The sequence below is a fragment of the Saccopteryx bilineata genome, chromosome 2, assembly GCF_036850765.1.
Source record: "Saccopteryx bilineata isolate mSacBil1 chromosome 2, mSacBil1_pri_phased_curated, whole genome shotgun sequence".
Taxonomy (NCBI): domain Eukaryota; kingdom Metazoa; phylum Chordata; class Mammalia; order Chiroptera; family Emballonuridae; genus Saccopteryx; species Saccopteryx bilineata.
In genome coordinates, this window is record NC_089491.1 from 375,066,044 (window position 1) to 375,191,438 (window position 125,395).

The 125,395-nt window shown below is 53.7% G+C and overlaps 6 protein-coding genes, 1 long non-coding RNA gene, 2 other non-coding genes and 2 pseudogenes across 14 annotated transcripts; 4 read left to right on the forward strand and 7 right to left on the reverse strand.

The window, feature by feature from the left end:
• The first annotated feature begins 1,438 nt into the window (after window positions 1-1,438).
• On the forward strand, window positions 1,439-18,843 carry PGAP3 (post-GPI attachment to proteins phospholipase 3). 3 transcript variants are annotated; one of them, XM_066263734.1, is made up of 8 exons: window positions 1,439-1,706; window positions 4,014-4,111; window positions 4,897-5,049; window positions 14,835-14,897; window positions 15,508-15,569; window positions 15,853-15,989; window positions 16,248-16,452; window positions 16,628-18,843. In XM_066263734.1, exons 1-8 carry the CDS (start codon window positions 1,526-1,528, stop codon window positions 16,686-16,688), a joined length of 960 nt encoding a protein of 319 aa, XP_066119831.1. In that variant the 5' UTR covers window positions 1,439-1,525; the 3' UTR covers window positions 16,689-18,843. The 3 variants fall into 3 exon arrangements, with proteins under 3 accessions (XP_066119831.1, XP_066119832.1, XP_066119833.1); XM_066263735.1 differs by lacking the exon at window positions 15,853-15,989; XM_066263736.1 differs by lacking the exons at window positions 15,853-15,989; window positions 16,248-16,452.
• On the reverse strand, window positions 2,672-2,809 carry LOC136327803 (U4 spliceosomal RNA). Its single transcript, XR_010729884.1, has one exon. It is a non-coding gene; the product is annotated as a U4 spliceosomal RNA (small nuclear RNA).
• Window positions 18,844-19,415: 572 nt separating the features above from the next.
• Window positions 19,416-21,279, reverse strand: PNMT (phenylethanolamine N-methyltransferase). Its single transcript, XM_066255468.1, has 3 exons — window positions 20,901-21,279; window positions 20,074-20,281; window positions 19,416-19,943 (listed from the first exon to the last, which is right to left on the reverse strand). The coding sequence occupies exons 1-3, from the start codon at window positions 21,100-21,102 to the stop codon at window positions 19,508-19,510; spliced, it is 846 nt and encodes a 281-aa protein (XP_066111565.1). The 5' UTR covers window positions 21,103-21,279; the 3' UTR covers window positions 19,416-19,507.
• Window positions 21,280-22,922: 1,643 nt separating this feature from the next.
• TCAP (titin-cap) lies at window positions 22,923-24,148 on the reverse strand. Its single transcript, XM_066263737.1, has 2 exons — window positions 23,991-24,148; window positions 22,923-23,765 (listed from the first exon to the last, which is right to left on the reverse strand). Exons 1-2 carry the CDS (start codon window positions 24,098-24,100, stop codon window positions 23,372-23,374), a joined length of 504 nt encoding a protein of 167 aa, XP_066119834.1. The 5' UTR covers window positions 24,101-24,148; the 3' UTR covers window positions 22,923-23,371.
• Window positions 24,149-25,972: 1,824 nt separating this feature from the next.
• Window positions 25,973-56,783, reverse strand: STARD3 (StAR related lipid transfer domain containing 3). 4 transcript variants are annotated; one of them, XM_066263740.1, is made up of 17 exons: window positions 56,632-56,780; window positions 38,807-38,943; window positions 35,873-35,965; window positions 34,692-34,964; window positions 31,986-32,063; window positions 31,532-31,609; window positions 31,360-31,413; window positions 30,855-30,972; window positions 30,554-30,652; window positions 30,279-30,334; window positions 29,799-29,891; window positions 29,090-29,152; window positions 28,821-28,916; window positions 28,409-28,488; window positions 28,215-28,319; window positions 27,087-27,180; window positions 25,973-26,676 (listed from the first exon to the last, which is right to left on the reverse strand). In XM_066263740.1, the coding sequence occupies exons 4-17, from the start codon at window positions 34,911-34,913 to the stop codon at window positions 26,572-26,574; spliced, it is 1,341 nt and encodes a 446-aa protein (XP_066119837.1). In that variant the 5' UTR covers window positions 34,914-34,964; window positions 35,873-35,965; window positions 38,807-38,943; window positions 56,632-56,780; the 3' UTR covers window positions 25,973-26,571. The 4 variants fall into 4 exon arrangements, with proteins under 4 accessions (XP_066119837.1, XP_066119836.1, XP_066119835.1 ...); XM_066263739.1 differs by having other exon boundaries at window positions 35,873-36,036; XM_066263738.1 differs by lacking the exon at window positions 35,873-35,965.
• On the forward strand, window positions 52,107-52,182 carry TRNAT-GGU (transfer RNA threonine (anticodon GGU)). The gene has a single exon. It is a non-coding gene; the product is annotated as a tRNA-Thr (tRNA).
• Window positions 56,784-57,677: 894 nt separating the features above from the next.
• Window positions 57,678-58,199, reverse strand: LOC136322679 (small ribosomal subunit protein uS13-like; annotated as a pseudogene).
• Window positions 58,200-58,411: 212 nt separating this feature from the next.
• PPP1R1B (protein phosphatase 1 regulatory inhibitor subunit 1B) lies at window positions 58,412-67,543 on the reverse strand. Its single transcript, XM_066263743.1, has 7 exons — window positions 67,039-67,543; window positions 65,309-65,369; window positions 64,986-65,008; window positions 64,503-64,578; window positions 60,710-60,904; window positions 59,308-59,427; window positions 58,412-59,220 (listed from the first exon to the last, which is right to left on the reverse strand). The coding sequence occupies exons 1-7, from the start codon at window positions 67,117-67,119 to the stop codon at window positions 59,171-59,173; spliced, it is 606 nt and encodes a 201-aa protein (XP_066119840.1). The 5' UTR covers window positions 67,120-67,543; the 3' UTR covers window positions 58,412-59,170.
• Window positions 67,544-69,292: 1,749 nt separating this feature from the next.
• On the forward strand, window positions 69,293-72,287 carry LOC136327027 (uncharacterized). Its single transcript, XR_010729546.1, has 2 exons — window positions 69,293-69,597; window positions 71,983-72,287. It is a non-coding gene; the product is annotated as an uncharacterized lncRNA (long non-coding RNA).
• A 14,548-nt stretch (window positions 72,288-86,835) lies between these two features.
• Window positions 86,836-88,458, forward strand: NEUROD2 (neuronal differentiation 2). Its single transcript, XM_066255469.1, has one exon. The coding sequence runs from the start codon at window positions 86,836-86,838 to the stop codon at window positions 87,982-87,984; it is 1,149 nt and encodes a 382-aa protein (XP_066111566.1). The 3' UTR covers window positions 87,985-88,458.
• Window positions 88,459-105,896: 17,438 nt separating this feature from the next.
• On the reverse strand, window positions 105,897-107,579 carry LOC136323610 (small ribosomal subunit protein eS1-like; annotated as a pseudogene).
• Between the last annotated feature and the right edge of the window lie 17,816 nt (window positions 107,580-125,395).

The following is a 125,395-nucleotide window of genomic DNA, read 5'->3' on the forward strand; positions in this document are numbered from 1 at the left end:
TAGTAAGGACAAAATGAAATAAGGTATTATGAAAGAACTGATCCAGCAGGTGCAAAGTAGTATTAGACCTGGTTGTTTCTTATCAGCTCCTGCAGGGGCTCAGGGGTTGTTGTTTTTTTAATTTCGGTTTCTCAATCAATAGCAACCGGTGCTCAGGTGCTCCACTCCCAACCCCAGGGACACTATTCCTGTTATATTTAACTGAAAGAGGAACCATTCACAGAAAATACAATATGAATAGTGCCTCCTGGAGTTGTGCCTTGCCTCCCCTGGTGCTAGAGCTTAGAGCTCGGGAAATGTTTGCACAACCTGTGAATAAATGGAATCCAATTTTATTTCCTGCTCATTTCACCTCCCAAGGTAAAAAAGAAAAGTTGACCAGGGATGAAGAGAGTGGGGGAGGAGGAAAGATAGTCATTAATCTGTAAACACTAATTATGCATCTAACTACAAGGCTTCCATGCTTCAATGAGATGTGTGTGTGTTAGTAGTAGTGTGGAGGGGGTAATGCTAAAGCAAGTATCCCATTCTTAAAGGTCTTCCTCTTAATTTTCCTTGAAATATTACACTTCTCCTATTTTCAGCGTGATCTGCATCATGCTGGTGATCTGACAATCCTGAATTTGTCGCCCAGTCTTATGCTTAATTATATTGTTCATTCATTAACACCTCCCTCCAAAAAAATAAAAACCCAAAATACAAAAAACACGTTTTTAGCACTATCAGGAGCCAAATTTTGTATTAGTGTTGGATGTAGAGTAGTAAACAAGACAGCAGAGGTCCCCACCCTGCCTGGGGGAAACAGACCACTGTATGCTATATCACCCTCCAGGTGTTATCACCTCAAAAGTGTTGTTTAAATTGAGACTAGAAGGATAAAAAGGAGTGAAAGTAAGAGTAACATAGGGGAGACAAAGCCAGGAGGCTAGAGAGACATGGCCCCTTGAGGTAGGTCTGGGGCGGGGGGCAAATCGTGCAGGGCTTTTGGAGTTATTTTATCCTGAAGTAATTGGGAGCCAATAAAGAATTTTAAGAAGGAAAGTGACATGGTTAAATCTGAATTTTGGGAAATGGAGCGGGAACTGGAGGGAGCGAAAGAAGAGGCAAGGAAACTAGTTAAGAGGCTACTGAGGCTGTTTCAGCGACAGATGGTATCTTTCACCAGGGTGGCGGTGCCAGAGATGGAGAGGAGCGGATAGTTCCAAGTATCTTACGAAGTGAAATCCAACAGGGCTGTTGACAGCCTCAAATAGAGACCCTGGGTACAAACAAGGCGGATGCTGATGAAAGACTGCTTTATTTTGCGTTTTAATCCACCTGGCGTCCTTCTTCCCTTAACCCTGTCACCTCTATATATAGAGATGAAATTAAAACAAGGGGCGGGGCAGACGCCCAGGAAAATCCGGGTACTTTTTATTTAAACGAAGTAGACGTCAGCGGAGAAAACAGAAAACCAAAAAACTTCCGGTTACTCCGGATGTGAAGACTCCTAAGCTTCTCCGCCGGCGGAGGGCCAAGGTGAAGGATGGCGGGCCAGACCGCGAGGCTAGTGTTGCTAGCTGGGGCGGCCGCGCTAGCCAGCGGTTCCCAGGGAGACCGCGACCCGGTTTACCGCGACTGCGTACTCGTGTGCGAGGAACGGAACTGCTCGGGGGACGCGTTGAAGCACTTCCGCTCTCACCAGCCAATCTACATGAGTCTAGCAGGTAAGCCCCGCCTCTAGCATTGGCCCCGCCCTCTTCGCTCTCAAATACCTCTGCAAGCTCTTTTTTTAAAGTTGAGTTTATTGGGATGACACTGGTAAAATTATATAGGTGCACACTTCCACAACACATGTTCTGTACACTGTATTGTGTTCACCCCCCAAGTTAACTCTTGGTCCATCACCGTTTATCCCCCCATACCCCCCCCCAATCACACATACTGCAATCACCACCCTCTGCAATCTCTGAACCTTAGTTTCCTACTCAGGATCCGTTGTGAGTAGAGCCCCAGGTAATGAGAGGCGCATCAGCCAGTTTTATTTTCCCAGAAACTTTCATTTACTTTTTATTTATTCAGTCAACTGGATATTTATTTAATGCTCCTGGGCACAGGGCACTGGAATGACACTGAAATCAGACCAGGGTTCTGTCCTTTGGGGCTCACAGTCCCCGCAGAGACATGAACCTTCGGAAGTGCAAGGTAGAGGATGATTCAATCCCTAAGGATCCTTAGATTAAGCAATAGGAGCATGTAAGGGAGGAAGGAATTGTTTCTAGCTTTGAGGGTTTGGGGGTAGCAATTATCTTGAAACATTTGGAGAAGGAAGAGCTTCTGGATGAATACATTAAATTTGGACCTGTGCCTGACCGGGCGGTGGCACAGTGGATAGAGCATCGAACTGGGATGCGGAGGACCCAGGTTCGAGACCCTGAGGTCGCCAGCTTGAGCGCGGGCTCATCTGGTTTGAGCAAAGCTCACCAGCTTGGACCCAAGGTCGCTGGCTCGAGCAAGGTGTTACTCGGTCTGCTGGAGGCCCATGGTCAAGGCACATATGAGAAAGCAATGAACAACTAAGGTATCACAATGAAAAACTGATGATTGATGCTTCTCATATCTCTTTGTTCCTGCCTGCCTGTCCCTATCTGTCCCTCTCTCTGACTCTCTGTCTCTGTTAAAAAAAAAAAAAAAAAAAAAAACTTAAAAAAAAATTGGACCTGTGACCTTAGCGGACACCTTTTGTGTGACAGGTGTCAAAATAATCAATTAGCAATAATCGCGCCTCGGATAAACCTCATTGGCTACGATACTGCCACTGCGCAAAGCTAAAATAATCTATTTTTACAACCCTTTGAGGTAGATTCCGATTTTACAGATAGGGAATTCAGAGAGTCTAAGTGCCCTGCCCAAAGTCACACAGCCAGTAAGTGGTAATGTCAAGTTTCCAGTTCTAGCCTGTTTGACTATAAGTTTGTTCGCTCGTGTGTGTGTGTGTGTGTGTGTGTGTGTATGTGTGTGACAGAGACAGAGACAGGAAAGGAGAGAGATGAGAAGCATCAATTCTTCGTTGCAGCTCCTTAATTGTTCATTGATTGTTTTCTCATATGTGCCTTGACTGGAGGGCTCCAGCTGAGCCACTGATCTCTTGCTCAAGCCAGCGACCTTGGGGTCATGTCTATGATCCCACACTCAAGCCAGCAACCCCAAGCTCAAGCTGGTGAGCTTGTGCTCAAGCCAGATGAGCCTGCACTCAAGCTGGTGACCTCAGGGTTTCGAATGTGGGTCCTCCATGTCCCAATCCGATGCTCTATCCACTGTGCCACTGCCTGGTCAGGCACAAGTTTGCTCTCTTTACTATTCCTTTCCAATTTAGACAGAGGGAACAGACAGTGGAGGCCCTGGGCAAATGTGGGCACACCCAGAGCCTTGATTTACTCAGGGAGCAGGGTGACTAAAAAGGAGTAGTATTGCCCGGTCAAGGCACATATGGGAATTGATGCCTCTTGCTCTTCCCTCCCATTCTCTCTCTCTCTCCTCTCTAAAAAATGAATAAATAAAACCTTAAAAAAAAAAGGAGTAGTATAACAAAGTTAGAAAGACAATTTAGGGCCTTGAAAGTCAGACTGAAGAATTTGGGTTTCATTTTTATAGGAAAGGGTAAGCCGGCAAGTGTTCCTCCCTGGTAAATGAGAACACATCCTGTGTTCAGGAAGGGCAGTCATAAATTCAGGTATCCATAGATGAGTCCATCAGATGTCAAGATCCTTGTCTTGAGTGAAAGGAGGTGAGAAGAAATATCTCTATTTGCTCACTGCACACCTCCACCCTCTAGAACACACACACCTTTCCTGTATGTGTATGTCCCACCATCTCTTAGCCATGCAAGTGGGAAACCAGAATTTTTAGATTTTGTTTTCTGCTTCTCTTCAACCTACAGGCCTTCTCGGCCTGCATTCAAGTTTAGGCCCATTTCCAGTTCTTTCTGTGCCTTCTATACTGGGTAGTTCACTAGGCCAATCTGTCTGTTTCAGGCTGGACCTGTCAGGACGACTGTAAGTATGAGTGTATGTGGGCCACCGTTGGCCTCTACCTCCAAGAAGGTCACAAAGTGCCTCAGTTCCATGGCAAGGTGAGTTGAAGGGGCAGGGTAGGTATGGTGGTAGTCTGGCGGGAATTAAGACACCCCCCACTTGGACCACACAGTCTGAGATATGGGGTAATGAGTGTATTGAATGGGGCAGGTGCCTATTCTTCTCAAAATCTGCTGGGTTTTATTTGGGAATCAGATGGGACCAAGGTGTCGGCCTCTGGATTTGGAGTAGGATCTCCTCAGAGAGCGGTGCTGGGCTTCTTAGGGCTGTGGGATGCCCACCTTGCCATGGGAACACATTCCCTGACCCACCACAGCATCTTCTCTGTCGCTTCTTCAGCAGGAGTCTGGATGGAAACAGTAATACCCCTCAGATTGTCTAGTTTGCTGGTGCCTTTTGATCCAATAATGATCTTGTTCCCGCCTGTTGTTAGCATGAATTATTCTCCCAGCTTGTCACAGAGTAAGCTGGGGCTCAGAGGGCTGTGGTCGGGGTAAAGGAGGTTATTAGGACCTCTGTCTTCTAGATGGCAGATCTATGCTGTTTCCACGAGGCTGTACTGAGCCACCTGCACCGGCTCGCCTGATCTTCCCAGAGACTAGGCTTACAGTGCCGAGTGCTGGCCAGGATGGAGGGATGACACTCAGCCAGACACTGGCAGGGAGCTCACTGACTCAAAGAGGGACTGAGCCCGAGGCTTTGGCCAGGTCCAGGGCTGAGGCACCAGCTCAGGACCGACTGATGCAGCAAGTCAAGAGAAAACAGATTGGGCCAACTGGGGGTTGCTTGCGCCTCAGGCCCCCTCCATGTGTTCCTTTTTCAGTGGCCCTTCTCCCGGTTCCTGTTCTTCCAAGAGCCAGCTTCTGCTGTGGCCTCTTTCTTCAATGGCCTGACCAGCCTGGTGATGCTCTGTCGCTACCGCACCTTCGTGCCAGCCTCCTCTCCTATGTACCCCACCTGCATGGCCTTCGCCTGGGTAGGTACCCTGGCAGGACTCCTGCTTTACACCCTCCCTAGGAAGGGGCAACTCTTTGATTCCTACTCTCACCCTACAGTGCTGCCACCCACCTAGCTTCCCCTCTGTTTCTCGGGGCTGCGATTGCAGGGTGGCCAGGCCTGGGAAGATTAAAGGGAAGGTTCTGAATCGTGTCTTACCTTTCTGGCAGAGTCCTATGACAAGCTGTTGGGAGGGAGGGAGAGAGGAAAGAGCTATTGTTCTTGTCCTGAAGAAGGAAGCCACTAAAAGCCCCAATAGGACAGTTTACAAACATAGAAGGGAGCATGCTGAAGCCATGGTCTTTCCAAGGACCCCCCTGGAGAACTGGAAGCAATCTCCACCTCAGCCCAGGCCTGGAAGCAGTGGCAGCCACAGCACTCCATCTAGAGCTCAGCCTGGTCTTAGACCTGCCAGAGAGAAGCAGAAATATGTTCCATCTGATCACCTAGAGAGGGCTCTGAGCTTCACAGTGTGGTTGGTCAGAAGAGCCAGCAGCGAGGGCTGGCAATTATGTGAGAAGCACGGACTGTGGTACAGGTTTGAACTGTGACAACCTGGGGGAGGGGGTGAGAGTAAAAGGTTGCTATGGAGATGTTTAGATCAAGAGCTACCATTGTAAGCCTTAGGGAAACAAAGCCCCACTCACTCATCTTCCTGACATCAAAGCAGCCATTCTTTCACGTATTGAACACCTACTGTGTGCCAGGCACTTCGTTGGCTGTTGGAGTCCAAACAGATGGGTCCCTGGCCTCCAGTACTAATCACACAATTGAATGTAAAAGTGCAGCAGGAGAGAGGTATTGTAGGCATGTGTGATAGGGACTAGATGAGTATGGGGCGATCAGGGAAGGCTTCCCTGAGGAGGGGGAATACAAGGGAAGATCAGAATAGCGAGTGAATATTAGCTAGGTGAATTCAGGGAGAATAGGAGGAGTTGTCTAGGGAGAAGACTCAGAATGTACACAGGCAGAAGAGAGCTTAAGTTGTATGAGGACTTAAATGGCCAGGAGGCCTGCTGTGCAGGAAGCCAGGAAATGGGGTGTGAGACCGGTGGATGGGTGGGCAGTAGCCAGGGCCAGCCCACGGCGATCCTGGGGGTATACTAGGGCACTTTAGATCTTGACTTGCAAAGCATCAGGAAGCAATGAGGGTCAGAGAAAAGGAATTTCGTGAATAGATTGCTTGGAAGCTCATTCTGGCTACTGTACAGAGAACAGACAGGTGGGGGCAGGAGTGGATGCAGGGGGCCTTGGTAGTGTTAGCATAGGGCACAGTAGCAAGAGAGGCGGCATGGGTCTTGGGAAGGGCTCCAGAGTCCACACTCTTATTGTCCTGGCTGTGCTGACGAGCTTCAGCAGAGGGCTAGATGAGGAGAGAAGAATCAAGGATGACCCCTGTGTTTCCACTTATGAGACAGTGACAGAAGCTGTGATGAGAGTGGATGAGGTCACCAGGGAGGACTTAGGCAGCAAAAAGGGCAGGGGACTAGGATGGAGCCCTGAGGAACCCTAAAATGTAATGGCTGGACAGAGGAGGCTGAGGCAGCAATGGAAATGGGGACCAGGGGGTAGGTAGAAAACTGGAATGTTGAATGGTTGGGGGAGTCTGGGGCCACGGACGGGAAGGAAAGAGTAGGCTGTTCTCGCGAATTCTGCTGGACAGTCAAGGAAGAGGAGAACTGAGGACATGAGGAAAACTGGTAGTGTGGGGGTGCCGAGAAGTCCAGGCTGAGCCCCAGACTGGGGAGATGGGGACAAGGAGGAGAGCAGGAGAGAAGGCCGTTACTCCTCTGGGAAGTACTGACCTCCCTAATACTGTCCATTCAACAGATATTAATAGTACTTGTTATGAATTATGGAACAAAAATCACATGATGGACCTTGTCCTAAGTACTTTACTTACATTTTCTCATTGAATCCTAATAGCACTATAAGGAAAAACTGCCTCAAGTTAACAGCCTGCCTGACCAGTGGGGGCGCAGTGGGGATGCTGAGGTCCCAGGTTCAAAACCCCCTAGGTTGCCGGCTTGAGCGCAGGCTCACCAGCTTGAGCATAGGGTCACTGGCTTGAGTATGGGATCATGAACATGATCCTGTGGCCGCTGGCTTGAGCCCAAGGTCACTGGCTTAAGCCCAAAGGTTGCTGGCTTGAGCCCAAGGTCGCTGGATTGAGCAAAGGGTCACTGGCTCAGCTGGAGCCTCCTGTCAAGACATGTTTGAGAAGAAATCAGTGAACAACTATAGTGCCGCAACTATGAGTTGATGGTTCTCATCTCTCTCCTTTTCTCTCTCTCTCTCTCTCTCAAAAAAAACAAAAACAAAAACAAAACTACAAAAACAAAAAAAACCTAGTGATAATAAAAAGTAAATAAAATTAACAGCCAATAAGAGTGAATAGTGGAGACAGGGTGGCATCCGGGGCTGTCTAACTCCAGGGCCCAAGCGTTAAGCCCCCCTGCTGGCCTGTCTCCACGGACTGTAACAAATGCTGGCTGAGCACTTGCTGTGGGTAGAAACGCGGTTAGCACAGTGGGAATGAAGCCCCTGCCTCAGAAGCTGAGCCCAGTGGGAGGTGCAGGTCCAGCCAGGCTGGGAGGCAGAGAGCCGGCAAGCCGAGGAGGGCTTGGGTAGAAGGCCCTGGGAGTCATGATGCAGGGAGACCATATGGAGAAATCTGTCCAGGAAGCCCGGGGTGGGGAGCCTTCCCAGGGGATGTGCAGGCCTGGTCAGGCTTAGACATGTACACCTAGGGGAGAGGAGGTTGGATTCCAGCATTCCGGCTGGCGGTAGAGCAGGAACGAAGGTACGGCAGCTGGAGAGTGTGGGGCCTCAGCAGATGGCCTGGGAAGGTCAGCCTGGCCCTGCGCGGCTGTGCGAATGGGACAGAGGGAGGGAAGGAGGAGCAGAGAGCACCTGGTGCCGGACAGGGGCAGGGACTGTTGTGGAGGCAGGGGTCTGGCATCAGTCAGCACACACTGTCCCGGGCCTGGGTGGGCTGGAACCCCCACTGCTGTTGAGGTCTCTCACAGAAAAGGGGATGTGGTCTGGTCTAAGACAGCAGGAAGGGCGGGGAAACAGGAGGGCGCACCTTCCCCCTTTCCCTTGGGGTTCCTCCGGAGACACTGCCTGTCTGGGCCCACTTCCCGCACCGCCCTGGCCCTTGCCCCTAACAGAGAGCGCAGGTCAGCCCGGCCTGAACTCAGACCAAAGCTCAGAGCCTTGGACAGACCCGAGGGGCTGAGTGGGCCTCAGAGGGCCCCGGCTTTGGTCTCCATGCTGTGTGCCGAGAAACCAGCGGTTATTTCATGACTCTCAGGGACAGAGCAGGAGCTGTTAGGTTGGGAGAGGTGAACGCCTGGGTCCTGGGTGCTGGGGCACTCTACAGGATACAGTGTTCTGGGACGTGGAACCCCTCATGCCACCACTAGGCCCTTGAGGGACAGAGTATCAGTGTCCACGCTCCCTTTGATCATCCAGTTTGGATGCACCCTTGATCTTTTCATCCTCTATGTGTTTGCAGGACGAAGGGATCCTGCCTGTACGGAGGGTGTGGCGGTGGACTTTGTCCCGGGCTGGGTCTTCTGGAGCAGGGGGGCTCCTGAGTTCTGTTGGGGTGGGGGAGGAAGGCCCCTCACCTGCTCCAGGTTAGATCATGGGCAGGTTGTCTCAGTCTTTTCCTCTGGGAAATGAGGCGACCTTGCCCCCAGCAGGGCTAATGAAACTTTGACATTTAAGTCTGAGCTTGGGCTGGGCAGTGGCCAGGCTTTGGGGGAGCTTGCCAAAGCTTGGTACACCATGGACCTTTGACTTTATGGAACTGGGGGCCCCTGCTCTCTGCCAAACCAGTTCCCTGCCCCTTCATCCAGCATGGAAAAGTCCTCAGGGGTAGAAGTGAGAGCATGAGGGGCCCAGGAAAGCCCAGACAGTCTGCAGGATGATTTATGGAGATGGAGACTGAGTGTGCTCTACCTTTGCTGAGGAAACTTCAAGAAGAGATAGAGTAAGGCCACAGCAGGGTGATGGTTAGACTTTAGGAAGGACTTCCCAATCTTCAGACAGGAGCCAGTGAAACAGGCAATGGCAGGAAATCAAAGAATCTTTTTAGATGGTGTAAAAAGCTTACCTCCTCCCATCTCCATCGGCCTCTTCTCTGCCTCTCTCAGGAGTGAACTGGGGCAAGCTTGCCCTGCATGAAGCAGGGGATGAGACACCATGGCCTCCGGGGGGGGGGGGCCAGGAAGGCAGCAGGCAGCAGGCGTCATAGTTAACATTCTGCCTCCCCCGCTTCTGAGACACCGAGCTATTTAAAGACCCGCTTGTCCCCGCAGCCACGGTGTCAGTGACAACCCCGAGTACTGGGGCTTAGCACAAGGGTCGGATTCCTGACAGATCTGGCTCACTTGGCATCCAATCAGTTTCACGGCTGTGATATTTCTGTCTCAATTTCCTTATTTTCCAACAGACTGAAACATCCTCTTGCTCTCTCCCCACCCAGCCTTCCCTGTCCCCCTTCATTCCCACCCTAACTGGCACCCTGCCCCTGGCCTCCCCCCTTTCCTTAGTGTTTATAAGGAGTTCTTGGTGCCCGCTGGGCCAGCCCATCATCCTCCTGGCCTGCCTGATTGGCCAGCTGCCCCATCTGCCTCCCCACTCTACTCAAGCTTGGCTGCGGAGGCCAGGAGCAGCCACCCACTTGCATCTTGGGGGCTTTCCCTTCCTTCCACGTCCCTCTGTCCACTTTGCTTGAGTCTTGATTACAAACCAGGTGAAGGGAACTAATATCTGTCTAGTGTCTCCACTGAAGATAATAGCTTAGGAGCCAGGAGAAGGGGGCTCTTTCTATAGCTGAGGTGTCTATTTTCTGGGGTCAAGAGATCCCTGGTATGACCTGGTACATTGTGACCCTTGAGGAAGCAGAAAGTGGAGTCAGGTAAAGGGAAATGGTGTAGGGTCAGCCTGCTGGACATGGTGAAGAAAACACATTTATGTAGCACCTACTGTATTCCAGGTGGCAGTAACGGCAGCCATCCACTGAGTGGCTTCTTAGTGCCAGGCATGTCGCCGACATCGTCCTCACAGCCCTCTTAGGCATGAGTACTGTTACTAACCTTGCTTTGTAAGTGAGGCAACTGAGGCACAGAGAAGCTGTTATTTGCTCAAGATCACACAGCTATTTAGGGAATAAGAACATGAACCAAGGGTCTACCTCTTCGGAAAGGCTCCAGGCATTCTGTCCCCAGCCTGGACCTGTGCTGTGGGATGGGCCTGGGCAGCTGTGGGGAGACCTCTGCTTCTCCACCTGGACTTCCCCGGCCTGAGAGGCAGACTTGGCCTCTCCCGTCTGTGGAGAGATGTGAGGGTCTCATGCTAATCAACAAGGTGGGGAGAAGTAAAGTAAGGCCTAATGTTTTACTCTGTCCTGGGCACTGGGCTGTACACTGTACCTGAATTATTCCTTCAATCTTACCAATGCTATGATTATTCACATTTTACAGATGAGAAAACTGAGGCACAACAAATAAAAAAAGAAACCTGCCCCAGGACTCAGGAAGAGCAGAGCTGGAATTTGAGCCCTGGCAGTCTGGCTCTAGGGACAACATTCTTTTTTTTTAAGATTTTAGTTATTGATTTTAGAGAAAGGATAGATATAGAGAGAGAAAGGGAGGGAGGAGTGGAAAGCATCAACCTGTAGTAGTTGCTTCTCGTACACCCTGACCAGGCAAGCCCGGGGTTTCGGACCGGCAACCTCAGTGTTCCAGTCAACCCTTTATCCACTGCGCCAGCACAGGTCAGGCAGGGCCTACATTCTTCTTCTTTTTCTTTTTCCCTTTTATTAAGTTATATGTAGCATTTAGTAGTTTTTAAAAATTGATTTTAAAGAGAGAGGAAGGGAGAGAGAGAGACAGGAACATCGATCTGCTCCTGTATGTGCCTGACCAGGGCTCGAACTGACAACCTCTGTACTTTGAGTCGACTATCCAGCCAGGGCTCATTTTTGGTTGTTTTGTGTTTTGTTTTGTTTTTTAAAGATTTTTTATTTACTGATTTTACAGAGAGAGGAGAGGTGGGCAACAGAGAGTAGTTGCTTCACTCTAGCTGTTTGTTGGTTGCTTGTCATATGTGCCTTGACCATGCAAGCCCCGGGTTTCGAACCAGTGACCTCAGTGTTCCGGGTCAGCACTCTATCCACTGTGCCACCAGAGGCCAGGCAGGACTTACATTTTTGTTTGTTTGTTTGTTTTCAAGATGTTTTATTTATTTATTTGAGAGAAAGAGAGAGAGAGAGAGAGAGAGAAAGGGAGTGTGGGGAGGAACAGGAACTCCCCATCAACTTGTAGTAGTTGCTTCTTGTATGTGCCTTGATGAGGCAAGCAGGGGTTTCTTTTTTTTTTCTCCTTATATTTTATTTTCTTTAGTGCCTTGACTAGGCAAGCCCGGGGTTTTGAACCGGCGACCTCAGGGTTCCAGGTCGATGCTTTACCCACTGTGCCAACACAGGTCAGGCCAAGCAGGGGTTTCTAACTAGCGGCCTCAGCATCCCAGGTCTATGCTCTATCCACTGCGCCGCCCCGGGTCAGGCAGGACCTACTTTTTTTATTTATTTAAGTGAGAGGAGGGGAGATAGACTCCTCTATGTACCCAACTGGGATCCACTTGGCAACCCCCATCTGGGGCTGATGCTTGAATCAACTGAGCTATCCTCAGTGCCAGGACAATGCTCAAATCAATAGAGGAGGGGAAGGGGGAGAAAATGGGGAGAGGAAGGGCGAGAGAAGCAGATGGTAGCTTCTCTTGTGTGCTCTGACTGGGAATCGAACCCAGGACGTCCAATAGCCGGGCCGACGCTCCACCCACTAAGCCAACTGGCCAGGGCCAGGGCCTACATTCTTTTTTTTTTTTTTTTTTTTTTTACAGAGGCAGATATAGACAGGGACAGACAGGAACGGAACAGAGAGAGATGAGAAGCATCAATCATTAGTTTCTCCTTGCGCATTGCGACTTCTTAGTTGTTCATTGATTGCTTTTTTTTTTTTTTTTTTTTTTTGTATTTTTCTGAAGATAGAAACGGGGAGAGACAGTCAGATAGACTCCCACATGCGCCCGAACGGGATCCACCCGGCACGCCCACCAGGGGGTGAAGCTCTGCCCACCAGGGAGCGATGCTCTGCCCCTCCGGGGCGTCGCTCTGCTGAGACCAGAGCCACTCTAGCGCCTGAGGCAGAGGCCAAGGAGCCATCCCCAGCGCCCGGGCCATCTTTGCTCCAATGGAGCCTCGGCTGCGGGAGGGGAAGAGAGAGACAGAGAGGAAGGAGAGGGGGAGGGGTGGAGAAGCAGATGGGTGCTTCTCCTGTGTGCCCTGGCCGGGAATCGAACCCGGGACTTCTGCACGCCAGGCTGATGCTCTACCACTGAGCCAACTGGCCAGGGCCTGATTGCTTTCTCATATGTGCCTTGACCGTGGGCCTTCAGCAGACCGAGTAACCCCTTGCTGGAGCCAGCGACCTTGGGTCCAAACCGGTGAGCTTTTGCTCAAACCAGATGAGCCCGCGCTCAAGCCGGCGACCTTGGGGTCTCGAACCTGGATCCTTCCGCATCCCAGTCCAACACTTTATCTACTGCGCCACCGCCTGGTCAGGCATGGGCCTACATTCTTAATGACACTATCTCCCAGGTCTGAGGAGAGGGTCTGAAGAGGAACCCCTACCTGACCTGTGGTGGTGCAGTGGGTAAAGCATTCGACCTGGAATGCTGAGGTTGCTGGTTCAAAGCCCTGAGCTTGCCTGGTCAAGGCACATATGGGAAGCAACTATATACTATGAGTTGATGCTTCCCACTCCTCCCCACTCCCTTTCTCTCTTTCTCTCTCTCCTCTCTCTAAAAGTCAATAAATAAATAAATAGGAGCCCCCCACAATGGGATACTAAGAGAAGACTTCTCCAGGGTACGGAGGCAGTTGAACAGGGGACTGAGCAGCCTCCACCCCTGTGCCCTACAACTGAAGTAGCTAAGTCCTGGCCCCGTGCACAGCCCCGCCCGCTTCAGTGTTCCAACCGCCAAGCCAAACCGCCACTTAGATCAGTCTTTTTGTCACCTCCCCCTTCCTGCCGGTGACAAGGAGGCCTGGCTGGCTTCCAGTCCCTTCTGCCGTTCTCTCCACCTGCCTCTCACGCTGGCTCCAGGGCCATTCTCCCTAAGGATGCCCTTTCCTGTCCTGCCTGGGCGACCTGGCCCACGTGGTCACCTGGGGCTCCAGCCTGGAGCTTGCTCCTCTCCCCATGCTGACTCGGAACATCACACATCGTGGGAGCAGTGTCTAAGAAGCCACCCTGTTCTGTCCCATTCTCTAGGCTCCAGACCATGCCTCCATTACTGTTTCTGGGGAAGGGACAGCAGGAGGGACAGGACAGGATGGCCATCCTCAAAGGAAGAAACAGCCCGGCCTCGAACAATCACCTGACATCAGGGCTGGAAAGGGATGAGGGAGCACTTAGGCCAGCCCCTGGTTTGTCCCAGAGGGAAGCCCGGACCTTGGCCAGGTCTTAAGCATAAGCAGCGCGACTTGGCCCAGGACCCAGGCCAGGCAGGCGTGTACAAGGAGCCTCCAGAGACTTCTAGGGCCACCTTGCTTTGCAAGGAGAGCCCTGCCAGTGCCCTCCCCTTGCCTTCCCATTCTCTTAGAAGCCCCCTTGGGCCTTCGTGGGGCAGCTCACCCTGCCGACCCAGAGTCCTACTGCACTGCCCGAGGGGGAGTGGCTTCTTACCCTGCTCCCTGGGTCACTGCCTGGCCAGTGTTCCTGGTGCACTGGACCCCAGTGAGCTGCCACTGGCCGTCCCCCTTCTCCTCTCAGGCGGGGTTGTCCCGTCCTAGTGCATCCCTCTCTACCTCCAGGCCATTCAAACTGTTTCTTCCCTTGGCTCCTTGTCACTGGTTTCCCAGCCCTTCCTCCCAGCCCCGTTAAGTGTCTCTGCCTCAGTCCACTCTTCTTTCAGTAATTTGGGCCTCTGGGTGGATAGGGTGGCCCCTGTAAAAATTGCTGGCACCGACTCCCACAAGATCTAGGGCTCATTTGCAGGAGGATGTGTACTCTCTCCTTGCAGTTGATTTCCAGAAAGAAGGTATCAACGACTCCCCTGGGCCCTTGCCCACCACAGCCCCGCCAGCCCTGCTCCTCTGCTGCTTCCGGGGAACAGCAGCCACCGGTCCAGCGGGTTGGGCCGGCCCAACCAGGAGGAAGCTGGGCTCGGTTGGCAGCCTCCTCCTCCTCCTCCTCCTCCTCCTCCTCCTCCTCCTCCGAGACTTGGCCCCAGTGGGATCTGCTTGATCTCCCTCTCTTGCTTGCTTGCCCCAGACACACCCCAAGCTGGCTCGAGCCCCTCCACCCCACCCACTTCATTCCCGCCCCCAGAGGCTGAGGTCACTGGCTCCCCTGGCCTAGGTGGGGCTGTGATCACCTGCAAGTTGGGGAAGGAGGCGAGGCCCCCCCGGGGGCTGTTGTCTTAGGATTGAGTAACCAGGGAAATCAACTTTGCCAGAACTGGTTCCCAGGTCAGGCCAGAAACCTATAGAGGCTTCAAGCCCCCTTTGGGGGTTCAGGGAAGCTGAGCCTGTGCGAGCTGGGCCGGGAGAGAGTGGAGGGGCCCAGTTTGTTTAGTGGGCTCCAGGAGCGTGGGGAAGCACTCCTTCCCAAAAGGGACCGAGTGTGAGCCTTCTGGGAGCCCTTCCCACCTTGGGGTACCACACTCACAAGCCGCCTCCCTCTTCAGGTCTCCCTCAATGCTTGGTTCTGGTCCACAGTCTTCCACACCAAGGACACGGACCTCACAGAGGTGAGCACCCCTCCTGTTCTGTCTCCTGCTCCCGGAGGTGGGGCAGAGCCCGCCTTGGGTCGCACGCTGACTCCAGTTAGGAGCACTTGCCCTGTGCTGGGCACTGCAGACCTGGGAGCGCACTGGAGCCTCACTTAACGCTTGTGAGGCAGGTGTGATCATTATTGGCTCTTCTTAACCGACGAGGCAGCTGAGCCTTGGAAAAGCGAGATCATTGCCCAGGGTCACCCAGCTGGTAGAGGGGAGCAGTCAGGGTTGGAGCCCCGGCTGTGGAACTCCAGCCGGTGCTCTACATTCTACGGCATACTCTGATGTTCCGGAGTCTTCGCAGGCCCCCTCCACCAGTAAATACAGTGTCACTGCTTGAGCACAGTTTTTAAAAATTGTGTTATATGAATACAAGGTTCAGTCTGTTAAATTCAGATTTGGAACAGGAATAGGCAGAAAAAGCGGAAGACACCACCCACACTGACCCTAGACCTGGCTGTGCCTCTGCACCCGTCCTTGTCCCCAGCCCGGAGGGTGCTCTCTGGGCCCTGCCCTCCATTAAGCTTTGTCCACTTGGTACTGCCCTCCCACTGGCCCCTCATCCAGCTCTCCCTGCCCTCAGAAAATGGACTACTTCTGCGCCTCCACCGTCATCTTACACTCCATCTATCTGTGCTGTGTCAGGTGAGCCCACCTTGGCGGCTGCAGGGCATGGACAGGCCCTGGGCCGAGAGGGGTCGCAGCCACCTGGGGTAGGACGTGGGGCCCCGGCTCTTTCCCAGGAGCTGTAGCACTTGGTCCCAGGCCCCTGGGAGGGAGGAGATTGGAGGCGTGCCCAGCTGGCCTGTGTGGATGGGGGAGAGGGGCAGGGGCTTCCATGTGCTGCTGTGGGGGGGAAGGGGTACCCCAGGGAATGCTGCTGGGGCTGGGCCACCCTCCGTCTGAGCAGCTCCGGGTGGTGGGGCAGGACTGTGGGGCTGCAGCGTCCGGCGGTAGCCAGTGCCTTCCGGGCTCTCCTGCTGCTAATGCTGACCGCGCACGTCTCCTACCTGAGCCTCGTCCGCTTTGACTATGGCTACAACCTGATGGCTAATGTGGCAATTGGTGAGGCAGGACTGGGGTTCCCCGGGGCTGGGTCAGCTGCAGAGCTGCTGGCTTGTGGTGAGGGTGGAGGGTTGGTGCTGTTCCTGGAGAAGAAGCTTCTAGAAGTCCTTCGGTGGGGGAAGGGGAAAGATATGGGTTAGGAGAAAGGGGAGGCTGGGAGGAGAATCTGGGACGACCCTGGGGTCAAAGAGCATGGATAGGGGACACTGTGTGGGGCGGGGGGAGCAGATCCGGGAGTGAGCCTCTCCCCACCCTCAGGCCTGGTGAACTTGGTGTGGTGGCTGGCCTGGTGCTTATGGAACCAGCAGCAGCTGCCTCACGTGCGCAAGTGCATGGTGGTGGTCCTGCTGCTGCAGGGACTGTCCCTGCTCGAACTGCTGGACTTCCCACCTCTCTTCTGGGTTCTGGATGCCCACGCCATCTGGCACATCAGCACCATCCCTGTCCACATCCTCTTTTTTAGGTGGGTACTACTTCCAGCCCAGGGCTCACCGTCCTTGAGCCCTTCCTCACTCACTCTATCCCGAGACTGAGTTCTGTTTTTTTTACCCCTGCCAACTTGTCTGCACTCACCCGCCCCCACCCCTAGGGGGTGCTCTCAGAGCCAAATTTCACAGGGCTTTTTCCACTGCCCACAGCTTCCTGGAAGAGGACAGCCTGTACCTGCTGAAGGAATCAAAGGCCATCAAGCTGGACTGAAGGCCCTGGGAGCGGCTCTGCCCTATTGGGGATTCTGCCCCCTCCCTTCTGGTTCTCTTCTCCCCACTCCTTGAGTTGATTTATTTTTTGAACTTAGTCATGAAGATGCCTGACCAGGCAGTGCAGTGGATAGAGCGTCAGACTGGGACGCGGAGGACCCGGGTTCGATTCCCTGAGGTCTCCAGCTTGAGCGCGGGCTCATCGGATTTGAGCAAGGCTGACCAACTTGAGCCCAAGGTTGCTGGCTCAAGCAAGGGGTCACTCGGTCTGCTGTAGCCCTCTGGTCAAGGCACATATGAGAAAGCAATCAATGAACAAATAACTAAGGTGTCGCAACGAAGAATTGATGCTTCTCATCTCTCTCCCTTCCTGTCTGTCTGTCCCAATCTGTCCCTCTCTCTGACTCTCTCTGTCTCTGCCACAAAAAAACAAACAACAAACAAAAAAACCCAACTTAGTCATGAAGAGGTGGGCCCAGAATTATGTAAGTTGCCCACCACCTTGCTCGCCCTCACAGGTCTTGGCATCTGTTCAGATCTAACCTCTGAGGATCTGGGGCTAGAGGATGGACAGCCTCTCTGGTTCCTGCACTGAACCGGGTGGAACTGTGTTCTTCGCTCCGCGGAGAGGAGAGCTGCCTCTGCCTCCCCGGCAGTCACGTCCTCACGGCCCTGGGCTGCTGGGGTGGTAGCCAGAGCCCTCTGTCTCGCTAGGAGACCAGGTGCCAGGCCTTCCTGCAAGAAGTGGGGTCCCCTTCTCTTACCCCTGTGCCCTCCAGGGACCACTAGGTGGCACTAGACTCTTGCTCTTTGGCTGCCCACATTTCAAGGCAAGTCTCATTCCCCCCATCAGACTTTGGGGAACCCTGATGCTGGGGTTGGGGAGCAGACTCACCCTGACTCTGCTTGGGCCAGGACCCCAGAGAGCCCTGGACAGGTATCCCCCCCCCCAGGCTGTGGTGTTGTTCTAGTTGGGAGCCTACACACAAGTGTGTAAGGGAGTGCGGACCAGACTGAGTGTGTAAGTGACGTAGTGGTGGGAACGGGCTTTCGGTGTATAAAATACTGGGTGGGACATTGTGTGAGCCCTGCGCTGGTGCCATGTGGAGAGTGGGTGGGGAGCATGTGAGTAGTTTTAAAGTGTATGTGGGCCCTGGCCAGTTTGCTCAGAGGATAGAGCATCGACCCGGCATGCGGAAGTCCCAGGTTTGATCCCCAGTCAGAGCACACATGAAAAGCGACCATCTGCTTCTCTTCCCCACCCTCTCCTCCTTCTCTCTCTCTTCCCCTCTCTCAGCCAGTGGCTCGAGTGTTGGCGCTGGATGCCAAGGATAACTCAGTTAATTTGAGCATTGGCCCCAGATGGGGCTTGGGTGGATCCTGGTTGGGGCACATGCAGGAGTCTGTCTCTATCTCCCCTCCTCTCACTTTAATAGTAATAAAGTGTGTGCGTTGGGGAGGAGCAGGTGAGTTAGTGTGGGTTAAGGTAGTACACATAGACTGAGTGTGCCACACAGTGAGGGGAGGTTGGAGCAGGGTGAGGGAGTGAAGTCACTGTCAACAGCCATTTATTGAGCACAAAGCCCCAGGCCTGTGGAAAGCCAGGATACTCCCAGGATCTGGCTGGGGGTGTGGGTGTCCAGGCTGCATGTGTGTGTGTTTGTTGCCCCCCACTTTGCAAACCACATAGGTCCCCCCCTCAAACTCAAGATCACCCCCCCAGAACCATCCCTTTGGGAGGCAGAGGGAGGAGGGAAATGGGGTCTTCCAGGCCCCTCCAGCCTCCCCGTCTCCTCCCTCACCCCAGTGTCCTGCCTGCTAAGCCCCTTCGCTACAGCCTGGCCCTGAGGGAGGAGGGAACGGCTGTGGCTGGCAGGGGTCACGCTGTAAAGCTGTAAAGGTGACCCCTGCTAGTTTCTGGCAGTCCTTCAAGGATAGAGTGTGGAGCTCCAGAAACTTCCTATCCACAGGGAGTCTGTGATTGGAGCAAGGAGTCCTCTTGCTCTTTCCCTGCCGCCTCTCCCTCCCTGGGGGTAGGGGCCCTGTGCTTGGACTTCAACTGCGGGGACTTGGGTGGTCATGTTAATTAATTTTGACCCTGAGAACTATTTTAAAGTTGGACGGTAAAGAGGGACATTCTTAATAAACCAATTTTCAGCCTCAACCTTTGCTCAGCTCATTGGTGTGAGTAGGGCCGGCTGGAGGCAGCAGACAGGTGGGGTCCCGCCCGGGGCGTGTGAGGTGGGGATGGCAGCGGCAGCAGAGCGGGGCAGAGCTGTGGTCCAGTTAGTGGTGGAGCCGGGGAGGTGGAGCGAGCGGGTGCTTGCTCTTCCTCTCTCACGTCCCTGGACCTTGGTTTGGGCCAGGATTGCAACCCTGGCCCCTGCAAGTTCCACTTCAGTCTCCTAGTCTCCTCCCATGCATACACCTTCCCTCCTCTCTGGTCTGGACCTTGTGGGCTTCACCTGCGAGCGGGTAACAGGGCTGCTGCTGAATGTGAGGACCGGTGCACCTAGTAAGTGCCTGGCACACAGCTGACGCTGACAGACGTCCTCTGACCTAGGCCTCCTCTAGTTCGGGAAAAATGAAGGATGCAGAAACCTACTTTCATGGAAGCTTCTGTATACAAACGGCTAGGGTTTGCTGCTTCCCACGCCCCCACAACACAGGAGAGAGCTCAGGCCCTTGTTGCTCCCCAGGGGAGCCGCAGACAGCACTGACACTCGGCAGCAGAGACGTTTCTTTATTAGGTGCCACCTCAGATAACAGGGAATCTGGGTGCTGAGGGCTGCCGGCACTGGGTGCACTGGGACCTCACACTCAGACTTTCTTCTGGGCCCAGGCGAAGAAGACGCCCTTGACATCGTCCACGCCTGTGCGGAGATGAGCAGGCATGGTGTAGGTGCGGAGGTCCCGCACGGTGTAGCCGCTGCGCACCAGGGCCTCCCTCACCTCCTTCTCACGCACGGGCACTACCGCCAGCCTGGCCTCCCCAGCCAGGTACCATGACTCCTCCAGGGCCCCGATGAGGAGCAGGTGCCCCCCAGGCCTTAGCAGGGTGGTGATGTGGTCCAGGGCCCGCTGGAAGCTGGCAAGGTCAGGGCTCACCGCCTCCAGGCAGAAGGCAGAGACCAGGGCATCGGCGGGCAAGGGCACCAGGCTCCCGGCGCCCAGGGGTCGGGGCTGGTGCACGTCGATGGGGAGGACCCGCTTCACCTTAGCTCGCAGCTGGAGTTCCTTCTCCTGCCAGGACTCACTGTGCAGGGACAGAAGGCGGCGTCAGGGCCAGGGCTCAGAGGTGCCCTAGGCTCAGTCTTCTGTTGCTCCCCTCCCCCACCAGCCACTCCACGGGAGGCCCCTGCCGGCCCCCATCTCCTAGTCCTTACCCCTTGCCCTCAATGAGGCAGACGTGCTGGCTGTACGCGCTCCAATTAAAGGACCCAGGCTCTTCCCGCAGCCAGAGCCCCAGCTCATGGCGGTTCACCTCCAGGAAGTCTGTCATGGTGATGTCCTCGAAGTGGGCGCAGGCGCTGAGCAGCTGGTATATGGTGGGGCCCGAACCAATGTCGATGAGGGAGTGTCCAGACACCTCGCCTGGGGGTGAGAGGAGGAAGAGGGTCTTGGTGCCAGGCCTATCCGGGAGGGTTCCCTGCCCTCCGTTCCTCCTCCCTTGCCGGCTTCTCCCTCCCTGCCTCCCTCCCTCTGTCTCTCTCTTCCTTCTCCCTCTGTGTGTCTCTATCCGGAGAAGGCGCTGGCTCTGGAGTAGGACTAACCAGAGTCTGAGTCCTGGCTTCAACAGCCTCAAACTTACCTTGAGAAAGGAACTGAACCCCTCGGTTCCACATCTGTAAACCTACACCCACCAGAGAGGATCAAGTGGGCAAATCCTGGGCTACCTGGCAGTTTCTCCCAGTTGTGTCTCTTCTCTCCCCATTCTTTGTCTCCATCTCTTTCTCTGCGTTTCTCTTTCCTGCATCGCCCACCTCATCTCTCAATTCTGAACGTCCTCCCCTCCACACCCCTGTCCACAGGTCTCTCTCCTCTACCCCTCGTCTAAGGGATACCGCTCCTCTCCCTCTTCTATTTTCACCTCTTAACTAGCTGCCCCTCGGTCCCCATCTGACTCTCCTCGGTCCCCATCTGGCTCTCTCATGCGCTCCTTTAGCTGCCTGACGACTTCCTGTCCCCTGTGCCTCTGTTTCCCCACGCTCACCAGTGGCGAAGGTCTGCGCCAAGCAGCGCAGCTTCCAAGGCCCGACGCCGTCAGGGCTGCTCAGGTCCCCGCGCGGGGGCGCATAGTTGTTGCGGAGGTAGGCGCGGGGTTCGAACCGCTGATAGGCCAAGGCGACCGCCATCTGGCCTGGGTGCGAGTCTTGGGCCGCTCCCGCAGCCTGACCTGGCTCTGCCGCGCTCATGCTGCCGCCGTCGCCGCCCACCCTGTGCCTGGCTGGCCTCACAGCCAGCCCCTTTATCTGCGGCTGGACCCTCCGCTGTGGGGGCGGCGGAGGAGCGCGGAAGCGCCCCGGGCCACGCGCGCTGCGCCTCCCCCTACCCCATCCATCTCCTTTAGTGTCGGGGCCGCAGACGCACGTGATGTGGGTTGGCTGCTGCCGCGGGACCTTCTGTTCCCTCCCCTGCTCACGTTTGCTCACGTTCCCTCCACCCTTGCCTCACCTGTCCTGCTCTAAGTTACGCGCCTCAGCTTCCCACCCCGTCATGCTCAGATCCCCGACCCCGCCAGCCCCCCAGCACTTTGCTCCCCTCCACCTCTTACGGCCGTACTCCCCTGTGGCCCGGCCTGCCATCCTTTCTCTTTGGCCAGGATTCGAAATAGCCTGTCCCCAGTCCCCACTTCCCAGCGCTCTCCTCCCTCGCCCCCCGCGAGGCTCCCCTTCTGCGGAACACCCTGTCCAACATCCACCCCTTTCCTTGGTAAGGTTACCCCAACTCCCCTTCTCCGCCCCTCCTCCAGGCCTCTTTGTTGTACTTTTCTATTCCACCTCCGTCCTCCAGCGCCCCCCACCCATCCCCACTGCAGAAAGGACAGTCCGTTCTGGCCTCCATCACAGTCGCCCCGAGGCCCCAGAGCGGAGCTCGCCCCACCCGTCCGATGGCAGTAGCGATAGGGAAGACGAACGGGGCTAATGCACTTAGCGAATGGAACAGCTGGACCTCCCCTACCGGCCCTGCGGGCTTCGAGCCACTTATCTAAGGGGCTGCCGGGGCGGAAGGCTCCGTATGTTCCACGTCGGGGGCGCGGGACTGCGGTTAGGACGGTAGGGTGCAGGCCCATTCTCCAGCCACCAGAGGGCGCGGCCTCAGGCTCTGGGCGCCAAGGGATTTGGGGTCCTGCCTGTCTTGGGTTTCTGACCCCCTTCCTCTCCCAGTCCACACTCCAGCCCCCTCTGGGGGGAGCGGGCCAAGCCAGGCCTGCAGGTACTGCTTGACGCTCTAGATACCAGGCTGTTAAGATGCCAAAGTCTCCTCTTAAACTCCCAACAGGAAGTGGATGCTGCAGGGCCATCTCCATGGTCTTCCCAGAGTAGCACCCCTCTGACTCAGTCCAGTTCCCCTCTGCCCTGGGTAGGTTACCAGCCCCTGCTGAGATGGGTCCCTGCCCTGTTCTGTGCACCTCTGTCTCCCCACTTCCTCCCCCACTTTGTCCTAAAGAGGAAAGTGTCTCCTTGTTGGTCCAAGCAGCCAGGTTGGAACATGACTCACCACAACAGCTGCAGGGGTCACAGTCAAGAACCTGACCCCCACCCCCACCCCACCCCCAACAACCCACCCTGGGCTCCCAGGAGAGGGAGGGTGGAGCACTTGACCCCAGCCAAGGATTGCTTTTGTCTGGGTTCAAAACTGAGAGGCAGGTCAGTCTTAAGGTCACTTGTTCCATCCACACACTGAGGCACAGCCAAAGACAGGCCTAGTGCCAGCTCCCTTCATATTCTCCAAGAGATCGTTTAAACAAACCTTGGATGCCAGCTGGCCTCCTGGGCACTGCCTAGTGCCAGGGGACTGGACATGCAAGCCAGGACTGCCCAGCAGTGAGGGCACCAAAGGGGGACTGGACAGGCAGCCCCGTTTACAGCTGTCCCCCTCCCCCAAACACGGGGTGTACCCAGTAGCTCTGCCATATTTAGCTCAGATGTAGGGCCTGTTCCCAGAAGTAAGTGTGGGAAGGGAGGTGACACTAATGGGCTGGTCCCCACAACCACAAGGAAAGACACAAAACTGGAACACAATTGAGCATTTATTGCAGCACTAACAGGGTGCTAGGGGCTCCACCCTGCCTCTGCCCTCTTCACATCCCCCTCCCTCCAGTCTTCTCCAAGCTCTTTCCAGAGCATTCCAGATCTCCTTACACTTCGTCTTTCCCTGAAGCTCGGTCACCCCTCTCAGGCACCTCTTTCCCTCACCAGCATCTTTTGTCCCTTCTCCTGGGTCTATGGGTACTCAGCAGTGCTAGCCCCTAGCTCTCCACTCTTCGGGCCCACTGTCTTTGCTCCCCTCCCTTTGGCAACTCAAGGGACCCAGGTATCCAGGCCTCTGGCTCCCGTGTCCCCTAGCCCCCAACTCTGGGCAAACTACAAAGCATCCGTGGCCAGCAGTTCCCCTCCATGGTCCTAGCCAGGAAGGGCCCAGCCCAGGGTGGGCATAGTGGAGCCTGAGTCACAGTCCCTCTCAGCCTCTCTGTGCTTCCTGGGACATGGAGCGGGACAGAGAGCGATGAAGGGTGCCTGGCTTGCTGACAGGTACCACAGGGGGCAGCTGCTTGGTGATCTCTGCCACATTCTGGCGCTTCATACACTGGCCACCCAGGGCTGTCTCCAGTGCCAGCAGCTCACGCAGCTGGATGGGGGTGTCCTCGCGATCCTCCTTGGTGGCACCCATCTTGGTGGGGGTGAAGATGGGCAGCGGCAGCACCCGCTGGTAAGGCAGCAGGTACTCCTTCAGCCCTTGGCCGAGGATGCCCATACGCATCACCAACCATGGGGAACGCTGCACCAGCGCCTGGCACTGCCCCTGCTGGTGGTAGGTCTCGTATCGCTGGGTATCCTCCTCATGCAGGGAGCAACTGGGGAGGAGAGGAGAGGGGCGCTGAGCTCCTGAGAGCTGTTGCTTTCCAAACACTGGCTGTGCAAGGGGCCCGCTGGGCACAGGAGGGGTGAGCCCACCTTGCTCTCCCTGGCAGACACCCTCCTGTCCCCACCCACCCCGGAAACTATGCTCTGGCCTCCTAATGCTCAGGGAGGGTGCTGTAGGGGAGGAGAGGAGAGACTCGCAGTCGGCCAGCACTCACCCCTCCTCAGGCCGTGTGGACAGTGCCAGGTCCTTCCATTCAGCCCAGAAGGCCTCTCGGCGCTCACAGTCCTCCTCAGACACCTGGCAGCTCAGCTCTGAAGTGGCCATGATCAGCCTCACTCTCTCAGCGCTGCTCCTCCCGGGCCCTTTAAATAGCCCCCTCCTGCCCCTCCTGCCTCTCCCCCTCCTCCAGGGGCTATTTTCAGCCCCAGTGGCGTCAGATGCTATAAGCAGAGCCAGTACTCTGATGGGGGACTTTGGGCCCAGGGCTGGGGTTGGCTGGACGCTGGCTGGCCCCAGGTCAGAGGTCAGCTTCTGGAAAGTGGGGGCAGGGGTCTTCAGAGCAACACCTCCAGGTGCCTGACACTCCTTACACAGTCTGAGACCAAGCACATGCCCAGCCTTGTGCCACCTTGGCACCTGCTCTCTGCCCCACCCCTTCCCCCTCACTGAGGGAGGACAGTGGCTTGTCTGTAAACAGAGCCGGGAAGTGCAGGAGCTGAGGCCCCTCTGGGCTCTGTACCAGGCTGCCAGCCCCCTCACCCACTGCTCTCCTTTGCCAGGGTTCAAGGACACATCCCCCGGCTGTGCCCTCCACAGGAAGAGACAACCACCACATCCTCAGGTGTGTTTCTAAAGGCCTGGTTCCCGACTGCCACCACCACGCAGGGCACCATCAGTTCACTCACCTGGGAGCCCGGGCACAAGCCTCTACCAGGTGTTTCCTACCCCATGGCCAGTGGTCAGAAAAATGGTCTCCCAGGTCGAGCCAGTGCGGGTGTGGGAGTGGCCCCCAGCTCTACTCCCAATACCCCAAGTGGGGTGAAAGAGGGTGAGGTGGCCATGCAGGGGTTCCTTGAGTGGCAGTCAGCAGATCTGGCTTTAATCCTGTTAGCCATAAAGTGTGACCATGGGGCAGTCCCTGCCCCTTTCTGGACTTCCTTTACCCCACTTTCTGGTCACAACAGCCTGAACAGAGCTCTGACGTGCCACCTGGGCAGGGCCTGGCCCTCATTCATGAGGAGCAGGATGACTGCTGGGATGGCACCCAAGAGAGAATTCATGGTGCAAGCTGGCACACAGGGCGACGGACACGGGGGAGGGGGAACGTGGGAATCGCTGAGTGGGCAAAGGAAAGGGCACCAGGAGACAGTGACAGGAGCTGAGGACCTTGTGGGGGCAGCTGCCACCCACCTGCCAGCACTGCATACTCTTGATTCTTGAGGCACTATACCTGACTCTTGGTGTCTTTTAATCTTCTAAGAGCCTATGACATAATGAGACCCATTTTACAAAGTAGGAAATGGAGGCCAAGGTGCAGATTTGCCCAGGGTCACACACCAGGAAGGACCAAGAAGCACCCCCTCCCCCCCACTCGAAGCAAGTTGGCTCCTACCGGAGCCTGCAGGCAGAGGGGAGAGCCGTGCCCTGCCCCTGGATCTGACTCGATGCTGCCCCTAGTGGCGCGGCGGGCGAGGGGAATGTGCATGGAGCAGAGATCCCAGAGCGGCCTCAGCGACCAGGAAGCCCAGGTCCCCCTCCAGCCTGGCAACCCCAGAAACAGCCAGGTCTTGCTGTGGGCATTGCTAGTCTCTACCTCCTCCCAAATCCTGGAGACCATAACCGACAGGAAGCCTGGCAGGGGGGTGGGGCATGTTTTTCTGACCAGTCACCTGCCCATTTGAACCATTCAGGAAAGTGTGTGTGTTCACTGCGGGGTATGAGAGGGCGTCATGTATCTCGTGTGTGTGTGTGTGTGTGTGTGTGTGTGTGTGTGTGTGTGTGTGTGTGTGTGTTTTCGCTGCAGGTATGAGAGGGCGTGTCATGTATCTTGTGTGTGTGTGTGTGTGTGTGTGTGTGTGTGTGTTTTTTCGCTGCAGGTATGAGAGGGCGTGTCAGGTATCTGGCCTCAATGGTGGCTCACTCCTCCACCTGCACAGTGCTGCCCTCCCCTTCCCTCAAGAGGCCAAGCTGGAGGGGTTGCTTTTTTTCCTTCCGAGTTCAGGTTTTTAATTGGCTCAAATTACAAAGGTCCCCAAGGAGGCCCTGTGGGAGGGAGAACCTGGGAGAGGCAGAGGTGCACTGCCAGCACCCACCGTCCCCACCTGCTACCCACTCCCCCACAAGTACACATGGAAAAAGGTCCCAGACCTTTTGCATAATCCCAAAATCCCCCGCGATGAGAGAGCAGGCAGATGAAGGGGCTCCTGGCGCTCTGGCCTCCCCCTGCCCCGGCACTGGCTCTCAGTTATCACATCTGAGGCTCCCAAGCCAGACTCTGCCCCTGGCTAGGGAGGGGACAGCAGATCTCCTCTTCCAGGAGGCAGGGATGCCACGTCAACATCAGCAGGGCGAGACCCCTCTGGCCCCAGCGGCAGGCTCTGAGCCCACAACCTGCTCGTGGCCGTGGCTCGCTGGCTGGAAGCGTGGAAGCTTGGGGCCAGGGACTGCCATGGAGCAAACGTCTTCCTCCCACGGCTTGAGGCCAGGTCCTCTGTGGGCAGCCCCACGGCCCCCCTCTTCGGCTCTGGAGGCTGTGGCGACAGAACCCTGGCCCGCAGGGTGGCAAGGGGGCACGGCTATGCCCGGGCCCCCAGCTCTCCGATGCGCTGCCTCAGATGAAAAGCAAATTCAAACATGGTGGCCGCGAGGCTCTGGTGGATGAGGTACCGGGGCAGGCGGCCCTGGGGAGGCAGGCGTTAGTTCCAGGATGGCTGGCCCTCAGCAGGGGCTCCTCCCTCCACAACTGGCACCAGCAGGGAGCGTTCAGGGTTAGAATGCAGGTGCAGCTCTGGAATGCAGCCTAGGCCGCCCTCTCCCCCTCCCGCTTGGCAGGAAGGACATACTGTGCCCAGGTCTGGCACCAGCCATACAAACAGACCTGGGAGGGGCTCGGCTGGCAGCCAGCCACCCTCCGCAGGGCCTCAGGAGCCAGAGGTACGAAACAAGAGGCACAGGCCCTTCAGTAACTGAGGGTGACCAGACAGTCCGCACCCCGAGAGTGGGAGGGAAGTGGGGTGTAGAGAAGGCCCTGAACAGGGCCAGGAGCCCCCTCCACTCCATCGCGCCTGCCCTGCGGCCCCAGCGCCCTCACCTTGAGATCTGTATTAAGGATCCAGATGAAGGTGCAGACGCGGGGGTTACTGGCTGACTTGAGCACGATGAAGCCCCCAGGACCATTCTCTCCCCTAAGGAGAGAGGCTCCACTGGGGGCACTTCGGAGCCAGGCAAGGCCCCTGACCTGCCCCCCTCCATTCTTGGCCCACTTTGGACGCGGTGGACAAGGGAAGGGAGCTGCTGATCGAGCACCTGCTACAGTGCCCGAGTGGGTCCCAGAACGGGCATCCCAGAGGCCACAGCTCTCCATCCCCCACCACACAATGCACGAACACTCCCACAGCAGCCCGCCGATGTGCACACACCCGCAGGGAGCTCGTCACCCTCCCGGCCCTCAACCACCCTGTCCAGGGATTCTAGGTCAGCGCTAGCTGGGAGGAGGTACGCTGGGCCAGCACTTCTCAGCCCAGGCCAACTCGGGGCAGGCCAGTGCTGGTGGCCCTCATGGGAGGTGGTCAGGGCCTGGGCTGTGTCCTTCACAGCCCGACCCCATTTCATCTGCCCACAGCTTCACTGAGCACAGTTAAACCCATTCCACAGATAAGGAAGTTGGCACCCTGAGAGGAAACAAAACTGCCCGTCACCCAGTAAGTCTGTGGTGGCATGGAGACCAGGGCTCAGTGTGACACCCGGAGAACAGAACTCCAGGCAGGGAGGGGAAGCGAGGGAAGGGTGGGGTATCCGGGAGGAGGCCGCCCGCCTGGCAGCGGGTTAGGGTGAGACAGCAGGAGGGCTGCAGGATGCCTGGGACAGGCGGCAGGAAAAGTGTAACCCCTCTTCCTCTGGCAGACTTCCAGGCGTGCCAGGACAAAGGCGAGGTGGTGGGGCAGGGAGAGGGGGAAGGGCTGGCTCTGTCCCCAGTCTACGCCTGGAGCTCCCTCCAGAGTGGGTGGCGTGGGTCCAGACATTATTCCCTTGGTCTCCAGCACAGAGCAGCCGATTAGCAGGATTAGGGGCCGGGAAAGGCAAAGCCCAGTGGGACAGGGGACAGGAAAGCGGCCTCAGCAGGACAAAATCCCCCGCTGTACATACTGTACCCGGCCCTGTCCTCATAGCCACCTGGGGCGGGGCTGGCTGGGCTGACCCTGGGCAAGGTGAGGCTCACCTGACGTATTTGTGCGTTGGGGGCTTGGCGCAATGGGTGGTGGCAATTCCTGATGACAGGTATTTGTCTCTGCGTCGCTCGATGCGTCGGACATTCACAAAGTCCCTGGGGGAGGAAGGGTTCGGTGGGGGTGCCAAGCCCGAGATGCAGGGGCAGGAGACCTGCCTGAGAGGAAGGGTGCAGTGGCTACTGACCTGGGGGAGACCACTCCGCCTGCAGCTCCCGCGGACACATCGTAAGAAACGAGGGTGTTGTCTTCCACCCGATGAAGGATCTGCAGGTGTGAGGGGAGACGTGCGGTACAGCCCACCCCAGGAGAACTGAGCACCTCAGTTCAGGAGCCCCAGCCCAGTCTGCTCCCTGCTCAGGTCCCCTTCCTAACAGCCACTCCCATTCGCGGGGCCGGGCCGGTGCTCTGTCCACTCTCCCAGCCCTCTCCAGGCAACGCTGTTGCCCCCAGCCCCATTTTACAGATGGGGAACCCGAGGCACAGAGCAGTTCAACAGCACGACCTAGGTGCCCTGGCGGTAACTGGTCACACTGGGGCATGACTGCCCTGCCCTGCCATGTCACTTGGCCCCTGACCCGAGAGGTGGCCGGGCTCACCTGGCAGGCGGTCACCGTCTTGTTCCACAGCACCATCCTCTCGGGCTGCAGGATCACCTCCTGGTACACCAGCTCCGCAGGGCAGGGCAGGAAGGTCTGGGCAGGGCAGGGCAGGGCAGGGCTGGGGGCTGGGTGGTGTGCGCTGTGCCCGGCACACAGCCCTTCCCTCTCAGTGGGAGAAACCTGCGGGGCCCCTCGGCCCCTACCTGGAGCCCCAGAGAGGGCAGGAGGCTCCAGGACGCTCCACAACACCCAGTTCTCTCACTCACCTTCAGGATAAACGTCTTGCCGTGAAAGGGAACCTCGATGGTGTACACAGTATCCCCATATTCCTGTGTGAGGGACAGAAGGGTGGCAGGGAGGTGAGTGGAGGAGGGAAGGGCACACAGGGAGGGCTGGTGGCCCGGGAATGGGTGACAGATACATCAGGTTTCTAACAGCTCAGGGCAGAAAACCCTGGGAGTCTGGGGATATTTGAGCAGCTGTTAAAAGACAGTGATTCTGACAAGCAAAGAAAGGCGCTTGGTATCAAGTTAAAAGACAGGGGCATAGTTGTGGTTGCAACCACGAAGAACCATATCTCCAGGCCAACAAGGGCTGCCAGAGCAACTGGCCAGAGAAAGTGATATGGATGCTGTCTCTGTTTCCCAAGCCCTCTGCCATCTTTTTAGATAACATGTTTTGACCATGAAACAAAATACCGAACACAAGGTAGAAGCCTGTCTTCCCCTTCAAAGCTGAGCCTAGGACGCAGAGCGGCAGGGAGATGAAGATTGGGAGGGGGCAATTAACAGGGGGAGAGGCAGTGGAAACTCCAGTCCCTCCTGCCCTCCTGCCAGGTGGCTAACCCCTGCCCCAGCGTGGGGCACAGACAAGCTCCAACCCACGTAATCCTCGGGCTTATTTCTCAGGCCTCAGAAAAGGACGCAAAAATTCCCAACACACATGGGTGGGTCAGGCGGGAGAGAGGGGTCTTACATTATTCTTTTCGAATTTCCAGTTCTCCTCCTGGGCCAAGATCTGGTCCACCACAGCTGTGGCCTCCTTCCCCTGGCGGATGTACTCCCGCTCCTGGCCAGAAATGGGAGGCAGGGGGGGTTGGCCTGGGGCCTTCACCCCACCTTGTTCGTGGCTGGTTCTTTCTTTCTCTGGGCACTCAACACACCTCTTGTGGAAGCGACCCAGCAGATAAGGGGTATGTGCTGGTCTCCCAGGCCCCGAGGGGTTCTGGGGCCCAGAGCTGTGGCCATGGCCGCTCCCCACGGGGCCCCAGGCACGAGGCACACTGATGAGCAGGACAGACAGTAGGGTTGGCACTCAAACGGGCACTGACTGGCATTCAAGCCGCTGAGGTTCACCCTCTGCTGGGAAGCCCTACCCACCCTGACTGGACCTAGCGCTGGCCTTTGCCTGGGTGCCCACTCTAAAGGTGGGGGAGCGGGATGGGCGGCCAGGTACCTGGGCAGAGAAGCTTTTCTTCCCAACAACTTCTTCCTCGGATTCATTGTCAGACCCTGCAGAGAACAAGCACAGATGACAATGGGGAGAGGCGGGAGAGCAGGGGGGGAGGTAGTGGGGTTCAGGTGCACGTGTAGGCTATGGGGGATGGACGTGTGTGGGGGAGAGCACTGGTTTTCCCCAGGGGGACCACCGAAGGAACAGAAAGAACAGCCCACCCCATTCCTTCATAAAGCCCCTCCCTGAAGGCAGTTCCCCGACCTCCCAGCCCTCACCTGCAAAGGATTCTGGGGGTGAATAGAACTGGCCCTCAGACAGAGCTCCGGAGAAGAGTAGGGGCCCACGGGCGACAGCGGCCTGGGCAGCAAGGTACCCTGGGAGAGCAGACATGGGCAGCCATTGTCCCCAACCAAGGACAGTTGAGCAGCCCGGGGTCCCCCTGGTCCAGGCTCACTATCAGGCCCCTGGAAGCTCCTCAGGTTGGCAAGGTGGCTCAGAATCGGCTCTCATGTCTGACATTCTCCTCCCTTGGGGCGGGGATGACCCTGACTGCCCCCCCTTATCCCTGGCACTCACATCGCTCCTCCTCAGCCTCCTGCGGAAGGACTTTGAAGTCAAGGAACCAGGTCTCCAACCAGGCAAGGACAAAGGAGACAATGGGGAGCAGGTAGCCGAATGCCCCTTTGCTGAGCAGCTGTGGAGGGAGGGGGCTGAGCTCCATGGCAGGGTGTCACCCCAAACCCAGAGAAGAGCCCCCTCCTGGGGCTACCAACTCCAGCATATACCCCACTCCTGGTACCAGCTGCTTGGGGACCCTCTGTGGCACATGCCTCTGAGATGGATTAATGAATTCTGCAGCAGGACAAACTGATGTTAAACTGGAGGAAGAACTTTCTGTTCTTGGGGTTGCAGGGGGACCAGTGGGAGAAGCAAGTAAAGGTGATTCCTTGGAATATCCAAGGAAAGGATACCCTCTTACCCCAATCCAGACACCCCAAATTAGAGAAATGGGCCCTTCTTAGGAGAAGCCCATCCTTCAGGCCAGACGCCCACCATACCAGCCAGACCCTGAGCCACTGACCTCAGAGAGGATGACCTTGACAATGAGGAAGGCACTGGACACCAGTGTGGTGACCTGCCCAGAGAGAGGGAGGAAAGAGAGAGGGAAGTCAGAGGCCGGGGGTGAGTCCTCCACCCTGACCCCTGCACCAGCCCCACCAGGGCCCCAAAGCTGCCAGAATGGGGCATCTTACCGCAATCACCCACCAGTGCCGGAGCCGCAGTACTGCGTAGCCCAGGAGCAGTCCAGAGAAGCGGAAGAAGGCCAGGACCTGGTGGTGGTGGGGAAGTCATCACAGACGGGCCAATGCCTGCCCCTGCTGAAGGCTGCCCGCCCCCTCTAGCCGCATGCCCCCAGGTTCCCTCCCCACAGTGTGTCTACGCCTTGGGAGAGAATAGCTAAGTCAGTGTTTATTTGGGGATGATTCGGATCTGACCTTCTTGGACCTGGGTCTTGTCTTTCCCCTCCCAGTAGGGGCTCTCTGAAGGGGGGACTCATTTAGGAACCTTTTTAAAGGCTGTGGGCTCCCTGAGGATGGGAACCGAGTCTCCCTGATCAGGTTAGAATATCTGTCGCAGAAAGAACAGCGTCTAGCCAGAGCTGTGTCCCCGCTCCCTTTCTGTTTCCAGGTCCCTAAGGCCACTCACAAAGATGTCAAAGAAGGAAGTTTTAAAGTTGTAGTGGATGATCTCCTGCTCCAGGTTCTTCCGAATACCTGTGTTGGTCTGCAAGAGGAAGAGACGAACAGCTCTACGGGCAGAACCCGGTCTCTGGGGCTGCCCCTCTCCTCCGGGAGTGGGGAGGACGCAGGGAGAGGCTGGAGCCTGGGAGAGAGGCTGCAGATGCTAAGTCACTGCCCGAGGGGGTCCCTGAAGCACCAGGGGAGCTCAGCCAGAGGCCTGGGACCCCAGCACTAAGACCGTCCCCGTAAGGATCCACGCAGCCCAGGCAAGCAAAGCTCGAGCACTGATGATTGTGGGCACAGCACCCTGGCAGGGGTACACTGGGAGGGCCTCGGGGTCGTGCAGGGGAGGCACTGGAGTGCCCTGCACCGATAGGTAGGGCTGGCAGACAGGATTCTGGGAAACTGCCTCACATAAAATTCCACGCCCCTCCCACCACTCAGTGCTCCATCTTCCCAGTCAACCGTCCATCTGCGGTGATGGGGGCTGGCGGTGGGCAGTGGTGTCAGACGGAGCCCCAGGTGGCAAATCAACTGATTAGGTTTGTGCTTAATGGGAAAAATCCATCACATTGCTGGAGAGGATGTCGTGGAGAGTGAGCAGATTTGTCCTCGCCCCTGTCCCTGCCCTAGTCACCCACACACTTTCAATGGGATCCCTGAGACCTTGGCTGGCGGGGGGGTGCTGGATGGATGGCGAGAGCCAGACTGCAGCCTGAGGGAGAAGACCCTTCACGACCCCCTAGACCTGGGGCTTCTAATCTCTGGAATACGCTCTGAGTTTGGGGGTGGGGGACTGGTTAAAGATACAGATGTTCAGACCCCTGAGTCTGAATCTTAGGTGAGCTGAACATCTGGAATCTTTATAAAGCTTCCTGGTAATTCTGCTGCTGAGGCAAGAAGCCCACAATCTGGACAGTCCTCTGCCCCCGCCGCTGATACTGGAACCCCCTGAACACCCACCACACCGTCTACCTCACCACCCCGAACCCTGCGGAGTTCAATGCCCCCATGCCCTGGCCCCACCCCCACCCCCACCCACCCAGGCCTCTTCCTCCCCCTTAGACTACTCCCTCTTGGGCTCCACAGCGCCGCACACCCCTCACAGTTACTGTCCCTCACAGCTCTGTCCTCCACTTTCTCTCTTTATAGCGAGTGTGCCCTCCACCTGGGCACCTGCCCGCACTGACCGCATCAGGCCGCAGGCTCCAGCCCCTGCTCGGCCAGACCCTGGCCGCAGCCCTTGTAACCCTGCTGGGGTCCTTGCAGTCAGTTAGGAAACTAAAAATAAACATGCTCCAAAATATAAAAATTAAAGTACAGAACTGAAAATTAATAGAACTTTAATTACCTACCAAGTGAAACATTATGTTAACTCTACTAATTGCTAAATGGAGCATTCTGAGATTTTCATTACATTTGAGAACAATCTGGAGGCTAGGCTTTCTCACTGTCCAAGAACTCCCAAGTATGCATGACGACTGGTGAGTTATTACAGCCAATATAACCAGATCATTTAAAAAGTAAAATTTTCAAAATATTTTCAGCTCTTTTCTGACAAGGCAGTATGTACTGAAGGAAAAGTTCAGTGCTTGCTTTGATGTTGGATGGGACCTTTAAAAGGAAGAATGTGAAGACCTTGGAAGCTCTTTGAATCCTTGCTGGGCCTTCAGCTTCCTCCTTGGTAAAATGGTCCCTGAAGTCCCCTGTGGCTGTGGCACTACCTAGCTGACGGTGCCAGCTCAACTCTGGGCACCAAGGACAGTCACCCTCAGAGCCCTAGCTGCCCTACAGCTCCACATGCCCAGAATCAAATGTACCCTCTTCACTCCTAGACCGGCCCCTTCTCCAAATTCTTTGCTTCTATCAACAAAGTCATCATTTTCCTGTCACCCGAGCTCGGGACCTGGAGGAAGGGCCTCTGCCAGCCAGAACTCTGACCCACTTTCCAGAAGGAAAACAGGGGGAACTCAGAGAGGCTGAGTCCCACGCTGAGGTCACAGTTCATCCAGAGGGGCTGGGGCAGGACCAAGTCGGGGGCTCTCTGCTCCCGCCTGTGGGCAGGTCCTGCTCCGCCCTGCCCGTGCCCGAGTCCACCGCTGGCTGGCCCCGCACTGGCCGGGGGCAGGCGCAGCTTCATCTCCAGCCTGCGAGGTGGCATCTCACCAAACCTGAAGAGGCCGAACTGGGGGTACTGAAGAGTGTCCAAAATGGGGATGGAGAGATAGCAGCCACTAAGCACAAGTGTTTACTGGTTTTCTCCCGCTGTACTCTCTGCTTTTAGCACAGTGCTGGAGACACAGCAGTGGCTCAAAACATGTTTGCTGAATGAATAAATGAGTAAGTAAATGAAGGCGGAGGGCAATGTAGGGCAGAAAGGCTCCCATCACTCCAGCTGAGCTGGCTGGGGTCTCGCCTCCTTTTGCAGGGAGCAAAAGTGTGAACTCTGGGGCAAGAGGCAGGTTCAAGCCCTGCCTCCATGCTTGCTGAGAGGCCCAAGACCAATGACGCAACCGCCCTGAGCTCCCCACGCTTCCTCCGGCAGGTGAGAACAGCTGTTCTTCCCATTCCTCATTTGTCCTAGAAATCAACCCTCCCATTTGGCAGATGGACTAACTGAGGCCCAGGTGTCCCCAACACAGCTTGTGCCCTGAGCCTCCAGTCCACTCACGTTCAGCTCAATGATCCAGAGCAGGGAGATGAAGAGCAGGTCGAAGGTGACAAAGAGACAGAAGGTGCGGCGGACATCAGAGATGGTCTGGCGCTTCTCAAGAGGTGGCAGGAGGAAGTGTGACGAGAGGCTCTGGTTGTGGGACAATGAGGAGCTGAGGGAGGCCACGGCTGGCAGGCTGCGCTCCAAGTCACAGGCCAAATCCCTGGACAGTTTGCTCATCCTGGTGGGCCCCCACCTCGAGGCAGGGAGGGCGGGGCCTCAGCGGCACAGCTGGGGAAGGAGGCATGGTGGCGGGGTCAAGTCAAGTATGTTAGGGTCCTGGGGGTCTGGTCAACCTCCTCCATCCCTTCACACACAGCTCCCAGGGACCTCATTCACTCCCGAACACATCTGCCCCGCACATCCCTTCCCAACTCCACTGCTCAGGGCCCTCTCTGCCCAAATTCCTCCCCATGGCCCGATTTCCAGTCTGTAGGGGTTTGAGCATCCCTCTCACTCTGTCTTCCTTCCTCACCACCCTCTGCAAAGCCCAGCGGCCCTACAGTTCACCCTTGGAGGGCTCTGGGGCCCCTCCCAAGTGCCTGGGGACACAGCCTGCTCTGACCAAGCCCAGCCCAGTGGTTCAGCCTCTGGTCCCTTCAACAGCCTCTCCCAGGCCCCCCACCCCCAGGAGAAAAGGGCCCCAAGCTCTGTTCTTTGTTTTCCAAGCACAAAGCCACATTCCCTCCCAGTAGCCAGCCCTACCCTCCCACCCCCTGATCCATGGCAACTGGGCGGGACTTCCTAGAGCAGTGTCTCTCAGAACTAGTGCTGGGGCGGTGGGTGTGGAGAGGACATCTCGGTCCCTCCTCTCTAGCTCCGTCCTGTCCACCCCCACCTGAGGCCCAACACCTCGTCCCTCAACTGGACACAGTCTTACAGGCCTCTCCCGGCTGCCCCTCTCACCCCACAACAAACACTTCTCCACACAACAGCCAGAGAAAGCGCTTCAAAACATCAGCCAGACCTTGCCAGTTCCCACTCCAAAGGCTCCCACCAGTCCTAGGAAAACAGTGCCCTCCCCAGTGCCCGGCCCTGTGGGGTGAAGCTCTGCCATGCTCCTCCCAGGAGGCCTCCCCCATCTCACCACTGTCACCCTGGCCTTATTTCAGGTCCCCAAATGTGCAGCTGGGTCCTACCTTGGGGCTTTGGCCCCAGCTCTTTCCCGCCGCTGCCTGGAATGTTCTTCCTAGCCCTCTCCAAGGGCAATTCAAAAGCCCAGTCCTCCTGACCTGTGGTGGCGCAGTGGATAAAGCGTCGACCTGGAAATGCTGAGGTCGCCGGTTCGAAACCCTGGGCTTACCTGGTCAAGGCACATATGGGAGTTGATGCTTCCAGCTCCTCCCCCCTGTCTCTCTCTCCTCTCTCTCTCTCTGACTCTCTCTCTCATCTCTAAAATGAATAAATAATAAAAAAAAGCCCAGTCCTTGCAGCCTCCTGCCCTCCTGTCCCCAGTCGGTGTCATGTATGTACTGATAGATACATGAATTCATCAGAACTTTCAGCTGCCCTTTTGCTGTGCTTGTCTACCTGACCCCACCCTTGCTTACTATCACCCCACTGCTTCCCAGAAGCAGAACAGTTCTGGGAAGCTGGTCAACTGCCCCAAGGAGAAGCATTTCAGGAAGCTGAAATCGTAAAACTGCAGAAGGGAGCATACCAGAACCGCTGACTCAATGCACACTTGCTCAAAGCTCTCCCCTACCCTAATAAATTTTGCCTCAAAGTCTGTTTTGGTGCCCTTCTCCCCGGAGAAGTGCCCGGCAGGGTTCCTTTCTTCCTTTCAACAAAGCCAGTTACTCTGGTCTTTTCGGATTCCCACGGATTCCAACATATACATTCTTCAGTGGACTCATCCCGATCTGAAATGATTCTATTTATTGTTCTGCAAACTCCGTGGGTGCAAGGCCTTTACCTGACTTGGTCACGGCTGTCTCCTAGTGCCTAGCACAATGCTTGGCACCTAATATGTGCTTAATAATTGATTGTTAATAAAGATGATCCACAGGGTTACCTTGTTACTGAAGACAGTCAGGGAGCAGTGGGGAGTCTCCCCCATTGGCAAAGACAGTACAGGGGGAGGTTCTTACACTGGGCCCACCCAAAGCTAGAGAGATGAATAGAGAAGGCCTGAGCATGCCAAACCTAGCAAGATAATTGAATAGCAAAAAGCCCTCCCTTCCCTATCCCAGAAGAACCCAGGGCTTGAGCAGGGAGATGAGATGGTCTTTGAGACAGGGGTCCACCATCCTCCCAGGTTGCAGCACCTGAATAAACCTATTTCCTTTTGCACCAGCACCTGTTCCACGAGTTTGTTTTTTGATGCAGCAGGTAGCTGAGCCTACTTGTTCGGTTACATCCTAGCCCTCAGCAACATGCTACCCAGCAGAGAGGACCAGGGCAAACACTAAAGAGAATAAGAACCAGCCACTACTCAAGGCTGGCCCAGGGCCCCCCGCCCATACAACACTGGCCATGGCCGTGTTTCCTGCCCACACAGGGCAGGACGGTTCTTCCTGTTCTAGAGAAGAGAGTCTATGCTCAGACAGGTGAATGGACTTGTCCATCCCTTAACTGCCTGTGCAACTATGAGACTGAAACTCTCATGAACCCCAGAGACAAAGGGGGCCCTCCCTTCTAGCACCCAGGCCTAAGATCTCTGCACCGCCAATTTGCTGCAAGGAGCCCTAAGAGGCCCTGTCTCCTGGGTGAGGGAAGGAAAGGTTCAGTCTATGGCCAGAGAGGTTCTGACTCTGGTGGGGCCTGAGCTTCTAGAACTCGATCGCGAGTCTCCCTGAGTTTCCTCAGCAGCCAGCACCAGGGGACAGATTTGGGAGCCAGTGGAATGGGAGACCTAGATGTCTGTCCCTGACCCTGGGAAGGCAAGATCTAACTAGTTTCCCTCCTGATTCGCTGTTTCCTCTAAGCCTTTGCTGTATCTACCACCTGCCACAGTCCCCGCAGTCTACTAGGTCCAAAGCAAGCCCCCAGTTTGTGGCTGCAGGGGGTTCCGAGCAAGTCAGCTCACCCACCCTCTGCCTCTGCGCAAGTGCCAGTGACAGCTCTCTGCAGAGGCGCCGGCCCAAGGCCACCCCCCAACACCACACTCCTGGGGCTCCCATAACAAGCTCATCTGGAGGGTACTGTGGGAGGAGACAGTCAGAGGAGGGACGTGACAGGCTGCGGGCAATGGGACCCCCCCAACATCTATCAGCCGGACCTGGTGCCAGACCGCACGCTCAGCATATCCCTCACTGTGTCAGGGCAGCAGCTCTAGGGCAGGTGACATTTCCTAGTCTCTAATAGCCCTCTTATCTCCTGCCAGACCTGTCTACACCTCTCCTCCATCCCGTCTGTCTCCTAAACCACCTTTCTGTCTTTTCTTTCTAAGTGTCTCTGTGCACCCTCTCCTTGACCGTATGTTGTCACCCGTTCTCTGGGTCTTCCTCCCCATCTCTCTCCTATCTCTGAATCTTTCTCTCCATCCCCATCAGACCAGTCTTTCTCTCCCTTGCTCTGGTTTTCTCCTGTGTCTCTCTCTCCTTGTCTCTCCTATCTGCCTTCACCGTCTCTCTACCTCTCCCTTATGTCACTGCAGGGCACTATGGCTTCCCTCCTCCCAGCCTGCTCCCGTGTCTGTCTTTCCCCGTGGCTTTCTCCCTCCCTCCCTGGGGACAGGACTTGGATGACAGCAGCTTGGGTGACAGACACACTCAGAGTGGCAATAGCACTGACACCCACCCAGATGTCCCCAATGAAGACAGACACGACACAGATGATCGTGCCAAGGTGCGGGGAGCCCAGGAGCCGCAGACATGGGGCATGCAGGAGCCAAGCCCGGGGCTCTGACGCGGGGGTGGGGGTGGCTGGCCACGGTTGCAGGGGGGTTTCTACATCTCCCTCCCCATGAAAGCAGCTCAGAGTCCAAGTAAGCAAGAGCTTGCAGCAGAATGAGCCATCTTGGGGCAGCCACTAGTCCTGAGTAACTCTGGGCAAGTCCTTCTCACCAAGGAAAAAGGTAAGTAGTTTAAAAAAACAAAAACAAAAAAAGAACAACCCTATTGTTGCCTGACCTGTGGTGGCACAGTGGATCAAGTGTCGACCTGGAACGCAGAGGTCGCCGGTTCAAAACCCTGGGCTTGCCCGGTCAAGGCACATATGGGAGTTGATGCTTTCCGCTCCTCCCCCCTTCTCTCTCTCTCTCTTCTCTCTAAAATGAATAAATAACATCTTTTAAAAAAACAATATTTAAAAAACCCTATTTTTAAGCAAGAGAAACAGGTAAAATGAAATAAAATAAAACCTTACTTGGAATCTCAATATAATGAAACAGATAAAAACAGGACTGTTATGGGTCCTGCCCAAGAAGGTGGCTACAGAGAGCCCCACTAGACTTTCTACAAACTCTGGGGTCACCCCTAAGTCACCTCCTTGGCACACTCACTCCAATGACTTTAAAAGGCCTCTAGAGCTCCCTCAAACCACCTGTGAGTCTAAGAGGTGAAAACCATCTTGGTTTGGCACAGCCCTCAGCAGTCCCCAAGCACTTGTCCTCTGGTCCCTGGCCCTTGATGGCAGAAGGGGGCAGCGCCAGCAGAACGGCTGGCCTAGCCTTCACGCCACCTTGCCCACCTCCCCAGGAGGGGGAGGCAGGCAGGAAGGCTGCGAGGTTGGTGACAGCAGGGCTTCCACCGCCTCCCTCCCGAGCCCGCTGCCTGCTGTCACCAGCCCCCCAAGCACCCTCAGAGGTGTCAGGAGTGGCACAGCACGTGTGGTGGGAAGGAGTCCGCCCGGGTTGGCTGCAGACTTGACATTCAATGTGTTTGCAAAAGCTAAACCGCTAAGGCTCCAGGAGAGGAGAAAGGGAGGGAGGGAGGAAATCGGAGGTTTTATAATCTTAGGATGGAAGGGAAGGAGGGGTGGGAAGGGAGAGCAAGTCAGGTCTCTGAGCACGGTGGACAGCTCAGCAAAGGGCCCTGCCCCTGCTCCCAGGCTCCCAGGCAATGCCAGTACCGCCAGCTGCAGCAGGAACTTCGGGTGGGGTTCGGGGCTCTGCTGATATCCTGGACAGAGAACTGGACTCTGAAATCAGGGTTCAAACCTCAGCCCGCCCTTAACTGGTTGTGTGATCTGGGGCACTTATCACCACTCTGAGCTTTGGTTTCTTCAGTTGCATTAATTAAAGGCAACAATAAAATATATTTAAGTCCTCACTTAACATCCTTAAAAGGTCCTGTGACTTTAAACGAAACTACCATAATGAAACTAATTTTACCGCCTGGCAGGCAGTGGCACAGTGGAGAGAGTGTCAGCCTGGGACAGTGAGGACCCAGGTTCGAAACCCTGAGGTAACTGGCTTGAGCTTGGGATCACAGACATGACCCCATGGTTGCTGGCTTGAGGAAGGGGTCACTGGCTCAGCTGGAGCCACCCGGTCAAGGCACATATGAGAAGCAATCAATTGTAAACAACTAAAGTGATGCAACTATGAGTTCATGCTTCTCATCTCTTTCCCTTCCTATCCGTCTGTCCCTCTCTCTCATTCTCTCTCTCTTATAAAAAAAAAAAACAAAACTGAGATGAATCCATACATAGAAGGGACATAAAAATGAGACTCAGAGACATGAACAAGAATGTGATGGCAACAGGGGCGGGAGGGTTGGGGGAGGGGGGAGGGGGTGAAGAAGGAGAGAGGGGTTAGGGGAGGGGAGGGGCACAAAGAAAACCAGATAGAAGGTGACAGAAGACAATTTGACTTTGCGGGAGGGGTATACAGCACAATCAAATGTCAAAATAATCTAGAGATATTTTCTCTCAACATATGTACCCTGATTTATCAATGTCACTGCATTAAATTTAATAAAAAAATATTAATATTAAAAAAAAAAAAAAGCCTGGCCTGTGGTGGCGCAGTGGATAAACCTTCGCCTGGAATGCCAAGGTTGCCGGTTCGAAGCCCTGGGCTTCCCTGGTCAAGGCACATACAGCAAGCAAGCAACGAACAACTAACATGAAGTAACTATGAGTTGTCACTTCCCATTCCATGATCCCCTTTCTCTCCTGTCTCTGTAAAATCAATAAATAAAGTATTAAAAATAATAAGAAGAAACTAACTTTACTACAAACTAATTGGTATAAACAAGAGTGATAATGAAAAAATGTTGAACCAAACAAGGTTACTGGAGGACCTGCTGTACTTAATGCCACAGAATTGTACACTTAAAAATGGTTAAAGTGCGCCTGACCAGGTGGTGGCACAGTGGATAGAGTCAACCTGGGATACTGAGGACCCAGCTTCAAAACCCTGAGGTCACTGGCTTGAGCATGTGATCATAGACATGACCTAATGGTCGCTGGCTTCAGCAAGGGGTCTCTGGCTCAGCTGGAGCCCCTGGTCAAGGCATTTATGAGAAGCAATCAATGAACAACTAAGGAGCTGCAACAACAAGGTGGTGTTTCTCATCTCTCTCTTTTCCTGTATATCCCTGCCTGTTCCTCTCTCTCTTTCCCTCTCTCTCTCTCAAAAAAAAAAAAGAGGCCCTGGCTGGTTGGCTCAGCGGTAGAGCATCGGCCTGGCGTGTGGGGGACCCGGGTTCGATTCCCGGCCAGGGCACATAGGAGAAGCACCCATTTGCTTCTCCACCCCCCCTCCTTCCTCTCTGTCTCTCTCTTCCCCTCCCGCAGGCAAGGCTCCATTGGAGCAAAGATGGCCCGGGCACTGGGGATGGCTCCTTGGCCTCTGCCCCAGGCGCTAGAGTGGCTCTGGTCGCGGCAGAGCGACGCCTCCTGGTGGGCAGAGCATCGGCTCCTGGTGGGCGTGCCAGGTGGATCCCGGTCGGGCGCATGTGGGAGTCTGTCTGACTGTCTCTCCCCGTTTCCAGCTTCAGAAAAATACAAAAAAAAAAAAAGAAAGAAAGAAAGAGGCCCTGGCCGGTTTGCTCAGTGGTAGAGCGTCGGCCTGGCATGCAGAAGTCCTGGGTTTGATTCCCGGCCAGAGCACACAGGGGAGGCACCCGTCTGCTTCTCCACCCCTCCCCCTCTCCTTCCTCTCTGTCTCTCTCTTCCCCTCCCGAAGCCAAGGCTCCATTGGAGCAGAGATGGCCCGGGTGCGGGGGATGGCTCCTTGGCCTCTGCCCCGGGAGCTGGAGTGGCTCTGGTCACAAGAGGGCGACGCCCCCTGGTGGGCAGAGCGTCGCCTCCTGGTGGGCGTGCCGGGTGGATCTCGGTCAGGCACATGCGGGAGTCTGACTGTCTCTCCCTGTTTCCAGCTTCAGAAAAAATACAAAAAAAGAAAAAGAAAAAAAGGTTAAAATGGTAAGTGTATATTTTATTTTACCACGGTAAAAAAGGCAACAGTAATTGCTGCCTCCTAGGACTGACATTTGTATATGACATCTATATATATATATGGCAGGTGCTTTGAGAGAACAAGCAGCTGGCAAGGCTGTTCAGGTGATTGGGAAATTAAGTGTGTGTGGGGAAGAGGGGCTTATTACACTATAGTGACGTGTAACAGAATTTGTGCAAAATGCCTTCGTTAAAATCAGAGCTCTGTAAGCCACGGCTGGGTGACCCAGGCGAGCTCTCCGAGCCTCCAGTCCAGGTTCCCCTATCTATTATATACATAAAAAGGGCCAAGATATCGCAGCTCCAAGTGAATGCCCATGTGGGGTGGGGGCAGAAAGTGGGGCGCCCCGCACAGGCTCCCGGGGAGAGTGCCAGGACTGGCCTCTGAGAACACCCCTTCCCACTGGTGCCTGCCCCCCTACAGCTCCAAGCTCCTGTCCCCCTCCTGGCCACCCCAGGTCCCAATTTCCACAGTTTTTAGGTGGCAGGGGTACAGAAGGGGTCCTTGCTAGGCTTCAGTCACACCCAGAAGCTCCAACCATCTCTCTGCAGCTCGACACCCCAGTTGCCTGCAACTCCCGGAAGGCGTTTCCTGGCCACGGGAAGTCTCTAATCTGAACAATGCTCCTTCCTCAGTGTGCAAGTCTCAAAGGCCACATCTGGAAATTGGGATTGTCTGTCTTGATCCTGGGCTGTCTGGGGCATCAGAGATACCACTGCATGGGAAGGGCAGAGAATAGTGCCTGGCACTACAGTAAGCACTTAGCCATTCAGCACTGCCACCTCTGAGTCTCACCTTCCCCCCCCCCCCCTCCAACCTCCTCCGAAGTGCTGGACCAAACTGGGCAAGTTCTGGCTTCCTTGTTCCACACAGCTGAGCTCTGTAACCCTGGGCTAGGGGAACAAGTCTCATCTATATCCAACAAGAACCCACATGTGTGGCTTCTTCAAACCCTCTTCCAGAGCCAAGGGGACAGTTGACACAGGCTCTCAACATGTCTCCTGCTCTACATCCTTAGGAAACGCTAGCATTATCCCCAACTGCCACAGGGGCTTCTCAGCAGGGTCTCTAACTCAGCACAAATCAGGAGGAATCAATGAAGCCGAGAAAGAACTAGACTCCTAGCCAGGAGAAGGTTCAAGCCCAGAATTTCCACCTTACTACTGAACCTCTCAGTGCCTCAGTTGGGGATGACAACAGCACTTACTTCTTACAGGTATTCTAATTGATGACTTTTTGTATTTTATGTTAATTATGTATTGATTGGAGAGAGAGAGAGAGAGAGAAACATCGATTTGTTGTTCCACTTATTTATGCATTCATTGATTGATTCATGTATGTGCCCTGACCAGGGATTGAATCTGAAACCTTGGGGTATTGGGACAATGCTCTAACCAACTGAGCCACCAGAGCAGGGCAGGGCAGGATTGATGACTTTTATTTATTTATTTATTTATTTATTTACTAGATTTTATTTATTTGTTTCAGAGAGAGGAGAGAAAGAGAGAGAGAGAGAGAGAAACAGTGAGAGAGAGAGAGAGAGAGAGAGAGGAGGTGGAGGAGCAGGAAGCATCAACTCCCCTATGTGCCCTGACCAGGGATTGAATCTGAAACCTTGGGGTATTGGGACAATGCTCTAACCAACTGAGCCACCAGGGCAGGGCAGGGCAGGATTGATAACTTTTATTTATTTATTTATTTACTAGATTTTATTTATTTGTTTCAGAGAGAGGAGAGAAAGAGAGAGAGAGAGAGAGAGACAGTGAGAGAGAGAGAGAGAGGAGGTGGAGGAGCAGGAAGCATTAACTCCCCATATGTGCCTTGACCAGGCAAGGCCAGGGTTTTGAACTGGCGACCTCAGCATTCCAGGTTGAAGCTTTTTTTTTTTTTTTTTTTTTTTTTTTTTTTTTTACAGGGACAGAGAGAGAGTCAGAGAGAGGGATAGACAGGGACGGACAGACAGGAACGGAGAGAGATGAGAAGCATCAATCATCAGTTTTTATTTTTTATTTTTTTTTAATTTTTTTATTTATTCATTTCTAGAGAGGAGAGAGAGGATAGAGAGGCAGAGAGAGAAGGGGGGAGGAGCTGGAAGCATCAACTCCCATATGTGCCTTGACCAGGCAAGCCCAGGGTTTCGAACCGGCGACCTCAGCATTTCCAGGTCGACGCTTTATCCACTGCGCCACCACAGGTCAGGCTCCAGGTTGAAGCTTTTATCCACTGCGCCACCACAGGTCAGGCAGGACTGCTGACTTTAAAACATAATTGCTTAGCCTGGCTTGTGGTGGTGCAGTGGATAAAGCATCGGCCTGGAATGCTGAGGTTGCTTGCCGGTTCGAAACCCTGGGCTCGCCTGGTTAAGGCACGTATGACAAGCAATGAGCAACTAAAGTGAAGCAACTATGAGTTGATACTTCTCTCTCCCCATCCCTCCCTCTTTTTTTTCTCCCAGTAAAAAACAAAAACCAAAAACAAAACCACAATTGCCTAGAACAGTCCCTGACACAGAACGATCTCTAAGGAAGGGTTAGCTAGCACAAGATCCCTGCCTCTTCTCCAGAGAAAGGTACGGTCTGGAGCTGACCGTCTCTGTGAGATGACTCCAGGCCAGGGCTGAACTTGTGGGTCAAGCTGACCCTGTAAATGCCCAGGTTAATGATGAATCCACAGATGGGTGGAGGAAGAGGCTCTGGGTGTGGAAGCGGCTGGCCAGCCTGGGAGGGAGCTGGTTCAGGGAAGGAGGAAAGCGGACCGAACAGGCCAACAGACCGTTCAGACAGGTCAGCGCCGAAGAAACACATCCAGCGGGCAGTGGCCTGTGTGGCCCCCTGCAGACACCTTCTCCTTGACTCATCAGGCCTCCGCCCTGTCGGGAGCTGTGGAAGTGAGGAGGGGACAGAGGGGACGAGCTTGGAGAGGCCTGCCCACTCTCCTAGTCGGGATGGGGCAGAGCTCACCTCAGCAGCACACAGGCCGCCCTCCACGCTGGACGGAGACCCGCTAAGCCCAAATGTAGCTGCTGACCCCAGAGCCTCTGCTGGCCAGGGAGCAGATGTTAAAAACTCCAAAGAGATTAACAGCCACCCCAACAGGGCCTGTGAAGAGCCTAGGGCCCTGGTCGGCAAACAGCAGCTCACGAGCCACATGCGGCTCTTTGGCCCCTTGAAGAGTGTGGCTCTTCCACAAAATACCACGTGCAGGTGCTACCTCGATAAGGAATGTACCTACCTATATAGTTTAAGTTTAAAAAATTTGGCTCTCCAAAAAAATTTCAATCGTTGTACTGTTTATATTTGGCTCTGTTGACTGATGAGTTTGCCGACCACTGGACTAGGGTCCTACCTTCTACATCCAAACCATGAGCAAATGCTGTCGGCTCTTCCTTCAAAATCCAGCCATCATCTCTTATCACTACCACCACCATCACCCTGCCCAAGGTCTCATTTCTCACCTGCTACTGCTTCCTATCTCCTGTCCTAGTCCCAAGTCCATCCTCAACACAGCAGCCAGAGCAAACAGGGAAAAGTCAGACCACGCCTCCCCAATGCCTCAAACCTCCAATGGCTTCCAGCTCACCCAGAGTAAAGGCCGAAGCACCCACCCTGACCTCTTCCCCTTGAACCTTCTGCTGTAGCCACATGAGTTCCTCTTTGTTCCCTGGACATATAAAGCGTGCTCCCACTCCAAGGACCTTGTACTACTGTCCTCTGCTCAGAGCTTCTCCCCAGGAAGTCAGCAGTGTTTCCTTCCTCCCATTTAGGGAGCAAAACCCCAGCGCTCCTCTCTTGCTCTGGGGGGTTAACACCCCTCCCCCAGTACTGTCCTGGCCACTAACCGTCTCCAGGGCGGCGCGTGGCACAGCTGGCTGGCCTTCCTGGGAATGCCTCCAATCCCGCTGCTCCCTCATTCTGGACCGACCTCCGACCTCCCCTTGGGGGAAAATTCTGACTGAAGGGAACAGCTCAAATGTCACCATCTGAGCAAAGCTTCCCCTCGCCCTGCAGGCTTCCCCAACCCCAGATCCGAGGACTCTGGCTCAGTGTTTCCCTTACACGGCCTCAGTTATCTTTCCTCAGGTCACACTGCCTGGCCGTGGTACAGGTCCAGTGAGTTTACTGGTCTGTGCATCCATAACGCCCATCCTGGAACAGGGGAAAAGCATGAGTCAAAAACCCAAGACCATTCTTTTTTTGTGTGTGTGGCAGACACAGAGAGAGACAGAAGAGGAACAGACAGGGACACAGGGACGGACAGACAGACAGGAAGGGAGAGCGATGAGAACATCAACTTTTTTTTTTTTTTTTTACAGAGACAGAGACAGAGTCAGAGAGAGGGATAGATAGGGACAGACAGACAGGAGCGCAGAGAGATGAGAAGTATCAATCATCAGTTTTTTGTTGCGACACCTTAGTTGTTCATTGATTGCTTTCTCATATGTGCCTTGACCATGGGCCTTCAGCTGACCAAGTAACCCCTTGCTCAAGCCAGCAACCTTGGGCTCAAGCTGGTGAGCTTTTGCTCAAACCAGATGAGCCTGCGCTCAAGCTGGCAACCTCGGGGTCTTGAACCTGGGGTCCTCCACATCCCAGTCCGACACTCCATCCACTGCGCCACAGCCTGGTCAGGCAGCATCAACTCTTTATTGCAGCACCCAAGTTGTTCATGATTGCTCTCCCATATGTGCCCTGACTGGGAGGGGGAGCACAGAAAACTGAGTGACCCCTTGCTCAAGCCAACGGCCTTGGGCTTAAGCTGGTGAGCCTTGCCCAAACCAGATGAGCCCGTGCTCAAGTTGGCGACCTTGGGGTTTCGAACCTGGGTCCTTGGCATCCCAGTCCTACGCTCTATCCCAGGGGTCAGGAACCTATAGCTTGAGAGCCAGATGTGGCTCTTTTGATGGCTGCATCTAGCTCGCAGACAAATCTTTAATAAAAAAAAAAAATAACGTTAAAAATATAAAACATTCTCATGTATTACAATCCATTCATTTCCTACCGCTCATGTTCATGGTTGCAGATGGCTGGAGCCAATCATAGCTGTCCTCTGGGACAACACTACATTTCTATTGGATAATGCATAACGTACACAGGTCATTGTATGGCTCTCATGGAATTACATTTTAAAATATGTGGCGTTCATGGCTCTCTCAGCCAAAAAGGTTCCCGACCCCTGCTCTATCCACTATGCCACCGCCTAGTCAGGCCCAAGACCATTCTTTATTAGGTGGTGTGTCCTTGACCAAATCATTCTCTGAGCCTCCATCTCCTCATCTATAAGTGCCCACGTCACAGAGCTATTAAAAGGATTAGAAATAACACGTGCAAAGTGCCTATGCCTAATTAACAGTAGCTACTACTCCTATTAGGGGCCATGGGTGCAGTGTTAGAGTTAGGGCCCTGGGCCAGGCATGCCCAAACTGAGTCCCATCAGTATTGGTGGATGGAGGATGGGCTCTCCGGGCTCAGGGAGCTGACCTAGGAAGGCACATACTAGACTCCCCTGTAATCCAAGGATCAGTGACCCATGCCATCAGCCTCAGAACAGTTGGCTGACTGGTCCCTACTCCGCCCCCACACAGGAGGTTTGGGTAGTTTCCTGGATAAGGAGGAGTTCAAAGAGAAGATACGTCAGCAGTGACAAATGAGACTGCAAAGTCGAAGCCAGACTCCATTTCTCCCTTCCTTCTGGGGAACTGGAAAGGGAAGAGTCAAACCAAAACAGAAACTATATTCATCACTGTACACTCCCCTCCCCAGCCGGGAGTTCTGACAGTACAGTTTACTGGAAAACCCTAACAAACTGAGATCTCTTAGCCCTCCTGCCCCCTCCGTATGGCAGGCCCTGTTAAGTGTCAGGATGCCCCAGCTCTGTGAGTCTATGACCCTGGCCTACTCAGGAGCTGGTGAATCAGGCCTCACCCCACCCCTTAGTGCTGTTGGGTAAACCTGGGGCTAATGAGATCAGTTCTCAAGGTCAGTCCGGAAAGGGCCAGTCATCTTCCGGGACAGATCCCAGTCCTATCAGCCCACTCCAGGAGGGTCCCCTGCAGGGGTAGAAGTGGGTCAGCTTAGACCCCTCCCTCATAGGCTAAAACCCAGGATCAGCCACTTCTGAGACAGAAAAAGTTCACAACTGGGATACATAATTAGTCAGATGGAATGGCCTCCTTTTCCCTTATCCCACTGATGTGACAGCTGCCCCTTTGGGGGCTACGACTCTGAGGCAGTTCAGGACACAGCTATGGACCTGGAGTCAGGAGACAGTTCTTAAGTCCCTGCTGAGCGACCTTGACCTAACTGGCCATGTCAGCTTCCTCATCTATAAAACAGAGCCAACAATTTCTGCCACTCAATGGAACAAGTATGAGCTGTCAAATGTTCAGGATTTTTGGTCTCACCTGTACAAGTCTAGGTGTGCAAGAGCCCAATTTAATGCAGCACACATAAGCTAGAGCCTACAATGTGCCAGACACGGTGCTAGTAGTCCCTGAGGACACGCAGCAGCTCCTGGTCTGGTGAGGGAAGCTGACATAAATAACTGGTGCTACGCTATGATCAGCGCTTTCAGGGAGGAATGCACAAAGAGGACCCTGGGATTCCAGCGAAAGAAGCATCTGACCCAGGCTGGAGTGTGTGAGGTTGGGAAAGCCACAGGGAGGAGGTGCCATCTGACCTAGGCCTTGAAGAATCTATACATCTATCCCCGGAGGCAAGAAGGGTGAAGCATTCCAGGAAGGCAAAACAGCCCAGCTTCTGGTCTAAAGCACAGACCCAGCCCACTGGCTGACCCTACCCCAGGGCGCTTGTCCCCAGACATTTGGTACCCCCTCAGGGCGCAGTCCCTGCAGGCTAACCCAAGGGGCACTTCCTCGAGGCTAAGGAAGGAAAGGAACCCGCAATCTCAGCATAGGGGCTGCTGCTTCGCTCCTCTCCACCTCAGCGCCTCCCCCAACAGGAGCTCCGTTCTCAGGACCCAGCTCTCCATTCTCTGAGCTCCCCCGCGTTTCCACCTCCCTCTGGTAAACTCATCCTCTCGCATCAGACCTTCTCATTAACTGTCAACAATTCTGGGAAACCATCCTTGGCCTTTCTCTGCCTTGGGTTCCCCGAGCTCTCTGCACATTTCTCTAGAATTAATACTTGCCATGTAACATTTATCCGTTTCCAAATTCATTTACCGAGCAGACAACACACCAGGTCTGGGTCTTAAATCCCCACTCGATAAATCCAAATCTTGCCTCCAGTGCCGTCCACCACAGCATCTTACTCACTGACAGACAGCCAGGCTTTCAGGCTCTGGGACAGGGTAATTAAACCACAACTGTCCTCAAGCAGCTTATAAAATTAAAAGTCATAACCACTGCTCTATATTGTTTTCATACAAACAATAGATAACGATTATTTATTGAGCACCTGTGCTCACTGTTTTAAAATCTTTTTTTTTTTTTTAGTTGATTCATTTTAGATAGAGGAGACAGAGAGAGAGAGAGAGAGAAGAGGGGGAGGAGCAGAAAGCGTCAACTCCCATATGTGCCTTGGCCAGGCAAGCCCGGGGTTTTGAACCGGTGACCTCAGCATTCCAGGTCGACGGTTTACTCACTGCGCAACCACAGGTCAGGCCTGTGCTCACTGTTTTAAACCCTGTATACACATTATTTCACTTAATCCTCATGATAATTCTATGAGTTAGGCATATTACTATCTGTTTTACAAATGAGGAAACTGAGGCACTGACCTCATCTGGGTCACAAAACAGAATTAGAACCCAGGAAGCCTGATTCAGGAGTCTCATTCTCAACCACTATGCTATTATGGACAAGGTGCTGCAGTAACTTTTGTTGTCAAGCAAGTTTACTTTTATATTTTTATGTAAACAGATATATTAGTCCTTATCTTTATGATATTTGATCTGGGTTTCATTTCTTTCTTCCTTTCCAAGTGAGAGGAGGGGAGCTAGAGAGACAGACTTCCACATGCAGTCTGACCAGGATCCATCCAGCAACCCCTGTCTGGGGCCGATACTCTGCCCATCTGAGGCCATGCATAGGAGCTATTTTTAGTGCGTGAGGTGGAGGTTCCATGGAGCCATCCTTAGCACCCAGGCGGGGCCAATGGACTTGAACCAATTGAGCCATGGCCATGGGAGATAGAGAGAGAGATGAGAGATGAGAGATGAGAGATGAGAGAGAGAGAGAGAGAGAGAGAGAGAGAGAGAGGAGAGGGAGAGGGATGGAGAACAGATGGTCACTTCTCCTGTGTGCCCTAACCGGGAACCAAACCCAGGACATCCACATGCTAGCCGACGCTTTACCACTGAGCCAACTGGCCAGGGCTGGGTTTCTTTTTCCTAACCTAGACCCTCCCAACACCAAGGGTGATGAATGTAGTCTTCTATATTTTTCTTAAACTTTTCTGCTTTTATACTTTACATTGAAAAATGTTAATCAAATTGACATTTGTGTGTGTGTGTGTAACAGGGGAAAAGGGTATAATTTTGTTTGAATAACTTTTTACTGCTTTTCAATTAGAATTTTATCATTTGTAACATTATTGCCAGAATTTATTTTGTGTGTGTGTGTGTGTGTGTCAGAGATGGAGAGTCAGAGAGAGGGACAGATAGGGACAGATAGACAGGAATGGAGATGAGAAACATCAATTCTTTGTTGCGGCTCCTTAGTTGTTCATTGATTGATTTCTCATGTGTGCCCTGACCAGGGGGCTACAGCAGACTGAGTGATCCCTTGCTCGAGCCAGCAACCTTGGGCTCAAGCTGGTGAACCTTGCTCAAACCAGATGAGCCCGTGCTCAAGCTGGCGACCTCAGGGTCTCGAATCTGGGTCCCCCACATCCCAGTCAGATGCTCTATCCACTGCGCCACCGCCTGGTCAGGCGCCAGAATTTCTTTTATGTTTATTCACCTATGTGTTTATTCTTGCTCCTTCCTACAATAAACAGGGCTTATTTGTTTTGTTTTTATAATCTGATGGAAAGATCCACTGCATTATACTTGTAAAAACTGCTCTATTTTCATTCATTTGTTTTGAAATAAAATACAGTGTTAGTTAAAAGTCACACCTGCAATATTGTAATTGTGACTGCATAGAATTATGATCATTAATTTGGGAGAAAACTGGCATCTTTATTGATTGGGTTTTCATTTTCAGGAACAACATATACCTAATGCACATGTATGTTTTTGCTTTTGTGATTGAACTTTTATTTCTTTTCAGCCCTCCACATACCAGTTTTTTTAGTTCTTTGATTGAAAGCAATAAAACTACTCTAACAAACAATTTTAAATCAACTGAACTCTACAGGTTAGTTCTATCGACAAGAAAAAATAATAATGGGTCCAGAAAGAACAGATAAGCAGAATAAATAGGTCTGGGGATCTAAATAGCAGCATGTAACGAACATCCCCAGCTCCCACCATAAAAGTGGGAGGCTACTATATAAAACAGGAGGAAGCAGCAGTGGGCAGCAAAAAAGAAAAAAAAAAAGCCTCTATTTTAAGCTTACTTTTACTATTATTAAAGTGAATAGCATGACAAGTTTTACTCTTGATGATCAGTTCATCGTTCCTGGTATTAGATACTGTATTTCCCCACATATAAGACGCACTTAAAAAAATAAAAGTGGCGTCTAAAACCTGGCTGTGTCTTATACAGTGCTTACAGATTTTTTTTACTTGCATTTCCCATTTTTTCGTGCTTGTTTTGCGCTCATTGTTGAAGACAGTGATTCATCATCAGACACAAATGAGGACAAGCTAATGGATAGGAGTTTTGACAGTGATGAGGAGTTGTATGAATTTTATGATGACTAAAACTTGAGTTCAATAACTTTATGTAATATTTTCAAATGTCAGGCCCAAAATAAAGGTGCGTCTTATACATGGGGAAATATGGTAAATCAATTTTTTTCACTCACCTTTCTTTATTAACATTTTCTATATTCTTTCAACAATTTGAGTATTCTCTTTTCTCTTTGATTGTCTAAGCATTCAAAAATATATGTATATAGGCCCTGGCCGGTTGGCTTAGTGGTAGAGCGTCTGCCTGGTGTGCAGGAGTCCTGGGTTCAATTCCCAGCCAGGGCACACAAGAGAAGCGCCCATCTGCTTCTCCACCCCTCTCCCTCTCCTTCTTCTCTGTCTCTCTCTTCCTCTCCCACAGCCAAGGCTCCATTGGAGCAAAGTTGGCCTGGGCGCTGAGGATGGCTCTATGGCCTCTGCCTCAGGCACTAGAATGGCTCTGGTTGCAACGGAGCGATGCCCCAGATGGGCAGAGCATCGCCCCCTGGTGGGTATGTGGGTGGATCCCGGTCAGGCGCATGCGGGAGTCTGTCTGACTGCCTCCCCGTTTCCAACTTCAGAAAAATTAAAAAAAAAAAGTATATAATTATTATTTTGTTTCTTTCATTCTAAAATCTGTTACTAGATCTTATCTTATTACATGGGATAAAGTATACCCCAATATACAGTGGTGATTGCCATACTTTTTTTCTTCCTAATTCTAACAGTTCACCATTCAATATAATTTTTTCCCTAAAATATACATTTTACCATGTTGAGAGTCTTACAATCACTAGGCTGAAATTATTATTTTTTAAATTAGGGTTGAATATTAAATTCTATAAAATAATGTTGGGATATGCTGAAATGAAATTTTTCTCCATTATTTTTGAAATTAGATGTTAATTAGGTTTTCTTTTGTTGAATCATTTATGCATTCCTGAAATAAAGCCTTTTTAGTCATGGTATAGTCTTAGAATAAGAACATTGGACTTGAGCCTGACCAGGCAGTGGCACAGTGGATGGAGCGTTGGACTGGGATGCTGAGGACCCAGGTTCGAGACCCCGAGGTCACCAGCTTGAGCGCAGGCTCATCTGGTTTGAGCAAAGCTCACCAGCTAGGACCCAAGGTCGCTGGCTTGAGCAAGGGGTTACTCGGTCTGCTGTAGCCCCCCAGTCAAGGCACATATGAGAAAGCAATCAATGAACAACTAAGGTGTCACAACAAAAAACTAATGATTGGCCTGACCTGTGGTGGCGCAGTGGATAAACGTCGACCTGGAAATGCTGAGGTCACCGGTTCGAAACCCTGGGCTTGCCTGGTCAAGGCACATATGGGAGTTGATGCTTCCAGCTCCTCTCCCTCCTTCTCTCTCTCTGTCTCTCCCTCTCCTCTCTAAAATGAATAAATAAATAAAAAATTAAAAAAACAACAACTAATGATTGATGCTTCTCATCTCTCTTCGTTCCTATCTGTCCCTATCTATCCCTCTCTCTGACTCTGCAAAAAACAAAACAAAACAAAAACACTGGACTTGCTCATATTATAGTGGTGTGATTACACTAATAATCTTCGTTCATAATTTCATTGTAACCATCTTTGGCATTTTTTAGTTTGGAATATCATGTCTTAAAACTAAGGCCCTGGCCGGTTAGCTCAGTGGTAGAGCGTCGGCCTGGCGTGCGGGAGTCCCGGGTTCGATTCCTGACCAGGGCACACAGGAGAAGCGCCCATCTGCTTCTCCACCCCTCTGCCGCGCTTTCCTCTCTGTCTCTCTCTTCCCCTCCCGCAGCCAAGGCTCCATTGGAGCAAAGTTTTGCCCGGGCGCTGAGGATGGCTCCAGGCGCTAGAATGGCTCTGGTTGCGGCAGAGCGACGCCCCAGATGGGCAGAGCGTTGTCCCCTGGTGGGCATGCCGGATGGATTCCGGTCGGGCGAATGTGGGAGTCTGTCTGACTGCCTCCCCATTTCCAACTTCAGAAGAAAAAAAAAACAAAAAAACTAAGAATAAACTTTTTTTCCTTTTTAAATGTTATTCCTTTAGGGCAGGTTTCTCAAGTTTGGTTCTCTAGACATTTGAGCCAATAATGTTTCGCTCTGGGTGCTGTCCTGTGCATGTAGGATGTTTAGCAGCATTTCTGGCCTATAGCTGCTAGAGGCCAGTAGTACAGCTCTCTCCTCCACCACCTTGTCCAGCTGTAACAATCAAAAATGTCTCCAGACATTGACAGATGTCCCCTGGCAAACAAAAAAACTTCCAGTTAGAAATCCACTGGTGTACGCTCCTAAAAGTTTAATGTTTGTGAAAATTTCCCTATAAAGTCATTAGAACCTGGTATCTTTTGTGGAGTGGATGGAGTTGTTTCTTTTTGAATACATTTATCCAGTGGGGTAGTCAACATCACAATTTGAACAAGTCTTATGATAGCTCCCAATGTTCTCTCTTCTGCATGTTCCCCTTTCTTATTTACCCGTTCTTCTTGAGCAAATGCATTTCCTCTGGTTATATATCATGCTTGCTTCCTACAGCATTCCAGATCTTCTCTCCTCTACAGACCTTCTAGAATTCCAGGTTAATATAGGTATCTGTGTTTTACATATATATTCCTGGATATTCCATAGGACCCTACACACCATACATCTAAAATACAGTTTATGGGCTCACACCTTCCCAAATCCCATCTTCTATGAGCTTTACATTCTCCATCACACATCACAGACTTAAGACCCAGACAAGATTTTGCTTTTCTTTCACTTCACTTTGAATTACCCAAGTTCTGTGGACTCTACACTTAAATACTAAGTATTGTCTCTTATTTGACACAGTGCTGTCATTTCTGCCTAGACTACTTGTATTAATGAAGTACTATGTATTAGTGAAATAGTAACTCAGAATTTTAAAAGCCAGAAGCCATATTTATTTTACTGAATATTCTCCAACTATTAAAAACATCATTTGCCTGACCTGTGGTGGCACAGTGGATAAAGCATCGACCTGGAATGCTGAGGTCGCCGGTTTGAAACCTGCACTTGTCTGGTTCGACGCTCTGCCCATCTGGGAGTTGATGCTTCCTGCTCCTCCCCCCTTTCTCTTTCTCTCTCTCTCTTTCTCCTCTCTAAAATGAATAAATTTTTTTAAAACATTAAAAAAACATCATTTTACAGTAAGAAGGGAAAAGGCTAAGACTCAAGGCCTAATGAAACAATAAATCAAGAAATACATTAACTCAGAGAATTTTCTATAGAAAGAAGCCTTAATCTCTATATTGGCCCACTCAAATTTTGCTTTAGTTACTTTGTAGTTAAAGAATAATTGTCAAATTTTCAGAAGATTTAAAATTGGAATGCATATGTAATATATTGAGGGACTTAAGTCTGAAAAGGCATTTAAAATTAAGTGTAAAGGCTATATCTAACTAGGTCAACATAGTAGGGACACAAAGTTCTATACCTAGGTTCAAAAATTGAAACATAACTTCTAGTTTATTGCTAAACCAAGCAATATGGAGGTTCATGGTAACTAAAAGGAAAGAAATAGAAAACATGGGCACTGTAAAGGTCTTTTGTGGCTATTTTGGAAATGGAATTCTATGCTACTGTAAAAATAGTCATATACTTACATTATCAAAGGGTCTTAAGCAAGGTAGTGACACTATGAGACTTGTGTTTTAAAAGGATGACAGGAGTTACAGTTTGGAGACTGGCTGCAGGCAGCCAGGATTGGAAGCTGCTGGGAAGCCGCTGCAATCTGGTGAAAACACATCCATCCACAAAGGTATAACAGAAAAGAAGGAAGTTAGCTGGGCTAGGTCTCCGCTTAGATGTGAGAATTGAGGGAGAAGAGAAACTGTAAGATAATGCCCAGGTTTTTCACTGGGATGGGGCGTGGCTGGGGAAGAATGAGTCTGCAGAGGAAAAGACCCGTTCAAGTTCAAACACAATGAACTCCAGCTGAAGTGGTGTTGTCCAATGGGCAGGCAGCTAGCTGGATGCCCCAGTCTGGGGCTCCAATAAAGGCCTGTATTTAAGTTGTAGATCTGGGCGCGTTTTGGTATTTCGGTGCTGTAAAGCTAAAGCCCTGGGTGTAGATGAGACCGTCCAGATTCGGTGTACAGAGTAAGGGATGGAGCCGAGGAGAATGTGACATGGTATTTCCACTGACGGGGCAGTAGGAAGAAAGTAAGGGGATGTTGTTGCGGAGGAGCCCCCCAAATTGGGAGGAGAGTACCTGTCAATCATGTCAATTAGGAATGAGTATCACTGGTGTTATGCACCTCTACGAACTGGAGAAAGATACTTTAAAAGGGCCCTTCTTTTTTTTTTTTTATATCAATTAAAGTCATTTCAAAGAAGTTGAAGGAGACCGGATATCAGTTGCACAGACCCACCGGAACGCGTAGGTATTTCCCTCATTAGGAAAACCTGACCCGTCCCCATATCTAATTCCTGCCCTTAATACCCAGGGACCGCCCCCCTCGCCTCTCCCTTCACAGTAAACAGGGAGGCTCTAGAGAGCAACCCGGGACGCCCTCTCGGGACCCACTCCGGTGGGCGAGCCGTGGAGGGTCAGTGACCCCTGACCCAGCGCGCGAGCGAGAGAGGCCGAGCAGAGGAAGGGGGCGGAACCTAGGACGCAAGGGGTTTGGGAAAGGTCGGACGGAACCAAGAACGGACACCGGGAAGGAAGGCGTGATCCGCTAGCAAGACAGAACCCTCGCAGCACTACCCGGCACCGGGGACTTCTGCTGGACCCACCTGCTGCATGTCAGCCACCGGCCCGGCTCTTCTACCCAGCCGCACTCGGCTCCGCCGCCCCGGGAGCGCCTCGGAGCGGAAGGGGATCTCGCAGCGGCGCCACTTCCGGAGAGCGCACAAGGACGTGCGCAAGGCCTCAGCCTCCGCCCCCGAGCTCTCTAGCCCCACCCCCAGGGGCCGGAAATGGGGGCTGCAGCTTAAGTTAGACTTCAAGAGGGTCTCTCTCTAAGACTGAGGGAATGGGAAAGAAGCTGTGGGGCATGGTCTTTATTGAGCCACATAGGCTTGGCACAGTGGAAAAAAGGGGATTGAATTTCCTAAGATGTGGCCTGTGATGCGGGGGAGGGGAGGATGACAGGATTTGAAGGAATTACAATTACTTAAAAAAATTTTTTTCTTTTTTTTTTCTTTTTTCTTTTTTTTTCTTTTTTTTTTTTTTAAAGCTGGAAACAGGGCGAGACAGTCAGACAGACTCCCCCATGCGCCCGACCGGGATCCACCCGGCACGCCCACCATGGGGCGATGCTCTGCCCACCAGGGGGCCATGCTCTGCCCCTCCGGGGCGTCGCCTTGTTGCGACCAGAGCCACTCTAGCGCCTGAGGCAGAGGCCACAGAGCCATCCCCAGCGCCCGGGCCATCTTTGCTCCAATGGAGCCTTGGCTGCGGGAGGGGAAGAGAGAGACAGAGAGGAAAGCGCGGCGGAGGGGTGGAGAAGCAAATGGGCGCTTCTCCTGTGTGCCCTGGCCGGGAATCGAACCCGGGTCCTCCGCACGCTAGGCCGACGCTCTACCGCTGAGCCAACCGGCCAGGGCAAAAAAAAATTTTTTTTTGAGTTTAGCTAAAGAGGAATGGCGCGAGAGAGAGAGAGAGAGAGAGAGAGAGACATCGATCTGTTCCAGTATGTGCCCTGACCAGGGATTGAACCAACAACCTCTGTACTTCAGGACAATGCTCTAACCAACTGAGCCAGCTGGCTAGGACCACAGTAATTCTTGAAATACTTTTTTTTAGGTGTATAAACTATTTATTAACAAAGCCTACAGATTTATTTCTTCCTGGACACACCCACAGTACGACTCCTGGCCCATGGTCTTGGCGTGCTGGCCTCTAACACGAAGACCCGAGAAGTGGTGCAGCTCTCTGTGGGCCTGAATTTTCTTCAGCTACTCCAGGTCTTCATGAATCTTGTTTTCTAGACCATTGTCCAAGACCTGGCTCTGTTTTCGATCCTTCACATCCTTCTGCCTGTTCAAGAACCAGTCTGGAATCATATTGGCGTGGATTCTGCATAATGTGATCACAGTTCCACCTCATCCTCTGTGTGCCCTCCTGCCATCTTGGTGAGGCAGCTTTCCTCAACACCCCATGAGCATATCTTCACCCCTCACCCTTAGGTGCAGTGAAGGCAAAGGCTGTTTTCCGCCACCCATAGATATGGGTGTTGAGTACTCACAAAATATACCAGAACTTCTCAGGAATCACTAGAGACACTGGGGCAGTAGCGTGTAGGCCTCATATGGAAGCCTGAGGCAATCTTACTCTCCTTCTTCCCCAGCCTTTCAGCCATCACTACCAGGATCTAGAACTTTTTTAGTCCTTCCTAAGAGTGTTCTGAACTTGTTTTCTTCAGGAAAGACTCCCAGACCAGAGGACTGGACAATAGGGTCAAGGCCCCGACCCTTGGATGACCACCAACCAGGTCTTCCACATAGGGCGGGGGGCAAACCTGTTACTTCCTCCTCCCTTTCCTTTTTCCTGAAAAAAGGAGTCTCAGCACAGTTATTTACAAAGATTTATTACAGCACAGGAGAGGTTCAGGTCTGGAGTCAGAGGGGAAGGAGGCAGAGCAGCTGGAGGACAAGAAGAACCTGGCTCCCCTCAATGTGTGCCCCCCTCTAAAGATGTATACTAGGTGGCATTCCTGACATCAAAGCACAAACAAAACACAACAAAGCAGCCTCTGCCAGTCCATCTTCCAGGCACCCAGGCTAGGAAGCAGGAGTGATAAGGGGAAGATTTCCAAAGTATAGAAGCTATGGAGAAGGATGCCTGAATCCTCAGTCCCAGTAGAAGCCAGTAAGAGGGGTGGTGACCGGAAACCCCCTATAGGAGGAGAGGGGATGGAGAAGGATCTAGGGCACCTACAGGTCTCTGTACCCTCTTTCCTCAGATCTTAGGGTCCTGCCCTGTGGGTTTTCTGTACCCAAAGGAGAGGGTTTGGGAGTAGAGTTGTGAAGGATGAATCTTTGTCCCTCTATTACTGGATTTTCCAAGCAAGCTTTCTCACATCCTGCCTCCCGCTGGGTGAATAGGGAAATGACTGGCAGGGATAGGCATCAGGCGGCAAGTGCCTAGGACTCTGGGCATCAGCCAAAGGTGGGCAAACAAGCAAACACAGACCAGCTTTAGTCTTCTAGAATTCAGAAGCTGCAGCCCTAGCAAGTGAGAGGAAGGGTGGAAAATAGGGTGGGAAGAGCGGGTTTCTGGGGAACAGTGAAGCCCCCTCCACTTTCTTCTGGGAGATTCAGAGCTGAGTGCCTATGTGCCAGGCGCAGGGTGGGCAGGGCACTGTGGGTCCTCCTGGGGCTCTGCAAGACAAGCAGAGGGACTCAGGGCCTGAACATGCCTGCCAAGATCCCAGGTCCACCTCCCTGTACCCCACTCCCCAGCCTCACCACTTAGTGCGGGGTCCTCTACTCGGTCCGCAGAGCTTCCATCTCTCTGGGGCTCGTCCAGAGGGGGCGGGCGCTCCCAGGGCCCCTCCAGTCCCTGGCCACAGGTTGTTTTCTGCCCAACTGGGGACAGAGAAAAAGGGATAAAAACATCCGACTGTCCTAAATTATGAGCTGAATGGCTGAGGCTAAGCTTTCTGAGGCCGTCAGGGTATAGTGGAGAGAGTACTGGACTAAGACAGCTATGCCAGTGACTAGATACGAAGGGATGACAAGAGGGAGAGTGTGTAGATTACCTTAAATAAGAGAGCAGTTAATACTGTGCCTAGCCCAGTGCTGGTGTCCGGGAGCCACTCTGGGAGTGGTGGTAATTGATCTAGCCCCTCAGTAGTCTTGTCATTGGTTCCCTCTGTTGCCTTTCCAGAGGGAACAGTCTCTTCTCCCCTCCTCTCTGCCTGTGCTGGGGATCTCAGTGGGAGTCACTTAACTCTTCCAGCTAGAGCTTTTGTTCCCATGGCTGATGTCCCGATGGCCAGAGAAGCAGAGAGGAGGCCCAAGCCATTTTGTTAGGGTATAAAGACTGGGCACATCAAGCAGGGGTGGTTAACTGTTTTCATCCCCATAAATAATGGGACTAAAAAGTTTCGTGTGCACCAGGAGGAATAGATATGGTGCAGTCTTCCATGGTCAGGCATGGGACAAACAGCCATGAAGGTCTAAGATCTTCCTGCCTAGAAATTCTCTGGGCTTTGGGAACCTTCGTGGAGATTGTTGGATCAGGGGCCTCTGGCTATGAGGCCCTCTGTGCAGGTCTTAGGCCCCTTCCTCTCTCTCTCTCTTCTCAGGTAACTAGGGTTGAAGGTGCAGTGGACCACATTGGTTCTTGAATCCTAGATTCTCCATCTAGACACTAGAGGGCACCCTCTCACCCCGGCCTGGGAAATAAGAGGAGAAACAGTTACAGAGTCCTGGAAAGGACTTAGCCAACCAACCTCCTCTGCCTCCCAGCAGAGACCTTATCCCGCGTTCAGAAATGCAAGTGATGGAGCCATTTGACACCCTTCACCCTCTACCCCTGCATCTCCTTGTACCCCCTCACCACCATGGACGGAAAGTCCTTTCTGGGGTCCAGCTGCAAAATTCATATGGCCTTGCCTTAGTTCTTAGGGAAGAGAGGAATTACTAGGAAAAATCTGATTGGGAGAGGTACTGAGTCAAGGATGGGAGCAGCCCAGGTGTCGGGTAAGGCTGAGCGTGAGGCATCCCGTGGGGTGAGAGGATGGGGAGGCCCTTGCAGTGTGATTGCAGTTCTCACGTGTGAGAGACTGTGAAGTGGGAGGGGTGTCTCAGGACTCCACCTGACCCGCAGGGGTGGGACCCAGGCTGCACGGCCCATGCAGCTTACCAGACCCCCTGCCGCCCTTCAGGACTTCAGCCTGGCTGTCCTCCTCCTCTTCCTCCTCGTCCTCCTCGTCCTCCTCTTCCTCTCTCGGGTAGCCCAGCTCCCGCAGCTCCCCAAGCTCATCCTCCTCCTCCGAGGCCTGGTTCTCGCCCAGGTTGCTGATGGACTGCAGGTGCGACTCAGCAATGCGCTGCACAGCTGCCGCAGCGGCACCCAAGAAGGCAGGGTCAGCCAGGCCCCAGAAACAGCCCCCGCAGCTGGAGAGGCACGTGGCCCAGCCCCCAGCCTCCTTCCGTGGGCCTGAGGCAGAGCGTACTCCCTCAGGGCTCTAGTTCAGGAGCTGAAGGCTGGCCTAGCCAGTGGTGGCGCAGTGGGTGGGATGTCAAGCTGGGACGCTGAGGCCCCGGGTTTGAAACCCCACGGTCACCGGCTTGAACACGGGCTCATCCAGCTTGAGTGTGGGGTCACTGGTTTGAGTGTGGGATCATGGAAATGAGTCTGTGGTCGCTGGCTTGAACCCAAAGATCGCTGGCTTGAACCTAAAGGTCACTGGCTTGAAGCCCAAGGTCACTGGCTTGAAGCCCAAGGTTGCTGGCTTGACCTCAAGGTTGCTGGCTTGAGTAAGGGGTCACTGGCTCAGCTGTAGCCCCCCGTTCAAGGCACATATGAGAAAGCAATCAATAACTAAAGTGCCACAATTACGAGTTGATGCTTCTCATCTCTCTCCCTTCTTGTATGTCTGTCTCTGTCTATATCTGCTGTCTGCCTGTTTTTGTCGCTCTCACTGTTGCATGCACACGTATGCATGCGCGCGCGCGCGCACACGCACACACACACACACAAATAGAGCTGAAGGCCACAGGTCAGCCTCCTGGGGGCCAGACCAGGGCTGAAGCAGCAGGGGGTAGACTCTTGATTATACTTGGCTCTTAAGCTGCCCAAAGATGCTGGCCCCCTCAGAGGCTGGTACCAAGCTGGACAAGACCAGACGGGCACAACAGCAGCTTAACATTCCCTGGCTGGGGAGGTTGCTTATTCAAGGACTTGGTACTGGACATAGTGTCCACCAGCTACAGCCCCAGGCAGAAGGCGCAGAGCCTCTGGGCCAGGGCCCAAGGGATTTGTCCCTTTCAATTTTGGGGGCCTTCCCAGCTGGCTTAGGGCTCACTGCTCACCCCAATCCTGCCCACCCCTATTGCTGGGCTTGTCAATACCTCCTGGCACTGCCCATCATAGATGTCACTTTATGCGCCTCAGCACCAATCTCTAAGAGGTAGGAACAATTCTGAGACTGAGAACACAATAGTCTGCAGCCAGAGAAGCCTGTGCCTGGGGATGTGGTGTGCTCAGTGCGGCCTCCACAATCTTGACCCACATCCCCAAGCCTCCAGCTCCCTCTTTGGTGACCTAGAAAGCAGCAAACACCACCCACCCCCCAACAAAACCAAGGCCTGCTGGGATAGGGCCTAGCAAGGGAACTGTGTGGGCAGCTGGAGAGACGCTTCCAAAGGATGGAAAGGAAAACCAGGCAGTTCAGAGAAAGGGCCAGGGCTGGGGGGGGGGGGGTCTAGGAGAATGGCGGGGTTCAGGGGACACTGTGAGGAGTGGCTGGGGCAGAGGCAGCAGGGGGCCAGGAGCGGGTGGGGTTTTAGAGCATTTGGGTCCCTAAACTCATAGCCCACAGACAAGATGCTGAGGAGCTTGGAGCATAGGGCCTGGGGTTGCCACAGCTTCTCCTCTCAGAAAGCCCAGAGGGGCAGATGCAGGCTGGAAACCTCCGGTACAGTGAGCAGGGCACCGCACTCCTGCCAACTCAGGGACAGGCACAGAGGGTGCATTGTGCATGCCCACTGCCCCGCCCTGCCTCGAACTCCCGGCCCAGTGCCTCCCGCTGGCTCTGGGCAAGCTACCCAGGCAATAAAAGCACAATAAATCACCCTGCCCTGGCCTTGGGGACGCGGCAAAGCTCCACCTGGAGCCAAGTGTGAGAGCTCAGCCTTGGGGAGACCCACTCAAGCCAAGACTCAGTGTTGTTCGCCCTCCCCAGGGGCCCCTGGCTTCGCCCCTACAAACCCTGGCCCTGCCAGGTGCCTTCCCTTGCCCAGAAAGGGCCCAAAGCCTACAAAACAGTGCCCTTCAGCTACAGAAGGGTCCTCTGAGGGTTGGAGGGAGGGAGAGGGAGAAGGGGGTGGTGCTCTGGCAGCTGGAGGAGGCGAGTTCAGTTCGTGAGCCACAGTGACAACAATAGGTATGTGCAGTGCCTGTGCTGGCACCCCGTGCTCTCCGCGTGTGCAGCGCCTCGTGCTCCAGGGCTCTGCCCCCCTCCACTGTCTCCTTTCTCTGTCTCCACCTTTGGGGCCCTGAACCCCAACCCAGGTCTCCCTTGTTACGCTCAAAGGTCCCCAGCACAGCCCCAGTTTCCCGACTGTCCACCCCTGTCCTGGCCTCCTTCCACTCCCGGTTCACCCACTCAGACTCTCTGAAGGCAAAGTCCACAGGGGCAGTGAAGTGCGCATGTCTGGCCGTTGCAGGGTGCCCAGGAAGCCTCGGCCCTGCTCTCTTCACCAGGCCCTCTGCCCCACGCTCACAGTCACTCAAAAGACCAACAGATGGTTTTTCCTTCCATCCACTCACTGCCCCCACAACCCAGGGCAGGGAGGAGGGATTTCTTATATTCTCTTTTGAGAAGATGCCCCCATGCCTGCTTCAGGGGTCAGCCTTTCTCACATCCCTACAGGTGGTTAGTCCTTCCAGGTACTGAACCACGGCACTGCCTGCTTGCTGTCCCTTCATCTTCCGTCCTGAGGGAAGAGAAAGGGCCCCTGCCTGTCTCTCCTCTCCTCTCGGCCTCTCCTCCTTGCTCCTAACCCGGGCAAGTGGGCTGACAGGTGCACCTGCTGGCCTTGGCTGGTGCTGGGAACTCATTACACCCACCTGGAGGGAGCGCTCAGCACAGCCTTGCACCCTCCCTCCTTCCTTCTGGGTTCCCTTCCTCTCTCTGTAGAAGGAGAGGGCTGGCCAGGGGGGAAGAGCCCAGGGCAGGAGCTGAGTTGGGGTAGGAAGGCATTCGAAGGCTTAGTGGGGAATAGAGTGCCCCACACTCCAATCCATCCCACCTTCTCTCCAGGTGTGTCTCCCTCAGCTCCCTGCTTCAGGCCAAGTCTCCCAGCTGGCCTTAAAGACCCCCGGGAATTCCCACCTCCTCCCCTTTGCACACCTCCTTCCTGGAATTCCGGTTCATCCTTCAAATCCAGGCTTAAACATCTCTGTAACTCTCCCTGACTCTTTGACATAGGGCCCCAGGAGGAAAGGGACTGAATCTCATTCCCTTGTGTTGTCCAATGCCCACCAGTGAGGCCTGGCACACCCTAGGTATTGTGCTAGAGAAACGACTTGCCTTTTAATACAGAAAGGAGAAGCACTCAGCGTGCAGACCTGTGCATGCGTTCTGTGAATGGGAGAGGGGGCAAGGGGTGCGGCGGGCCGGGGAAGATGCCTCGGGAGCTGGGAGGAGCAGGCAGTGTGGAGCTGGTCTTACCCTGAGGCCTATGCTTGTGTTAAGCCAGTGCCCCCTTCTTTCACCCACAGCCGCCCCACCCAGAGTCTCCCAGTGTGTGTTGTTTTTTTTTTACAAGACCAAATTGGAACCGAATTGGTCTCTAAGAGGAGTTGGGGGACACAAGACAATCCCTCCCCATTGACAAAAGCTCAACACTTCCCTTCCCTCCCCAATGTCAGATGTCAGTGCAGTTTGAGGGGTCACAGGACAGCCAGACTGATGGGTGGGGGATAGTACCTTTCAGCGAGGGGGGGGTGTAGGCACAGGGGTTGGGCCTCTTCGACTTGAGGTGATGCCCCTCTCCTGAGGCTCTCTGCCAGGGAAAGCGCCAGGTTAAGCGGGCTCACCACAGGCCCCTTCCCTCCCCTGTCCCTCTGTCCATCCCATCCATAGCAACCTGGGCAGACCGGTCTAGCCTCCACTAACAGGCCTAGGTGCTTGGGCCCCTCAAGTCCTGCACTAGGCTGAGGCCGCCCCACTCTTTTGGAAGGGTCTCCATAAACTGTGGCCTGGCTCAGGGTGGGGACCCTCGGTTCTGAAGGCCTCACTCCAGTCTAAGAAGGGCAGAGGGTCTGCCTGTGACACCCTGTCACCAGGCACTCTCACCAAAGGTATCGACTGATATGCTAATGTGCCCTCCTGGGTGGCACCCTGTGCCAGTGGGAAGTAGTGCCAGGCATCCCACCACATCCCTCCTTCCATCTGCCTCTGGAAACTCACCTGGTGGGGGGAGGCCTCCTCCTCTGAGGGAAGCCATCCATGAACCCAGGGAGGAGGAACAGAGAAGGGGGGAGAAAGAAAGAGAATCCAAATTACTTTCCCCAAAGGGTCAGGCTCTGGGGAAAAAGAAAGCGAACCCTTTCCTTCCTAGAGTTGGGAGGTGCCTGGCAATAAACGCACTCAGGGAGAGCTGGGCTTCCAGACCTTACCCACTCCCGCCCCCGTCTGCGCTATCTCCTACTCACGGGACTTTGGCAAGGGCCTCGAGAGGGCATCAGAGTTAGGGCGGGGCCAGGGCTGGGCAGGGGCAGGGAAGAGCCCACCTGGTGAGGAGTGCTCAGAGAGCCGGAACAGCATGGCAGGGGTTGGTCTCCTGCGCCGGATCTAAGGAGAGGAAGAACGAGGTGGGGAGGAGGGAGCGCAGGACAGACACCTACAGCCCATCCCTACTGAACACCCCCCCCCCCAGCAGCAGGGAACAAACAGTGCTTTGGAATCTCCAGGGAATCTTTGAATCAAAGACTGTCAGAGCTGAAAGGAACTCTGTAGTTCACCCAACCCCCTCATTTTACTCAGAAGAAAACCTCAGGCTCAGAAAGGTTCAGCAAAGTGCTCAAGGCCACAGAGCACATCACATCAGAGGAACAACTGACTCCCATTCCCATACCCATACCACTCCGTAGCTACTCCACAACGGGCATCTTCCCTTTCTATTGTCCCCTACGAAGGCCCTTCCTCTCCTGTTTATTTTGAAGACATCAGACCTCAAGCGCTGAAGCTGTGGAAGGCGCCCCATGGACCACAGCACCCACGTGGCCCTGCCCAACTAAGGTCAGCCCAAGGGCTCCAAAGAAACCGGATCCAGCTGCAGAGGGAGGCTGAGCCCAGTCACTGCAGGGACCTCCAACCTTACACAGAGGCTCAGGTGTGGGCCTCAGCCACGGAGCCCTGGGGCCCCAGGCTGTCTCTGGGGCCTGGGGCTGGACCATCTAGCAGTCTCTCTCAGACTGTGGAACTAACTCTTAACCGATCCTCATAAAAAAGTGAATAGTTGTGCCCTCCTTGGTACACAGCCAAGCTGAATAGTAAGGGTAAGGGCCAGAGTGGGCACAGAGCACTCCCAGTAACTCCCCCCACCTCAGCCTGGCAATCAGATCAACTGTCACTTAATTAGGTCCCCTCTGAGCTCCAGGGAAATGCACAAAGAGAACCAGGTGAATTGAGCTGAAATGGCCACCTCCCCTGCCAAGCTTCCAACACTACCCTGCAGACCAAAAGCTACTTAGGCCTAGGACCCAACTGCCCCCCTCTGTGGTCCCCTGTCTCCCCTCAAAATGACTTGGCCCTGCTCTCACTGCTCAGTTGGGAGCCCACTGCCACTCAGCAACAAGTGAATGCCACTAAGCTCTGGTGGCCAGGGCCTCCTCTCTTCTCCCTCCTACCATCCCCTCCCTACGTCTGGAGGCCTCCCAGCCACCAAGAAGGCTCTCCCAGAGACCTCAGTGTCCCCTGTGAACAGGTCTGGCTTCTGTGATGGTCACCCCCCCCCCCACACACACACACACACACACCATGCTGTGGCTCTGTCTAGGGCCTGACAGCAGAAGGAGATGAGAACAAGGTTCAGGCGACACCAGCCCAGGCAGACAGCGAGGATTAGCCCCGCAGTGGAGTTGGGGGCCCCCGCTCTAGATAATGGTCGACGAGGTTTCTCACGTCTGAATGGCCCTGGCTGGGCCCGGGAAGCAGCGGCCCCGGTGGCAGCTAGGGACGGAGGACACTGTGCGGGGTCCAGAGGACGGTCCCCCCTCCCAGAGCAGCCTGGAACGGCTTGTCCGGACGCTCAGACGACCATCACCCGGGATTCTCTGGTGCGGGGATCAGGACAGAGGCCCCGGGAAAAAGTTGCACGAGTGTCCAGTGAACTTCAGGCGCTGCCCTGCGGCCCCGCCGGGTCGGGACGGCCTGGGGTTCTCCGTCGCCCCCTACCCCCAGGCCAGCGCGGACCCAGCGGCGCCCGGGGCGCTGCTGGAGTGGGGTGCGGCCCCCTTACCATCTCCACCTGGCGGGGGTCCAGCTGGCTGGGGGGCGCGGGCACCGAGAACTGGATCTTCTTGCGGTCCTTGGGGTCCATGACGGGCTGGGGTCCTTGGGGTCCGGTCCGTGGGGCTGGGTGCGCGGCTCGCGGTCCCGGGCGTTGCTACCGGCTCGCTGGCCCGCGCTGCTCCAGGCGTCGCGGTGCGAGGGGCGAGGGGCGGCAGGGCCGTGCGCTCCCCGATAAAAATACCGCGCGGTGAGGGCCACGCGCGGGAGGAGAGGGTCGCCGCCGCCCCGCCCGCCCCGGCTCGCCCACCGCTCAGCCCGCGCCCGGTCCCTCCGCGTCTCCACCCGTGGGTCCCCGCTCGCTACTCTGTCTCCGCTGCTGCCCTCCTTCCTTTGCTCTGAGTGGCTCTGCGCGATTCCTCTATCTCCCTCCCGTCTCTCTCCGTCTGGGCTTCTCTCCCGGCCTCACCCCTCAGGCCCAGCCTTGGGGACCCCGGCCCGGCCCCTCACCTGGGACTGGCGCCCGGGGGTTTGATGGGAGGGCTCAGGAGAAAGTGGCCAATGAGCACCGAGAAGCGTGTTCTGGGCTCGGGTGGGGGGGCAGAGGGGGAGCGTGAGCCAGGCCCGGGGAGCAGGCTGGGGCCCCCTGCCGTCTCCCCAGAACTCGAAGCTGCATTATTGATGGAGTCCAACAGGGAGGATAATGTGGGGAGGCCGAGGGGGGAGAGGGGCGGCGGGGACTCTGGCTTTAACCCCTTCCTGGCCTGGGCCCTTGGAGTTTCACAGAGAGACCTGTTAGGTCACGAAGGGAGTGCCACCAGCATGTCACGCCGTGAATGGGGGTGTCCTAGAAAGCGAGTGAGTGTGAAAGAGAGGGCTGTGTGTGGGAGGACACGTGTCAGTCATCATGGCAGGGTGTGTGTGTGTGTGAGTGTGTGAGTGCCAGTGGCCCTGTGTTGCCTATAGCTGGGGTGTGTGAGGGGGGTCGGTGTGGTATGAGTGCATGTTAACCTGTGAGTAAGTGTGTCAGAGTGTCAAGGATGCAGTGTGAGTGGCAGGGTGTGGGAGGACTACGTACGTGTGAGGGAGGATGTGGGTGTGGGGGAGGTTGTCAGAGGCTGTCAAGGTGATGGGCACGGGTGTGCCAGCTTGCAGGTGGCAGGGGTACTGTATCCCCAGCTCTAGCCTGTGTGGTAGAGGGACTGAGGTTGGGATCCTGTCTGATGTAAACTGGATTCACATGTCTCCTGCCTTTCCTCCCCAGATCTGACGGAAGGAAGACAGAACCAGCCCAGGGGGGCAGGGCTGGGGGTGGTGGGGGCTGCCTGTACCCGAACACGTGCCGTCACATGTGTGTGTTTGGTGCATTTGGGAACAGAGCTGAGGGGAGAGGTGCGTGCTCGTTTCTGAGCTGTGAGCCTCTCTCTCTGCAGAGGTGCTTTTGTGTCTCTGGAGGCTGGACAGGGAAGGCGCTGGCCCTGTGGGTTGGATTGTCCCTGTTTCTCTGTCCGGGCCCTGAGTGTCTTTGCAGGAGCCCACGTTCCTTCTGCGGGCCTGTGGGTGAGGGTCTGAATGCTTCTCTGTAGCACTGACAGGGTGCTTGTGTGGATGTGTACAGATGCGTGTGTCTTTCTGGGGCTCTGTTTGTGTTGGCTGTGTTCTCTCCTGGTCTCATGCAGGCCTGGATCAGTCAGGAGCCCTCCCCCAACCTCCAGCAACTTTTCCACTCTAGCCCCAGCATGCTGGGTCCTTGGCGGAGCAGGACGCCAGAGGAGTCCTGTGGAAACGGGTCAGGGGCGAGATGTCGGGCCCCAGAGCTGATGTTCACTCTGGAAGTGAGAAAGAGGGTGGCAGGAGGGCAGAGCTCTGCACATGGGAGTTGAAGGCCCTGGCTGCTAAGCTCCACACCCCCAACTCCAGGCCTGGCTCAAATCCAGCTATGTTTGTTGATTTATATGCTTGCCGGGAAACAGCCGGATGCCAGGTTGCTAGCCCAGGGGTGTGGGCATCTCTGGCAAACCCTAGCTTGGCCCAGACCCCTCTTTCAGATGGGGTGTGGTGGGGAGTGGCAAAGACTAGTTTGGCAGTGCCTTGGGAGGGTAAATAAGGAGGTTCTGAAAGTCAGGAGGAGTGTGGGAAAGGCGCCGCCCAGGCTGTAATAATCTGAAAGGCCACTGGCCATGGTGGAGCTGAGGGGCCTGTGGCTTCCAGTGCTGGAGGGTGGGAGGGTCCTGGGGTGGGATGAAGGGGACAGAGGACAGCTGGATCGGTAATGAGAGGTCAGGGGCAAGGAGGCATCCCCACCAGTTATACCTTGGAGCCCATCAGAGCTGAGATAGACCTGGGACCACAGAGGCTGGGGTGCATTTGACCAGGAAGGACTTGTTTAAGGAGCTTCTACCAAAAGGATTAGGAAAAATGCCCGTGATCCAGGCTAGGGCAGCTGGGAAGGGAGATCTTCCCTCTTAGCCATGCCTGGAAGATGGAGTGTTTGAAGATGGAGGGGAGGATCTTTACCCTCTTCCCCCAGCCTGTGTGGGACTGAGAGCTCTGGCTGCTCAACCTTGAGGTAAAAAGGGGAGGGCAAAGCCGACTGACAGAGGTACAAGCACAAGGGGTGGACAGACAGGAAGGAGGAGGAAGGATGATAGAGACAGGAAGCGAGACAGAGAAAGAAGGAGGTAGAAAAAATGGAAAAGAGACAGAGAAAAGACATGTGAGAGATGGAGAGACAAAGGGAGAGAGAGAAAGCGTCACGAAGAGGAGAGAGGCAGGCGACAGAGATGGAGAGAGAATAAAAATAACTCAGCATTAAGATAATTGCAGCTCACAGCTCTACCCTCCGTTAGGAATTAAATGAGGTTTTATTACTTTGATTTTTCTCTCCTGGATCCTACGCAACTTCTCAAGAACTTAGGCAAAAGTTTTTCGGGTGGGTGGCCAGGTGGTGGGGGCTGCGTGGGTGACAGAGGAGGAAGGGAACAGGACTGCTGGGAGCTGGCGTGGGTGGAAGTGTGGGCAGGGGTAAGAAGTGGGGAGGGGCAGGTGAGGAGGGGGGCCGACAGAGGGAGGCAGCCAGAGTCAGGCCCACCCCAAAGGGGCTGAGAAGCAAGGGGCCAGGGTGACCTCCATTCTCTCTGACTTAGAATTCATCCTATGCAAATGAGATGTAAAAAAATGATATGCCACTTTTTGAGTATTATTCTTGAGCTAGATGCACAGGTGATTATATCCAAGGGGGAAAATTCAAGACCTTGTTTGATATAACTCCAATTGAACTATGGGTCTTTCTACTTGTGCTGACAAAAAAAAGTGTATCATAGGGTGTTTACTAATGTACCGTAGGTCTGAGCACACTATTTTAAGCACACAATTTCTCTTCACATCATTGCCTGGTGCTTGCCACAGTGCCTGGCATTACAAGAGGGACTACATTCACTGTCTCTGGAAGGTGAATTAAGGAGGGTGTTGTGAGGCCCTTGCCTTCTTTCTGGGAGGTGGGGAGAGTGGACAATCGGGAATATTCCATCCCTTCACCAAGCAATACAGTCTCATGGACAGAATATAAACTCAGGAGTTGGGCAGACCTGAGGAAGAGTCTTAGGTCTATAATTTACTGGGTGACCTTAGAGAAATTTCTTAGTTTCTCTGGGCCTGTTTCCTTGTGTTTCTAAGCCCACCTCATATGTAGCTGTGACAATTCAATAAGAAATGAATAGAAGGCAGCAGGAAAGGAGAGAGACCAAATGCAAGATGGATGGACTATGTAAAAGAAACCATAGGCACGAGTCTACAGCGGCTGAGCAGGGCTTTGGGTACAGGACATGTGGACCTCACTCAATCACAGGGCCACCAGGAATCAGAGCCAACTCAACTGCACGAACAACACACACACACACACACACACACACACACACCAGCACAATACAGGGACACACACACACACACACCAGCGCAGTACAGGGACACACACACACACACACACACACACCAGCGCAGTACACACACACACACACACACACCAGCGTAGTACAGGGACACACACACACACACACACACACCAGCGCAGTACAGGGACACACACACACACACCAGCGCAGTACAGGGACACACACACACACACACCAGCGCAGTACAGGGACACACACACACACACACACACACATACACACCCAGCGCAGTACAGGGTTCCTGGTAGGTCTTCAAGAAAAGTTTTGGCTACCCTGGAGGACTACGGGGTTCAGTCCGAAAAGGGCCAGCAGATGGCGGTATCGGCTAGGGTTTGAGTGCTGCAAGGTTGGCACCTCGAGCCTGCAGTTAGGCATCGTACTGGTAACCTTGGCACCAGTGAGTTGACGGAGCTGGCAGGTTGGCATGTGGCAGCTGGGAAGGAGCCCCCAGGATGCCCCAGAAGCAAACTTAGAGAAGCTGGGGAGCACTAGCTGGACACACTGGGGCATCTTTCCCTGCCCCTGATGGTGACGGTAGTGGTGGTGGCGGTGATAGGGAGAAGGGGCGGGTGGGGAGCATTCCGAGTCCTGCCTCTGGAGAGGAGTGGGTAGGGGCACTTCTAGCAGCAGCACCCGTGGCACTGGGATAGGTGGGCAATCATCTGAGACATTCATATACACACTATTCATTCATCTACAATATTATGCATCCCTTTGCTCATTCAATAAATTCCCATTGGGTGCTTTTAAGAAAAAAATTAACTTTATTGACTTGCAATTTATATACAATAAAATGTACCAATTTAAAATACACATTTCTATGAGTTTTTGGAAATTTTATAACATGAGCACTATCACAATACAGAACATTTTCATCACCCCAAAATATTCTCTTTTGCCCCATGCAAATCAACGTCCCCTCTCCCTTCATTGGGTATATCATTAGTCTGGGCACACTGTTTTGAGATGTATCCTTCCCACTATCTGTTTTTGCATTATCACAGGCCTGCCACAGTGCCCATAATACAGCAAACACTACACGCTGCAGAGGGGCTGGATTGAAAAATGAATGAATCATCATGCCTGACTTGTGGTGGTGCAGTGGATAAAGCATCGACCTTGGAAATGCTGAGGTCGCCGGTTCAAAACCCTGGGCTTGCCTGGTCAAGGCACATATGGGAGTTGATGCTTCCAGCTCCTCCCCACCTTCTCTCTCTGTCTTTCTTTCCTCTCTCTCTCCCTCTCTGTCTCTCTGTCTCCCTTTCTCTCTCCTCTCTAAAATGAATAAATAAAATTTTAAAAAAATGAATGAATTGTCCCAATACCACAAAGGTTGTGGGTTATAGTCTCAGTTAGGGCATATACAGAAACAAATCAATGTTTCTCTCTCTCTCTCTCTCTCTCTCTCTCTCTCTCTCACACACACACACACACACACATCGATAAATGAATGGATAAATACCTAAGTCAAAGAAATTGACTACAGGTGACATATATGGAGCATTTACTCACTGCTGGGCACTGGATTAGGCCCTTTATATATATTATCTCATTTTATCCTCCGTAGTATCATTCCATTTTCCAGACGAGGCAAATGAGGCTCAGAACTTTTTGCCCAAAGCCTCACTCTTTATTGACCCTAGAGTATGTCTCATTCTTTACTGCATTTGATACATTCAGGATAGTCAAGTGGAAGGTTGCTTGCATGTACTGAGCCAATCTTCTCTCTTGGTCCAGTATTGGACCGGGTTTCTCTCTTACCCAGCCTAGTTTGGACCGACCTGACGTTACGGAAAGGTGAGGAGGGAGCAGAAATCAATGTGCTCAGGCTGCCATCTGGTGGCAGACATGAGTACAGCAATATCTGTGCTCTCTGGCGCCTCCAGGTGGGATGTTGTTGAGAAGAGCGACCAAGCCAGAAGCTCTTAGCGGGGGCAGCCTCAGCGCCGGGCACCTGGAGACCCCCTGCTCTGGCCACTGCCTGGTGCCCCCCGAGGTGCCAGCTGAGGCTGCCCCCAAAGAATGCCAGCTGCTGGAGCCCGCCGCCTCCCACCCCCTCCACCAGCTTCACACACACTCCAATCCCGGTCCAGTCGGCTGCCTCCATTCCCTGAAGAAGAGGCCCTAAAGTTAAAACAGCTGTTAATTTATAAACCAATTTTTCCGTGACTGCTTAATAAATCGCCAGCAGCTGCTCTGCCCCCTCCTCCTGCCCAGGCACCCGGCCCTGAGGGCTGCGTGGAGAAGCTTAGAGCCGACAGCCTCCCCCTCCTGCCTCCTTCCCCCAACTCCTCAACTTGCCCCCATTTCCCCAGGAAGTGAGTGAGTGCAGGGGAAACCCTGATGAACCCAGCTTCTTTGGGCTCCAGTGGAGGTGAGAGGTGAGGATGGGTTTTCTTACCTAGTAGCTGCAACCCAAAGGCCACCTCTCCTAATGCCCCACAACAACCCCCCCCCCCGGGCCCCAGGACTCCCAGGCCCAGAAGTTAGGTGTCAAAGGTTTCCTTAGCTCTGGAGAGATGAGGGAGTCTGGATTCCCTAGAGAAGTTTCCCTGAGCCACTGGGAGGTAGGGGGACCCTGAGCTCATCCCTGAGAGCACTGGAATCTAAATTCCCATGTCAGGGTGGCCCCCCTGCCAGATGCTAACCAGCTCCCTGAACCTGTTGTTCTCAAGGGTGTGCTAAGCAGGTGCAAGGAATGAGGGGAGATGCCCATGCACACTCAGCCCCAGACTAAAGAGAGGAAGGATCTGGGCCTCCTGAACATTCACTTTGCTCAACTCCCACATATTAAAGTCACCATGAAAACCCACGCAGGATCGTGGCTATGTAAATGGCAGGCACAGACATGTTCTTTCTCTGCATCTGCAAATTCCAAAGGCACCCAGGATGGAAAGCTTGCTGGTACTGTGATCTCTGACTCCTCTGGGCAAGGGGTCAATCCCACCATGTCCCTGTAGCCACAAGGAGCTCCACAGAAAAGGGGGAGCAGAATGGTAAAACACATCAGGTCAGAAGTTCAAATCCCGGTCTCCCACACACTAGCTGTGTGACTTTGGGAACGTGACTTAACCTCTCCTTCCTCCTTGTCTCAATTTATAAAATAAGGATAATGATTACAGAATTGTTGTGAAAATTTAAAAAGTTTATGCATATACAGTGCCTGGCACATAGGAAGTGCTTGCAAAGTGACAGAGTATTATCTTCTCACCCCCTGCTGGATCTCCTGGATCCTGCAAGTAGCAAATCTTGGGGTGGGGGTACTCAGGCGATTTTCAGGGGGTAGGTAGGAGTGCTGAAGACAAAAAATAAAAGAACACAAAAACCAACCAGACAGGATTCCTGAGTTATAAGGTTCTGACTGGGCTTCCTCATTCTGGACCGTTCTTCCACATGCACCCCCAATCTCTCCACCCCACCCCTCCCAACTCTGAGAGCCATGCCCTCCCCAAGCCTGCTTCTTGAGAAAGAAGGAAAATCGGCCTGCACTCCAGAGAACCTCTTAAGAATCAAGCTCTCTCCACAGCCTTACTGAAATCCCTTTTGTTTCTTCAACAGGGACTGCCATGACCCTGACCTGCACCACCCCCATAGGAATGGGAGGCACCAGAGAGCCTGCTGGACTTTTCTTCTGTCACACAGGCCACCGTGAGCCTGGCCTTGCCACATCCTCCCTGTGTGCCCGGAGCAATTTAGTCAACCTCTTTGGGCCTTGGGTTCTCCAGTTCCATAACAGGGAGAATCCCAGAAGGTACCTTCTGGGTTGTTGTGACGGTTGAAAGTGACACCATGAAGTTCTTAGCATCAAGCCTGGCTCTCACCATGTGCTGAGGACATGGTGGTAGAAAGAGAGGTGGCAGAGTGTGGTGGGAAGATGCCAGAGCTAGACTGTCTGGGTTCAAAGCCCACTCCTGCCAACTCAGTGACCTTGGCGTAACCTTCCTGTACTCCTGTTTCTCCATCCCTGCAATGGGGACTGTAACTGGACCTATGGCACTGGGTGGTTATGAGACCTCAAGAGCTCTCGGAATAATAGGTCTTCAGCTAAATAAATTTTTGCTTAACTCATAGTATTGTTAGTTGCTGTTACTATGATCCGCCCTGACTAAAGCACTGCTGCCCTTTAGGCCTGGCTCCACCCAGGGGCTTGTGGGTGGCAGAAGGTTGGCAGAGGTGAGCAGAGCCACACTGACACCCATATTGGAGACCTCATCCAGGGCAGGCCCGCAGCCTCCACTTCCTCAGCGTTCCCACCACTGGCATCCCCTTACATTCTTGTCTGGGCCCAATAAGGAGGCACAACCCTCTGCCTCTTTGAGTCAATGGTCCTGCAAAGCAGCCAACCTCCTCCCTCTGCCCAGGTCTTGACAACCTCCTGGAAATAAAGCAGCTTCCCAGGGGTCCACTCAAGCCCAGGACTGCTCTGCCAGGGTGCCAGCTGGTTCCCACAGGGTGGGGCAGCAGTTTGATCATATGGAAAGGGAAAGTTGAAGGGAACCCTCAGCCTTGGTGGCCCCCACCAGAGGCAAAAAAGGACTGGAGCACCCAGGACTTCCTAGTAACTTCCTGCCTCTTGGGACAGGCAAGGGGGAGCACTAATCTTGGCCTGTCTAGTGCCTCAGTTTACTCAGCCATCTGGAGGTGGAATCTTCACTTCTGTTTCCTTACCCGTCCCCCCACCCCAAGGCCTTGCTTGGCATTGGCCTCTCACAGCTCCTTGCCCTCTTTCCTTTCTTAAAGAAAGCTAGTTTAGCCTCCTCTTCCACCTGTCTTCTCTCCTTAAAAGCCACATAGAAGGACACTTAGCCCCGGAGGGGCGGGGGGGGGCGGGTTAGTGCCAGGCTGAAGGCCACCTCAGCAGAGTTTGCGGCTGCATCTCCAAGCCCAGTCAGGGCGTTGCCCCTCTGGAGTCACTCCTGCGCTCCCCGCCTCTGCCCCTTCCTGCCGCCACTGGCCCTTTAAGAGCCTCTCCGCGCGCTGCCGTCCCGGATCAGCCAGAGAGACCATTAAAATTTTATGCAGAATGAAAATGGGCCAGGTCTCCAGCTTCCTCGCTCCCATCCAATGATTTATTACTCGCAAATACCACAGAACTAATTAGTATAGTAATTAATTAATACGCATTTGCATATTTGCATGTGCAATTAGTGCAGTGGAGTGATTACTAGGAGAATGAGGGGCCCCGGATTGTCAGATGTGAGGGGGAAGTGGCCTGGAAAAGAGTTAGTGGGAATGAACTTTGTAGGGAGCGCTAAGGCAGGAGGGAGGGGAGAAAAGCGGGAGCTGGGCGAGGGCTCCGGGGCGCGTGGGCGCCTGGCCCCCACGCAGAGCAGCCCAGCGCAGGGAGCGCCAGGCCTGGGGCTGCTTGCGGTCATGGGACGCGGGTCGAGGTCGCGACCCGGCGCCCCCGCCCCGCCTGCTGCCCCGCCCCGCCCGTGCCGCGTGGCACTGCTCCAAGCGTGCGCCTGATTGTTATGCATTGTGTTTCTTGTTGCGAGCGGAGCCGGGCGAAATGGGGCTGGCACAAGCTGTTTCCCTGCCACGCGGTGGTGGCAACTTAAAGGGGCAGTGTCCTCTTCCCGCCGCTGCCGGCCCGCCCCCGTCCACTTGGCCCCCACCTCTGAACCATCCGATGGACTCCTTTCAAGAGTCAACAGTCGGCCCACGCCGGGCTCCGGGCGGGCTCCGGGCTAGAGGGCAAGGCGGAAATCGGCCAGGAGGTGGCGCGCCCCAGGGGGCGCAGGGCACGTGCCGAGGGAGCCTGGCGGGCAGGAAGTCAAACTATGAGTCAGGCTGGGGTGGCTGGGACTCACCGGGCCCTGTGCCAGGTGCGCCGCAGGGGTAGTGAGGAGAAAACAGGGAGAAAGTCAGAAGGAGAAGGAGCAAGTGGCAGGAGCCCACTTGGTGCTAGGTGCTTCTTCATGGGACAACCGTTAGCTTGTAATCCTCTCAAAGATTGTGAGGTAGGGCTCCTTAGTCTCATTCTCCAGACAGAAGAACAGAACCATGTAGCAGGTGGCTAGTAATAATCAAGTGGTAAAGCTGGGGTTCCAGCTGGAACATCTAGCTCCAAGTGCTCAACATGGTGACAAGGGCCAGAAGAGAGTGGTGACAGTTCCTTAGGGGACATCAGGGAAGGCTTCCTGATGGAGGAAGCAATGTTGAGGAGGGCAACTTCCGAAGAAGCTGAGGGAAGATGGATACAGAGTGGGAGGAGAAATCCCATGTTTAATGTGACTGCCTCTCCCCAGATACAGAGGGGTCCCCTGCCCATCCATCAGTAGAAATGCAGAGACTAAGGCCAGGGCACTGGCTCCCATGACTTGGCACTCTGCTTGCCTCTCTTTTGCAGAGTATGCTGGTTCCACAGTGTGGAGGTCATGGGGGTTTTGGAGAAAGGAACACAGTTTGTAATAAGAGCATAAACTCAGAGTCAGAGCTTGGTTAATTTTTTTATATTTTATTTATTTATTCCTTTATAGAGGGGAGAGAATGAGAGAAAGAAAGAGAGAAAGAGAAAGGGAGGAGGAGCAGGAAGCATCAACCCCTATATGTGCCTTGACCAGGCAAGCCCAGGGTTTTGAACCAGCGACCTCAGCATTCCAGGTTGACGCTTTATCCACTGCGCCACCACAGGTCAGGCCAGAGCTTGGTTCAAATCAGGCCCTACCACTTAGTAGCTGTGTGACCATGGCCCTAACCTTTCCCACTGCTGCTCTGTGCTTTAACGTCCTTGTCTTTAGGTGGAGGACCTCCAAGTTCATGGCAAGAATGAAGTGAGATGATGCTTGTGAAGCTCAGTGCCTGGCACCGATAATGCTCACTATTATACTTGTGGATTACATATTACATTATTACAGAGAGCTTTGCAGCCCCAGGGATAGGAGGACCCTAAAGCAAGAATCAGACTCCTAATTTCTAGTCCCAGCTTGTTTATTGTGTGACACCAAGCAAGTTGCTTCTCTCTGTGCTCTGGTTTCTGTAAAATGGGGCATTGGTTCCTGATGCTCTTACACCTAGACTGTTCCCTTTCCTCCCTGGCCCCCATCCTGGCCCCTCAGAGAAGTGAAGCAGGGAAGTAATGGCTAAGTCTCTCATGCACACTGTCCTGGGCTCCATACAGTCTCCCCATGGGCTGAGCCAAGAAGTCTCTGGTTAAATTGTGATCTCCTGCCCTGGCTGTTTCCTCCATATACACACCCCCATGGGCATTTAGGGTTGTCCTCCTATGCAGCTGTGGGTCACCTGTGCTCACTGCCAGCCCCAGGTGCCCCCTGGGAAGCATCAGAGAACTGTCCAGTATCAGTCTGCAAAAGTCCCTAGCCCATATTCCTGGCTCTGATTTCCACGGGAGGAAACCAGGAAATGCCCAGTTGCAGGGAAGCTCACAGTTGAGCCACCTGCAGGAAAGGGAGCCCCCAGGACACTCCCCTGTCCTGTGCTCTTCCCATGGCCCTGCAGTGCCCCATCAAGTGCCCACCAACCTCCACCCTCAGGATGTAACCCGAACATTTCAAAACCAACTGTCCTTTTCGTCCTGTCAGTGCTGAGGGAGATGAGCAGGTAGGCAGGTGGCACTGTTCCCATTTTACAGATGAGGGAGAAGAAAGTCACATGATGAGACCCTGGTGATTAGACCCTGTTAAGTCCAGAGCTCTTCTGGCCACTTCCCTCTTAGTCTGACTGCCTTCTGGTGTCCCTTGGAGGGACAGGAGCAGGACATCCCGCCTGCTCACTTGGAAAACTGACAAAATAAGCAGAACAAAGATGTGGTGATGAACAGAACTCCAGGAACAAATTTAAAAAATAAAGTTGACCAGGAATGTTAGGAGAAATCAGCCATATCTGGACAACGTGTGGGTTGAGGCAGCATCTTCACACCTGCTAGCCCCTTTAACACTTGGTGACAGGTCCATTTTATAGGAGGGAAACCTGAATTCCACATCAGTGCCAGGTGGGGGGGGGCGCTGATGGTAGAGGAGGGGCTTCCTGTGGGTGGGTGTCCTGCCCTGGCTGCAGCTTTCAATTTCTGGGGTAGAACTGGCACCTCCTCCAACAGTGGCAAGAAAGGCCTTTTGGTGCCACGACCACTTGTTGAAAATATTCTGTGTGCTCTGGCCCCAGTTCCTGCCTTGTAGGAATGTGTTATCAGTTTGGGGAGACTCATGAGTCAAGGTCATGACCTGTGACTCTGCAGAGGTGTGAAAAGGATGGGCATCTAACCCAGAGAGACTTCCTGGAGGAGATGATGCTTTAGCTCAAAGGCGAGAAAAGGGAAAAGGGCACAGCTCAGGCAGAGGGGAGAGTCTAGCAAAGGCTTGTAGGCATGAGGCTTGTAAAAGTGGAGCCAATTTAGAGCCGCTGAGGGGCAGAGTTCAAGACAAAGATTAGTGTCAAGGGAGCATTAGACGGCAGACTGATTGGGGTGTCCTTAAGGAGTATGACTTGATCCTAGGGATAATGGGGAGCCATTGAAGGTACCTGAGTAGGAGAATACCATGTTCAGATTTGCCTTTCAGATAAGAGGGTAAGATGGGCAGCCTTGATCTTGTGCAAGACCAGAGGAGTGAGGTTCTGTGGGAAGTAAGGAGGCCTTCCCAGAGGAGGAGGGTGAGCCAGGCCCATATGACAGAGAGGTTCTGAGATATTGGAGGATGGTTTGGGGGAGTAGCATCAGCAAAGAAGAAAAGGCAGCCAGAGCATGTGCCTGAATCTCATCTCCCTTCAGGGAGTTTATTTACCCCGTGCATGAGAGGGGTGGGGTGGGGTAGGAAGGAGAGGACCTCTGAGCCTGCTGAGAGGGGTGGGGCCCACACAGGGGGTCTCCAGCTGGACAGAAACCAGCCTGGCAGGGCCACATGTGGTCTCAGACCCAGAGCCTGGTGCCCACGGAATGGAATGGAGGTGGAGCATTCCTGGGCTCAGCCTCCATGCCCTAAGCCAGGGGTCCCCAAACGTTTTACACAGGGGTCCCTCAGACCATTGGAGGGCCGGACTATAAAAAAAACTATGAACAAATCCCTATGCACACTGCACATACCTTATTTTAAAGTAAAAAAAAAAACAAAAACGGGAACAAATACAATATTTAAAATAAAGAACAAGTAAATTTAAATCAACAAACTGACCAGTATTTCAATGGGAACTATGCTTCTCTCACTGACCATCAATGAAAGAGGTGCCCCTTTCGGAAGTGCAGCGGGGGCCGGATAAATGGCCTCAGGGGGCCGCATGCGGCCCGTGGGCCATAGTTTGGGGATCCCTGCCCTAAGCCTTCTCACTGAGGACCACTTTGGGAAGGATATGTGATACTGCCCCTCAACTTAAATTTGGGCAAAAGATGAAAGGGGGCTCTGGGCGTGACCTGGGAGCCTGGGGCTCGCTGCTTTAGAAGATTCTCCAGAGAAGTGTCCCAAACCCTCTAAGCCAGCCAGGCATTAATGCACCAAGCATTTATTAAGCACCAACTCAATACAGCCTGTGTGAAGCCCTGGACAGTTGAGATATATTCACCACCATGGTCAGGTTGGAGACATATGGGTAAATGGATCTTCTTAACAGAAGGTGGCAAGTACTGAAGCTGTCCTGCCTGAGGAGGTCAGGGAAGGCTTCCAGGAGGAGGTGTTGAACCAGGAATCATTTGACAAAAGGGAGACTCAGGGACAGGTACCCACCAAGGAAGGAGCTTTTAGCAGAAAAGTGGGGCTCAGAAGCCAGAAGTCAAAGGTTATGGGGCAAAAGTTACTGTACTTTTGGAGCAAGAAGATAATCCTGAGTGGGTGGGCTTTACTGAAGGCCAGGCAGGTCTCCTCCCTCCTCCATCACCCTTTGTGCCAGGTTGAGGGGGGAGGTCAAGGCTGCAGCAGGAGTCCGAGGAATCTCAGCATCACACCAGGCCCCATGGGCGTTCGCCCACCGGTCTTTGGGTAGGGCCTAGACCCAGAGTGAGAAGCCAGGGCACAGGCAAAGGAAGTTGAGGAGAATCCTGCTAGTGTGCTGGAGGTTAGGACAGGAGGTCAGCAGGGAGGGGGGGGGCTGCACCTCGCTGGTCCTCCCCCTTCCCCTCCCTGGTGGCACCACAAGGCACGCAGCCGCATATCACCCGTGCCAGCCCTCACCTCCCAGCAACGTCGCTGCATTCTCAGCCACGCCATCTGGCATGCCCGCCGCTCCCCAGAACACTGCAGCGGGTGGGGGGAGGGGGCAGCAGGGCAGGTGCCCACCCCAGAGCCGGGAAGAAGCGGCAGGTCCCCCTCCCCCAAGGTCCTTTAGGACTTGAGGTGGGGCAGGGGGCTGAGAAAGGGGTGGCAGGTGCTTTTATGCTTCAGGAGGAAGCTTCGAGCATCCCCAACTGATGGAACAGGCGCTGTCTGGGCAGTGCCAGTCTGTCCCCTCCCCTTCCTCCTCCCCCCACAGCACAGCTCATGCCAGGAGCACAGGCCCTCAGAGGGTCTCCAAATTCTTGCCCTTCCCCTGACTTCAGCAGTGGGGGGGAGAAGAACGGGCTGTCCCTCCTGCTCCCTCCCTCATTCTCTACCTGCCTGCACACCTCAGCCCAGGGAGGCCCCAGGAGGCGCAGTTATGATTGTGGCCAGGGAGCGGACACCTGGCTTCTAATCCACCTGCTCCCCGTGGCTTGGCACTTTGGTGGGAAATCAGGTCTCCTACGCCAGCACACTTGCCCCCACCAGTCTTATTTGGGGCATGGTGGTAGTGGGGGTGTCTGGCTATGTATCCTTCTGGGCTCAGGACGGAGTGGAGCCCTTGCAGATTTGTGTGTGTGTGTGTGTGTGTGTGTGTGTGTGTGTGTGTGTGTGTTTATTTTGGTGGAACAGGGGGTGTAAGGAGAGTGGTTTTACAGAATGTTCATCCTGCCCCCTGAGCGAGATTCCCCTAGACTGCTCAGGAATGCCCTGTCCCTCCTCTGTCCACTCCTCACCCGGACGGAGTCCCTCGCCCTGCCCCTCAGGACCTGAGGCTGCACAAAATGGCTGCCACCCCTCTGAGGCAGCCATTTTAGGTGCCCAGACTGTGGCCTCCCTTGGGATGGGGCTATGTCTCCATGGGAACCTCAGACCCTCAGCTCCAGGCTCCCCTGACAGGGGCCGGGGGTGGGCAGCAGAAATGGGGGTCTCCCAGACCTAGCTGAGGTGCACCCACCGTTCCCCTTTCCCTCTCAGAGACCCGGGGGGACTAGGCCCCTCACCAACTCCCTTCCCCCAATGCCAGGGGGAGGAACAGATGGCATCTCTGGGTGTCCTTCTCCTTCCGTCTCCTTCCTTCCATTTCTGGCTCTTTCTGGCTCTCTGTCACTGCATCTCTGCATCTCTGGGTGTAGAGAGAGGAGCATGTGTGTCCCCGTGTGTTCGTGCCTGCTCGTGTGTGTGTGTGTGTGTACATGTGTGTGTGTGTGTGGACACGTGTGTGTGTGTGGACACGTGTGTGTTGTACCTCTTTCAAGCCCATGTCTGAGACGGGCCAATCCCACATCTCCCTCTGTTCCAATTTTTCCGTTGTTGTTTTTTTTTTTTTTAATTGTATCTTCTAAAAAAAAGTTGAAATGTGTTGAGTGAGAAAAACTTGTTCCATTTTTCTGAAGGAGGAAAAGACAGGGACAAGAAACAGACAGACAAGGATGAAGGTCCCTGTACTCGCAGGCACAACCCCTACCTCGACCCCTCAGACTTCCTTCTCTGAGAGGCTGAGGGGGGCTTCTCAGACCCACAGAGCTGAGGTCATTCCTGAGAGCAGACAGGGGACAGATGGGGACCTCCCAAGGACTCCCCTATCCTAAGCAAGGTTCTGCCTCCTGTCTTCTGCTTGGAGCTGGTAGAGCCTGTGAGGCTGGACTTGGACCTCAGTGTCCAGAGGAGGGAGCAGGGGATATCTTTCAATCCCAAAGAAGCAGTCACTTACTCATCTATTTATTGACCCATGAATTCAACAAAAACTCAGTTCCTATGTGAAAAGAGTATTCTAATGTGTGTGTGTGGGGGGCAGTATGTGCACAAAATTAATATTGTAAAGCATGTCACAATTTACAAGGTGCTTTAATAAAAATGAGAGTTGGCATTTACTGAAGGCTCACGATATTGCTGGCGCTGTGCTAAACTCATTACACGTCTTATCCCATTTAGTACTAACAACAAGTCTATGAGGTGTAGCATAATTATCCCCATTTTATAGACAGAGAAATCAAGACTGTAAGATATTATGTAACTTGCTCAAGGCAATCAGCATTTGTTAAAGCTGGTAAGTGGGTTGGCCAGGAATCAGAGCCCAAAGCATGTGCAGATAACCAAAATGCCATACAACTAGAGGACTCCAGAAGAGCCACGTGTTGTCAGGATTGAAGACTCCACGCCAAGTAAAGGGACAGTCAAGCTCTTGAGGCTGTTCCCAAACTTGGAGAGGGTCCTGGCCAGCACACTGAGTCTCTGCCTCACCTGAGACTTATCCTTTGACCTCTCTGCCATGGCCAGAATGCCCCAGACCATTTGCCACAGGCGGGTCTCTACCTTCCCAGACCCGGGATCTATGAATGGAGGGTCACTCACCATCAGCTTCTCAGGCTGGGAGACCACTGAGGCAGACTGGGGGGCTGTAGAAAGAGCACTGGGCTGGGAGTCAAGTCCCTGGCTTCTCCTCTCGGCTTGTGTGTTCCTAGGCAAGTCAGTCCCTCCCTATGGGCCTCTGTGGAAGGAGGAGTTGGGACCATTCTTTCTAAGGCTCCTTTTGGTTCCCACCAACTGCCTCTGAGAGTCTCAGACAGCGCCAGCCCCCTTTCTCCAAGGCCTCCTTAGCCGTTGTATGTGTTTTTATTTAGAACAAAATTCATTCTACCAAGCATCAGATCAGTGTCTTACCAGCCCAAGAACCCCTGCAGAGGCTCCCAGAGAGAGAAAACTAGATCTGTCCAGGTTGAGGGGAAAAACCCTGTCTTTGCACTACCACAGTGCTTGGCACACAGTTGATATCAAAGCGTGTGTGCTTAAGGTATAATTGAACTTGTCTGTGCTATATGTAATCTGGAGGGTGGGGGGAGGGACAGAAAATGTAGGTCTAAAGCACACACAAGTGCCTGAATCAGGGTGTGGGCAAGGGTTGTCTCTCTACACCTGGCTGTGATGACCTGCTCACACACATGTATCTATCTGAGTAGGGATGTGTATCCATTTTGTGCACCACAGAGTGAGGAACAGGTGTGTGTGTGTGTGTGTGTGTGTGTGTGTGTCTAAAGTTACCTTCCTCAACCTGTGCCATTTGCATCTGTGTCTGGCCCAGTGAGAGGGTTGAAAGGTGAGCTGTAAGATAAAACAGCAATTTCCTACCTTCCTTATCAAGACATCTGTCTGACCCACCTCCCCTTGGTCAGTCTCAGGACTGCTGGACTTGGCTTCAGTATTTTTATTTTATTTTTAATTTTTTTCGCAGGGGGAGGAGAATGCTAGAGTCTCCTTCAGGAACTAGAGGCAATTCCCAGCCCAGCACCCTCCCCCCTCAAATAATCCAGTCAAAAGGCCAGGAGAGGAAAATGCTGGTAGGATGATCACTTGTTTAGCAGGGAGAGGGGATGTTGGTTGGGGAGGAGTGAGAGGTTTCTGGGTTAGGAACCCAGATGGAGACCCTTTCCCCCACCCCCAGATGGTGGGTGCAGAGGCTCCTCCCAAGGATTCCTTTCTACTCCACCGCAACATAATATGCCCCCAAACACACAGGGAAACCTCTCCCATCGGCTGACTCCACAGATATATACACATGTCCCCACAGACACACACACGCCCATGCAGAGGCACAAACAGGCAAGTCTTTCCTTTTCTCTGTCTTTCCCTTGGTTTGAATTTTGTTCAGCCACATATGTTGTGTATGTGTGTGTGTGTGTGTGTGTGTGTGTGTGTGAGAGAGAGAGAGAGAGAGAGAGAGAGAGGGTGGGTGGGGGAGGGGCAGACAGGGATGAGGGATGGCATGGTGCCAACATCTACCTATGGGGCTTGGGCCAGGGACGCCCCCCACACCCACCCTGGGAGGGGGCCTCAGCTGTCCCTTTGTGGCCGAGGGGATTCTGGCAGAGGAGGAGCATAGAGGTCCCTTTTGCAGACCCAACGGTCTGGTCCCTGACCCACCTTTGGGGGTGTGCAAGGGAAAAAATGGACAGAGCGAGACTGTCAAGGATGCACAGAATCTGGGGCCACCACATCCTCCAGTTTCCAGTCTTGCCACCCCATTGTTCCCATGTGGGGGTTCCATATCCAAGGGGGGCAACTCCTCCCACCTACCTCTCAATCTCTGCTTTCCCTGTGTTGGGCAGGGAGGGGAGGGCGGCAGAGATATTTATTTATTTCCTTTATTTATTTAATTTTTTTTTTTTTTTTTTTTTTTTTTTTTGGAGTAGAGAGTGACAGATGGCGGCGGGTCCCGGGGGAGCCGGCTCTCCCCCAATGCAGACGCATGCCAATCACCGGCTCTCATGTGATAGCTGCTGCCCGTGACGTGCCAAGCCCATATGGCCTGGCATAGAGGCTGGTACCCCGCCTGGTAGAGATGCCACACTCGCTCCGCGGCTCGCATGGCGCTCTGAAGACGCCGGTGCCCGCCGCCTTGAGGAGCCGCTGCCCCCGCTCCCTGAAGATGGGGGAACAATGAAATAAGCAGGAAGATCGTTCTTCTCCCCCCTCTCTCTTCTGCCCCCTCCCCCTCCCCCCCCCTCTCCCCTTGACTCCTCTCCGAGGTAAGTTGTCCGAGAGGGAGCGAGATCTGACCTGCCGGCTGGAGGGGGGGCGGCTGCTCCGGCCGACAGGAGGACCCCCGATCCCCCTTCCTGGGAGATGCCTCCTCGCGGAGTGGGCACTGGGGGCGCCGCGGGTCCCCTCTCCCCTGGGGGCTGCAGCTCACGGGGCTGCAGAGGGAAGCGACCTGCCTGCTCTGGGCTGGGGGTGGGGAGCAGGGCCATGGAGGGGCCGTGAGGAGGCTGAGATGGAACCCCTCGTGGTTGTCCCGGAGGAACCTGCGACCCTTCCCCACGACCGACCGAGAGAGAGAGAGAGAGAGAGAGAGAGAGAGAGAGAGAAACAAATTTGGATTTTCCCCTATTAATCCCTAAATACAACGAGATCTGAAGAGCTGTGTGGGAGGGAGGCAGTTTGGAGGGGGGAAGAGGGTCCCAGACCGCCGGACAGACGGACGGTGCCCTCCGTCCCCCGCCTCCTCCCCGCGCCCGGTTCCCCAGCCCTCGCTGCCCGGAGCCCCGCAGCCGGCGCCGGGAGCTGGGGACGCGCGGGGAGAGGGGACGGTCCTCCCGCCTCCGGAACTGGGGCCGCGGGGTGGGGGCCGAGCTGAGGGCGGCGCGCGGCCAAGTTGCAAATTGGATTAGGGCGCGCGGGGGTGAGAGCGCGGGAGGGGTGCGGGCCGGGCCGCGGGGCCGGGCCGCCCGAGCCCCGGAGCGGGGCCGCGTCCCCACCCGCATCCACCCAGCCTCCTCGCCGCCGGGAGCAGAGGGTTTCAGGGAGAGTGCTGCACCTCCCCCGGCGAAGATCTGCTCCCTAGAACCCGGCTCGGCCCCCGCAGTGACCCCGAGAACCCCGAGCTCGGGCAGCGGCCCCTCTCTCGGGCGCGGGGCGGAGCCGGGGCCCAGCGCGGGGGACCGAGCCTGGACCGAGACCTCGGCCGGCGGCCGGGCGGCGAGGCGGGGGCTGGGCCGGCGCCGGGCGGGGCGGGCTGAGGACGCGGTCCCAGGGCCCCCGGGCAGGAGCCGGCCGGGTCTCGGGGCGGAGGCGGCTTGGGGGAAGGCGTCTTGACCCCAGCATGCCCCTCACTCTGTCCTGTCTTCCCTCCCCGCCCGCGGGGCGCCCTCAGGCACCATGCTGACCCGCCTGTTCAGCGAACCTGGTCTCTTGTCGGACGTGCCTAAGTTCGCCAGCTGGGGCGACGGCGAGGACGACGAGCCGAGGAGCGACAAGGGCGACGCGCCGCCGCCGCCCCCGCCGCCGCCGGGGCCTGGGGCTCCCGGGCCCGCCCGGGCCAGCAAGCCCGTTCCTCTCCGTGCAGAAGAGGTGCCGGAGGCCGCGCTGGCCGAGGTCAAGGAAGAAGGCGACCTGGGGGGCGAGGAGGAGGAGGAAGAAGAGGAGGAGGAAGGGCTGGACGAGGCGGAGGGCGAGCGGCCCAAAAAGCGCGGGCCCAAGAAGCGCAAGATGACCAAGGCGCGCCTGGAGCGCTCCAAGCTGCGGCGGCAGAAGGCGAACGCCCGGGAGCGAAACCGGATGCACGACCTGAACGCGGCGCTGGACAACCTGCGGAAGGTGGTGCCCTGCTACTCCAAGACGCAGAAGCTGTCCAAGATCGAGACGCTGCGCCTGGCCAAGAACTACATCTGGGCGCTCTCGGAGATCCTGCGCTCGGGCAAGAGGCCCGACCTGGTGTCCTACGTGCAGACGCTGTGCAAGGGTCTGTCGCAGCCCACCACCAACCTGGTGGCCGGCTGCCTGCAGCTCAACTCGCGCAACTTCCTCACGGAGCAGGGCGCTGACGGCACGGGCCGCTTCCACGGCTCCGGAGGCCCGTTCGCCATGCACCCTTACCCGTACCCGTGCTCGCGCTTGGCGGGCGCACAGTGCCAGGCGGCGGGCGGCCTGGGCGGCGGCGCGGCGCACGCCCTGCGGACCCACGGTTACTGTGCCGCCTATGAGACGCTATATGCGGCGGCGGGCGGTGGCGGCGCGAGCCCGGACTACAACAGCTCCGAGTACGAGGGCCCGCTCAGTCCCCCGCTCTGTCTCAACGGCAACTTCTCGCTCAAGCAGGACTCGTCGCCCGACCACGAGAAAAGCTACCATTACTCTATGCACTACTCAGCGCTGCCGGGTTCGCGGCCCACCGGCCACGGGCTGGTCTTCGGCTCGTCCGCGGTGCGCGGGGGCGTCCACTCCGAGAATCTCTTGTCTTACGATATGCACCTTCACCACGACCGGGGCCCCATGTACGAGGAGCTCAACGCGTTTTTTCATAACTGAGACCTCGAGCCCGCCCCTTTCTTTTTCTTTTGCCTTTGCCCGCACCCCTGTCCCCAGCCCCCCGAGCGCAGGGGCACCCCCACCTACCCTGGCGCCGGGCGCGGGGTGCGGGGCGCGGGTCCCGCCGCTCTCCTGGGCAGCGCGGTCCTCTTAACAGTGGGTGGCCCTCCCAGGGACCTGGTTTTCCCCAGGGGACTCGCCTTCTCTCTCCCCAAGGGGTTCCCTCCTCCTGTTCCCAGGGAGTTCTTCTCCAGGGATTCCTCTTCAGGCCCTCCCAGGAGACCCCACCCCCAGCCCCAATGCCTACACTTAGGCTTTCTTCTGCCCTGTCCCCTGCAGGCCCCAAGGCGTGGGTAAGGGGGCAGCTGAGCTGTGGGATAGTTTTCCCTCTCTCATTATTATTATTACTTTTAAAACAGACACCGAGCTGCCGAGCCAGGAAGGAGCCGGGCGTCCTCTCTTTCCTGAAGAGGCCAGAAGTCAGGGTGCCCAAGCCTGGACCTGGAAAGCCCTCACCCCCACCCCCTAGTCTCAGCGTTTTGTGATTTTAATTTTGGCGGGAGGGAATGTGGATTAAGAGGAAAGAGAGAAGCCAAGACAATTTGTAACTAGAATTTTTTTTCCCTTTCCCTTTTTTTAAACAAACAACATAAAGGAAAAAAAAAAAAAAAAAAAAAAAAAAAAAAGCTAAGAGGCGACGGAGGCCGAACGCAGAGTCCGGATCGGAGAGAAAACGCAGTAAGAACTTTTAGAAGCAATAAAAGGCAAAAAATACTACTACCAATAAAAAAGACACAAATATCTATGCAAGGAGGTTCTGACTGAGCCTAGCGGCCCGGCCCGCGGGCCGCGCCGCCCCCGCGCGGATCTGTGCACTTTGGTGAAGTGGGGGCCGGCACCGCCCCCTCCTCCTCCCCAGGTTCTTACAATCAGTGACTCGGAGATTTGGGGCCCCAGTGCCACTGCCCTCCCCCGCCCCGTCCCCGTGGTGCGTCATGCTGTTTTTTAAAAACCTGTTTCCAAATTTGTATGGAATGGCAAATTGTTGGGGGGGGATCGGTTTGGGGAGGGAGGGTTTGCATGAGAGACACACACACGCACACCACACCGCACGCACACACGGGCCGGGTGCGGGCGCCCAGGGCTGAGGGAGGAGGGCTCCGCGGCCCCTCCGTCCACAGGCACCGCTCCCCCTTCCCGCCGAGAGGGCGGCGGCCGAGACCTCGGGCAGCCCCGCCCCCGCCGGCTGCGCCCCGCGGGCTCCGGACGCGCGCTGACTTCCGGTGGCTGGAGAAAGATTTTTTGTCCGCGTTGACCTCTTGGCTCAGGCTGGCAGGTGGTCAGGGAGAGGGCCGAGGGCTCCTTCTGGAGGCTTCCCAAGAAAAGGGTAAAGGCAGAACTTCTCCCCACCGGAGGCAGGAGATCAGGCATCCGAACACACGGTGAAATGCAAACCCACAGACCACACACCCACACACTCGCCCACACACTCACACGCAATTTACCTTCCTCTTGTAGCGAAGATTAAACTCCCGTCGGACACCCGAAGTGCATTGCGTGTTTCTGTTCAGTTTAATGACGATTAATAAATATTTATGTAAATGAGATGCAAAGCCGGACCGGTTTCTCACGGTGGCCTCATTTCATTCCAGGGATTGAGCTGGGGCTCTGGGTGATGGAGACAGAGTCAAGTGCCTGTGCAGAGGCCAGGTAGAGGGACCCTGGACATTTCCGGGTAGGATTCCCACCCTTCGAAGCCCCTCACACCGACCCGTGGGCACCAAGGCAGCTACGCCTGCTGCCCCTCCCAGACCGTACCCAGACGCACACGCCCCCGGCACAGAGCCTGGCACAATCTCCTGACACTCCTTCGGTTCCCAAACACGCACCTCCATGGAAAACAAGATACTTTTTCATCACTGAAAAATGACTGAGTTGGGAGCAGCCGCTCATTTTAAAACTCTCTACCCACTATTGCAAAACAAACAAACAAACAAACAAAAAACACAACACCAAATGTGCAGGGGATAAAGAGACAACCATTTAAGCCAGACAGGGATAGTTTTAAATAAAAAAAAAAAATTATCAGGTCACGAGGATAAAATATTAATGGAGGAAGTCTTTTCAGTCTTAAGTATGTGTTTCAGTAGACTCAAGGGAATGGACTGTTTTTAGCCTCCTGTTGGAAATGTGTAGGGGTGTTGCTGAGGCTGGAGGAACTGCAGAACTCCATAAAAGTGCCCGAGCCTAGGCACCGTCAGGGAGAGCGCATCTTACCTAGCCATGAGCTTCCCCTGGCCGGGCAGGGGGAGCCCCACTCCACAGCCTCCTTCCAGCCTGGTGATGCTCCGCTCCTCGCAGGGGGAAGTCCTCAGCCCAGGGAGGAGGAGGAAGGCCGCCGCAGAGGAGCCTGTCCTGCCCACCTGCTTCCCCATCTCAGACAAGCTGGCCTCCCCCTTCGCCTCCTCTGAGCCTCAGGGCCAGAGGCATCTCTGAACCGACTTCCCTGAAAGGACCCCCCCCCAGACACCAGTGCCCACTGGACCCCTGGAATATTTGGAAAGGGGGGGCTAAGTCCTTAAGACGCACATCCCAAAGCTAGAATACACTTAGGAGTACTGGAGCCTGGCTGTTTTCTAAGGCTACTTACTTAAATTATTATTTAAAAAGAACCAAAACATTGTTGTTTGTTAAGGGCTGCAATGGGGGTTGTAGCATTGGTTGTGGGGCTTGAGGTCAGGCGTGCTAACAAGGCTCGTCAAGGTTGGATCCAAGATCCCGAAAGGACAGCTCCCTGGCAACAGTGGGACAAGGAAAGGTAGTTGAAGAAGGAAGCCCTAAATGCAGAAGGGTGGGTCGGATTATACTGCCCTTCAGCTGGGCAGCTCCCCTATGTGACCACCCCCAAACCTTCTCAGGCTCCTCTATTGAAACGAGGCCCTCCTCCACCTCGGGGCGGGTTAGGACCGAGCAGGGCCCGACCCGGGAGCTGTCCAATCCCGGGTGCTGACTCCTCGTGCAGCCCCGCGCTTCGCTCCGCGGAGGGAGGCCGCGCGAGCCGAACCCTCCGGAGCGCCGAGCAGCTTGAGGCCCTTTCCAAGGCCCCGCCGGAATTCTGGGCGGAATTCTCCCCACTTTCCGGAGAACTTCACTGTAATTCTTTTAAAAGTCTACTGCCTTCTCTGGAATTCTCCTAAGATCGCCTCTCTACAGTGAGATTAAGAACTGACCCATCATCCCCAGAACTTGCCCCTGTCTGTAGTTTAAGGGGTTCATATCGACCCCTGAATCACCCCTGTTCTTGGGAGAAAGGAGTTGACCCACCTTCCTCCTCCCCCACTTCTTGCGTGGAATATGGAGCAAGGGGCACATCGAGACCCAGATCTGAAGGAGTCCGGTCCGCTCCTGGCACGGGGCAAGGCCTAGCAGGGCAGCCGGAGAAAGAGAGCAGCTCAGCATCCACCCTGAGGCCTGAGTCTTCACCTGCTGCAAGCAAGGTTAACTGAGCGTCTGCCCGGCTCGATCAGTTTCTGTAACCCTCTCGGGGGACCCGGGCTGGCAGCATCCAGGTGGCTTGGGGCCGGAAGTAAAAAGACCCTGCCTGTGACTCCCTTGGTCAAACCGCAGACTGAAGTTTTGCTCTTCAGAAGGCTACGCCTCGCGGCTCAGTTCTGCTTTCAAAGCTCGAGTGCAGCCCTTAACGAAGGTTGTTGACGCCTTTTGGGCGATTGTCTCTATGGTCACCTCAGGTGGGTGGGGTGCCTGGGCCCTTTTCTGGGGTGCGGATCCAGAGTGCCTGGGCTTGTTCTGAATCCGGACACCCCCCAGGGGTCCCTTTCCCCCGTCCCTGCCCCCTCCCCCGCACTCCGTGCCCTCTGGCTGCACTCTCTCCTCCCCTTGCCCTCCTCCCCAACACCCCACTTCCCTAGTGAGCCGGTGAGATGAGCACGAGAAGAAGATGCGTGCGGACACGAGGCCCCAAACTCCCCCTCGCAGATCTTTTACTCTCGGTCGCTCTCCTGCTCGCGCGCACACACAGGGAGAAGCGCCAAGAACAGAAGGAGGTGGGGAGGGCGAGGCGAGAGGGGGCCGGAGTGACGGGAGGGAGGGGCTCCCGGAGAAGTCGCAGGAAGGAGGCCCCCCACGCCCCAGCCTGAGCAGCAGGGGTCTCCACGCACCCACCCTCTGGCTCAGCTCCAACCCCTGGGCTCCCCAACTTGATGGCTGGAGCCAGGATTACCCAGGAAGGCGTCTTTCCCTTGATTTTCCCACCCCCGTCCAGTGTCAACCGGTTGGAAAAGACAGGGAAACAGAGCTCTCGGAGTCCAGGCCATTGATCCATCAGGGAGAAAGGGAGGAAAAGCCATTGCAGCTTCTCCCCTCTCGGTTTAATCCCATCCCAGCCATGAATTCCATGGTAAACCCCTGACTCCCAGTGAACCCCCAGTTCTGATTCCATCCCCCGGAGGGATAGCCCAGTACATAAACTGCCGCGTAGGATCCAGGTAAACTGAGCCTCACTGGAGTCAGTGCACGGAAGTCCTGCCACTCCCTAAACTCCACCAGGTTGTGTTTGCTTCTCTCTTTCTTCTCTTCATTGGAAAGCCTACCAGCTTCTGGGCGCGAGGACCCCCGACAGAGGCCAGAGACTCTGTCCCCTCCTGGGCGCCCTTGCTTTTCCCGCTTCCCCAGAATCTATAACCCGAAAGTTGCCTACACCTCATAAGAATCTGTTGATTTGAGGGGACCTTGAAACTGATAGTTCTATCTTTCAGTTTCATTCTCAAGGAAAGCCGGAAGGAAGAGCCAGTGCAGGCCAGGCCCGACCAGCCTTGGCCTCAACCTCCACTCCCGGGTCCCGGGCCCCCCGTGTGACGACAGGGGGTCGGCCCAGGACTCCTCCCCTGACCTGCTCCTCTGTGCTCAGAGCAGAAAGCTTCTTTTATTCAGGGAAGGGGCAGAAAAGCCTTGGCCGTCATAACAGCCTTCCCAGCTCACTGTCGCTTTTCTTCCTTTAGAGTTGGGGCACCCAGGCCCCGGCCACAGGCCCAGAGGGAGGTGAGCACCCGGACTCTGAGAAACCACCTGCTCCTTTCCAAATCTTGAAGCTGTTTCTGTCCCCCATCTTTAAGAATTCTGGACAGGTTTCTGGGGGAGAAGTGATGAGAAAGGGCACAGACACCGTGGGAAGGCTGTTCTGCTCCCTTCACATGTCTCCCTCCTAAAGCGCTGGAGAGATCAGAGTACCCCCCCCCCGGGGATGCCCGCGGGAGAAGGCCGGGACCAGCCAGGGCGCAGCGGGTTAGGGGGGCAGGACGCTCGGGGCTGAGGGCCTCAGTCCCCCAGTGCGGGCTGGGGAAGCCGGTGCGCCGGTGGGAGAGGTGAGGAAACCCGTAGAGGCTGGTTGTGCCAGGGGAGCTGGGGCACCGCGCGGGGTGGGGAAGCTGCCCAGCTGTGCGCCCGGGTGTGGCTCTGACGCTGGCGACTGGCGCGCCCGCTCCGGCGCAGGAGCGCAGCGCGGTGCCCCTGGACAGGCTGGGCTGCAGGCTCCACGCCCGCGCGTGTGTCTGCTGTTCGGTTATTCGAACCTTCCTTTCGGCCTCCCTCCACCTCTGTCTGCCTCTCACTCCTCTTTTCGAAATTAATTGAATTAGGAGCGGGTATTTCCCGGCGTTTCCGCCTCCCGCCCGAGACTGCTGGCCAGGAGGCCGAGGCTGCGAGGTCAGCTCCCGCCGGGGCCGAGGGAGCCCCCGAGTCCTTTTGGGGACCTGCATGCCAGTTCCTACCCTCAGCCAAGTGTTCGCCAAGGGCACAGCTGGGCGGGGTCTGGGCAGTCCGCCCGGCTTGGGACATCTGTTCTCACCAGAGTCGCATTAAAGGCGAGGGAGGGAGCGGGGGCTCAGAACCAGCCCCAGTCCCGGGCCGGCGCCCGCCCTCTGGGCCGCAGGCGAAGGCAGCAAGCGACTTCGGACCCGAAGAGTATTTTCTTTCCTCTTGGGAAAAGAGGGAATAGGTGTGGAGCAAGTGGGGTTTTCTCTCCTGCTTTCCATCCCCCGCTCCCTAATCGGATGCCACACGGGGCCTCAGTCCTGGAGGGCAACAGGGCCCCCGTGCCCCGCGGGAGCCGCCTGGGAGCCCCGGGAGCCGCGGAGGCTGCGGGCCGGCGGGACGTGGCGCGGATCCCGCTTGCAGCGAACTCGCGCTCGGCGGGGCTCTGCAGCGGAGGCCGGGGCGCCGCGCAGGGGGAGGGTTAGAAGCAACTCAATGAAAACATCGAAACATTTGGGTTTATATTGGGGAGAGGGCGGTACTTAAAAAAATAATAATCTGAGAAGAACCACAAAGCCCCTAAGCAAACCCAAACCCAAACCCTTAACTACTGATCATTTTGTTGAAAATCAGGAAAATCCCTCAGACAGTTGTCCCTCGGTGCCGCCACGAAACAGCTCCCGTCTGGCCAAGGCCGCGCCTGGACACCCCTTCGCCACCTCAGAGCCCTGGCGCCGAGCCCAGGTCGCCCCCTGCCCACACTTCGCTCGCGCGTTGGTGCCAGTCTGTGCCACTCAGCCGGTGCCCGGTGCCCGGTGCCAGGCGCGGGGGGAAGGCGGGGAGGAGCCGACGCTCCAGCTTAAATTCCATGGCATCTGTTCATTATTATACAGTGAGGATTTTTATATGGACAGCTAAATTAAAGACAGATTTTTGCCAGAATTGCAGATCCCATAAAAATGATGACACAGGATGGGGGCTTTTTCTTAAAAAAAAAAAAAAAAAAAAAAAGGGAAAGAAAGATTAAAAAACTCAGCCCAGCAACCCACAACCCCAACCCCCTCTGTGCGCTTCTCCTTCGACATTAGCGAGTGTCTTGTCCCCGCGGCCTGCCTCTTCCACCAGCAGGGCCGCCCAGGGAGAGACAGACCCCAGTGGCTCCTCACGCCCGGCCTGTCACAAATGCCCAGGACCAACCAGCTTGCTCCGCAGACGCCGGGGCGGGCGGAGGCGGCCTGGCCAGATCAGGTGTGAAGGGTCAGAATGGGGCCAGCAGTCAGGCGGTTTGACCTTTTCCCGTTCTTGGTCCAAAGGGCAGGCTGCATTTTTTGGCCGGTTGCCAAGGCTGGGGGACAGCCAGTGAGGACCAGGCGAGTGGGGGCTCTCCATTCTGGGGTAACAGACAGCACCCACTTGCCCCTCTAATGGAGAGGGTGATACAAGGATTGGGCGGTGGGCGTACTTTGCCCAGGTGTGAGAGTTATGGAATTTCGGATTTCAGAGGTCCTAGAACGCTGGAACCTGCGCCTTGGTGGCATTCTGGAACTTGCAGGGACCTGGGGACTCTGGGTCCTGTGGGAGGGAGCAGACCTCCCAGACTTGGGTGGCTCTGGTTGCACTGACTCAATGTGAGGCTCAGGGATGACGCTGTGGGGCCGGGGAGGAGATGGGAAAAGTCTGGGCAGGCGACCAGGGGAAGAGGGAGGAGGAAGGGCCACTTTCAGGGGTTCAGACATGTCTCCCAAATTAGTGGCAGCCTTTCTTATTTATTTTTCATCAATTCTTTTCCAGGGAAGAAAAAGACATATCTGTGGAGTTCTGTGTCCTCCAGACAATTGCTCTGTGTGTGTCTGTGTCTGTCTGCGACTCTGTCTGTGTGGCTGTCTGCTCATCTCCCTTAGATTCGGAGCTGACAGAATTCAGATCAGAAGAGTGAACGCAGGGACATCTGTGTTCGGAATGACTGTGCCTACTCGAACCTGCCAATCGCTCCTGGCACGCGCCGGGGAACAAATGCCTGTTACCTCGGAATGCCGGCGGGAGGGGTGGGGGAGGGCGCTGCACCACCCCGCCGCCGAGCCCTGCCAAGCCTCCCTCCTGCCCTGGCCCCTTCCCCGAGCTGGGGGTCCGCGGAATTGGATTGTTCATTAATTAGCAGTGGTTAGAAAATGTGGGCGTCTCTCCGCTCAGGTGACCCGATACCCTGGGCCTCCGATCCTGACCCCTTCTCCCCTCCCGCCCCCCATCCCTCTCCGGATTAACCGGGGTTTCTGCGGAGCGGAGGCGGCGGCCAGCTGGGGGTGGGGCGGCCCGCGGAACGCCGGGGAAGGGTCTCCGGAGGGAAGGACCCGCCCAAGTCGCCAGGAGGAGTTTCCGTGGCGAAGCGTGCGTGTCTGCGTGGAGGGCCGGCCCCGTGCGGGTCTGCGTGGGGGGGCCGGCCCCGTGCGGGTCTGCGTGGAGGGCTGGCCCGGCGCGGGTCTGCGTGGGGGGCCGGCCCGGTGCGGGTCTGCGTGGGGGGCCGGCCCCGTGCGGGTCTGCGTGGAGGGCTGGCCCGGCGCGGTCGGCCCGACGGTGGCAGGGTGGTGAAGTGGGCAGCGCCCCGGAGGGACGCAGGCTGGAGATCTCCGGCCGAGACAGCAGCGAGCCAGGGCTGAGGAGCTGTGGGAGAAGGGGAGGAGCGAGAAGAGAAGGCTGAGGCCGCTTCTCTCGGCCCCGGGAACCTCCGGGATTCGGCCCAGCCCGCGGGCCTCCCCCGCCTCTCGGCCCAGGCGCGCTCCCTGGCCCATCAGCTGGTTCCGCTATCAGAGATGGGAGGGGGAGGGCGCCATGCCGCAGCTAGTGCCAGCTGGGGGGGTGCTTGTGGGGAGGGGCGGAGAGCACATCTAAAATTCCGAGACATCTGTTCACCCAGGGAGGAGACACGGGCGCGAGAAGGCTGGGCGCCCCCACCCCGCGGGCTCTGCCCGCAGTGCCAGGGGCGGGACTCCCGCACCCACCCTTTCTCCTCCCCCCAGCCACCAACTCCGGCCAGCAGGACGGGGAGGAGAGGGAGCAGAGCGCAGGATGGGGCTTAGGGTGTGAAACTCAGGAACTGCTGACCTACTGGTGGACCCTCAGGATGGGAGAATCAGCTCAGAGGAGGGACACGTGGAACAGAGGCCTTAAAAAGAAGGGTGTCAGGGATGTCTGTCAGACTAGATCTCCCCAGAGTACCCACAGACAACTCCGCACATATACACAGACTCACAGACTACACAATCACACTCAGATATAGATCCTCCCATTCCTGGGAACACACATAACTGGCCCCCTTCACACTCAATCACTTATTCATTCGAGCACTTTTACTGGATGCTGGTCTGGGCTATGCATTGGGGAGAGTCTTTCCTACCCACCAGGAGCTGTGAACACACGTGGATGCCCAAGTGCACAGGCCCACTCACTGCCCTCACAGTCACACTGACTGTTCTTAGTGGGAGAGGGACCTGCAGGGAGGGGGTCCCAGTAGCCACATATCCTCCCTCAGCTATAAGCAGCTTTCCCCAGGGAAATGGACAGGGTCTGGGAGCCCCGACAGGGGGTTCTGAACCCACTGCCAGCCACTTGTCACCTTCTTGCCTACTCCCTATTTGGCAGGAGCCCCTGCTCCCAGGTCTGGCCAGAACAAGGCCCAACCCCACTTCACACCAAGCCTTGATGACCACCTCTCTTTTTTCTGTGCCCTGGCTTGGCACCTGCCCCATCACCAGGGCTGCCCTAGCTGGGCCGACAGAGGCCAGACCTCTCAGCTGGGAAATGTCCATGTGCTTGCTACTTAAAAACTGATTTATGAGGCCGTGGCGGCTGCGGAGGCTTGGCCTGCAGTCCTGGTAGTAATCAAGGGCATATGCCCATCTCGCCTGGCACTGCCCAGCTTGTGAGCCCAGCCCTGGCCTCTGCTCTCCTGCTGGGGAGAGGCATAAAAGGTACCAGATCTCCTTTCTCTTTGAGCCATTTCTCTCTTCCTCCATTCTCTTCCTTTTCCTCCTCCTCTTTTTCTTCCCTTTCCTTTCTCCCTCCTCCCTTCATTCCTCTTCCTTCCCTCCCTCCCTTTCTCTTCCTTCTCTCCCAAGTGGCACGGACCAGCCTGTGTGCCGGGCTGGCGCTCACAGCTGCAGCCCATCTGCTATGATTGAATGGTGACAGTGATGAGACAGGAGCTGGGGGGAATGGGAGGACATGGGGGCTGCCCTGCCACCCCTCACCCTCCCTGTGCCAGCTCCCACATGCTTCCTTGACCTCCAGACTGATACTATCGGATATGCCTGTGCAGGGTGGGGCTATCCCGCCCCTCTAGGTAGTGAGGGAATTCCTTTCCTCCCAGCGAGATTCCTGAGAAAGAAGAGGACAAGAAAGGAATGGAAGGGGAGGTAGAAAAGAGGAAGGAATTGGGGTTGGAAGAGCAGTCAAGAAGAAACAACCCACATGTCCGCACCCACACTGACTAGGGCGGAGTACCAAGGCTCCAGTCTGGGTGGGGAGGCACGGATATAGGTCCAGGGGCCAGCTTTTCAAGAATCCAGGAAAGCACCCTTGACCGCCCCTGGTGGGTGCCTTGTTCCCTAGACCCAGTTGCTTTTCTTACCATGGGGTTCCCCCTCTGTACTCTAGAAATGAAGGTCTAGTTAAACAGGAAGAAATAGTTCCCAACCGATCCCAGTGCAAGACCAAGACCCAACAACATGAAAGCGAACATATATTTGGAGTTTTTTATGCATCACTATCTGGCTTAAACATTTTACATAATGTGATAAGCATCTCAACCACCCTATGAAGTTAGGACTCTCATTAGATCTCAGACAAGGGCACTGGGGCACATATGCCAAGCTTGTATCCTAGGCTTGGCTTCTTCTCTCTTGGTAGAAAAAAGAGAGAGAAAAATTAGGAGGCCCAATTAAAAAAAATTATTTATTGATTTTAAAGAGAGACAGACAGACAGAAACTTCAATCTATTCCTTTATGTGCCATGACCAAGGATTGAACAAGCAACCTTTGAGCATCAGGAAGGAGGCCCAAATTTTTAAAAGAGATCAAGTATTCTTTCTTTTCCACTTACTCCATTCTCCTGCCTCTCCTTTCTATGCCTGCTCCTCACCGTCAGTCAACCCAGTATCTACTCCCCACCGAACAGCCAGCAACAACACATGTGGCTTTCTCTTCTTGCCACTGCCCACATACAAATAGGTAGAAATACCCCCCAAAGGCACCCACTCTTCCCATCCCACCCATGAGGAAACCACATGCACAGACTTGACTACGTCTGACCCCCCACCTACGCCAGGGCCGCTGCTAGCCCATAGGGTCTTCTGCCCCAAACTGTGGGCAGAGGGTATTATTGCAAATAGTTGCAGGCCAGGCTGGACTTTTCGTCTAATCTGCCTCTCTAAAAAGATCAAGGGAAGCAAGTCGCTCCACCTGGCATATTTCTCCTGACCTTGCCCTGGACACGAGTGTCTATCTGGGTCACTCATGTCCCCTCTTGCTACTGTCATCTGCAGTTCCATGTTCCCCCTTCCTTTTTCTCCAAATTCTTTCCTCTTCTTTTTTTCATCCATATTCATATATTTTTTTCTCCTTCCCTTTCCTCTTTTTGCTCTCCCCCATCCTCCCTTTTATCCTCTCTTGCCTAGTTATATAAGCCCTTTGGTCCTTGAATGACACCTCTCATCAGGAGAGTGGGCATTACTCATGTTCTGTAAATTTCACAAGTAAGGGGCTGATGGTGGGAGAGGCATTCCTCTGAGGCAATCCCACCTGGGGGAAGTTTTCATATCCAGAGAGGGAGAGAGGAACCCATAATCCAATCTGGTGGCTAAGCGTTAAGCAGCCATTAAACCCCTGCAATCCCCAGGACAAATCCAGATCAGCATTGTTGTGCACTTGTCCAACACAAACCGGGTAAGAAATCAGATGGGAGGCTATTTGCAGGGTCCTGATAGGGCTGTCGTGGTGTCTGTCTCCTTCTCTTACCATTTTAAGGTCTTTCGGGACAAGGAGGCACCCCAAAAGGAACAACTGAAAGCCAAAAAGAACCACATATAGAGAGTCCTTCAACTGCCATGGCACTCTTACCGAACTCCTCCCATTTTTGGCCCTGAAGGATTAAGATGAATAAATCCTTGAGTCTGGGACTGCTCTTTGGCAGGGATGGGGGGCTGAGGTTACCTTCCATCTTCACCTCCCAGTGTTCAGGCATCCCCTAGTTCCCTTCGGTCTCCTCCCCTCCCCTCCCCTCCCCCCCTCCCCTCCCTTTCCTTCCCCTCCCCTCCCCTCCCCTCTCCTCCTCTCTCCTCTCCTCTCCTCTCCTCTCCTCCTCTCTCCTCTCCTCTCCTCTCCTCTCCTCTCCTCTCCTCTCCTCTCCTCTCCTCTCCTCTCCTCTCCTCTCCTCTCCTCTCCTCTCCTCTCCTACCTTCCTCCTCTCTCCCTCTACTTTATCTGTGGACTTCTCCCTCCCGTCTCCATTCCTTCTTTCTTGACCACCACTCATCCCAGGTCTCAGCCCTCAGGAGGGCTGTCTGGTTTCAGCACCACGAACAGGTACAGGGGCGAGTCTGCCTAGCTGGGTGGGTGAGAGCCTAGCAGGTCTATTTCCACTGGGATCTGTGCAAGTAGTGACTCCCCATGAGTTCTTTAGGGTGTGTGTGTGAGTATGTGTGTGAATGTGTATGTGAGCATACTGGAGTCTGCGTGAACGCCTGTGTCTGTGTCTCTCTGAGGCACAGCCTGTGGGTGTCTTCGGTTTCATCTGTGTGTTTGTATCTGTCTCTGCCGTGTCCCTGCCTGCTCCCTGTGTCCCTGGCTGAGAAAGGGGACAGGATGGGGACGCTCCGTTCTGGAGATGGGGGAGGCAGCGGGTGGCTTAGCATCCCAGCCGGGCCTGGGGGCGTCATCCTTGTCCAGACGCGCCAGGCACCATGTGGCATGTGTGCCAGCCGGCACAGGCTGAGGGCATTCTGCCCGGCATGGGGGGAGGGGGGGAGATGCAGAGAGCTAGAGACAGGCAAGGAGAGGTAGGAGGCTGAGCTTAGAACTCAGCGCTGGGGCCAGGCCCTTTTCCTCCTGCATGAACTCCACTCCTAGGCACACGCATGAAGAAATGTCCAAGTTACTTGACTTGATTCTTTGGTTCAGAAAACCGGAATAAGAAATCAGATGGGAGGCTATTTGCAGGGTCTCAATAGGGCTGTCGTGGTGTCTGTCTCCTTCTCTTACCATTTTAAGGTCTTCAGAAAACCAAAGAACCATCACCTCACACACACACACACACACACACACACACACACACACACACACACACATCCTGAGGGGAATGCACAGGAAGCAGGCCTGTTCTGGCTTGCACATGTGTGCAAATCACCTCTGCACACCAGTTCTTGCACAAATGCACATACATATACACAAACACCTAAACCATTCACAGAAGATGGGGGAAGCAAGAATTAGCCCTCTGAGTCACAGAACAGGACCCCTCACTCATTTCATGGATGGGCACTTCCCTCCTGTGATACCAGGCGACGGATCTAAAGGACTGGTAGCTCCTAGATGAACTGTTCCCTCTTTGACAAGCAGGCAGGTTTCCCAGCACAGTGCAGGCCCTGGGTTGGCATCAGAAGTGTCTGCCCTCCACACCCAGGAGGGTCTGGGAAATAATGCTGCCTCTGTGCTTCATCTGGGAAAGACTGAGTGAGGGGGAGGGAAAGGCATTTAAATACCCAAATAGCTCCTTCCTCCCCACACGCAAGCAGTCCTCATCCCCCCAGAGAGTCTCCTGTGCTGGAGAAATCCTAGATTCCTCATCCCGATTTCAGGACTAACTGGTTATGTGACTCAGTGTGACTTAAATATGGTGATTTATGTAAAGGGCCTAGCTGAGAAGAGTTGTCATTAAGTGGCCACTATTAATATTGTTATATTAACACTATGAAAAGAGTGATGAGGGGGATTAGATGAAACGATGTAGCCAAACTTTCCAACACAGTATCTGACCCATAGTGGGTGTGCATGAATACGATTATAGTACGGATGCAGTGGTAGAATTTTAGAGATGTAGGCAGCTTAAAGGGGGCTGAGAAGGATAGAATTCCTTTCAAATGTGGCAGGAGGAATGGAGGTTAGACCTGTAAAAAAGCTGAAGGACAAACTGGGAAGCAAAGCATCAACCTGGAAATGCTGAGGTCGCCGGTTCAAAACTCTGGGCTTGCCTGGTCAAGGCACATATGGGAGTTGATGCTTCCAGCTCCTCCCCCCTTCTCTCTCTCTCTCTCTCTCTCTCTCTCTCTCTGTCTCTCTCTGTCTCTCTCTGTCTCTCCCTCTCCTCTCTAAAATGAATAAATAAAAATAAAAATAAAAATACAGTCTTTAAAAAATAAATAAATAAATAAAAGAGAGGGGTGGTGAAAGGGCTCCCTCTTGTGGTGGGGCATCCAGATCTCTGTCCTTCAGAGCCACGGAAGCTCCTTGAGTCACCACTCCAAGTCTGAAATCACTTTTTTTTTTTTTTTTAAATAACAAGACAGGATCTGTGGTTAGTTTTGTATCTGTAGCTGGCCCTTTGCCTCTCACGTGCTTGAACTCTGGCCCTAGGAGCTTACATAGGGTTCGTGTGGCTGTGAGCGCTTCCAGGGGCCTAGCCAAAGTGCCTGTACACCTCTTCAGCCCTTTTATTTTTTTTATTATTATTTTTTTTATTTTTTATTTTTTACAGAGACAGAGAGTGAGTCTGAGAGAGGGATAGACAGGGACAGACAGACAGGAATGGAGAGAGATGAGAAGCATCAATCATTAGTTTTTCATTGCGCATTGCAATACCTTAGCTGTTCATTGATTGTTTTCTCACATGTGCCTTGACCGCGGGCCTTCAGCAGACCGAGTAACCCCTTGCTGGAGCACGCCACCTTGGGTTTAAGCTGGTGGGCTTTTTGCTCAAACCAGATGAGCCCGTGCTCAAGCTGGCAACCTCGGGGTCTCGAACCTGGGTCCTCTGCATCCCAGTCCGACGCTCTATCCACTGTGCCACCTCCTGGTCAGGCTTCAGCCCTTTTAAGAACCAGAAATCAGGATAGTGTCACACTCCTGGAGGAGCCCAGGGCCTGCAGGTCGGAGGTGAGGATCTTGTCCCCAGCCTTGAAGATGCGGCCCCAGGGGTGTCTGCTCACACGACGTGCACACCCCTTCAGTCTGGGCACCTCCTGTACATGCACATCGTGGTGATAGTCCCTACAAGCACTTCACCTTCCGTATCACCTGGGAAAGGGACGGAGGCAGCTGGTTGCTACAACTCCTGAGCAACATTGTCAGCACCACTTGGATGAAGGTGGAGTTGGTTCATCTGGCCAGAAACCTGCACATCTTTTTTTCTTTTTTAATTGATTTTTAAGAGAGAAGAGAGAGAGAGAGAGAGAGACATGGGGAAGGAGCTGGAAGCAACAACTCATAGTAGTTGCTATATGAGCCTTGACTGGGCAAGTCCAGGGTTTCAAACCACAGACCTCAGCGATCCAGGTCGACGCTCTATCCACTGCGCCACCACAGGTCAGGCGAAACCGTACAACTTGACCAACTGCCTTAGGTAGTTGCCTTGGCTCTTGGGCCCCTTGCATCACACCTGTTTGGTCTTTGTTGTGATGATGGCACCTACTTGTCCACCAAATCCGGATGGGTCCCAGGTCTGAACACCTTATCCACCTGTCTTCTCACCTGTTTCTTCTCTCGGCTTCCCCATTGTAATAGATTGCAGCACCGGGTTAGCTGCTCAAGCCGAAACCCAGGCATTGGCCTTGAGTTCTCCCTCTCTCTCCAGTGTGCACCCCAAGTCCAGGCTCTCCTCTCCTTTCTCAGCGCCCCACCCTAAGCCAGGTCACATAACCTCTCCTCTGAGTCTCTGCTCTAACCTCCCACCTTGTCGCCCTCTGATTCGTTCCCCCACAGCATCTAGGGTAAGCTTTAAAAAGACTGTGTATATATATAAGCCGGCCCTGGCTGGGTAGCTCGGTTGGTTAGCATCGTCATCGTTGTGGAGCACAGAGTTTGCTGGTTCAGTCACTAGTCAGGGCACATACAGGAATACATCGATGTTCCTGTCTCTCTCCACTCTCTCCCTTCCTCTCTCTAAAATCAATAAAATAAACATTTAAAAATATATATGTATATAAGCCAGGCCCTGGCCGGTAGTGCAGTGGATAGAGCATTGTCCTGGAGCCCTGGGGTGGCCGGCAGGATCTCAGGGCTTGCCTCTGAGGACGCGGGTTTGAGAAGCCATCAATGGGTGCACAACTAAGTGGAGCAGTGAGTTGAAGCGTCTCTCCCCCCAACCCCCCACTTCCTCTCTCTCAAGGAAAAAAATAATCTATAAGCCGGGCCTTTCACTCTAAGTCAGGTTTAAACTCTGTACTGGCTTCTTTAGCATATAAAATAAAACCCAGGGCCTCAGCTGCTTTCTTGACCCAGAAATTCCCACAGCTCCCTCCCATCCTTTTCTTGGCTGGCTCCTTCTCATCTCTCCATTCTCAGTTTGTCTCCGCACCCCCACAGGAAACCTTTTCTGATGCTTTTATCCAGCGAGGGCTCTGGCATTTTCCAGTTCAGCTTCTGTTGTTTTCTTTTCAGCACTTACCTGTTGACTTGTTATTTGCCTGCTGCTCCTTCTGGTCTGTAAGCTCTTTGAGGGTAGGGACTGCAGTATTTGTTCTGTTCCCACAGAAAATGCTGGGCCCAGCATGGAGGAGGTACTTAGTGTGTTTGAATAGCTGAATTGATGGGTGCTTTGACATCTTCGAGGGGGGGGGGGCGTAAGACGGACCTGTAGCCTGGGCTCCAACCTGCCCCATTAGGGGTCTGTCTCATCTCTCTTCCTCTCAGGAGGCCCGTCAGGAGAGGCTGTCTGCTGGCAGCCTCCTAATTATATTCTACTTGACTATAAATCTTTCCGTTAAATGTAATTGAAAAACATACCTTTTGAATCATCGCATTAACCTAGCATCCACTCTGAGGCGGTAATTAAAGACTTCCTAGAATCTCCCACTGGTTTGGGGAGAACTGATCAGAGATCATCCTTTGCCAACCCCCAATATGTGGGCACCGGTCCTCCTGCCCCCCAGAGAAGGTGGGGGCACGGGACCCAGGCTGCCCACAGTTCAGGCTCAGGGGCGTAGGCTGTTCCTGGTCTTCTCTCCCCACTGCAGCGCTCAGACAGCTGGGAGCAATGCCCAGACTCTGCCCAGCATGCCTCTGGCCTAGGGTCTGCAACGTTCCCCTCTCCCTGGCTCCCAGCTCCCAGACAGCTCAGGTTGAAGGTCAGGAAGGAAGGAAGGGGAAAGAGAGGTAACAAATGCTCTCCCAGCGCCGTAAATGAGTCAGCTCTGTCCCATCAGTCTTTGCAGCTCCCTGAAGACAGGCTGAGGGAATTGGTGCAGTGAGACGTCTGCAATATGGCAGGGTTAGAACTCAGATCAAAAGGTCAACGCGTTAGATCCTAACTTGCAATATCGCCTTCTTTCAGAGTCCCAGTGCTGCCTTCGGTGACTGGTGTCCTGAGGCGAGTCCCCTCCATTTCCAGGACTCCAGTCCCTCAACTCTTCTGGGCTCCTAAGCCCCGAACTCTGGAGTCCTGGTTGACAATACTCTTTTCGGTTCCAGAGCGAATCTGCCGGCTCTGCCTTCAAAATAAACCCAGAATCTGAGCAGTCCCATCACCCCACTGCTACCATCCTGGTCCCAGCTGCCAGGACTCTCTCCTGTACGGCCACAGGCTCTGCTCTTGGTCCCCTTCAGTCTATTTTTGGTACAGCAGCCAGAGTGAGTTTTAAAATAACAGCTTCATTTTATTATTTTATCACGAATAGAATTTTTTTTATTAGAAGTTTTTTTCTTTTTTAAATACTTTATTTATTTATTTTAGAAAGAAGAGAAAGAAGGGGGGATGGGGAGGAGCAGGAAGCATCAACTCCCATATGTGTCTTGACCAGGTAAGCTCAGAGTTCAAACCGGTGACCTCAACCTTCCAGGTCGATGCTTTATCCACTGCGCCACCACAGGTCAGGCACAAACAGGGTTTTTTTTACCATTAAATGTCTGAATTTTAAACAGTCTCAAACTGGCAGCTCACATCCATCAGCTCATTCAGCTTTGTCACCAGTAGTTTTTCCAGCACTGCTACCTTCACCATGAAGCTCCATGAGTTTTCCCAGTTCAAACCTGGGCTTCTTCAGCATTTTGCCTTTTCTAACCAAGACATCACGGAGCAGATAAACAGATTGGCAAGCCTTTTCTATGTCTTTTCCAGTGCTATCTGGAGTCAATTTACTATTTGTTTCTTCTTTTATAAGATTTTATTTATTGACTTTAAAGATTTTATTTATTGATTTTAGAGAGGAGAGAGAGAGAAGGGGGTTGGGAGCAGGAAGTATCAACTCATAGTAGTTGTTTCTTACATGTGCCTTGACCAGGCAAGCCTGGGTTTTGAACCGGCATCCTCAGCATTCCAGGTTGATGCCTTATCTACTGCACCACCACAGGTCAGGCTATTTATTAACTTTGAGGGGAGAAGAGAGAAGTTGGGGAGGAGCGGTAAACATCAACTCATAATTGCTTCTCGTATGTGCCTAGACCGGGTAAGCCCTGGGTTTTGAACCAGTGACTTCAGCATTCCAGGTCTATCCACTGCGCCCGCACAGGTCAGGCTTATTGACCATTTCTTTCAAGTTGTTTGTCTGCACCTCTCAGGTCATGATTTCTATCAACTTCTTCCAGATTTGGTGGAGCTGTTGATGCTGAGAATAAAAGGTCTTCTGAATCTGTTGTGTTTTTTTTTTAATTTTATTTTATTTATTCATTTTTAGAGAGGACAGAGAGGGAGAGAGACAGAGAGAGAGAGAAGGGGGGAGGAGCTGGAAGCATCAACTCCCATATGTGCCTTGACCAGGCAAGCCCAGGGTTTCGAACCGGCGACCTCCGCATTTCCAGGTCGACGCTTTATCCACTGCACCACCACAGGTCAGGCTGAATCTGTTGTGTTTTTTAGTAAAAGCAACACAGAATAGATGAAGCAAATAACCACTGGTTGTCTTGACATCAACATGATTTTTAGTTATGGTCTGCCATTTTTTTGATCATGAAGCACATTTTGTCAAGGGTAAGATCCATGCCATGGAAATTAGCCCAGCAGTTTTTGCCCTGAACATCCACAGTAGTTAGTTTGAACTTTCTAAAGGTATACTTCAACGATGATAACTTCATCCTTCTGCTGATCAGCTAGGCTCACTTCAAAAATAACCCTTGCCTGACCAGGCGGTGGCGCACTGGATAGAGCGTCGAACTGGGATGCCGAGGACCCAGGTTCAAGACCCCGAGGTGCCAGCTTGAACGTGGGCTCACCTGGTTTGAGCAAAAGCTCAACTTGGACCCAAGGTTGCTGGCTCGAGCAAGGGGTTATTCGGTCTGCTGAAGGCCCACAGTCAAGGCACATATGAGAAAGCAATCAATGAACAACTATGTGTCACAATGTGCAACAAAAAACTAATGATTGATGCTTCTCATCTCTCCATTCCTGTCTGTCTGTCCCTGTCTATCCCTCTCTCTGACTCTCTCTCTGTCTCAAAAACAAACCCTTGACACCATCAAATTTTGGTTCCTTGAGTTCTCATGACCAATGTTTTCCCAATGTTGTTTATATCGACCATAGCTGCTGCTTTCACACTATACCAATTTTCCTTAGAAAATGAGTTCATCTCTTTTTTCTTGGCTCCCTTTTTGCCGTCTTTTGTAAGACAATTGTTTTTGCCTGCTGCCATAGTGCTGCTCAGAGAGCCAAAAGGCAAAATAACAACTTTATTAAGATATAATTCTGAACACACAATACAATACACAGATGATGTATTATAGAATTGTACAACTAAAACCTCTATTTCGTTAACCAATGTCACTCCAATAAATTCAGTAATTTTTTTTTTAATTTTTAAATTTTTATTTATTCATTTTAGAAAGGAGAGAGGGGGCGGGGAGAGAAGGGGGGAGGAGCAGGAAGCATCAACTCTCATATGTGCCTTGACCAGGCAAGCTCAGGGTTTCAAACCGGCGACCTCAGCATTTCCAGGTCAATGCTTTATCCACTGCACCAACACAGGTCAGGCTAAATTCAATAATTTTTAAAGAGATATAATTCATTTAAACAATTCAATGGGGTTTTTTTTAGTATATTCATAAAGCTGTGTGACCATCACCACAATCAATGAACACTTCACCACCCCCCAAAAGAAACTTACCCCCAGGCCCCTCAGCCAAAACAAAATATCACCTCACCTAAGAAGCTTCTCCTAGGTACCCCATCCAAAGCTGCACCTCCTTTCCTCTCCTTTGCTTTATTTTTCTCTTTAGTATATATCATCATTTCACATGCTATATATGTTACACGTTTATTATGTTCACTGTCTACCTGCCTGCCCACATTCATATAAGCTCTCTGTCGGTGGGGCTTTATTTATATATAGTGCTACTCCCAGCACCTAGGACAGGACCAGGGGCATCCTGGTGTTCCATAAACAAATGTTGCATGAATGAATGAATGAACAGACTCAGTAATAAAAATACTGAATGAAGGATTTCAAAAGCGGCTGCGCAGGGGTCGTCAAACTTTTTATAAAAACCGCCCACTTTTGCAGTGCTGGTCAACCTGGTCCCTACCGCCCACTAGTGGGCGGTCCAGCTTTCATGGTGGGCCAATCGCAGCGCTGTTTGGTTGCGAGGTAGGGACCAGGTTGACCAGCACTGCAAAAGTGGGCGGTTTTTATAAAAAGTTTGAAGACCTCTGCAAGGTAGTGAAGACCCATCCTGGAGTCCAGCTCTTGGGTGACTGGATTTTTCTCTCTCCTTTTTCTCTTTTCCCTCTTGGTCTTCTTTTCTTTCCCGCCCTAGATGCATGTTCCACTCAGCCCTATGCCCTGGGCAATCCTCAACAGCAACTCCCTAACCCAGGGGTTGGGAAACTATGGCTCACGAGCCAGATGTAGCTCTTTTGATGGCTGCATCTGGCTTGCCGACAAATCTTTAATAAAGAAAATAACGTTAAAAATATAAAACATTATCATGTATTACAGTCCGTTCATTTCCTACCATTCATGTTCATGATTGCAGGTGGCTGAAGTCAATCACAGCTGTCCTCCAGGACAACACCAAATTTTTATTGGATAATGCGTAATGTACATGGGTCGTTGTATGGCTCTCATGGAATTACATTTTAAAATATGTGGCGTTCATGGCTCTTTCAGCCTTAAAAGCTTCCCGACCCCTGCCCTAACCTGTAGACTTGTTCCTCCCCCATCTCTTCCGCCTGCACTGCCCTGAGCAGCCCCTGGCTCCTCCTCACTTAGTTTTCACACTCAACCCTGGAGAACATCGAATGGGTGGTCCTTGGCCGGCTACTGGAAGAATAATCAATCTCACCACCTAAATCCTTTAGGAATAATGGTGCTCACCCACTTTGCATATAACTAGAGCCAGTCTCTGAGTCGAGTGCTTTAGACCAGCACTATCAGATAGACCTTTCTGCAATGATAGGAATGTTCTATTTCTGTCCTGTTCAGTACAGTAGTAATCACTAGGCAATATGAAGTTATTAAGCATTTGAAATGTGGCTGAAGAAACAAAATTTAAATTTTATTTAATTTAAATTAATTTAAATTTAAATAGTCACATGTGGCTAGTAGACTCAACCTCACCGGCTTCTGCCCACCCTCCATCCCTCCAGCTCACTGGGGACAGGTCTGCGTTATAGCCTGTTTAATGGCTGCTCCCTGAGAGCCACACTGTCAATTTCTCTACCTCCTGCAGGTCTTAGCTCACCCTTCCAAATGAGCCGACCCCAGCCTCCTACTTAAAATGGCAACTACCACCCCCAGGCTAAATCGCTTCTCCATGAACTTTTCCCCCATAGCACTCACTTCCTTCTAACATAAAAACAATTTATATACTAACATATTAAGTCTGTCTCTCCCAGCTAGAATATAAGTGGCTTGAAGGTAAAGATCTTTGAAATATCCCAGAGCCTGGCACATAGTAGGACTATCCATGAAAATATGTGGAATAAAGGAACAAACCAGCCCCAGATATTTCTGTCTTTGCAGCAGGAGGGCTCGGGTTCTAACTTGAGCCCCTTTTCTTCCCCAGTTCATTCCCTCAAAGCTATTTTCTTTCAAGTATCGTCTCTAGTCCCTTCCCCAAGTTCTCTCCCTAAAGGTGACCCTGGGCTGGCCAGGAGTTCCCTGTTCCTGAAGTGTCTAGCCCAGGCAGGGATGTGGGTTCCTTTATGTGCCCTAAGCTCTGATGCCATTTTACTAACACTCAGAGACCCTCCTCCGTGCAGGGAGGAGCCCTGGGTCTGCTCACAGGCTTAGGCGGGGTGGTCTCCTCCGGCCGCCTCCTGCGCAGGGCGTGCAGGATACAGGACCCGTTCCTCTTCCTCTGCCTGGTTATTCCTCCTGTCGGTGGAATCCTGGGCACTCTCCACCCCACCCCACTCTGGGTCTGCAGTGACATAAAGGCAAGTAGGTGGAATACTCCCCATCCCCTGACTCCCCAGCCCATGAGGAAAGTGACAGAGTTATGTCCTCTCGGTGGGATGCAGGGACAGGGGCTCTTCCTTGAAACTGGCAACTGGGGTTGCCCATGACTCCATTAGGAGGGATGGGAGTTAGCTAGCAGTAAGGACTTCCCAAAAGTTAAGGAATAAAGAAAAGGTATGAGGTCTCTTCCCCACTTAAGGGCTAAGAGAATTAAATTCATTCACTTTCTGCCCTGGCCAGTTAGCTCATCGTCTCAATATGGTTAGAGCATCGTCCCAATATGCCAAGGTTGCGGGTTCAATCCCCCCTCAGGGCACATATAGGAAGTGACCAATGAATTCACAACTAAATGGAACAACAAATGAATGCTTCTCATTTGCTTTCTCTCTAAAATCAATTAAATAAATAAATAAATAAATAATAAAAGAATACCTCTGACCCTGGCTGGATAGGTCGGTTGGTTAGAGCATCATCCTGAAGCACAGAGGTTGCCAGATTGATCCCTGGTCAGGACACATACAGGAACAGCTCGATATTCCTCTCTCTCTCTCTCTCTGCCCCTTCCTCTCTCACTAAAATCAAGCAATCAAACAAACAAACAAAAAGAATGTCTCTCTGTTTAAAAAAAAGTCACTCACCTTCCTGAATGCCTTGTCCTGTACATCTTCTTAAATGGTCCAGGTAACATGTACCAATGACTGCTGCTCAGCACTCCAGAGCTCACCCCTCTCCCACTTCTCTTCTGCTCCTCCTCACCCCCATTCCACCTCCTTCAGTCTGAGGCCTCTTGCTGGGCCCAAACAGAGGCCAGCTTCATAATATATATGCCAAGGAGTATTAAATCATGTCAAGAGGGAACAGCTGACCTCTGATATGTGCTCCAACCACCTTCTGGCATAAGGCGAGAGAAAACGCTAGGGCTCAGGCCAGTCCCAGCTCTGCTGGATCATAGCTGTGTGGTCCAGAGAAGTCTGTCAACCTTTCTGAGCCTCTGCTTTTTCATCTGTAAAATGGGGCTAACAGTATCTGCCCTACAGCACTGTACAATTTGGTAATGGCTCAGAGGAAGTTCCTAGCACAGGGTAGGCACTTGATAGTTTGTATTATTATAACTATTATTACTTAGGCTCCAGAAGGCCCTTTCTTTCATCCCCATGGATGAGAGGGGGCTTTTCCTCCTGTTGCTCTCCATCTGGGAATGTCATCTGGACCAGAGCAATGGTTTCCTTCCTGGCTTCCCTGCCTCCAGTCTCAACCTGCTCTAACTTGTATATCCTGTCACAATTCTTTTCCTAAAACTCAATCCAAATCCATCACTCCCTGCTGAAAATTCCTCCAAAATTCCCCACTGTGTACCAGGACACAGCAAGCCTATTGACTAGGAATTTGGGTTCTGGTCAGATAGCTTGGTTGGTTAAAGCATTGAACTGAGTTGCAGATGTTGCCAGTTCGACCTCCGATCAGGGCACATACAGGAACAGATCAATGTTTCTGTCTTTTCTCATTCTCTCTAAAATCAATCAATAAATAAATAAAAAAAAAAAGAGTCTGGGCTCTGGGGTCAGACATGGGTTTGATGCTCAGCTCTGTCACTTTCTAGTTGTCTTTTAGGCAAGTTCTTTACTATCCCTGAGCCTGTTTATTCATTTGAAAAATAGAGTAACAGTACCTTCTTTGTGTGATTATTGTAATGAAGAAACAAGGCAATAGTTCTACCTATTAGAATGACAACATAAAAAACGGTCCTAACTCCTGAGCACGGCAAGCAAGGCTGTCTATAGGAGTTCAACAACTCGATTTTTAGAGCAAGATTGCCAGAATGAAGCACCTGGCCTGCCCATCCAACCTGCCTCCCGCTGTCTTCCACACAAACCCCCATAATTTTGTGCAACACTCACTATCCCCTATGCTGAGACTATTTAAAATTTTTTTCCATTGATTTTTTTTGGGGGGGGGAGGCGTCAGCTCGCTGTTCCACTTAGTTCCATTTTAGTTGCATACTCATTGATGGTTTCTCACGTGCCCTGAATGGAGATCGTACCCACGACCTCAGCCTCCGGGAGGATGCTTTATCTACTGAACCACCCGGCCAGGGCATGCTGAGACTTCTTTTGGTGCCTTTGCACATGTTGCTCTCGCTGCCTACACTGCTTTCTTTCCTATCCCACCTGGTAGACTGCTACTCATCAGTTAAGACCTTATTCAAGCCTCTGTTTTCGGTGAAGCCCTCCCAGACAGACCCCAGAGTGAGGTGGATCATATATCCCGGTGTTCCACCATCCCAGCCTTTACCTCTGCTTAGCATCGGGTAAAAGCCACAGGCCCAGGCTGCCTGGGTTGGAACGCTACCTCAGCCACGCCTCCCTACCTGCCTCCCTACCTACTGGGTGACCTCAGGCAAGATACTTCCTCTGTCTGTGCCGCAGTTTCCTGATGTGGAAAGTGAGGTGAAATAATAGTATCTGTCTGAGAGGGGTGTGAGGAACTATGATAGGTAAGGGATTTATTTCCACATTTGGCACAGACAAATGCCCAGTAAGGGTAAGCTGCTATAATCATTATTCCAACATCTCTTCCTTCCAGTGCAGGGCTCAGTTTACATGTTTGCCTCCCCCGCCCCCCCCCCCCGCCCCAGGGGCTGGGGCTTATTCACAAGGCTGGCGCAGAGTGGACAGTTGATACTTCTAGACGGTCAGTCAGGAAGGTTCTCTTTTATCAAGAGCTTTTTCATTTGTCCCTTAGGATAATCCTATGAGCTGGTACTAATGTTCTTCCCATTTTACAGATGAGAAAATTGAGACCTGGAAGTAGATGCCTTAGGACCCTAGTAAGTAAGCAAGTAGCTGAGCCAACGTCTACCCTTAGGCCCAATCAACCCCCTTGACCCTCAATTTCCTCATCTATAAAAATGAGCCCACAGTTGTTCTTCCCCTCTCTCAGGTTTACTATGTGTATAGATGTAAATGTAAGAGGAACAAGGGGGTTGGAGTCTCCCTGATGAGCTAATGCTTTGTCTAAGAACAAGAACTATTCTAGAGGAGAAACTGGGGAGTAGCTGAGACTCAAACAGCCCCAAACCCCAATCAATTCACCCTCTCCCTAGGGTTTGTCTGGAGCCTGGGGCCAATTCAGCAACCTCCCCCCTTTCCTGGGCCCACTGCCAGCCCCTCCGCCCTTCCCCCCACCCATTGCCACTGGAAGACAATAGTGGGCAGGCCTGGCCTTTGTGAGAAGGGTCAGGCCAGTTAATCTTGGGCTGGGTTGAGGAGGAGCATGTAGGGGGACCAGGGGACTGGAGAGGGGGCTGCCTTGGGGGACAGACAACAGAGGGCTTGTGAGGGTCGGGAGGACGTTGGAGGCCAGGGGCCCGAGGAGTAAAAGCTTGAAACATGCTTTGGGGAGCGTTTCCTCTGAATGTAGATTTGAGCTCCTATTAAACTTGCCAAAAATTTGTGTTAGCTAATGGATTCTTAATTCTGTCTAAAATGAGAGTGGGAAAATTATGCCATTCATCTTGTATTGGTTTGAAATTACATCTGACACCTAATCGATCATACTGTGGAACATTAACTCTTTGGAAGAGACCCAACTTTTCCTCTCTCCCTCGCTTTCCAGAGCTCTCCAGTCCCCCCACCCCCTGACTCCTTCTTTTGTATTTCATTAACTAAGCAAAGCTCTGACTGTCTCTGGGGGCGAGGGGTGGGAATTAGGGAAAGGGTTCATTTGAAATGAAGGAGATAACCAGGACCCCCGATCTTTTGCCCAAGACCAGAACTCCTGCTTCAACCTTCAAGTGACCTCTCTCTTCCTGCTTTTTCCTATGCATTCTGTGATCTGGAAATGCATCAGGGTGTGGGGTGACCTCAGAGCCACCTTGGGGGCACCAGGGAGAGGCGGGGAGCCAGGCAAAGCTGAGCTAGCACCTGGGTCTGGGGCAGGGGCCTTGGCAGGGGGCTCACCTGCGACTTGCTTGGCAGATGGGTGAGGAGGAGGAGGGCAGATGACAATGGATTTGCCTCTGGGGAGTGTGATGAGCTCCGCCTGGAAACCCCAGCCCCAGACCTGCTTTTCCTGGAGGAGGACTTCCTGGCAGCTGACAGAACCCACTGGATGCAGACAGACCTGGGCCAGGATTCTGGCTTCACTCCTGACAAGCTGTGTGACCTTGGGCAAGTTACATAACACCTCTGAGTCTCAGTTTCCTTCTCTGTCAGAGTGGAATAGATAACAACACTGGCACAAGCCGGGTGGAAACTCAATGACAGAATCCAGGTAAAACTGGGACAGAGCCTGTCGCCTGGCACACAGTAGGTGCCTAAAAAAGATGAAGTCACTCCTTTCCCCACTTCTGCTGCTTCTCCCTCCCCTTATTCTCCCCTCACCTTCTTCTCTTTCACCTCCAACTCTTTGGCCCCTCTCTCAGAGCACATCTAGGGCTGAGAAACCACAAGGTCAAATCAGGCCACGAGGGCCAGTCACTGTCGCCTCCTAAAAGGAAACCTGCAGGAGGCCTGGGCCTCCCTAGTCTGTGGCAGCCCCTCCACTCACCCCCTTCCCTCCTGGAGCTCCTCTCGAAGGTGTGGGGGTCATCTCCTCCACTGAGAGCTCTCTCAGCAACCCCCACTCTGCCTGGAAGGTGGCGTCTCTCTTTTTTTTTTTTTTTTTGTATTTTTCTGAAGCTGGAAACGGGGAGGCAGTCAGACAGACTCCCGCATGCGCCCGACCAGGATCCACCCGGCACGCCCACCAGGGGGCAATGCTCTGCCCATCCGGGGCGTCGCTCTGTTGCTACCAGAGCCACTCTAGCACCTGAGGCAGAGGCCATAGAGCCATCCCCAGCGCCCGGGGCCATCTTTGCTCCAATGGAGCCTTGGCTGCGGGAGGGGAAGAGAGAGACAGAGAGGAAGGAGAGGGGGAGGGGTGGAGAAGCAGATGGGTGCTTCTCCTGTGTGCCATGGCCGGGAATCGAACCCGGGACTTCCGCACGCCAGGCCGACGCTCTACCACTGAGCCAACCGGCCAGGGCCAGGAAGGTGGTGTCTCTTGAGGAATAGGCAGTCTAGGAAGTGAGGTCAGGAGGGAGGGCATTCCAGCTGGGAGAGAGCCACTTGCTTTCATGCATGCAGCCTGTATTTTACAGGGGAAAGGGGGATTAGGCTGGGAGTGGGGGCTTGGTCCCTCAAGAGTAACGGAGAGCAAAGGGTACCAGGCGGGCGTGAGAGGGGAGGAGGCAGAGACCCCCTACCTCTATTCCCCAGGAGGCACAATGGCTTCTTCCTTAGGTTGGATTTGGGTACCATGAGAAGGTTCCAGGGCCCTCCAGTTTCATGTGAAGGGGGTTATCATGGAAGAAATGTGGCATGAATCTGGCCTCTGGCACAGGCCAGCATAGGGGGGAGGCTGAGGTGCCTCTTTCATGGAAATCTGGGCAGTCTCTGGACCCTCTAAGTCAGGGGTTGGGAACCTATGGCTCATAAGCCAGATGTGGCTCTTTTGATGGCTGCATCTGGCTCGCAGACAAATCTTTAATAAAAAAAAAATGTTAAAAATATAAAACAGCCTGACCTGTGGTGGCACAGTGGATAAAGCATCGACCTGGAAATGCTGAGGTCGCCGGTTCGAAACCCTGGGCTTGCCTGGTCAAGGCACATATGGGAGTTGATGCTTCCAGCTCCTCCCCCCTTCTCTCTCTCCCCTCTCTCCCTCTCTGTCTCTCTCCTCTCTAAAAATGAATAAATAAAACAAAAACAAAATTAAAAAATATATATATATAAAACATTCTCGGCCCTGGCCGGTTGGCTCAGCGGTAGAGCGTCAGCCTAGCGTGCGGAGGACCCGGGTTCGATTCCCGGCCAGGGCACACAGGAGAAGCGCCCATTTGCTTCTCCACCCCTCCGCCGCGCCTTCCTCTCTCTCTCTCTCTTCCCCTCCCGCAGCCAAGGCTCCATTGGAGCAAAGATGGCCCGGGCGCTGGGGATGGCTCTCTGGCCTCTACTTCAGGCGCTAGAGTGGCTCTGGTCGCAACATGGCGACGCCCAGGATGGGCAGAGCATCACCCCCTGGTGGGCAGAGCGTAGCCCCATGGTGGGCGTGCCGGGTGGATCCCGGTCGGGCGCATGCGGGAGTCTGTCTGACTGTCTCTGTTTCCAGCTTCAGAAAAATGAAAAAAAATTAAAAAAATATAAAACATTCTCATGTATTATAACCCACTCATTTCCTTTATTTATTTACAGAGACAGGGAGAGTCAGAGAGAGGGATAGACAGGGACAGACAGACAGGAATGGAGAGATGAGAAGCATCAATCATTAGTTTTTCATTGCATGTTGCAACACCTTAGTTGTTCATTATTGCTTTCTCATATGTGCCTTGACCGCGGGTCTTCAGCAGACCGAGTAACCCCTTGCTCGAGCCAGCAACCTTGGGTCTAAGCTGGTGAGCTTTTTGCTCAAACCAGATGAGCCCGCGCTCAAGCTGGCTACAATGGGGTCTTGAACCTGGGTCCTCTGCATCCCAGTCGGACGCTCTATCCACTGCGCCACCGCCTGGTCAGGCTCCACTCATTTCCTATCACTCATGTTCATGGTGCGGGTGGCTGGAGCCAATCACAGCTGTCCTTCGGGACATCAAATTTTTATTGGATAATGTGTAAGGTACACAGGTCGTTGTATGGCTCTCACGGAATTACATTTTAAAATATGTGACATTCATGGCTCTCTCAGCCAAAAAGGTTCCCGACCCCTGGTCTAAGTGTAGACTTTACTCTCCATAAGCACCCACAGTACCTGAATGAATGAATGAATGAATGTGCAGGTGAAGGGCAGAGGCTGGTCACACAAGGAGTCATTAGCTCCTATCAGGAATCTGCTCCAAGTGCAGGAAATAACCTAAATTGCCCCTGCCATGTTCTTGGGCCTTGGGGAAGAGCCCCAATGTGCTGAAAATAACGGGGAAAGGGCATCCATACCCTTACTTTACAGAGGAGGAGCCCGGAATTCAGAAAGAGGGTATACTGACCAGGAACATGGGGTGAGGAAGGGCGGCCGAGGACGCTAGCACCCGGCTCTCAATCCAGTGCTCTTCTCCGCCTGCATCATAAATCTGAAGGGACCTTATCCACTCCCAGCAGAGCCTGTGCTGTTTCTGGGGCAGGGCTGGAGTTTTGGGAGGGAGTGGGAAGAGCTGCTGAGAGAGGCTTTCCCTTAAGAGAGAAGAGCAGAGGGGGCTGGGGAGGTGTAACTCCCTTTCCCGCCCCAACACACAAACACACAGTGGCAGGAATTTTATTTCCAAATGTCCCTTCTCTAGAGAGCTCACTGTTTCCCAGGAGACACCTAGTGGAGAGGCCCCTTCCTGCCAGCCTCCCTGGCAGCCACTAGGCGGCTATGGCTCTCCTGCTTAGATATGCCACAGTGAGGGTCTCATGTGGCTTGTATTAATAGGAGGTGGAGCCCAGGCCTATAGGTGCTGATGGTGGAGCAGGCCAGCCAAGGGTGAGTGGGCAGTCAGGCCAGTGGGTAGACTGAGGAAACTGCTCACAGGACCACATTAATCAAGGGCATGGCATGCCTAGATACATGTACTGACCTGCCTTTGGCCACCAGAGCAAAAAATTCCTCCCTAAGCCTGACCAGGCGGTGGCGCAGTGGATAGAGCATCGGACTGGGATGCTAAGAAACCAGGTTCGAAGGCTCTGGCCGGTTGGCTCAGTGGTAGAGTATCGGCCTGGTGTGCGGGAGTCCCAAGTTCGATTCCCAGCCAGGGCACACAAGAGAAGAGCCCATCTGCTTCTCCACCCCTCCCCCTCTCCTTCCTCTCTGTCTCTCTCTTCCCCTCCCACAGCCAAGGCTCCATTGGAGCAAAAGTTTGCCTGGGCGCTGAGGATGGCTCTGTGGCCTCTGCCTCAGGCGCTAGAATGGCTCTGATTGTGGCAGAGCGACACCCCAAGATGGGCAGAGCATCGCCTCCTGGTGGACATGCCAGGTGGATCCCAGTCGGGCGCATGCAGGAGTCTGTCTGACTGCCTCCCGTTTCTGGCTTCGGAAAAATACAAAAAATACAAAAAAAAGAATCCAGGTTCGAGACCCCGAGGTTGCCAGCTTGAGCACGGGCTCATCTGGTTTGAGCAAAAGCTCACCAGCTTGGACCTAAGGTCGCTGGCTCGAGCAAGGGGTTACTCGGTTTGCTGAAGGCCCACAGTCAAGGCACATACAAGAAAGCAATCAATGAACAACTAAGGTGTCGCAATGTGCAACGAAAAACTGATTGATGCTTCTCATCTATCCGTTCTTGTCTGTCTGTCCCTATCCCTCTCTCTGATTCTGTTTCTGTAAAAAAATTCCTCCCTGACACTCCCCCTCCCCAAACTGGTAGTGTTTTTTATTGTTTTTACCTTGAATATAAAAGTAATGGAGGCCCTGGCCAATTGGCTCAGTGGTAGAGCGTTGTTGGCCCGACGTGTGGAAGTCCCAAGTTCAATTCCGGCCAGGGCACACAGAAGTGCCCATCTACTTCTCTACCTTTCCCCTTCTCCTTCTTCTCCATCTCTTCCCTTCCCGCAGCCAAGACTCCATTGGAGCAAAGTTGGCCCAGGTGCTGAGGATGGCTCCATGGCCTCCGCTTCAGGCGTTAGAATGGCTCCGGCGCAATGGAGCAACACCCAAGATGGGCAGAGCATCGCATCCTGGTGGGCATGCCGGTTGGATCCTGGTAGGGTGCATGCAGGAGTCTGTCTGACTGCCTCCCCACTTCTAACTTCGGAAAAATACAAAAGAAAAAGAAAGTAATGCATAATTGTAAAAATAGATAATTCTAATAAAACGGGATAAATAAAAGTTCCTGATTCAAATTTTATAATCTGTCTTTTTCCCCCGGGAAAGCAATTAGCCTCTGGCTGAAGAGTCCAGGGCAAGAGTCTGCTGTGTTCAGGAAAAAGGGGGAAAGCATCATAACCCTGTGGAATGTTCTAGAATCTGGAAGGTCCTCCTGCAGCAAATATCCTTATAGTGAAGAGGCTGATGTGAGTGTCTGTTTTCCCCGCAGAGGATCAGTGGCTTCAGAGTGCATTTCTTCCCACCCACTTTGTTGTTCCTGCACTGCCACCTCCTGGGTGCACCATGCTGCCCCAGTGTGGTCACTCAGGAAATAAGGGTTGGAAGAATAAATTAATGAGCTCACAGATGAAGAACCAGACCAAGAGATGGATACTTAGTTGCCTGAGTGGCCCATGTTCACAAAGATGATCACCATAGTCTGGAAAAACTGGCCTCAAATTCTCCACCTTTCCAAGGACTGACAGGACTTGAAGATTGGAATTAGTCAAAAGGGCCAAGCCTGTATAATTCCCCAGCTCTGGCCCTTGAACAGGAGAGGGTTGAGGCACTAGAGGGAGACTGTCAGGACAAGAGAGAGAGAGAGAGAGAGAGAGAGAGAGAGAGAGAAGGAAAGAGGTGGTGGAGGGCCTGATGTGAACTGAAAAATTAAATCCATGCCATACAGATGAGGTGGAGAGCAGTTTTGCCTCTCTACTCTGACAAGGAAGCAGCTCTGGCTGGAAGGTTTCATGTCATCTTCAAGTTAAAGGGATTTAAGCATATCGAGGAGACCTATCTCCTTCAAGGAGCGAGGAGGGGTCTACCCAACACAGCAATGGAGATGGAAGGCTGCTTCTCACCTCTCTTTATCCTTCTTGCCTGATAAACTTAGGTAGGGCCCTGCCATCAACATATTATTCCTTTTAGCCACTGACAACTGTCAGAGAGGTCTTAACCTCATTTTACAAATGAAAAAAACCAATGCTAAGAATGGTAAAGTCGCCTGACCAGGCGGTGGAGCAGTGGATGGAGCGTCAGACGGGGACATGGAGGACCCAGGTTTGAGACCCTGAGGTCGCCAGCTTGAGCACGGGCTCATCTGGTTTGAGCAAAGCTCACCAGCTTGAGCCCAAGGTCGCTGGCTGGAGCAAGGGGTTACTCGGTAGGTGGTAGCCCCCCGGTCATGGCACATATGAGAAAGCAATCAATGAACAACTAAGGAGCCGCAACAAAGAGTTGATGATTCTCATATATCTCCCTTCCTGTCTTTCTGTCCCTATCTGTCCCTCTCTCTGACTCTGTCTCTGTCACACACACACACACACACAAAGGTAAAGTCATTTACCCAGCTCAGAAACCAAGTGGTAGAACTAGGAAGGCGCTCTTATCCCAGGCCTGGCCCCTAGCTGCTCTTTCCACTGAGGTCTCACCTGAGTAGTTGGTTTCCTGGCAGGCCATGATTTTACAGCCAGACCACCCTGGGGTAGATTTCAGGACAGGTTCTCTAACTCACAGAGGCCTCTGGTCTTTTTTTTTTTTTTTAGCTAAAATCCTAGCTGTGTCCTGCTTTGTTTTGGTAGACCTTGTCCCTATTTCCCCTGAGAACTACTTAAGGCGACCTGGGAGATAAGGTGATAAAGTGTGTGTCCCCCCAGACCTTGGCCCACGTGATCAGTGCTCCTGGAAGATGTCACCTTTCCCATTTGGCCAAGGTTATTTCTCAGGAGTTCTCAGTCTGTCACTGTGCTCCCTCCGCACCCCAAACCCTTCATATCCTCCTGAGGATGGCCCAAAACCTTTGCAGAGGGCAGTCCCCTCGAGACAGAAACCCGCGGCATTTGTGGCCCAGGGCTGGCACCTTGGTCCCGAACTCCAAGCCCAAGACAGCTTCGCTGCTTCATGGCGCCCTCCCTGACCATCGGGCTTGGGGGGTGGGTGTTGGGGGCCAAGGTCTGGCCTGCCCGTCCTCCCTCCCTGCCCTGCCTGGCCGCCAGCAGCAGAGAACCGAGGGGCCAGCAGCCCGAGGAGCGGCTGGGGGCGAGGGCCCTGAAAGGGGCCCGCAGATGCCGCCTCTGCCCCCCTTCCTTGGCCGGGGCCCCCACGGTGTCGGGGAGCAGGAGGAATCAATCAGGATAATGAAGCCGCAGCCTGCCACGCACCGCGGGGGCACTGAGGAGTCGGGGCCGGTGCCAAGTCCGCCAGACGGTTCGGAGGAGCGGAGCCCGGCGCGGCCCGCCGGCGGAGGCTGCAGCGGCGGAAGCACGGAGCCGGTGCGCGAAGGCCGGACGCAGCTCCGCGCAGGCCCCTGGCAACCGCGCCTTGGCAACCGGGACGCCCGAGAGGAATCTTAAAGCTGCAGAGCATCCTTTCCTCGCCGCCGCCACCACCTGGAGCCCAGGGGAAAGGGCCGTACCCACAAGGGGTAATGGGAGTCAGGCTCTGTGCCTCACGGAACTTCGGGGTTCCAACTGATACCCTCACTTATTTATTTGTCAAATGTAGATTGAGCCTATGTGCCAAAGCACGGGCTAGAGACAATGGGGAGGAGATCGGGCGGTGATTAAAAAATGAACAAGGTCCTGCCAAGGAGTTCACAGTCTAGCGCGCAAGGCAAACTGGCTGAGGTGAGCAAAGCCCTGTTACTCAGGATAAAGGGGCTTCGGCTGGAGGGCTGAGGGGCTGTTATAAAATATTCCTGCAGCACATCCCTTGCTCCAGGCCTTGAGTTAGATGCTTGTTTCTTGAACTGTTATTATCCCAACAGCCCTGTGAGATGTGTATTATTATCATCGTTATCAATCCCATTTTAAAGATGAAGAATTAGAGGCCCAGAGAGGTGAAGTAACTTAGCCAAAATCTCGTTTTATGTTTTGACAGTCTTGGACAATCTCTCTGGCTAGCTTTCATTACAGCATGTCTAGAAGGTTAGACCTGAGTGAGGACTTGCTAATACAAGCTGTATAAGTGAGGAGAAAGGGTAGCTAAAGGAAGAGATGCCTAATTTCTCCCTCTGCTACCAACTACCCTACCCCATGTGCCCTGTCCTGCAGGCCTCTATACAGGCAGAGGGGTAGAAGAGGCGACCTCCAGAGATCCCTCTGGTTCTGTGATTTGATCTCTTCTGCCTGAAGTGCAGGCACTGTGCCACCCTTCTGGGCAGCAGTAGTTGGCATGGGGATGCAAACTGGGGGAGATTCCAGGCTTCTTAAACAAGGGTCAGGGGTGGTGGGGAGGATTAGGGGGGTAGCAAGAGGGCTTTGGCAAAAGAAAGCCTGAGTCAATATCATTAGGAAGACTGGGCTTCGTCTTTTTTTCTCTTGTCCATCTCTCTTTCTGTTTCTGCACACTCATTCAGGTAAGAAATTTGTGCCAGAACCAGGGGTAGGCTTGGAGGCTATTGGTGAGGCAAAAATTATGATGGCTTTGGAGCCAAGCTCATCTGGTTTCAAATCCTGGCTGTCACTTATCAGCTATGTTAGCTTGAACAGGTGACTCAATCTCCCTGGGCCTTATTCAGTTTCCTCATCTGTAGAGGCATTATTATCTACCTTCAGGATTACTGGGAAACTTAAATGCAGTGAGAAAAATGTATGTATGGTGTCTGGCACATGGTAGATGCTTAACAAATTTAAAGATGCCTTTGCTTATTTTTTTTTATTATTTGTTTTAAGTGAGGAGAGGAGATAGTGAGACAGACTTCTGCATACACCCTGGCTGGGATCCACCCGTTAACCCCATCTGGGGCTGATGCTCAAGTACTGAGCTATTTTTAGTGCCTCAGGCTGATGCCTGGGCCATGTTCAAACCAATCGAGCCACTGGCTGTGGGAAGGGAAAGATGGGAAGCGAGGGGTTGCGGGGGGGGGGGGGAGGGAAGCAGATGGTTGCTTCTCCTGACCGGAGATAGAACCTGGGATATGCATATGCCAGGTTGATGCTCTATCCACTAAGCCACCGGCCAGGGCTGCCTTTGCTTATTTTAGTAGTCTAATGATGGCTCCCAAAGATATGACCACAGGCTAATCCTCAGAACTGTGACTGTTACCTTATCTGTCTTTGCAGATGTGATTAAGCTAAGAATATATGTATATGTATATACATATACATACATATATATATATATATATTTTTTTTTCCTTAGTGAGCTAGAGAGAGACAGAAGGGAGAGAGATGAGAAGCATGAACTCATACTCTAGTTGTTCACTGATTACTTCTCATACATGCCTTGACCGGGGTGAGAGTGGGGGAATTCAAACCAAGCCATTGACCTTTAGGCTCAAGACAGTGACTATGGGATCATGCCAATGATCCCATGTTCATGCCGGTGACTGCACACTCAGGCTGGCAACCTTGGGGTTTCAAACCTGGGTCCTCAATATCCCAGATCAATACTCTATCCATTGAGCCACCACTGGTTAGGCAAAGCTAAGAATCTTGAGATGGGGAGATTACCCTGCCTGGATCAGCTGAATGTGTTTAAAGTGTCTTTGTAAGAGAGAGGCATAGGGAGATTATAAACACACAGAAGAGTAGAAGTTGTGAAAAGACAGAAACTGGAGTGATATGGCTACAAGCAAAGGAATGCCGGCAGCCACTAGAAGTTGAAGGAATAGATTCTCCCTTAGAGCCTCCAGAGAGAGCATACAGAGTCCTGCTGACATCTTGATTTTCGCACAGTAAAACTGACGCTGAACTGCCGGCCTCCAGAAATGTGAGAGAATACCTTTGTTGTTTTAAGCCACCAAGGTTGTGGTAATTTATTACAACAGCCTTGGGAAAGGAATACATTTCATTGGAGGTTCTGTCTTGAACAAAACCTAGTACCTGCCCTTAAGGTGTTTAGTGTAGTGGGAAATAAAGGAAAGGAAACAATATATAGGGATGCCCAGAAGGTGGAAGGGTAAGGCACATAAAGCTGTTGAGTTAGAGGAGTTAGCCAGCTAAGGGACTAAAGCAAGGGCATTGCAAGCAGAGGAAACAGTGCGGGTAAAGGCACAGAGTAGGAGAGAACACTGCCTTCAGGAAACTGCTCACACATTTGGGATGGCAGGTGCATGGAGATGGGGGTGGGGGGGGTATCATGACAGAAATGCTGAGATGGGCAGCAGGGGCAAGAGAGCCAAGTAGCTTTCACTCCAGAATGGAATCAATCCCTCCACCCTATGCTGGCACTGGGCCCTGATCAGAGAACCCCAGACTGTCAGTACTGGACAGAAGCCTTGGAATCCCTCCAGTCCAGTCTCGCCCTCTCACACACAGGGAAATTGAGGCCTATAAAAAGTGAGTCCAGCCCTGGCCGGTTGGCTCAGCGGTAGAGCGTCGGCCTAGCGTGCGGAGGACCCGGGTTCGATTCCCGGCCAGGGCATACAGGAGAGGCGCCCATTTGCCTCTCCACCCCTCCGCCGCGCTTTCCTCTCTGTCTCTCTCTTCCCCTCCCGCAGCCAAGGCTCCATTGGAGCAAAGATGGCCCGGGCGCTGGGGATGGCTCTGTGGCCTCTGCCTCAGGCGCTAGAGTGGCTCTGGTCGCAACATGGCGACGCCCAGGATGGGCAGAGCATCGCCCCCTGGTGAGCAGAGCTTCACCCCTGGTGGGCGTGCCGGGTGGATCCCGGTCGGGTGCATGGGGGAGTCTGTCTGACTGTCTCTCCCTGTTTCCAGCTTCAGAAAAAAAAAAAAAAAAAAGTGAGTCCATCCAGAGAATAAGCTAGAAACTGATGGCTGCACTCTGGCCTTTCTGTTGAGCCTGAGTGTCCCATGTCTGATGGTCTTAAGAGACACTGCCTGGTGGTCCCTCTGTAGCCTACTTCCAAAAAGCACAGGCCTTGTGGTCTCTAAACAAAGAGGGGGAAATTTGCATATTATTTACATGTTGCTAATTAGATGAGAAAGGCAGATTCACTCAACCCCTTCACTTCATGCCTGCCCCATCCTATCCCACTCCCATTGAGTTCTTCCTCATCCATCTCTTGACCCCAGCAACTTCTCCAATAATTCCAGCCCAGGTCTTACCCCTCAAGACCCTTACCTAGTCCCAGTCCAACCCCTACTGTATTCAGTGGTTGGTCCTGCCTGGAAAAAGCAGCTGATGGGTGTTTAGTATATCTAGTCGGGGTAGAGGATCCTGGAGCAGGTTACAGTGAAAAGGAAGACGATGGACTTTCCAGCTTGAGGTTTACTCTAGGAACAGAACGGGAGCAGAGAGCTCTGACTCCTGCAGCCCAGGGGCCATCTGAATGGGGC

Excerpts from the sequence above, each read along its gene's own strand:
- PNMT (XM_066255468.1), bottom strand. The coding sequence starts at position 21,102 with ATGAGCGCGGCAGAGCCAGGTCAGGCTGCGGGAGCGGCCCAAGACTCG. Across the intron at positions 20,282-20,900 it reads GGCGCAGACCTTCGCCACTG|GCGAGGTGTCTGGACACTCC; the intron begins GTGAGCGTGGGG and ends TCTCACCCCCAG. Across the intron at positions 19,944-20,073 it reads TGCCTCATTGAGGGCAAGGG|TGAGTCCTGGCAGGAGAAGG; the intron begins GTAAGGACTAGG and ends GTCCCTGCACAG.
- TCAP (XM_066263737.1), bottom strand. The coding sequence starts at position 24,100 with ATGGCCACTTCAGAGCTGAGCTGCCAGGTGTCTGAGGAGGACTGTGAG. Across the intron at positions 23,766-23,990 it reads TCCACACGGCCTGAGGAGGG|TTGCTCCCTGCATGAGGAGG; the intron begins GTGAGTGCTGGC and ends TCTCCTCCCCAG.
- STARD3 (XM_066263741.1), bottom strand. The coding sequence starts at position 34,913 with ATGAGCAAACTGTCCAGGGATTTGGCCTGTGACTTGGAGCGCAGCCTG. Across the intron at positions 32,064-34,691 it reads TCTGGATCATTGAGCTGAAC|ACCAACACAGGTATTCGGAA; the intron begins GTGAGTGGACTG and ends TTCCTCTTGCAG. Across the intron at positions 31,414-31,531 it reads GGCACTGGTGGGTGATTGCG|GTCACCACACTGGTGTCCAG; the intron begins GTAAGATGCCCC and ends CTCTCTGGGCAG.
- PPP1R1B (XM_066263743.1), bottom strand. The coding sequence starts at position 67,119 with ATGGACCCCAAGGACCGCAAGAAGATCCAGTTCTCGGTGCCCGCGCCC. Across the intron at positions 65,370-67,038 it reads ACCCCCGCCAGGTGGAGATG|ATCCGGCGCAGGAGACCAAC; the intron begins GTAAGGGGGCCG and ends TCCTCTCCTTAG. Across the intron at positions 59,221-59,307 it reads AGAGGACCCCGCACTAAGTG|AGCCCCAGGAGGACCCACAG; the intron begins GTGAGGCTGGGG and ends CTTGTCTTGCAG.
- PGAP3 (XM_066263734.1), top strand. The coding sequence starts at position 1,526 with ATGGCGGGCCAGACCGCGAGGCTAGTGTTGCTAGCTGGGGCGGCCGCG. Across the intron at positions 5,050-14,834 it reads CCTGCATGGCCTTCGCCTGG|GTCTCCCTCAATGCTTGGTT; the intron begins GTAGGTACCCTG and ends CTCCCTCTTCAG. Across the intron at positions 15,990-16,247 it reads GATGGCTAATGTGGCAATTG|GCCTGGTGAACTTGGTGTGG; the intron begins GTGAGGCAGGAC and ends CCCCACCCTCAG.
- NEUROD2 (XM_066255469.1), top strand. The coding sequence starts at position 86,836 with ATGCTGACCCGCCTGTTCAGCGAACCTGGTCTCTTGTCGGACGTGCCT.